We start from the raw sequence: 143503 nt of genomic DNA, 5'->3' as shown, positions 1-143503 counted from the left end.
ACATACACTAATCCACGTGTGGCATGGACTCCAATGCCTTTTGAGAATGACTTGTTGTGTAAGATGCATTATTTGAGCTTAATTGCATTTCCTACTTCCTTCTGCCACCAAGCACTTGGTTCATGTGAAATGATGCGTGTTGACTTCCCAGCTCTTACAGCTCTGCCTATGTTCCTTCAGAAGCCTTAAAGAGAGAAGGGCGCATTCCCAAAGCCTTTTCTATTGTCTTGTAATAGTTTCCCTAGTCACAAGTGGATGTATGCGTATGAGTGGATGTCTTTTTCTCTTTTGTTTGGAGTCATGTCCCCCCCCCCCATAAGCTCATCCCTGCACTGAATTGCACAACCTTTTTTTTTTTTTGCTAGTTTGTGAGTAAATTGATATGTTATAGATGTCTGCCTTCCATTGAAGTCCCCGATGTCCAAATGTAATCACGTTCCATTATTTTGATGACGTAGTGTATATTCACATTTGTAGTAAAGTATTTATTATCTATGTGAAGGGTGTTTTTGTCCTTTCTGTGCAAGTATAAGTTAATACATAGCTTTATACAGTGACTCCCATGCACTCTTGAAAGAAAGAAATCATTTTCCTTAATTGGTCGGAAAATGTATTTAGTATGAATATGTATATCTTCTCATCTTTCTATGGCAGATGCATATTGACAGGCAAAACAATTGAATGCTCGTCCACTAGATGGCAGAAGCTTAATGTACTTCATGTGACATTTTACCTTGGCTGGATAAAGGTTGGGAAACAGTGCATGAATATACACGAAATGATAGATAGATAGACTTTATTGTCATTGCACAATAATACAGCAGTGAAATTGCCAACGAAATGCCGTTGCCTGGCTCCCGTATAATAAATAATAATAATGTGGATAAAGCTTAATGGATAATAAACACCGTGACCTACACTTTAGAAAAGATGACGTTGTCAACCTTAACTGACGATATTTGTTACATTTTTCTCATGTATCGAATGTGGTTATATCTCAGAGGAAATGTCTGAAAGTCACAGTCAACGTGTTTGTTAGTAACAGTTTGCTGAATCGTACTTTAATGTACTGTACTGCGTGTAAAGGCGCTGTATAAATATTATGGATTCTTATTAATGTTATGTTGATTGTTGAACATCCGGCTTGGTCTTGCCGCCACTACGAGTTCCTGTTTTGTCTCTTATTTTGTAATTTCCTGTTTGGATCCGGCGCGAACTTTTCTTTTCCGCACGAGAACTTGTCTTCCAATTAGCATGTTCTTTAGTTGTGTCCTCCTGCTAGTTGTCGAATTTGGTCGAATTGAAGTTCATGATTTCACATTTGCTGGTCGTTTGTGTGCAGTTCCTTTTTAGTGGCTAACTAGGATGGAAATTAGCAGCGCAGTAGTCGTATGAGAGGTAAGTTGTAGTTGTAGTAGTAAATACTCTAGTAAATACCCTTTCCTTCGGTGGTCTTTACTAGTTCAATGCGGGACGAACGAGTCATAGCTTCATTCATTAAATATGCATTTTATTGTTTTCAGTGAGTCATTTAAGACAATTGGAGAAAAAACTCAAGTCATTAATTTTTAGCATTTTATTTGGGAATGCATTTGGAAGCTCCAATCCCAGTGACTACAGATATTATTAAAAAATACATGGATTTATTGCAAAGCCCATAGAGCAGGGATGTTCAAAGTGCGGACTGTAGATTGTTTTTGTTGGCCCATTAAGCAAACAAAAAAACAGCAACAATGTGGGAAAAGTTGAAATGTTGCTACTAATAACTAATAGTATTGATATTCTATTAGTATAACACAAAGCTGTTTTATATTGACCTTGGCATATCTACATTGGATTAGCCATTTTTGAAAATGAAGGCAATGCCCCCACCTGCTGCACTCGATGCAAGTGGACTGCAACAAGAAACTCATTTGTAGTGAAATGAAGGACGCGTTATAAGAAAAATACGCTTTGTCACCTATAACCCAAAGCTGAGATGCAGCCTGTTTTATATATAACTTCATCGCATATCTACATTCCTTACATTGCCTTTTAATAATCAAAATGGACCCGCATCCTTTGATTTGTCACTTTTTGGACACCCCTGCCATGGTGACAACACTTGGCCTCCTCCTGCAGATCAACCCGCTACACTGCATGACAAACACGACAAAAACACAACATAAATGTTAATAACAAGTGTTAACTACACGACAAGGAGGTTGATCTCGAAGCTTGGCCTGCATCATTGAAAAGCGGCCATGACTTTGGTCCAATCAGATTCCCACCTGATTGACAACTTTGAAAAAGTCAGGGTAAAAATTGCTGTCTGTGTCTGTGCAATGCTCTCTATAAGAAGATGATCAATAGTTTTAGTCCTTGTTACACGCCGATATAGAACGCATTTTGTGTTTTAATGCGGCTTTATGTTATACAGTAGTGATGATTCTAAGGCGGGGGATTCAGATGTTTGTCCACTGGTTACTGGGTTACTGGTTAGAGTGGTGAAAATGCACCGGTGTCTTCTTCAGTGTGGCTGGAACATCTTGGCCAAGTCGTCCAGTGCGGAGATGAGTTTCTGCTCCTCCAGAGGGGAACTGTGTGTCCAGGCCAATGGCAGGTGAGTGGCCACCATCCTGCGGTCTTTGCGTGAACACACACAGAACATTTGACTGAAATTCCTATACTGCTTTTCCTCAAAATGATTTTTTTTCCTGCAAAAATTTCCGCATGACATCATGACATTTTCCCATTGATGTTGTCCTGGTCCGCTTAGGCATAGGCCAGAGTTAGGCCAAAATCCACATGTGCGGTCTTTGCTTATGTCAGCATAAAAATTGCGGCACAAGGGGGTAATTTCAGGAAAAATGGGTCCATTTATGTTGACATGCATTGTAGCGTTAACTTTATCACTATTATGAAACGACAACAGAAACATGAGTGACACAGCATTAAAACATGCACATAGTCACTTCCTGTTTAGTGCAAAATAAGCTTCAAAAGGTTTAAAAATCTATGAGCCATTCTCCTTATTCCATTTGCACATTCTCAGGGACGCAGTATTTGTACTTTGTGTTGACCTCCCTCTTGAATTCAATATTTTGGCTGCTTGCTCGGCTCCATGGTGGGCTATTTAGCAGTCACGCTCGATAAAAAAATGCCCTGACTGGAAGTTGGCACAAAAGGTGCTTCGTTTGGGCACGCAATTTTGTGAAATGAAATAATGAAGGGCATCTAGACTGTTACTCACAGATTTGTATAATAACAGAGATGGAGTTAAACCGGGGGTTTGGAAAGAAATTCTGTTTGAATGCTTTGGCTTGCTTCTTTATCTTTTGAGAAACGGCAGTTTTAACAAGGGGTGTTACGAGATCTTGTTAGGCTATCTAGCAAGGTTAAAATGTGGCAAGATTTCTCCTTCACTTCAAATTTTCATCAAACGATAAATGAAAATGAATTGGATCATTTTGACGGCCTCCGTATATTGCCACGTGCTAGCGTGTCAGGCAGTTACCTACATACACGCTTCATAGAACAACAACAGAGTGAGACCTCTTGTCAGTCATACTGTGGCTTTGTCTGTGTGGGGACGGCGATGCCGTTAGCATACCAACATTGCAAAAAGGGCCCTGAGGAGCGATGCAAGGCAACACAGAAAAAGAAGCATGCAAAGCAAAATGCCAAAATATTGACTAAAAAGGTGAGCATGAGCGAGCCGGTATGCCAAATGTATATTTTTTTATAAGTGTTAGCAACATAAAACAACACAAAAGGAACTCGCCCGTCTCAAATATATCCAGCCGTTTTCCAAGCTGGGACAACAAATACTCATCCAGACGCAGACCCTTGTGAGACGTATGGTCGGTCAAGTAATGCAGTTGCTCTTTAATACCGTTGAAAAGCAGAAAGGCTGCTTACGTTTGACAGACGATTTGCCTGTGACAAAATACACGTCACAAACCGCGATTGCCCAACTTCACAGCGTGAAACATGACATATTAAAGAAATATTGCATTCTATATTATATGATCAGATGTGCCCGCACGGTGGACGAGCGGTTTGCATATTGGCCACACAGTTGGGAGATCGGGTTCCAATCTCTGTGCGTCTGTGGGTTTTCCTCCCACATTCATTTGTCATTTTGTTATTGTTTGGTCTAAAAAAAATAAAAAATCCTAGGTTTTTGTTCTCCGTGGATGCCTCCTGCCCCTTAAAGGTCACTGAGGTGCGTCTGTCTGCATACACGCTGTGTGCGTACATGCTGTCTGCGTGCACGCTGTCTGCGTACGCATGCGTGTGCATGTCACAGAGGAACTTTTTCATAGCTTGGAAAGGCCTATGAAATAAAGAATACATATCATGTAGAAATGAATATGTTGGCGTCACCCTGATAAAAGCGTCCACTGGGGTTGGCGGTGGCGGCCTCGGACACGGCCAACCACACTATGGTGTCAGCGCCCTGCTCCGGGGTTCGCAGGCTGTCCTTCATGGAGCGATGGAAGTCAGGCATGGCGTTCGCCACAGCTGCCGCGCACACACACACACACACACACACACGTATGGCGGAGGAAGGGGACAAAGATTCACACATATTGAAATTTGCAGTCTGTTGTTAAAATGTGTTATATTTTACTTCTAAAACAATTCTTTATGGTGAAGCAGACATGCTATCTGTAGCTGTCCTCCTGCTGTTACATGATGGCCTTAGTCTTGTTCAGATGCCAACAGATGATGGCATCACATGTCTAGTCCATGACCAAAAGTTCCTTATTTCAATGTGGGCTTATAGTGAGCCAACAGGACTTGCCATACCAGGAGTGTCCACCCAGCCTGGATGCATGACAGAGAAGTGGATGCTCGTGTGGATCTTTGCAAGCTGCTCCGTCATCACCACCTGCTGCCTCTGGAAGACACGTGTCATAAAGGGGACCTATTATGTTCATTTTTGGCCCTTTGTGTTGCGTTGTGGACTCCTGTAGAGCAGCTGCACACAATACCAGCACAGAAAGCTTTCTAGTTGTTCCAGAACCTGCACCTATTCAGCTTTATTTCTTCATGAAAACGGTGTGTTTTAAATGATTCCAGCCACGGCTCGCCTCCATGTTGGTTGGTCCCACTCCCAAGTGCTCAGAAGGACTTGTTGTGTCGCTTGCTGCGAAGCCAACATTATAGGTGTTGATATTAAACAGTGATTTATCTTTTTAAAAGGTCCGCTTTTAACATCCAGCCATATGTGTGGGATCCCCAATGCCATCCGGAATAGAGACTCGACAGTCCCAAGTTTCTCAAAAAAAGAGGGAGGTTACTTCAAGGCAGCAACGCCCTGTGGAACCCAGCGTTTTGAGTTGTGCCTTGACCTTTTAAGTTGTAAAATGTACAGGTAGTCCCCGCCGAATGATAATGAAACACAAACACGATCGGTACCTTGTGTTGGGCGTAGACCATGGTGCCGTCATAGCGACCTCTCTCTGACTGCAGGTTCCCTATCCTGAGCTTCTGCACCATCATGCCCCCTGATGACACGCTAATCTGCACACACAGGAATGAAGCTTTGGGTGCTGCTGGAGTAAGTGGACATGATGTGAGAACTTTACGTGGGAAAATGCTTGAATGTTTTTGGGCACAGAAGCGCGTGCATCGCCAACATTTAGGCTGCTTTTTCTTTCAACAGAAAAAGCAGCATGAAAACATCAGTCACATGCAGGATGCTGGTATTTAGGAAGGTGGACGTTCTGGTGCGGATCCACATTAGGACCAGTTGGCCTTGGCTGAGCTTGGTCCTCTAATTCCTCTTAATGTTCCCATCTGCTCTGTGCTCCGTATATGAGGTCATCCTCTAGCAGTGTCTCTGACTTACCACTCTGGGGTCTGCGCTCTTCTCCAGCAGAGGAACGAGACCCTTGGTGAGAATGTAAATCCCTGGAAGACAGATAGAGATAAGGGGGACGGACCCCTTACACCGCCACGTCATGTCGGAGGTCTCCTCACACCGTCGTGTTCACTCACCAAGGACGTTGGTGGCAAAGCTCTTTTCCAGACCCTCCGTGTTCACATCCCTCTGACTCATGATAGACCCTGCGTTATTGATCTACGCACATTAGGACAACATTCACTGGACGGATGTGACATTAAGATGACATTACCATCAATCCATCAACGTGACAGCGACACGCATCATCATCATCGTTTCCTCACCAGGACATTTAGAGTCTTGTACTTCCTCTTGAAGGCGTCAGCAAACTCCCACACCTTCTTGGTCTCTGACATGTCCAGGATGTGGACGTAGATCTCCTGTGGTGACATTTACATTTGTACATGAAGACTTCCCGTATCCGTTTTTTGGACGGGAAATGTCAGGAGAGAAAAGAGTCCCACTGTACTTTATTTCCTGTCTCCTTTACAAGTTCAGCCCTCGCCTCTTCAGCCTTGTCCTTGTTCCGACACACCATGTGGACTGTTCCACCTGTGGCGACCAGCAGGGGTGACATGGCCGTCATGGTCCTTGATATTCCTATATTGTAGCTGTAGCGGAACCGTGCCTTGGATTGGGGGACTCACATTGGCGTAGGGCTTGTCAGAATAAGTGATGCTAGCCATTGCTTACATGTGTACTTGGGACTTATTAGTAATAAGAAAAACACTTGATACGTTATTTACTTTGTGACGGATATTTACGGCTGAAAACTTGATTGTGCATTTAGCTTGTTAGCTTTCGTTGCAAGTTAACAATTCTGGAACTGATTCTCACCGTTACAACAGTCACTTTTTTTACATACCATCTGAAAGTGGAGGAGATCGCCAACGTCAAGTTAGCAACGTCAAGTTAGCAACGTGCAGTTAGCAACGCCGAGTTGTCAGTCGGATGTTTATGAATAGAGCCATTGGACACAATATTCTGTGAGCCTTGAAAATGGTCTAAAGTGGGTGAACGGCTTGTCTTTTGAAGAACGTTTGGGATTGAATGAGTTAAATGGTGGGGTCCACTGTAATATCAATAAATAATATATGTTTCTTTTTGGTAAGATGTATGTACTGTATATAATTTGAGTACCTCTCTTTGCAATAGCCATGGCCGTCGCTTTCCCGATGCCGCTGTTGGCTCCAGTTATCATGAAGGCTCGTCCTGCCAGAGACACCTCCAGGTCCTTCTCCACAAAGCGCTTGGAGGCCGATAGGAAAGCATTTCTACAAAGAGGGAACACGGACGTTGAATGTCTATCAGCAAGGTCTCATGATTTGTCACGCCAGGCCTCAGGAATCGGGTAAGTGATTTATATGCAGTACTAGTACCGTGCGGTACAGCTCACCTGCTACTGTATTTGATCAGAAAGAGGAAGTGTGTTTGGGTCAGAGGGGTCAGTGTCAGAGCTTTTACTGTACACAGACGATGACTGAGAGATTGTTCCACCCTGACTGCCAACGGGACGGTATCATGGACCTCAATTCCAACCATTGTCCAGTATGCCATTGTTGAGGGTGTGTGTGTGTGTGTGTGTGTGTGAGGCTAAATACTGGCTCTGTTTGCTGGTGTCATGCAGAGCGATATTAGTGCAGGGTGAGAAGCGGCCACTGTTAGAGAAGCGACAACACAGAACAAAGAGAAGCGATGACAAAAGCACCTTTTCAGCCAACACGGCTTCTTGTGTACCAGAGCTCAGATACATGACAGGATTTGTCCTGCAGTACCGGGATACCGCTTCCACCCTTTCTTTTTCGACTTCCACTTCCTGCACAACACGGGTGTCCAAACTTTGCATGCATGCTGAAAAATCAAAGATACGAGGGGGGGAACTTTTTGTAATAAATGCTAAAACTATAAATACCATAGAGTTGGGGATGGACGAGTCCGTCGTCTGTATTCATGTGTGACGTCGGCCATATTTTTCACTCCTCTTCTATGTTTACGCTCAGAATTTTTTTTGTATTGTTGGGTTTTAGTTATGTATTCCAGGTACATATTTGCTAAGGATTTGAATGAAAGTTTTTGTTTTGTTTTAATTATTCTCAATTGTATTTAGTAAAAAAGGGAAAATTGTATTTTGTTGATATTGTTACATTGTCTTAGTTGTATTTATATATTGTTTAATATTCACAGACAAGCTTTTTTGTTTGTCTGAAAACAAAATTAAAAGGTGCTGTCGTGCACTTATTCATGAATCTGGAACAATTTCATGTAAAAAGTCATGCTGGCGATGCTGGCTCTGTATTTACTTTGTATTATATCAACACCAATACTAGCTTAGTTATGTTTTTAAGCTTAGCTTTGTGCTATTAGCGTCGCCATTTTTTGCTCTTTTTCTTCACTCTTGCATTTGCTGTTTTTATAATTGTATTTGTGGAATGTACCACAGGCTAATGAAAAGTTAGCTTCAGGCAGCTGTATAGACCCGCTTTTCCACAAAGTATCGTGTACAATTGTCCTTAAGACTGGAATGTAACACTGACTATGGACATATAGAAGTTGGTAGTTATATTTTATTATTTAGTATTATTATTAGCAGTAAATATGTACATCACACATGAGACAATTTTCCATGCTAGGTGGTGGCCTGCCATGACTTTTGGTGCAATCTTTGGTTTATTGTTATTTATTTTTCAACCAAGCTATATACATCACCAGCATGATCTACAGGGTCCCTAAAGTTTGGACACGAAAGGGGGGAAAAAACCTGAATAAAATAGACATTTCATTTCTTGAAAATATGCATTTTTAACAATATGTACAGAATTTAGTGACAAACACAATTTCAATTGTTAATTATAATAAATAGTTGAATGAAATATTTAAAGATATAGTGAAAAAAATATAGCATAAAAAAGTGAATAAATGAAATTGTAAGATTGTTAGCCAACAGAAGGCAAAGCGAGAAGATCCTACCTGGTGTATTGAGTCATTCCCTTGAGGAACCAGGCCAGGTTGCGATAGAGAGACATGCTGGCTGTGCAAGCATCACACTGACGTCTTCTCTCTGCTCTGCTTTTTAGTCTCCGCTCAAACCACGTGGACCAGCACCTGCGACCCCCTGACGGCACATCCCGGAACTGCACTGCGTTCAGACAATGTGCCTTCTGTTCAAAGTCAACTTGAGTGTGTGTGTGTTTGTGTGTGCGTGTGTGTGCGTGTGTAGGTGCGGCAAAGGTGGGATCACACAATGTAGGCTACATCAGACAAAGAAGACTTCAGCTTCAGCGATTTAAAGGACTTTTGGGGGGGGCAAATTTCCCGTTTTAGGATTGGAGTCCCATCGCTGAGAGCCAAAATGGTGAGTGTCAGCTGTTTCTGAAAGTTAGTAGCTTGTTTATTTCAGAAAGTCAAGTTTATTTTATTAAGTTTAAGTTAAGTGCACAATTTAAAAGTAGGTTTTAATGAAAAAATATTTATACTAGTTTTTCATCATACACCCTGCCAGTGGTGTCCAAAACATGGCCCAGGGCCCATTTGCGGCCTGCAGCGCCTAATTTATTTGTCTTTGGCTTAAATTTGTTATTAATGAGCCAATATACTTGCTGAAATATGTGTACTTCTTAAATTGTAACTACCACCAAATAGACAATACACTGTTAAAAAAAGGTACTTCAGTTGCCAGAATGAAAGAATTATTTTAGAAAAATCTGAGATTTTGGGAATAAGGTTGTAAATTTATGAGAATAAAGTCATAAATGTATCAGAAAAAAGGTCTGAAATTTAATAGAAAAAAAAGGAATATTACCTTTGCCCAAAGCCAAAGGTCCCCTCCGTTTCTCAGGCAATGTCTGCTACCAAAGAGTAGAGAATCAGAATCAGATTCGGATTACAATCATCTGAGATTTAGAGAATAAAGCCATCAATTTACAAGAATAAAATCGTAAATGAATGAGATGTGGCCCTAATACTCCATCGTAAATTACAGCATGGTTCATTGGACTCCCTGTGTTTTGTTTTTTAAGAAGTCAATTACTAGAAAATTAAATATGAATGGTGAATATGTTCACAGTTTTTGTAATTGTAAATACACGAGCATCATATGATATACTGTAGTACAAAATGTAGTTAGAGTTTATGGTAAGCAGCTGAGGTTGCACATAGGAGTCTTAACTCGGTCTTAATTGGCTTTTCTGTTATGTCTACCATATTGGCTAATGCAAATGTAAGGTGTATTTGTGTATTTAGGTCTGGGGGGCTAAAAAACATATGTACAAGGTTGTAAACAGGCTCTTTGTCCAAACTATAAAATATATGATCTGATTACAGTCAGGGATTAAAGAAGGGATTACTTTACATAAAGTACCGTATGTACTGCTTATCCGCACAATGTTATCCACCTCTTGCGATGCTGCATTTCATCTGGTTCTCCCCTTCCGTTCTTGATTTTTACATTCTAGTATTTCCAGTGACAGTCAAGAAAGATTTCATGATGGCAGCAGTTTCATTCTGTTATCATTTATGATGAGGATTTGGGAAAACTGGATCGACTCCTGGTTTGGAAAGGTTTATATTTGATGGGAACACTTTCTGCAGCACCATATTACAGTACGGGGGATGAACCGCTACTCATAAGTTCCTCATTAGTAGTAACTCCTTGAAATGTATGCGCCTTAGTCATTAGTTCCTTAGTAACTCCTTGACATGTATGCGCCTTAGTCATTAGTTCCTTAGTAACTCCTTGAAATGTATGCGCCTTAGTCATTGGTTCCTTAGTAACTCCTTGAAATTTATGAGCCTTAGTCATTAGTTCCTTAGTAACTCCTTGACATGTATGCGCCTTAGTCATTCGTTCCTTAGTAACTCCTTGAAATGTATGCGCCTTAGTCATTCGTTCCTTAGTAACTCCTTGAAATGTATGCGCCTTAGTCATTAGTTCCTTAGTAACTCCTTGACATGTATGCGCCTTAGTCATTAGTTCCTTAGTAACTCCTTGACATGTATGCGCCTTAGTCATTAGTTCCTTAGTAACTCCTTGACATGTATGCGCCTTAGTCATTAGTTCCTGTGTAAACGTGTGTACTTTTTGTAAGATTATTTCCACACAGCGTGGGTTATCTTGCAGCAGTTGTTTGCGATGCGTCTCAGGGCAAAGTCTGTTCTTTAATGGCGCTCTTGGCAACAGCGGTGTTTGTATTTATCGGGAGCCGCTGTCAAAGGTGATGCTCCAAATGTTCCTGTGTGGCGGTTTGGTCGCCAGCGTTCTGTACTTGAATGTCCGACATGAACACTTTGATGGGTTTTTCACTTGCCACTTTTGTACTCTCCAGATCCGTTTCCTGTTGCTGTTTAGCAAGCAGGGAAGGCTGCGGCTGCAGAAGTGGTTCACTCCTCTAACAGACCGGGAGAAGAAGAAAGTTATCCGGGACATGATGGCCATCGTGTTGGCCCGTCCACCGCGTTCATGCAATTTCCTCCAATGGAGAGACCTCAAGATTGTTTACAAAAGGTGTGCGCCTCAGACTACTGTTCACTGATTAACTTGCCAAGGCAGCATAGTAACACACTGATAAGACTTGGAGAGTAACTACTGTACCCTCTCCTGGACTTAAACAACCCTGGTAAGGCTAAAGTCTGCTCGGGATTATAGTGTTATTGTATAACTTCAGCTCATCCACCAAAACTGCAACATTGAATAAGTTGATCAAAATGTGGCAGTGGGAGCAGGTAATTAACTCGGGTGAATTTGGGGAAAATTTTGGACACCCCCCCCCCCCAAAATCTAGTCAGTACTTTCACATCCCATTTACGACAATTCCTGAAAATGTTATCCAAACCAGTCACAACTTGTCCAAGTAATTTTGATCACAGACCAACAAACAAAGAGATAACTGCAGGCAAAAACATAACCAAGGCGCAGGTAAATAGCGCTCTCATCGAGCTAGCACCAATCGGATATTGATACTAGCTTTGGTACACTATCGACATTTGGATTGATCATGTGTCATGGTTGTCACAGTATATCAACAGTAGGAATGTCTGATAATTATCGGCTCGGCCCTGTATCAATATCAAAATGTGATATCGGTCTATATCAGATTTTTTCCAGATGATGAAAAACTATATTTTAAAAACACACGTGTTCATTCCGCCACAGGAGATATGTCATGTTACACATATTGGTATCGGCTGATATCGCTATCAGAAATTGGGACAATATGTTGGACAATATCGGCATGTGGGTTTTCAGCACAAAAGCCAATATGGGACATCCGTAGCTAACAGGAATATCGTCCAATGCAGATATGCCAGCCTGTATTTCTGTGCCGGGCTGGAAGACCAGGATAATGAGCTGCTGAGCCTGGAAGTTTTACACAGATATGTGGAGCTGCTGGATAAATACTTTGGGAATGTAAGTACACATGCATGTTTTAGATAGATAACAGTACTACAGTATTACAGTATTAGCTGTCCTTTGTTTGTTTTATTTCCTTTTACATATCCACTTGACCGTATTACTGTACAATGTTTCTGTCCATTTACTCCTACAGATTCTATTGACTCTACGGTTCCGCGTTCTCATGTCTTTTCTACCTTAGAGGCAAATGCAGGGATCTATTTTTTACTGTATTGAGTCGTCACCCCCCCGCACCACCTGTGAGTTTGTCATGCTACATCAGCCGTGTGGGGGCCTGAGTCAAATACCACGCTTGACATTTTTTTCACTTTTCTTCCAACGGTTTGGCCTTGTTGGAGGTCCGCACTCATTACAGCGTAGCATTTGCACAAAATACGACCTCAGCATGTAACCCGTCACCGTGAACCCAGTGGGGGGCCACCGAGGACCTGGCCACAACAAGGAACAGAAAGGTTTTGGGCAAATCTGCAGATGATTTTATATTGTTTAACACGTCAGCATTGGTGTTGGGGCTGAGATTTTTGGTTTGTGCCGTGAAATATGTGCAACATTAGCTCATGTTTTTTTTTAATCATGTTTAAGAACACAACAAGAGGAATGAAGTTACCCTTTTATTGGTGCTGATTTCATTTTGTTCCCCGGCACACAGCTGTGGTTGCTTTCCACACAGCTGCTCAATGTTTTTATTACATTTTTTTTACATACAGGTTGTAATGTTGTTGTTGTTGTTTTTTTTTTAATCCCTGTGCTCCACCATTTTCTTCTTTTTAAATATGACCAATGGAAAACCCATGCTTATTACGGGGAATTGACTCCCTGACTTATTATTTGAATATTTTGGTAATTAGAAAACCTGTTTATGACCTTGCAAATATTTTTAACATGATAACAGCCATCTCCACATGAAATAAGACCCTATAGTACCCAATATCCATCCAGAGAAAATAAGACCTCAATAAAACTTTTGCTTGTGGATTGAGTTTTACCTTGGATTGGATTACAGCCGCAAGAGTAGCCCATGTTCTTATTACGATTATTGTGCTATTATTATTGAGCCTGTTGTGAGGCAATAAAAGCCTTTTGTTCCAGCAACAACAGTTTCACCTACTGTATTTGTATTTTATCCATTTTCATCCTTGAAATATGTAAATATATACCTTTTTCCCACAAATAAACCGTAGTCAACTATGAGACAGCATGAATTATGAATATATTTTTGTCCTGTGAACGTGTGAAGAGTGAAATATTGTTTGTTTCTTTTGCCCTGCCAGGTATGTGAGCTGGACATTATTTTCAACTTTGAAAAGGCCTACTTTATTCTGGATGAATTCCTGATGGGAGGAGAAGTGCTGGAAACCTCCAGAGCGGCTGTGGGCGTCTCTCTGGAGGAGGCTGACGCGCTTCAAGAGGTGCAGTATGCTTTCACACTCCCTCGGAGAACGTAGGTTTGTGGAGAAGTGACTCACACGGGACCTTATCAGTGTAACTCTTTTGTGACAGCAGACAATGGAGGAATATATGAGCAGACCCGCTTACTGAGCCAGGAGAAGACGGGAATTTCTCCGGGATGAAGCAAAAGGCTTTAACTGTGCTACAAATAATCAGCGGAACCTGTTTAGATGGACACCATTAAGTCCTGGTCCACTGTGTTCCTCTTACTTCTTGGCATCCTTGGCTGCCTCTCAGTAGCGGTGTCTGCAGAAAAGGTTGATGCATTCTGTAGTTCGGATAAAATACGTTTGTTTTCTTCTGGCCTTCTGTTCTTCCAGTCTTCCAGAATGGCTTTCAACATCCACGGCAACATGTCGCATGAGGAGGTGGAGCTGCCAAAATGATCATGGTAGATTATGTATGTACGTATAAGTCATGGGTTTTGGTGAGACGTTTGGAGCGTTGCCATGGCAATTGTCTGTGCGTGCCTAATAGGAAGTAAGGTTTTGAATGTAGGCTAGCTATTTACGTAGCAATGTTTATATTACACCCAAATGTTAATTTGTACCAATTAGATGATAAACATCACCTTTTTAAGAATATTGTCATATTCACACTTGATTAAGTCCTTCAAATCATCCTAGGGGATTATTACCTAACAAGTGACTCATCTCAACACGTGCTTTAATACTCACCTCTTTGTGAAGAAAAGTGTCACTCATCTCGAGAAGGACCTACATAACATTTGAGGAAGAAATGGGTGCATCAGCGTGAAACGATAAGTGACGTAACTGTCTAGTTTCACTAAAGATGAAAAGATTTGCGCGTATCCAAAAGCACGCTCAACACGGTTAAAGCTATATTTGGTCATGTATGTCGGCCTGAGACAGCCAACCCCAGGAATGTCGGCTTCAACGGCTTCCACTGTATTCATCCCAGTTGGGATACTTTATAGACTCACACGTGTCTTAGCAGGGATGATATTCCTTTACAGTGTTTGCCAACCTTTACTCAGCCAAGTCATTAGAAAATCTCACCACCGAGTGTGACCTTTTCTCCACAAAGGTCGCTCTTGTACCTTCTGCAGTCTAGCGGAAGAACATTCAATTGTTCTGTCTGTCGCTACATGTGGCTCAATGAACCAAAATTAGCAGGATTGAAGCATTTTTGGACAAATTCTGTGCAAATTGACTTTGGGAAATGTTGTCACTGTTGGAATATAATATTATATATGGAGAACATAATACTAGATGCATAAATCACAAGTGAGTATTATCGTTTTGGGCATGTCTGGTTAAAGCATTGTTGGAACCAATAGAAGAGTTAAGGGTTAAAAGTAGCATCATGTATTTTGTACTTAAATAGCCAACAGGGTTGTGAACGTGGGAAAGAAGCGGGACACGGAAAGGAAAAGATGAAGTCGATGCTTTATTGACCTCACGTATGTCACGTATGCTCACATTTAAGTCAGAATTAGCAAGAAACACAAGTGAGTGTAAAAAGGGGTCTGGTGCTTGTGTGTCAAGGCCGGCGTATGGGAGGAAGGTCAAATCATGGCTATTTCTGCTATTAAATAAGACCACCACAGTTGACTGCATGTTGAAATCTTTGAAAATACTTCATTGTGTCTCTGTCCACATGTATCATAACATATATAACACATTTATATATATATATGTATATATATATATGTACTTTATCTCCCCTTTGTCTATATGCCTTTGCCTGTTTTGGTGCCGTTCTCACTGTCTTCAGTTTCCAGATTGAGGTAGCTCATCAGTTTCATCACCGCGTTGCCGTCTCCATCCTCAGTCTGTCGCTTGTCCTTGGCTTCCTTCCCCGAGTCCATCTGATCCAAGTAATCCTGCATGGCCCGTTCAAACGAGCCCGTGGCGCCCTGCCCCGCCTCCTGCCGCTTTTGGCCGTAGCGGTACGCAGGGCCGGGATGTCTCGCCAGCATCTGCGCCGCCAGATACGCCGCCAGCCGGTCGGCCGTGGCGCCGTCGTATTCTGAGGATCTACCAGGAGGGACGCGGCGCAGAGTGGGAGTGGCGTCACCGGCGCGCCCCGAGGTCACCGTGTGAAGTCGCGATGGCCAGCCGCCGTACGCCTTCCTGACGGAGGCTTGACCCCGGTTCCTGTCCTTCCCCAACCCCAGGATGTTGAGGATTTCTTCCCTCTGCAGGCTTTTAGGGCCGCTGGGTCTGAAAGACGGGCGTCGGTGGAGCAGCAGAGCTGGAGGGATCTTCTGGCTCTTCCTTGAGGACATCTGCCACACTTTGTTATTGCTCTGTTTGGTCTCGAGCAGGTCCAAGAGGTCGAGCGCTGGGATCTTGTATTTCTGGGGGCTGCCAATGAGCTGGTAGACGACCTGAGGGTCAACGTCGCCTCGGTGCCGAGTTGCTCCCCTCTCTGCCCTCTCCTCCTCTTCCTCTGTCGCTCGCTTCTGCTCTTCCTCCTCTGTTTTCTCCAACACTTTGAAAAGGTAGTAGTCCACCTCGTCCGGATCAGTCCACCGCTTCACCGGGTAGCTTTCTTCCTCCTCTGCTTCATCCACGTAATCAAGACTCCTGTCCGACTCTTCTTTGTTTTCCTCCTCCTCCTCTTCGTCATCTTGCTCCTCCGCGGGGCCCCAGTCGGCGAGGTCCTCCCCTTCGTCGTCATACACCACGTTTCTCAGATGAAACATATCGTCCTCATCTTCCTTCTCCTCATCCTGCCGTTTGTGTGCCATCTTCTCCGAGGTGAACTTGTCCAGCTCGTCAAAGATGGACTGCAGTGTGGCCAAGTTCTGGGGCGTGTACTTCTCCTCCACGTTCTCATTGGTGCGCTTGAAGGGGCTCTGGTGTTCGTCCTCCTCCTCGTCTCCCTCACCTTCCTCCTCGTCCTCAAACATGAGGGGCATCTTCTTGTGAGGCGTGATGCTCTGTTGCCTCACCTGGCCCCCCCCCAGGGGGGAGGGATGGCGTGAAGCGGCCTCAGAGGCCTTCTCTGTCTGCTGGAGGGTGCTGAGCACAGCCTGGAGCAGCTCCTCGCTCTTATCCTCGCTCTCCTCATCAGCGTCTTTGACCGCATCCTCGTTCAGCCTCACCCTGGAACGCATCTTCTGACTGGCGTCCGCTGCGTCCCCCCCGGGGAGGTGCGCCTGCTCTTGGGAGTCTGTTGTCTGGCCAAGGTTCTCGATGTACTCCAAGGCTTTCAGCATGTCAACACTAGGAGCCCGGGGCGGGTCCGACTCGCCCCCCTGCGGCCTGTGCCTCCCCCCGTGAACGGGACGGAGGAGACACAGAAGGACAACGAGGAGCTGGGCCGCAAAGAGGAGCGAAGGCTTGGCTCTTGTGGCGCCGTGTGCCAATGGCGGCATCGTGAGGCCTGCGGAGGAAGAGTCCAAAATGGACACCATGGTCACAATGAGGGCTTCATCGTCACTACGAAGGTCCTACAGGTGAGCTCATATTTTCTATTGGATTCACTTCTCATATTCTCATATTCTCATATTCGCATATCATCATCACAAATATGGGGGCCGTTTTGGGGGCAAAACGCCAAAGGACTTGAATGGGAGCCAATAGGACTTTTTGCTGTTTTCATTCATTTGCTGGCGCTTACCCTCACCAGGGTCGCGGGGATGCTGGAGCCTATCCCAGCTGTCCACCCTGGACTGGTGGCCAGCCAATCCCAGGGCACATATAGACAAACAACCATTCACACTCACATTCATACCTATGGACAATTTGGAGTGGCCAATGAACCTAGCATGTTTTTGGAATGGGGGAGGGAAGCCACGCATGCGAGGGGAGAACATGCAAACTCCACACAGAGATGGCCGAGGGTGGGATTGAACTCGGGTCTCTTGAACTATTTAGCACGATTGATTTAGTTTTGCTCAAACTACTGTAAGTAACAAAAGGAGATGATTGTATTCATATATTGATATCATTGTTTGACATTGTTGTATTACAATACCTGTCAAAAGTCTGGAGACACTTCCCCATTCAATAACATGATAAAGTGTCTCTAAACTTTTGACTGGTGTAGATATTGTTTAATTGTTCCCAAACATCGTCTTTCATTTTCCTAAAATATTTGCCGTGTTTGTTTTACTGATTTCGAATGTCAAATATTCCCATATCTGCAATCCTGGCCCCGTCCTTGGTATCGGATCGATACCATCATTGCCGGTATCGCCCACCCCGCCTTTGCATGTTTAGCAATCAATTTCTAATGAAAAGGCAGCAAGATCAGGAGAGGCGAATGTCTGGCAATACACCGTATGAATCTTTTTCAGAGTAATGAAGTACATCATGAAGTATTCTAAGAGCGCAGGTCAGAGCTGCAGCCATGTTATCCCTGCAGCCTGTTGCTGCAGCACACATCGGCATCCGTCCGCTCTGCAAATCTCATTAGCCGTCAAATTGATGCACACCGTGAGTCACGGCCCCGTTGTCATGGCAACCCGGTAAGACTAATGTTCCCGCAGAAGCCACATGCAGGCGCAAACCCTTTTAAACACCAATTATCACCCGCTATTACGCGCACGGCCATTAAGCGATCCGAAGAACGTCTATATGGAATATGTTTTACTGATACACAGCTCACTAAGTGTTTGGTAGCACAATTTGTTCTAAAACGTACATTGAAATATGTTTCAGTACACGCATATATATCGTGGATTTTCTTTAAAGAAAATCCACGAATCAACACATAGTCAGAGGAAGTGGAAAAAACATCATGAAAAATAGAATAAAATGAAATGAAAAGTCTCCTCCTATGACGGCTCGGCGATGAGAGAAGTAGCAAAGTAGCAAATCCTACCTTTTGGTGGACTTAGTTTGCGTGACGGGTCTTGTGGAGCGACGTGCTCATCTCCGTCACCAGCATGTGTGTCTGTGTGGGATCAGCACCGCGGACAGCTCCCCGTGCTGGTGAGACACACACCACGTGACTAGTGCGTCACGGTCATCTTCCGATAACACGCACACTCGCACACTTCGTCAAACTTGCTGAACATCCAGCCTCTCCTTTCAAACGCATGGAACATTTGACATAAATATTCAATTTTACGACGCAATGCTTCGATATTTGACTCATTCATTTCCCTCTGGAATTATGAAATCTCAGTGCGCAATTGTTTTATGATACTGGCTCCAAAAAGCAAAAAAAAAAGAGTAGTAGAAGTAGCAGATTGTTACTAGCATGATGAAACTGATATTCTTCAGTTATTTTCTTTATTTTGTTTTTACTGTTGTTTATATTGTTGCATTGCTGTATTAACATATATATACATATACATTCATATATATATATATATATATACTCACTAGATTTGCTTGGTATGCGATTGATACCGATGTTTGCAGTATCGGCCATCACTAATGATTCCACCTTAACTTTCATTCATTCATTCATTTTCTGCCACTCATCCTCATGAGGGGTGTGGGGATGCTGGAGCCTATCCCAGCTGTCTCCAGGTGAGAGGCGGGGCCAATCACAGGGCACCACCTTGACTTTATTTTGCTATAAAAATGGGTGATAGTGTATCTTGCTCCTCTGCACCTTATTGTGGTGGAGCTACTGTATGTGTTCCTTATGTTCCCCTGGTCAGGTCTCTTATTGTGGTGGAGCTACTGTATGTGTTCCTTATGTTCCCCTGGTCAGGTCTCTTATTGTGGTGGAGCTACTGTATGTGTTCCTTATGTTCCCCTGGTCAGGTCTCTTATTGTGGTGGAGCTACTGTATGTGTTCCTTATGTTCCCCTGGTCAGGTCTACCAAGGCAAGCATGTCCTAATGCTTGAGAAGACCCTGAGAAAAAGAGAGAGGGCAGCTGCTCGCCTGGCCCGGCCCGGCCCGAAGAAGACCCACCGCCCATGGGGGTAAGCGTAAGGGTCCGGTGCAATGTGCTCTGTGTGGCGGTGGAGGGTGGGTGACCTGGTCTTTGGCAGCCAAATAGGGGTCTTATGACATGGGACCATGACTGACCACTTCAATCAGAGTTTATGCTGGAGGTTGAGACACCTTGACCCACGTCTACTCACAGTTGTGGAACAAAATAGCCTCCTGGCTCGGTGCCTTAGTGTTGGAGTCGTCCCCAGTGAACCAGAGGGTCACTTGGGAAAGGGTCCTTACTGACGTTTGCATGTACTGTACTTGCCAAACGGCACTTCAGAATACGCAGCCTTCTTGAAGTATCAGAGGGCTGCTGGAGAGCACCCCAGCTGATGACTCAGAAAATGGCTGGATGGATGGTGTATGGATATGGATATGGATGGATGGTGTATATTGCTTTGTGTATGCTTACATGATTTGCACTCTACTCCATAATGTTTAGTCAATATGCAAAACCTTCATTTGCAACAGAATCCTTCCATCTTTTCCTTAAACGTTTGTAAGCCTCCACCCATGGATGACGTTGGTCATCCAACGTTGGATGAAGGAGCAGAAGGGGGAATATCAGGAGCAGGCCCTCCCTGGTCATGTGACTTCTTCCTAATGGTTCCTTTTTATGACGTGTGTTGTCGCTCTCCTGCTGCAGTCACACATCCTTAAAAGTCCACTGATGACTCATCTACAGACTCCACCAGGAGTGGGATGGGTGGGGGGACGAGGGACTGCAGACTGCAGTGTGTGTGTGAAAGAGAGTGAGCACACACACACACACACACACACAGTGGTCTCTATTTCTGGCAGCCTGTCAAGCGTCTACGCCAATGGATGACTGTGAGCTGCTTACGCTTTCATTCATAAATTCACTTCCTGTTTGTGTTTGATGATAAGTCAGGCTGTTCCCTGCAGCTGACCTGTCTTATTTTCATGCAAGCTTCCTCTATTTTCAGCCTTTTCACACCGTTACAAAAATAGGCCTTTAAGGAATAGGATCAGTATTTGTTGGTCCACCAAATGTGAGTACATTGGTGAGTACACTACAATACGTACACGCAGTTGACATGCTAAAAGGATACACCAAAATAAAAGCTGGAAAGGAGCTAGGAACGTTACACAGTCAGCTGTAATTTGTTGCTACCTTTAGATTGGGTCTATTAGCACTAATTTGCAATCCCACTCACATAGCACAATCAGAGTTGGGCAACAATTACACGTGACTGATGGAAAAATACCTGAAGAGTCACAATAGGTGATTGTTGTCACTTACACAAGCTTAGCTTTCACTTCTACACAAACATGACGGAAGGCTGCAGCGTGTGCGACAGAGAGCTTTCTAATCGGAATACTTTGGTCTCATTTCTTCATGCTAACCTTTGGTCATTGACTGTCTATCCAATAGCGACGCGGCTAAAGATGCATGCACATTTTAAAGGGTGAGGCACAATTCAGATTGAAGAGGTTTCTGTTTAGAACACCAAATACTGGACTTGAAAGCTTGAAAACTTTTATCCTATCATCCTTTCTATGAATTCCTATCCTCTTCATCGGCCTTCATTCTGCCTTCACTCGTTGCAGAAAAAGCGAGGACACCCTTGTGAGGAAAAGAGATCGTATTTCAGGCTCTCTGGCGCCGTCACCGTCACGACTTCCATGGATTCATGCTGAGTTACGGCTTCTTTTCACCTTGCTTCACCGAAGGCCTAAACATCTAATTATATTCCAAGGCAAAGTGGGACAAAGGCTCATTTGAAGTCAGATTCCTAATTGGACTGTCCCTCATGACTTCCACCAATCCTCCCGCACATACTCGCAGTGTGGATGTTATGTACGGATCAGGCAGTCTAATTGCTTAAGGTTGCGTGTGGCAGGACTACTGGTAAACACAAACCAATTTACAGCTCTCTTCCCCCCCACCGCCTGCCCACTTCAAGTCACAAGTCTCTGGGCCTGGAAGTCGTCTTTCCGAAAACGACAAGGGCGACTGTTGCAGCTCTCATAAGATGTCACTCCAATGCGGTGCCAGACGTGATGCATTCACTGTCACCTCGGGTCCCGGTCTCATTATAATGCTCTGCTGCGACTCTCCGTTTGACTCCCACTCGTGTCCTGTCAACACCAATGTCGGTAAAGTGGAACTCCCCCGCTGAGAACACAAGACCCAACATCAAGTGGTGGATGGCAGGATGATTCCACACATGGAATGCTGATGCAGCGACATGAGTGGTATCAGATGGTCGTAGATTGGATCAAGCACCAACTTCTCCTACTGTCCTATCCATTGTGCCTGGTGTATATCCTATCTAGTCTTTGAGCATGTGTAACCTGCCTGCTTTATAGCGCCTGCACTGGACTGGGGTCCCAATGCAGGATCTTGGGAAAGGAAGAGCAGAGCACTGATGGTTGGGTCAAAAGCCTGGACTCTCACCCCTACCAACGTTCATTAGTGGAACATTTGAGTCTTTTTCAGGCTGGAGCCTATCCCAGCTGTCTTGGGGCGAGAGGCGGGGTACACCCTGGACTGGTGGCCAGCCAATCCCAGGGCACATATAGACAAACAACCATTCACACTCACATTCATACCTATGGACAATTTGGAGTCGCTGGCATGTTTTTGGAATGTGGGAGGAAACCGGAGTACCCGGAGAAAAGCCACGCATGCACGGGGAGAACATGCAAACTCCACACAGAGATGGCCAAATGGGGAATCGAACCCGGGTCTCCCACCTGCGCGTTAACCACTCAGTGAAAACAGCTTGAGTGTTGTGTCTACTGTAAGTATTCCCATTGCTAATTTTGCAGCTTTTGTACTGAAAGATGGAATCCTGATGGAATCCTGATGGAATCCTGATGGAATCCTGATGGACGTTCCTGATGGAATCCTGATGGAATCCTGATGGACATTCCTGATGGAATCCTGATGGAATCCTGATGGACGTTCCTGATGATAGCAGCTTTGACAGACAATAATTGGGCTCCTTAACGCAGCTTGTTGGAGAGAAAGGGCAGGACGGAGGCTGGGAACGAGTCCTGATCTTGACGTCAGCCTCTTTTCTGTGTGTGGAATCCATTCCTGGCAGATTGGGTGGGGGCCTCTTCAAGGCGTTTACAGTCCGTCAAGGTTAAGTTAAACAGACTGTTTGCATCAGAAGCAGGAAGTACATTGAAATACTGCAGAATGAGGTGCAGGATGTGGAAGATCTAGAAAGCCGGTGTGCATAGCCGCTCTATCGGAGTCCAAATCTGGATATAAAATGGCGCCCTTTAAATGTATCACTGCCAAACGGTCAGGTTCACACATCAGTCCGCTACCATGCAGGACTCCTACATCCTTAATTGTTGCTAAGCGCCCAGCCAGAGACAGGAAGCAGCACCAAGACTGCGGATGTCTGCTGCATCCTCTCCTTCTCCAGCTTCCAGACGGCTTCAGGAAAAGTACAGCCGGCATGACTCATAGGTCACGTTTGTGTATGGGAAGGATATAGTGTGCATTGTGTACTGGATAGACGTGCGCCCACCTTGGAAAGGTTTCTCAGGGAGTGCTATCAGTCTGGGGTGTTTTATCGGAAGAGCAGTTTTATCGGAAGCATTTATACCCAACAAGGTTTCTACTAGATATGCAATTTATCAGCCCCCCCCCCCCCCCCTCTATTTTCTGGACTACCTTCAATCCGACAATCATTGTCTGCAAAAGCTGACATTCAAACATGAAAAAGGGTTTCTGTGTTGAGAACTCAATGATATGAAGAACACATCTGAACAGTTGAAGGACACGTTGTTCCGAACGCATCACAGCCCCGAGACACTCATTATCATATTTGACATTGTGGGAATTAGTTTGCAGCTCATGGTGACTCATGGACTCATGGTTTGGTGTCTGAGATGCAACGCTGATGTGTCTTCAAGCAAAACATGGTTTTGGCATCCAAGATTTGTGTTCCTGCTGCATTTGTTGCATTGATCTTATTATTCACTGTTGGCCAATATTACATCATATTTCTTATATGGGAAGTCTTATTGATGGAGACAAGGAAGGGCTGTGGGGGCTTGGTTTGTGTGGATGCTAAAGGGGCCTGATCCTGTCAACATGTCTCCCTCGCTCTCTCTCTCTCTCTCTCTCTCTCTCTCTCTCTCACACACACACACACACACACACACACACACACACACCTGCTGATCTCCCATATCATCACAATCCTGTAGTTGAAGGCGACATCACCCCAGTGCACAGCTGGTATCCATGGAGATCAGAGATGGTTCTCAGGATGGAGGAGCAGTTGACTTGCAGTGTCTGACTGGCTGTGAGACACATGGGAGGAGCCCCCCCACACACACACACAATCACGGGGGCAGCTAGATAGGAATTAACTTACTACTTCTACCTTCCAAGCTGCTCTACAGGAGTCCACAACTCAATACAAGTCAATACAATACTGTGATTGTTGATTGTTTATTGAACATTGGTCTTGTTTTGTCAAGATGTTTAATAAACATGCTCCCTTTCTGCTTAACAAAACAATAGAATGATAAGATAAGATAAGATAAGATATGCCTTTATTCGTCCCTCAGTGGGGAAATTTGCAAAAGATGTGACGTTGTCTGTCTCCTTTCTTTATCCTCTTTTCAGAAAGACGCTTAAGACGTTCCAGCCGGTACCTGCAACATGACCAGTGTAAGGCGAGCAACCATTATTAGATATTTCTTTATTTACAGGATGTTTTTACTGTGGTAATACCACCAAATGTATTGTTTTATCCACAGAATGTGTTTTCCATCCATTGTGAATGGTCATGTGCTTATGGGAGTACTTTCTTATGAGTACTTTTCTCTCATTACTAAGGACTTCTTAAGGATGGCGCCCAGACACGCTGTTCATTAGTAGAAATAACCTTGTGCATTGACTCCCCAGCGACTGACTTCAACTTTTAAAGTGGACTTCCTGCTTGCAGCTAATTAGACTGACCATGATAATATTACATGATTTTCTCATTAATGAGACACGCTGGTTATTCCAGCCTACAAAGTGATGAAACGTTGGATCAGGAGGACTCGTTATCTTCTTTACAGCATTTGTCATTTATAAACGCTGAAATGATACATACTGAGCATACTGTACATGCTTACTGTACATCCTTATGGTACATCCATACTGTACATCCTTACTGTACATCCATACTGTACATCCTTATGGTACATCCATACTGTACATCCTTACTGTACATCCATACTGTACATCCTTACTGTACATCCATCCAGCCAAATTTGCCATCGAGCTGCCCTGATATATACATCATATATAATATATACATTGTCTTGCAATGTTCCAAAAAAACCTCACAAAAAGTTGCACTATCAGCGGATAAGGCTGCTGTCTGAGTGCTGACAGGAGGTCTTGATAGGGTAGCATCACCATCACTATGGATGGATACCACATCTGGAGGAGCATCACCATCACATACGATGGATACCACATCTGGAGGAGCATCACCATCACTATGGATGGATAGCACATCTGGAGGAGCAAAAAGAAGAATCGTAAAGCTTGAAATAGACAACAGAGTCTAATGTACATATCAGCTTGATTAGAGATGAGACACGACCCTTTCCAGCTAAAAGAGGACATAACCTGCACCATCCGAGGGCCCCACCATCCATTTGGCCAAGGGGACGCAGTCTAGCTACATGGGCTAAGGATGCGCCACCGTGAGGCGTACGGCACCAAGCAGCACCAAGTCAGCTCAAGGTCGTAGAGGAAAAGTAAGACATGGTGTTCTTTGCCACAATGACTGACAGCATGCAGCAGAAGGAGAATAAAATTCCCCTAAAATTCCCCTACTCACCTGTCAGGACTTGGTGGTGTAATGGTACAGCTGCCTCAACCATTGTGCTAAAACGTGGTTGTCAGACCAACATTGTGTATAAAATCAGCATATTATGCTGGACTTTCATCTATTCCTTCATGGGGGGGTTTGGGGGGGACTACTGTAGATGGGAGAAACATTGTCCAAGTGTGGTTTTTAACATCATCAGAGCCTTGTAGGCATGAAGTAACACTCCTACACTAAAAAAACTGAAAGGACATTTAGACGGCTGCTGCTAGCATAGCAAGCTATTGGGCTAATGTTGTTACCTTCTCCAGTTTACCTATTTGCAAATTAAGAAAGTGTTTCCAAAGGAGTGGGGTCAAAGGACAAAGAAAGAAGCCAAAACCACTTCCACACGGAATGGGAGAACTTTCCCCCCACTCTATCATGTAGAATCCTGCATGTAACATGTCTTTATTTATTTTTGGAAGCAATAATAGAGATGTTTGAACCATGAAGTGGGAGGGACGACTGTAGAGGGCCACCAAATATGCTCATGTGGGCTGTGGGTTTGAAACCCCTTCTATGCAAAGTAAGCTGTGCTTCGTCTTAATGGGAAGGTCGCGGTTAGCTTACACATAGTCAGCATTCCCTATTGGAAAATAATTCTGCCCAAATTGGAGGTGGACTGTGTTTGTAACATTTGTAACATTCCACTGTACTGCATGTACGCGGATGAGTGATGGTTGCTATAGCAACAGCTGGCGGAGTGCATAATTAACCAAGCGTTATCGGTTTGCTATTCAATAGGCAGGTGTGTTGTTGAAACAAAAAGCCAAACCAAAAGCAACAACAATGTGCTTCTCACCATGGAGGACTTACCTTGGCATTGGACTGCCACTGTGCTCGTTAGGGAGCAAGACAAAGCTGGCAGGAGGCCAACACCTCCCACAGACTTCATTCATCACACCACACCACAATCATGTGTTTGCAGACCTGCGTCCTCATTAGTCATATTGTCTTATCACAGAGGCGGCCGATGTGGGGGGGGGGGGGGTCTTCTCGAAAAACGACTTCTGCCTTGCTTTGTTGAAAAAAGGCTCTGAGGTGCTACTTTGTATGACACAACAATTTTAATCACATCCACAAGGTGTGGACTCGCTGGTACAGTATGGTACAGCATGGTACAGTATGGTACAGCATGGTACAGCATGGTACAGTATGGTACAACATGGTACAGTATGGTACAGTATGGTACAGTACGTCCAGTGTGTGCATTTATTGCAACATTTATAGAAACATTTCCCCAGTAGCCTCCAAATACAAGAGAAATAGTGTGTATTTAGTGTATACGCAGTATAAGTATGTTAGTCCATCAGCCTCATGACAGCATAGTGGAGCATTTATGTTGACACCCCCAAATATCCAGATTGCGATGATGTTATTTTTGAACCACAATCTTTGACATGTGACCAAATCATGTATACTGACGGAAAATTACATTTTGTCAAGTGACTACAAAGTATTGTAGTTTTACTACAAAGTCAACTAATTGTTCATGATTACAAAGTCCACGTTTTCTTGCCTTTAAGGAAACATAAGGAAACATATCCAACAAACATATCCAACATGAATGAAATGACATCTTTTGAGACGCCACGAACGTCCCGCTGGATTAGCAGCAATGTTGCAAATGAGCCTTTGGCTTTTTGTTTCCATGGCAACCCCCACAAGATGAAGCGGCTCTGGCTGCAGTTTGTGTCCATGTAAACAAGGCAAGTGTAATAGTATAGTAATAGTAATAGTAAAGTGTAATAGTTAAGAGCAAGATGGGGAGGATCTGGATTGTCCATGGAGACGTTAAGTCAGTCAAGTCATCACCTGTGATTATGTCAAGGTGACAAAACAAAATAATATTAAAGATAACAAACATTGGTAAAAAGGCTTAAAATGAGGGATGAGCCGCATTATTGATTATTGATAGTTATAAACGAGTATCTGTTACGAATAATAAATCTTTGCCAGAGTATGGAAGGAGTATATTTTGTCATTATCCGTATTCGTGTTTAAAGAAAAATGCTGACGATGTGGTCACTCTTCACGCTCTGTGATTGGACAGTCTCTGTCGTCACTTCATTACGTTTTATTTAGCTCGCCTCCATTTGGCTTTGTATCAAAAGTGACTTGGTAAAGTTGACTTGTAACGTACTCGGTCTTGTAGGCGGGCTCGTATTACATCAGTCACTTGGGCATCAGGGGTAGCGTGGTCATGTATTTTTGTCTTATTCCATGAAGTCATCATAGGACAGGTGTACTACTTACAGTATAATTACATGATAAGAATTGTATTAGCTTTCAGGTGGCAGTACACAGACGGTGGTAACGGTAACCGATTGACTGGCCACAAATATGACACCCCTCCCAATATGCCGCAGTACTCGTGTTGCAAGTATAAACTTCTTTTGTACACCGCAGGTTTCACAAGAGAGCTGTACACGACTCGTCACTGACGCCGTGTTTCTCATCTCATTCGGCTGGTGAGACAAAGTCACTTGGAAAACTTCAAGTTTTCAAACTTCAGCTTCAAGTACTGAAGGCGTCTGTGGAGGAAAATACATTGAACAAGGATGACGGATTAGTTCCCTATTAAATGTTGGCATTACTCAACTTCACACAGATCATTAAATAATCATAAATTTAGCAACTTCTGATTAATCCCTGTTCATGTCAGACTTCAAATAATGTACTAAACCACCCCCACTTCCGCTTTATGTCCCGCCCACTTAGAGTACAGATGGATAGAGATCATTTAGATTGGTGAACAAATACAGATGGTATTTTAAATAAAGCCACCCTTCGTTGTGCCAGACATTGAAATGAGCAGGAAAGCGAAGACCAAGGGTGGTCCCATCGGTTTTCCACGACTGTAGCTTCATCCTACGTGCAAGACGGACCCTCCGTCTAATAACGTTTGGCCAGAGGGAGGAAAGAAGGATTAGACTTTAAACGGCAACAAACATTCATGGTGTGTGTTTGTGTTCGTGCCTCGCCAAAGACCGGACCCTCCAACCGACTCCCACGGGGGGACACCAATAACAAACATCCTGCTTCACAGTGTGGGCGGAGCTTTGTGCGTCCAATGGGTTTGATTATTCCCAGCCATCTTGCGCTTTGTCCTTAGAAAAACTCTTTCTGTTCCTCAGCACCACAGCTGTCGTTGCACATGTTCTTCCTAGGACGGACTCAGCAGCGCATCTCCCTCAGCTTCCTTCTCAGAATCATTCAATGTGGGACTCTTGGCCATCAATTATTCACACGGAAGAAATAGGATTTGGAATGCTTCAGCAAGCCTTGATCCGACTCACGCTGCCTGGGCGACCCAAAGACTCAGGCTTTTACTCAGGCCTCCTTCGAGTCACAAAGACTGTATTGGGTTTTAAGATTAAGATTAAGATTGAGATATGCTTTTATTCGTCCCTCAGTGGGGAAAATTGTAACATGAACGGAAGATGGCGGTACGGCAAAAAGTAAATGTCATGGTTTTAATGCCAAGCAGATCCAACCGTCATCCGTTTTCTAGCGCTTTTCCTTTTCAGGGTCGCACCAGGCTGGAGCCTTGGACCACACCCTGGACTGGTTGCCTGTCAATCACAGAGCACGCAGCGAGACAACCGATCACGCTCGCATTCAAACTGTCAGTCCTCGCTCCTCCAAGGAAGTCAGGCCAGTCTGGCATGCAGACGTCGTTAGTGACGATTGTGTGAAATCCATCGTCTATCTTCTGTGCCGCCTCGTTAGGAATGTGAAAGATGTCAGAGGAAACCAATGTGACTTGATGGACAGATTATCCATCCATCCATTTTCCTCCGCTTATCCGGGTGCGGATCGTGGACAGATTACAGTACATTTTATTTTCATATTGGTATATTTGTCATATGGGGTGGCCGTGCTGGTGTTGATCCCAGACCAAGGACATCATAGAGTTTTAGTCTACTTTTTAGAATGCCGATATAAAATATGGAATTCAAAAACCGGTGTTCAAATTTAGCAAACAACAAATATAAATGTAGTAAATAAATATAGTCAGATAGTTGATTATTTACCTTCAAAGGCGGGTAAACCTCAGACATTTACTGATTACTGACTAACTGTTGTGTAATCCACCTGCTTCAGCCAGCCTGAAGGTCTGCAGAATGACAGTCGGGAGCGCTAGCCATCGAGCTGTCAACGTGATGTCCAGCTCTTAAAGGGGACCTATTATGCTCATTTCCGTCCCTTGGTATTGTGTTGTGGACTCCTATAGAGCAGCTACACATGATAACCAGCACAGAAAGCTCTATAGGTCTTCCAGAATCTGCACCTATTCAGCTGGATTTCTTTGGATTTCATGCTTCCCGCGATGACCGTCTCCTTTCATCTATTCCATCCACGGGCCACTCCACTGTGGTTGGTCAAGGACTTCCGGTGTTGATATAAACGCTGCTTTTAACATCCCCCCATAGGTGTTGGATCCAATCCCATCCAGAAGTTCAGTCCAGTCCAAGTTTCTCAAGAAAAGAGGTTACTTGAAGACATCTCTCAGTGCTAGCATTTGAGCGTTTCTCCAGCATGGGTAACGTGTCGTGTTTTGCGGGACTAGCAGTGTTTAAAAACTCAAGTAGAGGCGCCGATCGTGGTGGGAAACGGCCAATAGAATCCCCGTCCGTGTCCGAATACTCGATAACAACCTGGTGACACTGCTGGTGACAAAGTGTTGGTCGTGTTTCTTGGTTACTTGGCCACACCCACTCCAAGGATGGCTTTCATGACATCGCAAGTCAAAATCAACCACTTTATGACAAGTTGATATATTGTAGAAATAAAAAGAACTCAGTGCTGTAGCATCAGGTGTAATATGCAATGTAGTACTTGAACACAATTCCTGAGGGTGATTGGTGGAATCCATCCATCCGCCTCCAGTCAAGGCTGAGGTAAAATGAAGAAGATATCCTTCTATAGCCTCAATGCCAAAGACCTGAATAAGATATGACTGAATATTTCATTGTAATCATACGGCAAGTTCATCTGCAGTATTTCATTATGATTAAAACATACTAGTCTTGGTAATATGCTCCAATGCAAATTTACCCATGGGGATGAATAAAGTATTGACCTACCTACCTACCTACCTACCTACCTACCTACCTACCTATCTACCTACCAGCCTGCCAGCCTGCCTGCCTGCCTGCCTGCCTGCCTACCTACCTACCTACCTACCTACCTACCTACCTACCTACCTACCTACCTACCTACCTACCTACCTACCTACCTACCTACCTACCTACCTACCTACCAACCTACCTACCTACCTACCTACCTACCTACCTACCTACCTACTTACCTACCTACCTACCTACCTACCTACCTACCAGCCTACCTGCCTACCTACCTGCCTACCTACTTACCTACCTACCTACCTACCTACCTACCTACCTACTTACCTACCTACCTACCTGCCTACCTGCCTACCTGCCTACCTGCCTACCTGCCTACCTGCCTACCTACCAACCTACCTGCCTACCTACCTGCCTACCAACCTACCTACCTACCTACCTACCTACCAACCTACCTACCAACCTACCTACCTACCTACCTACCTACCTACCTACCTACCTACCTACCAACCTACCTACCTACCTACCTACCTACCTACCAACCTACCTACCTACCTACCAACCTACCTACCAACCTACCTACCTACCTACCTACCTACCAACCTACCTACCTACCTACCTACCAACCTACCAACCTACCTACCTACCTACCTACCTACCTACCTACCTACCAACCTACCTGCCTGCCTGCCTACCAACCTACCTACCTACCTACCTACCTACCTACCTACCTACCTACCTACCTACCTACCTATCTACCTACCTACCTACCTACCTACCAACCTACCTACCTACCTACCAACCTACCTACCAACCTACCTACCTACCTACCTACCAACCTACCTACCTACCTACCTACCTACCAACCTACCAACCTACCTACCTACCTACCTACCTACCTACCTACCTACCTACCTACCTACCTACCTACCTACCTACCTACCAACCTACCTACCTGCCTACCTACCAACCTACCTACCTACCTACCTACCTACCTACCTACCTACCTACCTACCTACCTACCTACCTACCTACCTACCTACCTATCTACCTACCTACCTACCTACCTACCTACCTACCTACCTACCAGGGTTCCTCTATTCAGAGAACTCATAGAAATTGACAGTAAAACACAATTAGAGAGAAGATCTTCTAGCTTGGATTGCCACTTGTCTTTTGCAGTGAGGAGACACCACTTGTAACCCCTTCCATGATTGGTTGTACCCCCGAGTTTGGTGCCTTGTTCAAAAGCACCTGAGTAGTCGTCAGGTCATCGTACGTTTTTGTCATTGTGGGGGGGACTGGAAGCCAAAGTAGTGGCGGGCATTTTAACACCGAGAAAGAACCCACGGCCGAGTGGACAGCAGCACTGATTGGATGAGTGGAATCAGCCGTCACCACGCATTCTGATTGGTCTTTAAATAGACACTCATTTTCCTGACCCCCCCCCCCCCCCCCCCCCCAACTGCACATCATGAGTCAGAAAATGTTCTGTTTAAACAATATATATATATATGTATGTATATATATATGTATATATATGTATCTTGTATCTGCATGGCATAACGTGCTCCTAAACATAACCCCTTCTTATCTGACGTCTAAGTCTTCGAGTGAAATGCCACTACAAGGCTCCCCCCTGTCGGTCTATTGATGTACTACAACAAAAAGCCAGCAATTGTTTTCTGCAATTATTCAACATTTATTTTCCCCCAATCTACGTCTTAAATGAAGCCTTACATGGTAACTGGTGCATCATTAATGCCAAAATGTACAGTGGTCATCTGCGTATGACATTATCATCAAAGATCATCTAAATGTACATCCCTGATTGGCAGATTGCAGATCAGGAAGCGCCAACAGCTGCCAGACTGGCTTATTAGCTATTAATAATCATACTAGGAATGACTAATAATCAGTAATCATTCAAGTGTTTCCCAGGTTGTTTGAACAGTTCCACTCCAACAGCCCTTTCCCAGCATGCCCTGCAGGATGAGTCATCAGCCCACAGCAGGGGGTGCGTGTGGGGGGGTATGTGATATATTGTTGTGTTTGTATATAAAAACATGGTGGCCCCCCATCAATGATATTCCAGGATATCTACAGTGCTTTGACGCTTTGCAGATATAACATTTTCCATGGCGTCTCATGTACACTATTCCAAAAACATCATTATGAATGTATTTAAAACGCATGTATGACACAATTGAATCTTATTAAAATTATGCTGTGTTAGATAAAAATGGATATGAATAATTCTGCTTGTACTACTTGTCCCTTATGGAATTATGATATGATACATTTGGCCAAGTATGATCATAAAATGGTACAGTCTGAACACAAGCATGACATATTAGAGAAACATGACAATTTTTAATTTATTTATGTTAATATATTTGATTTTTTTGTAGTTTTTATGTAAATGACTAATTTATTATTTATCTTTTTATTTTGTTTTTTTAAATTGTTTATTTATAATATATGTGAGTATAATATATCCAGACTGCATCCGCTATTCCAGGGGTGTCCAAAATGCGGCCCATGGGTGATTTGTGGCCCACAGCTTGTTTTTTATTGGCACATTCTAGACAACAAAAGAAATGTTGATCAGCTTATCAATAACTAATAATAATGCAAACCAAAGGGAAGCGTCTTTAAATACGTCCTTTTTGGAACACAACGGAAAGTATCAAAATGGCCGCCGCATTCTATCACCCGTGTTTCATCCCGAGTCTTCCCCACTGTTCTCTGATGGCCCCTTCAGAGTCTCCTCCGGACCCTCCCCGGTGCCGCTGTCCGACTCCTCCTCCTCGATGGCCAATCGCGTGTCCGCAGACGAGCACAGGGAGCTGACGCTACTTTGCTCCGTGCACAGAGCGCACGCCAACGGTGAGGGCAGCACGCCCTCGTGACGGAGCTGATGGTTGCTGTGGTTACCGCAGAACGGCAAGGTCAACCTCACCGGCCGTGTTCCCGTGACATCGTCCACCCCGGGCGAGGCCAGACTGTGCTTCTTCGGGAGGGCGCCCCATTCTCGCTGCTCCTCCTCGTGCACCAGGCGCGTGAAGATGTTGGTCCTCCTCCTCTCCTTCCTCTTGGAGTGGAAGTAGCCCAGCATGATGCCGCAGAGGAACACCGCGTAGAAGGAGATGACGATTAACACGTACAGGTACGCCTTCCCTCCGCCGCCCTGCGCCACCTGTGCGCTCGGGTGGAGGCGTGTGGAGTTTTGGGTGGAGCTTTGGGTGGAGCTTTGGGTGGAGTTGTCCAGATGCTCCATGTTGTCAGAGCAGCCTGAGAAGAGATGCACCTTCAAAGTCACATTCATTGGATATCACACACTCTGCTGTATTCATTATAAAATACATCATGATAAGTAACATAAGCGGCCCCATCTGCTGGATTTGGTGGCTGAATGGCGACAAGTACTTCATTCTAGGCTGGGGGGGGGCGACTCTTACTGTTGGTACACACTACTTACTGAGTTGGTACAAATATTCATCATTTTTACTTTATTGGGTTATTTTAGGATATTCTCACGCTTATCTCACGCATGCAGGCGTGCTGGAGCCTATCCCAGCTGTCTTGGGGCCAGAGGCGGGGTCCACCCTGGACTGCTGGCCAGCCAATCCCAGGGCACATATAGACAAACAACCATTCACACTCACATTCATACCTTTGGACAATTTGGAGTGGACAATTAACCTAGCATGTTTTTGGAATGTTGGGGGGGGAGGACCGGAGTACCCGGAGAAAAGCCACGCATGCACGGGGAGAACATGCAAACTCCACACAGAGATGGCCGAGGGGGGAATTGAACCCTGGTCTCCTAGCTGTGTGGCTTGCATGCTAACCACTCGTCTGCCGTGCAGCCCTTGTTAGCATAATCGAGCATAACATACAGAGGAAGATATTAGGCTACAAAGTACATATTTTTATCAACAGAATACACCAAAAATACACCAAAATGTTCCATTCCTTCTGATACACAAAAGTTCCAAGTCTCTCAGTGAGCTGAAATGATTTGTTGCAATGCAAGACTCTCATATCAGAAAACATTACTACCAAAATATTTGTAAAACCTATGCATAAAGCATAAAGCATAAAGCTGTGTGTTGCAAACTAATGAATATGAAAGGAAAAATACAAAAAACTACAAATGGTAATATTCTACTTACCAAAGTGAGGAGACAAACGTCCTGAGCTTTTGACTGCAACTTCTCATGTAGTTCTACTGGACCTCAGACCTACACCAAGGACTTCATTATTTATACACACAAACCCCGCCCCTGAACTCTTAGTCATGTGACTTCAACACCAAGGGACTGGACAAGATAAGCTGAAGCAGAATCCTCCATCCAGTTCCTGGTTCTTCTATGACCAAGATCTTACACAAGTCATCAAGTTCCTCATCACCATCTTAGTTTGGTTTATATTTCCTGACTTGACATCAGCAGCCAAGATAGTCAATCAGTCAATCAGTCAATCAGACACCAAATCTTTATTTCTGGGTTGATGCAAAGCAAAAGAGCAAATGTCAAATAAATACAGATGACACAAGAATATCAAATCAGCATTTAGACGGGACGGTGAAGCAGCAAATGACCTTATTTTTATTTACTCACCCTGGATTAGATACAGTACTATGGACTAAGAATGTCCATGACAAATCAAGAAAACACAAGTAGAATCTCAAAAAAACACAAAGTGTTCCCCGCCTGTCCTGGATGCCTGACGCTTTGGACTTTTCATACGATGGACTTTGCTTTTGGGAAAAAACACGACCCCTGGTGTTGCCTCGTTCGAACTGTGCTGTTCTTTAAAATCACACTGATGTGTATACGGGAGTGTGTGTGTGTGTGTGTGTGTGTGTAGCACAGTGTTGATAATCAATCTTGTTTCCTTGTTAGCTGCTAACAAAGGTACTTCCTTCAACGACGTGTTGTGGAATGTTCCTAACTTGACAGACGTGGACAATAAAACAATTCCACTCAGGGCAGAAGGAGCTTAGTGTCACCTGACCCGCAGGAAAGACCCAAATATGATCATCTTGTCATATTCTAAGAATCTAAAAGTCGTAGAAACCATCGTGTGAGAAATGCATCAGTCCCAGCCTCTCAGCCGTGCTACTCGAGTTCAACAGAGCGCGTCAAGTGTTTCATAACTGCCATCTGACACAATAAAACCCTGACCACAGAGGTCATACACCTGGGGGGGGGCAGCAACAGTGGCGTCTCCCTGCTCTTGAAGGCATCTTCATGTACATGAAGTGATGATTGTGCTTGAATTGAGCGATGAATTCAAGTATGAGGCCAAAGTGGAACTGAGTACCAAACAGTGCAAATGGAAGACCAAACTCAAACCGTCCGTCTTGTTTCATCATCAGTTTTTGTGTAAATATGAGTCAGCTTTTGCGTATGGACTGTGGGACTCCTTTGTGGTCATTTCCCTCCGTACATCTTCTCGATCTCATCCCTGTAGTAGATTTCCAGCTCCTTTCGCTTGAGCTTGAATGCATCCGTCACGAGTCCAGCCTCGGAGGTCCAGGGGTCTGGACTCAGGTGGATCTTGCGTGGGATCTCAATGGATGGGCGGTTGTCTACAACATAATGAAGAGGGTGAAACGTGAGCACACGTCCGAGCAGACGAGGGGGGCGAGGTCTTCCTATCCCTGCTGTAAGGCTTGTTTACCAACTTTGTACAACTACGTGTGTTATATTTAGACTAAAATGTAACTATGGCCGGTGTACCTGCTTGGCAAGCCTTGTGGCCAGCGTTTTTGATGACCTTGAGCACAAGCTCTACCATGACCTCGGCCTTACAAAGCTCCTCCCGTGAGCCGCGGACGCCATATTGGTCAGCCAGAGCCTGCAGCTGCTTCTGATTGGGCACCACGAAGGCGATCATGTAGCTCTCACTGCTGCAGGAGAGCAAGTAAAGGCAAAGTAGGAGTAACTTGACCTTTTTGACCAACACAATATGATGACCACATGCACCTTCTCACGAGACCGCGCCAAGCAGCCTACCTTCTGGCGTAGGCACAGATGCTGTCCACCATGGCGCAATTCTTCAACATGGCCTCTACGGTTCCCAGGGAGACATACTCGCCTGTCTGCAGTTTCACCAGGTCTTTACTCCGATCTGCAAATACGGGGAAGGCATCCGCTCATGTTCTCTTCAACAGGAAATGGATGGTCCCCCCAAGTGTTGTCCCACCTATTATTTTGAGGCATCCATCCGGATGAGTCTCTCCAATGTCTCCTGTACAGAACCAGCGTTGTCCATTTTCATCCACCATGAAATTTTTGTTTTCCAAGTGGTTCTTATAATATCCCATGGTTACGTTGGGACCACCGATTAGAATCTCTCCTCGGGGGTACGGCTTGTCTGTGGTGAGGTAGCCCCCTAAAACAGTTTGAGAAGAAAGCTTGGAACTTTTTTCAACTTATTTACTTTTTACTGGAAATGATGATGTGATGGATTCATGAAATATGTGTGTGGGGGGGGGGTCCGTTTTGTCCCATATCGTCTCACTCACCCTCTGGCCAGTCTCTAAGCATGATCTCACAGCAAATTAGCGGCCCTCCGACTCGCCCACAGCTGTAATCCCACACTGCAACATCACGCACACACACACACACACACACACACTTAGAGTACAATCAGGAAATGCACTTGCATGAAGCCGCAACATTTAGTAGCATGGCAACATGACCCCTGTGGCTCTCTAGCGACAATAAGCCCCTCCCACTGGAATGTTGCCAAGACTGAGAGCTGAAGGCTGACATGTGGCTTCTCTTGCTCTGGGAAATGCTACTCATATTTCATCATAAAGTTACATTTCATAATAAGTCCATTAAAAAGGAATGACGCACCAGCAGGGGTGTCCAGGACCACACGCATTATCACGAAGGGGGGCGGGGGGGATTGGTACATTTACAGAGGAAAGATGCTGAAACCAATCTAATTGTTATCGGTAACCAAGCAAATCATAATTTCTCATGAATAATGATTATTTTTACAGTATGCCAAGGGCCAATAAAGAATGAGCTATACGGGCCGACCTTTTGTTTTGGAAACAGATCAATCAATATTTGGATCCTATTTAGCACATGCTTGCACCTCCTGCTTCTGAGCATTGGATGGCTTTGATATCGGAACCATTTATGACATCTGAGCATTGGATGGCTTTGATATCGGAACCATTTATGACATCTGAGCATTGGATGGCTTTGATATCGGAACCATTTATGACATCTGAGCATTGGATGGCTTTGATATCGGAACCATTTATGACATCTGAGCATTGGATGGCTTTGATATCGGAACCATTTATGACATCTGAGCATTGGATGGCTTTGATATCGGAACCATTTATGACATCTGAGCATTGGATGGCTTTGATATCGGAACCATTTATGACATCTGAGCATTGGATGGCTTTGATATCGGAACCATTTATGACATCTGAGCATTGGCTTTTGATACAGGAACCATTTCTGACATTTATATGCTAATATTTGTAAATACAGTTCTGCTTAGCTTACCTTTGCTAACGGTTCCAGCTCCACAGGTCTCTGTCAGGCCGTAGCCTTGACCCACGGGGCAGCAGAAACACACGTTCATAAAGCGTTGAGTGGCGGCGGAAAGCGGGGCCCCACCCGAAAACATCAGTCGTACACGACCGCCGAGGAGAGAACGGACTTTCTTGAAGACCAGTCTGGATTGATGAATAGAAATAGAAAATAAGTTATATGCTCAGAAGTTACATATCATATACATATATATTTCAATATTTAGTGATATCATTTACAATGTCTTGTTAAGGTGGAGCCATGATACACTGATTGTTAGGACTTAGTATTGAGTTGTGGACCAACTACACACCATACCATACCATACCATACCATACCATACCACACATAGTATTTTCTTGTATTTCCTGCCTCCCCCCCAAACGCTCCACTCCAGGGCCTCCTCCCACCAAGCCCACTCGGTGGTGATTGGTGAGACTCCCAAGCGCTCCAGAGGACATCCCAAAATGTAGGTCAGCGTTTGCTTAGTGTAGGGAATCTGCAGCCCATGTAAGGAAGTCCAGCAGAGCCATGCTTCCAGGGCTCACTTCCAAATACGCAAACCTTCTTATTTGATGCGTTGGCATCGTGTAACACGGGAATACAACGTTGGAACAACATTTATTGGTCAGTGAGGAGGAAATAATATGGAAGAATCATTTTATTGAATTCCATTGCTCCAATGTGCCAAAAAATGCTGCAAATGGTCCCCGGACTGCCCTTTGGACACCCCAGTATGAGAGTGCTGCTGGAGAGACCGGGACGTACCTGTCACACAGGGGGGTACCGTGACCTTGGCCGATCTGCTCCAGTTTGTAGTTGTAGGCCAGGGTGAAGAGCGTTCTCTGGGAGTGGTTCATCTCCTCCACCTTGGCCATCACGTTCTTATAAATACGATCCATGATCTCCTGAAGTCACAGAGTTAAGGAACAGATCACAGAGATGTCATTGGGAAGTCATGTACTTTGTCATGCAGTATACTCATGTACTTTGTCATGCAGTACAAACCTAACTAATAGAAGTAACGGGTGATACGTGTTACATGGCGTGCAAGCTGATGATGGTGGGAGAGGAAGTCTGCGCAAGATTCAACAAGTCATGTGACAGCATACTAATTGGTAGGCGTGTCTGTGAGGTTGCGTGTGTACATGAGTGTATGGGGGGGGGGGGGGGGGGGGGGTGACCGCATGGGGCTTTCTCACGTTCCGTTCACAGCTGTGAATGCTTCCAGACGCCGAGAGGGCCTCTGCCCTTTGCTCTACCACCACTGGGACATGGGGGGAGGGGAGGGGGGGGGGGGGTTGTTGGGGGCTGGCGCTTGGGAGGATGCTGACACGGAGGGAATCCAGTGGGGATTCAGCCTGAAACTTGCCCGTGTAGCCATCATTTTACATCCATGCATACGGTATATATACAGTGTGTGTATATATATATATATATATATATATATATACAGTAAATGATGTACTGTTAAGATTTACATTACATCCCTCCCAGTCATCCCTCGTTTAGCACAGCTAGTTAGTTCTAGACCCGAGTTTCCATGGAGTAGGATTCCTTATTCATCAACAATACATGGAATATGTTCCCAATGGAAATAGTTAACATAATTAGAGCACTCTATACATAAAATAACAACCCCAATTTCACCTTTACTACTCATATTACCCAATATAGTAGACGTGATCATGACAATTACAAAGAATAATAATGAATAAGAATAATTGTACACTTTATGGAATATGCTAACATGCTAACAGTATTAATGTAACAGTCACATGATAAATAAACACCAGTGAGCATGTCCTATGAACAACCCCCAATACAGTAAGACTACTTTGGCACCATATCTGTCCCCCCCGCTCTATGCCGCTTATCCACACTATGCCCTTCACGGGCATGCTGGAGCCTATCCCAGCTGTCTTCGGGCTACAACAGGTGGCCAGCCAATCACAGGGCACATATAGACAACGCCCCCCCCCCCCCCTCACACACACACACACATTCATATAGTGGCCAATTTTGGAATGTGGGAGGAAACCGGAGTACCCGGAGAAAAGCCACGCATGCACAGGGAGAACATGCAAACTCCACACAGAGATGGCCGAGTGGGGAATTGAACCTGGGCCTGCTAGCTGTGTGGCCTGCACACCAACCACTTGAATCTATGATTGTGTGTAGTGGTATCAAACGTTGGCACAAACGTTGGTAGAAACGTGAGCAGAAGTGAAATGCGAGTGCTTACAGGCACGGCCGCCATCAGAGTGGGCTGCAGGACGCTGGTGTCGCCTTTGCTGCCCGTCTTGATTTTGGTGGACTATGATGAGAAGTAAAAACATTCATGGATTTCATTCATTGTTGTCATAATGCTACAGAGTAGCCCGTATCTTAATCTTAATAATTACCAAATAAAGACATTTTCTGTAGTTAGTACAGCATGTATTAACTATAAAACTGCTTTGCAATTACAATGTATTTTCATATGAAGTATAAGATAACATTATAGGTGTGGTAGTGCCTTTATTTAGATATCTCCTATCTAAGTCACTTGTGTCCATGGCAGCCAGACAGACAGATGATGGAACACATCTTCTTTTTAAGACGTGTAGAGATGACTGATGACTAAAATACAGTACCTGGTCCGACAGGGTCTGAGGTGAAGAATAGCCAATCTTACAGCCATGAGCAAGGCACACCAGCTCTGCACTCAACTCCAGGACATGGGCCAGAGGGAGGTAGCCGATGTAGGTGTCTTCCTCGCTGGAAACATGCTGACCATTAGCGCAAGGAATTCAGTATTGAGGAGATGAGATGAAGACTTATTCCACCAAGCTGTAATTTTTATTTTATTCATAGTTTGTAATCATCTCAGCAGAAGAATACAAGGCATCCGGGGAAAAAGAAGACAAGTAAATATACCTTCATATATCTACATACTGTACTGTGTATACAGTACACCTGGCAGCTTACGTACCTCAGGTTGGGTATCCGCTCGGCCAGTCCGGTGATGCCAGCAATGATGTTGCTGTGGGAAATGATGGCACCTTTGGGTGGACCAGTAGATCCGCTGGTGTACATGATGACCGCAGTGTCTGAAGGCAGAGGCTGATATTGGTTGGTCCTTGCTGCTTTGCAACAGAAACACAAGCACTTTTACTTGAGTGGGCGTGTTGACTTACCCAACCTCTATGATGAAAATAATCAAGTAATACAACTAAATACTTACTGTTATCTGGTCTAACCCCAAGCTTTTGCACGGCATCCATGCTGTGGATGCTAACGCCACGGGGATAGCCGAGCCACGCGGTTGGCGTGTTGTCCACTACGATGATGCACTGCAGCTTTGGAACTTTAGCCAGAATAGCCTAGCATGTTAGCATGAATATTAGATCACCATCTTCAGCGTGATACAGCGAAACCATAAGAACGCTACATCTGGCGTCCCACCGCCATGAAGGACTTCCTATTGTGTTCTAACCTTGAGTCTGGTCTCCAGGAGCTCTCTGCTGGTGATGACGTGGGTAACTTCCGTCTCATTCAGGCCGTGAGCGATGGCTTGACCCCCCAGTGTTGCGTATAAAGTCGCCACTGCAGGAAACAACAAGCTGTTTCATACGTCAAATGAAGAATGGGAAGCTGTCAGGCTTTTGCTTAACAAGTTCCATCAACAAATGTCACAAGATTACCTTTGCCCAATTCCACATGTATGAAAAGGAGTGGGAAGAAGCTAAGCTTATTGAATCATCCCCTTTCTGCGTATCTGTTACTGATAATTCATTCACACCTAATCTTTTAGATGTTTGAGAACCTATGAGAGCATACATAAGAAACCTGAGGTCAATTAGCCAGTTGGTTCCCAGGTGAAAAGGTTACGTTCTTAGAGAGAGAGAACAGCGTAATACCCTTGGGTCCGAAGGCCGACACCGACACTGGGACACGGGACAGGCCTCGGTGACATCACAGGCTTGCGTCATGGAGGGACAATAATATTTCCGGCTCTGCAACAGCGTGTGAGGCCATGACACCTCCCACCGTGAGATCTAAATACAAAGCTTGGCGGTGTACTTTCTCCGTGTTGTTTACTTCTTATTATCTTTATTTCTTTGCTTGTAAAAATCAGCAGCCCCACTGACCATAGCAGCACCATGATTATTATGGGATATTATTATTAGCGCTGCCAAGGAGGTTGTGCTTTCAGTCGCATGAGACTGCTCTGTTGGTTTGTTGATGGATTATGAAAATAATACACGCCACTGAATGGACTTCTTCTCGTGGAGCACTCATTACAATTTCCTTGCCAATCACCAATTATAAAAAGCCTGAGCTTGCCTGACTTTTTAAATAACTGATAGCGTGCACCTTCAACGTTCCAATACTATTTTGCTGAAAAACATTGGACAATATGGATGATGATGCAACCACACAGACGCTTCCTTCCACTCATCGTAAAAGTGCCTTTCATCTTTCAATGGGGAAAACCAGTCAGATTTATGATCAATAATGTTTACCATAGTTTTGGTCGTCACATTACTTCTCACGTGGAAGCCTTGCAGAAGCCTACCTAACCCTAACCACTACTCAGTAGTTCCTCACTAGTTCCTCAGTAACTACTCTAAATGCATGTGCTGTAGTTCCTCACCATCTACTCTACCCACTAGTTCCTCAGTAACTACTCTAAATGCATGTGCCGTAGTTCCTCACCATCTACTCTACCCATTAGCTCCTCAGTAACTACTGTATATTTGTGTACCTATATATATATATATATATATATATATATATATATGTATATGTATATTGTTGTGAGACCAAATAACTGTACAGCCACACACGTAAGGCCGTACTGGAAAAAAGAAAGCAACAGAGGTGAGAAATAAAAAAGCCACTCAAATGCTAAATGCTAAAAGCTACCCCGGATTCCAAAGGATTCTTTTCATCAGTCACTTTCATAAATATGATTTACTGAATGGCAACAATATGATCCAGACCCTGGTATTTGCACATGAATGTCATTCCCAAATAATGACCAGCATGAGCAGATCTTCCTCATTTGGAGGAGAGAAGAAAAAGAGGCTCGCAAAGAAAAACACACACAAACGGACCATGTTTGAGTTCACTGGGGGGGCTTTGGCTGACTCCTCGCTGCCTTTGTCAACATCAGATGCTCACGTAGACTCAGTCACCCCGACTGTGATGCCATTAGCCTTCACTTGTTTGCCTGGCTGTCCTCCCCGCTGTCTCTTCCCCGATCGGCCTTTCCACCCCCCAGCCCCCCGAGCCTCTTCCTTCTCTTTCCACTGGGGTGGAAGTGTTTGTGTTTGCAAGCCATAAAGATGCTGGCTAAAGATGCTTTATGGGCTTGCGCTGGTAGCCTATTTTCTGCCTGACAGTTTAATGGAGCTTCATCTGGAGTGCTCACAGGAAATAAGAGGTTCTTCAAAGACGCTTACAAAGAATTAGGGAAGCTAGAGTGCAGCCAGTAATGCTAATAAATCAAAAGTATTTGCTAAAGACATATCAAAGAGCGAAACAGTCCTGAATCCTTAAAGGGGACCTAATATGATAACCTCCAAATGAAGTTAGAATGTTATATTGTCGTGTTAAACCATGCCAAGGTTTCACATCACGAGGTTTGCACATTTGGAAGACCCTGAAAGACGTTTGGGATGGCTCAAAACACTTGGTTTCAAAAGGTGTGGAAAAACTGCCCCTTTGTGATGTCACAGAGGGCGGACTTCCTTATATGGTTGTGTCTGTAAGCCAGATAAGCTCTCTGCCCTCCTCCAAGCTCCGCTCCTCTGATTGCCTTGCTAGCAGTGACTTTTACGGGAAAGCCACATTTGTATACAAGAGGCACAAGTGGTTGGGGTTCACGGATCCCGACCAGTGAAAGAAAGACCTTTATGTGCATGGGCCAGTATGCAGCTAGACTAACCAACAAACCTACTGAAGCCTGACACCTTTCAGTGTTTATTTTGTGGAGTCATGGAGCAAAAGTGCTTGCATCCGGCCGTTTTCCACCCCTATCCGTGGACACTTTGGACGTTACCGATGCTGTAGAAATGTTGGAACGCTAAAGCTACTTACCATTGCGACACGTCTTGAAGTAACCTCTTTTCTTGAGAAACTGGGGACTGTCCAGCATCTACTTACGGATCGGATTGTGGTTCCAACACATATGGCTGTAGGTTAAGGTTTAAAAAGATTCATGGCCGTTTATTATCAACTCCTATACCGTTCGCAGCTAGTGGCATAAACCAAAGTCTTTTTAAGCACCCGCGAGTGTGACCAACCACAGGGGAGTGGGCGCTTCCTTTTTTTCCAGCAGAGTGTACAGTTTTATTTTTTCAGTTTGACATTATGTGGAAATTAATCGATGATTAATCAACAACTATTTTCATATTCCATAAAAAAATGTGTCATTTAATAAGTGAAATATTCTATGATTTCAGCCTCTCCAATGTGAATCTTTCTTAATTTCCGTAGTCATCCATAAAAAGCCGGAATCCGCTTGGGAAGCCAAAAACGGTGGATTGGGATTTTCATCGCATGAGTGGAAGGGAGTGTCCGTGTGGCAACATTGTACTACCCCACCTGTTATGCAATACTGCATCCACAAGGCCAAAGACGCCCAAGAAATAAAGTGCAACAAATGTGGACATTTTGAAGTTCTCCAGTTTTAGATGTTAGCAATTGGTGGTCGGAGGTGGGGCAGATGATCCATTGTGCGTCACTACTGTGTAAGGGCAAGGGTTACCAAAGTCGGAAATGAAACAGCGGGTTTCCATCAAAAAATCAAGTGGAATTATTATGGGGAACAAGGGAACATTGGTCACTTATGTAATAGTGAAAGAGAAGGAACAAATTGACCTTATTCTGTTATCCTAGTACACACACACACACACACACACACATGCACACATGCACACTCATGCACACTCACACACTTGTATATCATTCAGTGGGGAATTGGACAAGAACAAAAGTTAACTAGTTGAATAAAATATATGTAAATACATAAATAAAGGTTGTAAAATTGATTGAGAGGCCAGAGTCTGGGTAAGTGCCCCGGAGGCACATAAATGAGTCCGGGACCTCTTAGGAATATACTCCTAAACGCAACTTGTCATGTCTCTTTCATTCTAATCCGTCCTCCACCATGGGAAAGGCCAAGAGCTGTCAAACAACATCAGGAACAAGATTGTAGCGCTGAACATCAGCAAGAAAAAAGCAAAGCGACCGGCGTTGGTCCGATCATTTCCAAATGGTATTCAAGATAATGAATTGGCCTGGCCCCGCATGGACATAGCATGACATAACAGCTATTTTCTTGACGTTTTTTTGTTGATCGCTGAAGCCATTGTTATACAATAGCATAGTGAAACAAGAATAACAAGATGGGCTTGCTCAGCATGCAAGCCCCATAGACTGCTGCTTTGCAGCTGTCTATGGGGCTTGTATGCTGGGCAAGTCCATAATAAAAAGAATATTTGAATCATCCATTGGGTGTACTTACATGGGAAACCCTGCATGAAGCAGGCCATGGCGGCTATGATCCATTCGGCCCTTGTTTCACAGAAGATAGCTATGTTGTGCTTTGGTCTCTGCCCCAGTGATGACAGACCAGCGCCGAGCCGGGATGCTGCTGACAGGGTCTCCGCATAGGTCAGCCACTGGTACTCTCCTAGAATCACCTGCAAGAGGTTAGGGTTAGGGTTAGGTTAGGGTTCCAATGTGATGTAGTAAGATGCTAAACGTACGTACGTAGCCCCACATGACAAAAGGGGAAATGTACTCAATGTAGAATTTTAGTGGAAAACTTCTAACAGGACGATTGTTAACAAAGGGACAGTCAAGTCGGGAATTTCTTCACTAACCCTCACGTGATGTTTTTGGGACGCAAACCAGGCCTTGGGGGCATTTTCAGCCTGCTGCTGTAACCTTTTTTTTATTGTCCTTTGACATATTGTGGAAATGAAATTAGTCAGTAAAATAGATACTAACACCTTTAACACACAATCAGTGGTTTGCTAGATTGGTTTTGGCATCTTATAATATAATAAATAGCCTCCATTTTTACATCTGTGGAAAGTTTGGACACCCCTGTTGTTAAGGTTACATTGGCCCCTAGTGGCTGCCCTCAGGTACTTTATTTTGTATTTTTTACCTGACAGCACATTCTGTAGTACTCATGACTACACATGCGGTAAGGACAACAAACAATAGCCAGAAGCCAAATCCTGTGTGTTGTCATGCAGCCACAAATGTTTCAACAGGAAGATTTAAACAGATTAGAGTGGTCACGCTCTTGGAATTAGTCTTCTACGTGTTACTGCCTCAAAACTGCTCAGTCTGTGTCCAATTAGACATTTTTATGACTGGCAGGACACAAAATAGTAAAACTGTGTATTTTGGTGGATGTGTATCCCTGGTTTGAGCTTATCTTTTAAGTCCAACCAAAGCTCAGTTTTCAAATGTGCATGAGTCTACTGTGTTTGTAAAAACATGCCTGCTAGCCTGTACTGCGTCTGTGGAGGTCAAACTAACAGGTTACACCACAAGTGTCTGATTTGAACAATCGAGTAGGGCTGCACAATAACCCACCATGGGGCCCAAGAACATTGCCAGCACTTAGATGAAGGTGAGAAACCTCATTGAATTCAAGAAATAGCCTGGAACAAACCATGTGACTTTCTCCTCATCCTCCTGTCTTCCCTCTGTCGTCCTCGCCAACAAACGTCTTCAATGAAGACAAAAGTGAGTGTCTGGAACGGATTTGGATTATTTGGATTTACATTGTCTCCTACGGGAATTTTTTTTCCATTTTGGTACCTTTTGGTTTTTGACGGATGAATAAGAAAAACCGAGGCACTGTACTACAAAACATTTACTAGTACATGTACTCATGTAGTATTATGAGGAATTTTTGTCTTTAAGACAAAAATCAGCTTACTTTGTGGAGCATTCCAAACATTGAAACAATGTGTTGGCATGTTCGATACCCAAGGAAAACAAATGGAGCATAACAAACATTTAAAGAATGTGTGTTGCGTGTTGTGAAGAACTGAAGATATCAGCATCTGTTGCTTTTCTGAGGAGTTTATCTGTGACATGTAGCCATGTTCTTTGTCTGCTTTCCAGATTATGCTTCACACTACACTTGTTTTCCCGCACGTTGCATCGGGTAATAGTTTGGCTGACCATCTGATGCCTTCACAGCACAGAGACCCAGATTAACCCTGAAGTTGCTCAACTCAGGAAGGCTGGGGTGCATTTCTATATTTCTATATTCCTTCCTCAATGTGATTTGTACCTTCTTGAACACCTTGCCGTTGCTCTGCTGCTCATCTTCCTCACTGATCACCACCCTCGTTCCCAGACATTCTCTGTCCGCGAATCTCCTGGCCGTATCTGTAAAGAGCTTCGCCAGTGTGTCCAGTCCCGGGCGCAGACAGGTCACCAGTTCCTTTGCGGCCTTCAAATCTCTGTAAGGTCCCTCAGGTTGTCCCAGCACTGAGATAGCCTTCAGTTTCATGGCCCGCTCTTTTGGTCCGGAAACCAAAGTGAAGATGTAGTAGGGCAGGAAGGTGAAGCAGGTGTAGATGCACACAATGAGGTGGATGATGTGCAGCAGCACAGGGTTCAGGTCTTCTTTGAGTTTCATCTTGGTAAAGCTGCAGAGCTGCCAGATGGTGAAGAAAGAAGAAACATAATGAGTTAATATCACAGTAACGTGAATTCTTGATGCAGTTAACTTGCAGTTAAGGATTTATGCTCGTTACGTGGAAGTCTCAGAACGGCCTCTCAGCCCTTGAAGATTAGCTCATTAGAAAATGAAACCTCACAATGACTCTCGCTTTTCTATTCGGCCAAAAGAAGAAGAGGAAAGAGTTAGTTTCTTATCAGGCTGGCATATACCATGATCAGGTGTCACCACAGAAAGCTGGAGAAACACCAGGACGGAGTGATGGTTGCAAAAGACGTTCTTTATGATGGCCGTGTGCTCTTTAGTCTGCTGGAAACATTCTCAGACACGCCTTCAGCACGAAGGCTTTGGCTGTGGTCTCGCGGCATAGATTGGAGCTGGCCAGAGTGCTGAACAGAGACCCAAGTTGGGCTGCCACAGGTGCCAAAGTTGTCAAATGGCCTTTTTAAAGTTGTCAAAGCAGTCCAGGGACATGAATGGTAGAAAGGCGTCTTAAGCTAAATGTGGCTTCATACTGAAGGTATACGTTGGAGGATGAAGAAGGAAACCTCTTTTTCATGTCCGTTACATGACAGATTTGCCAGCAAGTTCAGGCAAAACTCTGACTGATTTTTGCATCATATTTCTAAAAACACCAGACTACTGTCACTTGGAGGATCTTTGACTAGCATGTTTTTACAGTAGCTCCTGCAAAACGGTACAAAAGCTCCTGCCAGAGGCCTTTTACTATTTTTACTACTATACTATTTTTGTGCTGATCCCTAAAAACAGCGGCGTGCTGTTGTCATTTAAAGACACGATTCTCAACTCCTGGGCCCAAAAGTGGCTCACAGGTTTTTGCCTGCAAATAAATAAATAAATAAACGTAATGACCCAATCCGTGAATGCACCTTGCATTCATGTCTGCTATTGACTTGCTACGCTGCCACAAGGTCACCTTGTTGCAAATAGTCCCACATATGCGATATGTTGCAGTTGAAAGATTTCCCCAATTCGGGCCTCTGCTCGTCATTCAGGGTGGTGGGGCAAGCAGCCAAACCAGTGGAGAACCTTTGTTTTAGAGGATCCAAATAAGATTTATTTGTAGTGAGTCCCTAAAAACAACAGAACGCTTCCATCACATAGAAGATCTTTGACTAGCATTTTTGTAGTAGATCCTTAACAACAGCATCCTTGATCTGTTATCCTTGATTTGGGGGGGGGGGGGGGGTCTTGGACTGTTGTTTGTGGTCCTTAAAAACAGAAAAAACACCAATACTATTTCCCTAATTGGCTGTTTTGTTTGAAAACATAGAAGACCATTGACAAGCATTTTTTGCAGGAGTTCTTAAAAAGAGCAGTGCTTCTGTCATACAAAGGATATTTGACATATTTACTTTGACATCTATACATATCTGTACATGAATACTTGCAAAATACATTTTACAATTTCGACCAACACGGCTGCTCATAGTATTTCAACCACCTTTTGATGAACATGAATGGGGAAATCTAGGTTCTTCATATATCAACGTAAATGGGCCTATGAACGTGCAAACATGCTGGCTATTAGTGGCGTTACAAAGATGCAGGTGAGACATGTTGACATGTTGTGAATAAGAATCTGATCTTTTACTTTCTGATATGGGGACAGTATCTCCTTGCTCATCTCCATAACAGTTGGCACATACACATTCCAACCCGACAGTATCATAATCTCTTCTTGCTTCTTTGACGCACCATCACGTTACTCAAAACTCACCACTGACAAAAAGTGCACTGAAATTCGATGCTAAGCTCGTACTTTTCCTTTTTGTCTCCTTCAGATGACTAAAACAAAAGCAGTTCCTTGTATTAACACAACATCCTTCAGCTGCCTGTTTGGTTTTTTGCTCATCTAAGGTAGTTCATAAATAAGACAGCGCTTAGCCAAAGGGAATCAAACCCACACCTACTAGCTCATATAGGACTACGTCACCAAGGCCACTGGATGGAGCACTGCTGCCTACCAGGCTGTCATCACAGATTGAATTTACTCAGACATCTACGCGGGGAAAGGACACAACAAGTTGAGACGGCCATAAAAATTTCCGACTGTCTACAATGTGGGATCAACATTTGCAATAAAAGCCACTGTTGTAATTAGAGTCAGCTTCAATAACAGATAACAGATAGAATTGGATACACAGGCTAGCCTTTAGCCTTGTCATCAGGCTAGTGCTACAACTGCGCTTTGTTCTATTGTGGGGCCACTTCCATGTCCCTCCAATATGGCTGCCGGTGGTACGGGGCTCCGCTGCTCCGTGGTCCATGATTCAGGTGTTGTTTCTTTGGGTTTTGGCCACTCCTCTTGACCACCTGTCTTTTGTGCACTTTTGCAGTGGGATTCATCTTCTTCCCTACCCAGCCGTCCTTGAACTGCCTTCCGAGGATTACCCCCCCCCCCCCCCCCCCCCCCACCCCATTCATAAACTCTTGAGCATCAATAAACACTAAAGTGTGTGCATTTTGGACACCCAAAGCCATCCATAGAAATACATTACCTGCGGCAGTGCAGACATACAAAAGCCATTTCATACCTTGCTCATTAACACCGGGACAAAACAGAATTGCACCACAGTACCACATAAGTTTGACCCTAATCGCTTGCCCTTAGTGAAAAATCCTCATTTTGCAGGATGTGGCCGTTCAATGGGTAGCTTTATGCACACTCTTAATGGATTAATGAGCAATATTGTGACATGGTCTCAGGATAGGAGGGGGCGTGTTAGGGAGGGAATACTACTTCCTACTACGACACAATACTACTTATTGTGTGAATGAGAGGTTTTGTGCACCGTCCATCTTTATCCACACAGCAAGTCTTGCAGACAAATATCAAAATGGTGGCCCTAGTGCGGAGGTCGGCAACCCGCAGCTCTAGAGCCGCATGCAGTGGCTCTCTGGAGCCTTTTGAAAAATATTTGAAAATGGAAAAAGATTGGGGAGGGAAATATATTTGTAGTTTTAATATGGTTCCTGTAGGAGGACAAACAAGACACAAACATTCTTAACGTTTTCCAATGCTGTAAAAACATGTTGAGTAAATATTCAAGTTCAACATTTCTGTCAAGGAACATTTGCGTCATCGCTGCGACACACGTTTCCATCAGCAGGGCGGGACGTTCTGAGGAGAACAGAGGATTCAACGTTTCTTGGACCCAATCATTTGCATTCATCTTGCATGCCCTATGTCGAGAAGCTGACCATTCACGTCCCAAAACAGAAGTCACATTAAACGAGTAAGAACATAATCCTGTCATAGGCGCATATTTAGTAACAAAATGGCTGTTTTTATAAAGTCATTATTTATATATTATATATTTGGAATGACACTTTGGGATGTTATTGTGTTTTGTTGCTCGAGTCCGAGTGTTACAGCCTTGGAAAATAAACATTTCATCATGAAGGATCAGGATGTATTTGTAGCCAACTTATAGCAGTTGGCTAACTGGTAGTAGGCTAATATAGCTAATATAGATACATACAGCATGTGTTGCCTTCATTAGAAGGTTTATATCAGGCTTTGAATTCTTCGTGGCTCCAGACATATTTGGTTTTTTGGTCCAATATGGCTCTTGCAACATTTTGGGTTGCCGACCCCTGTCCTAGTGGCAACGTAATACACAAGTTGACCCCAAGGATGGAGCAGTGTTCGGTGTAAATCACTCATTGGTAACTAAAGTATCTCATTTAACTGATTTAGCAGTGACTTAATGTGACACTGCTAAATCAGAGATGGCAATAATAAACCATGTGTTAATTAACATAATAATAAACCATATGTTAATTAACATATGGTTTATTATTGCCATCTCATGCGTAGTATATACTGACAGTTTTTTTTCTGATATTAGCTTCTTTGTTTTGTTTCCCCCAAAATGTGTCCGAAGGCATCAATCCATCACTGCTTTTGTTCTTAATTAGAATGAATAAACTTTAAATTACAAAATGTAACCAAATGAAATATGTCTAATAGATATGGTGATAAATACTTATGGGTACAGATATGGCGATAAGGTATAGGATTAAATCAACTCTGCTTCGTCATCCTTTACAGACGTGTTGAATTGTGCAAACCCAGGACAGCTGGGATAGGCTCCAGCACCCCCCCCCCCGACCCTCGTGAGGTAAAGCGGTAGAAAATGAAAGAATGAATGAATGAATGAATGAATTGTGCAAACCACGTGATGTTCCTTAATTTAACTCACAAATAAAATAAACAATATCATACCATACCGTGCATTGGAATTTTCAAATCTAAGTAATAATGGGTGGACTAAGGCATATACTGACAAATACAAATGAACGATAACACTAGTTAAACACTAGTTAAACACTGGTTTCCGGTTTTTCTTTTCAAAATACAACACCTCATCTGAAGCGATTCCGGTTGTATACGTGAGAACGTGTTTTTGGATTATATTTGACATTTATTTTCTTACTATATCTACATGCAAACGCAGAGAAGCTGTTTTTTTGTGTAAAACCGAGTCCGAAGTTTGAAACCAAGCCAAGACGCCATAAGAAGTTTTTGGACGTACCCGGGCTGTGTCAAAACAAAGCAGGCGAACTCGGACAAACTCACCTGTCGACTTTGTCGCTCGACCGAAGCCTCCTGGCTCTCCCGTCGGCAGCAGGACCAACGAAGCACTTTGACATTCTTGGTATTGTTGAATAGGTAGCGATGGAAGGGCGGGAGAGCTGCTTTGTCGTGCGGTGATTGGACTGCTTGGAGTGGCGCGTGCGAAGGGCGGCCTGGATGGAGGGAAGGAGGGCCGGGAAATGCAAGGGTTACTCCAGGTCATCGTGCCACGAGGGTTTATTTTATTCAAAAACATCGATCAAATATTGACACTGGTTTTAATACATAAGTCAAATACTCCGTAACGCGTGGCAGTGTATCCATATGTAAAGAAAGGGTGGATTTGGGGGAGATGCACCAGGAGCAGACGAAGCTGGAGTCGGTGCATCGACAGGCACCGGTCCAGATGGATCCTCCACATGGGCTACAATGTTGCATTCCAGTCATGAACTGTAGACAAGCCGTGTCTACGCAGTAGAAAGTAAAAAGTCCCGTTTTCAGATGAAAGTATTTTTGCATGTCATTTTGCATGGCAAGTGCAAATCAAGGGCGGCACAATCTGGAGGATGAGTGGATGCACATAATCCACGGCCTACTATTTTACACTAAATGTCACCTCACTGCCTCAAACCTTTGCAGACAACCGCATGTGACACATCCTCAGTAACCAATTTCGTTTCAGGCATGTATTTTGTTTTTTTTCAATCATCAAATAATTGTATGTAACAAGGGAATAACTATTATGTTGAAGTTACAGCCTGTGTGTGTGTGTGTGTGTATAGCGTTAGAATGTCACAAATAGTTTGTCATATTTTTGTTTTACGTTTCTAACCATGATCAATAAATCATTCAATGAGATTAAAAAATCTGCACTAGAATCTCATAGATATCACAATTTGCAGTATGTACAAACGGTGGCTTTAGTTTTCCTACATTTAAGAGGCGCAACCTTATACATTTTTCACTCTTTTTGGTTATGTTTGTGTTAAAGTTTTCATATTCCTACACTTTTGAGGGACTGTTCAAAGTCGGTACTTGTCGAGCAGGAAATACTTGAAGAGCGATTTTTCCCGACAGTCAGGCATAATAACCGACAGCTAAAGCTGCCGGGTGGGGTCCTTTTCCACGAGGCTGAGGAAGCTTAGCACCAAACAAACATGCCGACTGTTGGCGTAAAAAGGGATCTTCTCTTTAAGGCATTGGGTCGAACCTATAGTAAGTCAATTATCTTTTCAGCACAATTAGACTAAAGTCTGGCGTGTCACGCGTTTTTATACTCGTCAAGACATGATAAAGACATAATAATGTGTACTCTCGAACCGGTAGCATCAGACGTAACATTGGCTAGCTGGCTAGCTAGTAGGCTAACCAATTGGCTTATTTATATGTGTTTTGAATGAACCAATGTGCGTGCTCCTATTTTATACAAAATACTGTCAACGTCGACCATTTTCTGCCAACAACAAACTTGTTTGAAGGAGCTTTTGACTGTTTCATCGGTTGTCACCGCGATTGCATCATCTTCGTTGTCAAAAGTGCCGAATCACATACTGTCAAGCCATGTGTGTAGTACAAGTATTAGAGGTGCGTAAATAATAGTTTTAATGTCTACTTTCATTTTCTGTCAGCTGATGACGAGTTTGACGAGCTGTGTTTTGAATTTGGACTGGAGCTTGATGAAATTGTAAGTACCCTGTGACCTGATTTGATTCCTTTTTCATGACATGATGTAATGCTGAAAATGTAGTTAATACAGGAATCATCCGATTATGGCCTTCCAATCACTCTACGTGTTGTATTATTTTAGGGAAAATTGGAAATTACACCCATGTTAACACCAAAATCATCTCACACTGTACACACCACATACACATGTGAAATGCAGTATTAGAAATTAAACATTTTAATGAAATTATAATAAAAATGCAATTATCACAATAGATTGTTTCACATTTTTAGAGGAACAATCTGTACAACGTGGTTTCACTTCCTGGGTGGTTGCTTTCCTTGTCTTTGGAGAACTGCCATTGGGAAGGTGTGCCTTACGCTTAGACAACGTTCTTCCTCGGCGTAGTTACACGCTGCTATCACTAAATTTTTAAGTAATATGTGGTCATGCATTGGTACAGCATATATCAGAAACCGAGGACCTCCTGTTTAGGTGTACACATTTACATAACATTTAGTTTTTGCAAGTGACATGTAAATATTGTATTGCAGGTTGCTGGGAAATGTGAGAATAATATGACATTTAACTCTGATGTACTGTATCTGTCCTGATGCAGACCTCCGAGAAGGATATAATTAGCCGTGAGCAGGGTGACGTGAAGGCAGCAGGCGCATCTGATGTCATCCTTTACAAGATCGATGTACCGGCAAACCGCTATGACCTTCTTTGTTTGGAAGGTTTGGTTCGTGGGCTGCAGGTCTTCAAGAATAAGTAAGACCTTGTGGAGTAGAGCTGTTGCTAAAGAGTTAGTTTTCAGTGTATAGAAAAATGTGATGCTCGTTGCTTAGGTTGGAGGCACCTCGGTACAGGCGTGTCAGCCCCAGCAGCGGGGAGCCTCAGAAACTCATTATCACCAAGGAGGTTAGTTGGATATTCATTATTTATATTTTATTTGTAAATGGTTTGTAAAATGAATGAGGTGCAGACATGAGTCCAACTCAAACGCATACATGGGTTGTAAGTTGGTGCTGCCATTGTTGTGTGCAGACAGCTGCAGTGCGCCCCTTTGCGGTGGCAGCAGTTTTGAGGAACATCACCTTCACGCAGGAACGCTATGATAGCTTCATAGAGCTGCAGGAGAAGCTCCATCAGAACATATGCAGGTAAGAAAGCTACAAATGTATTCATGCAAACTCTAGGTATTCTGCGATTGATTTACAGTCAACCTCTTGGTTTGTACGCCCCCAGTTTTCATATGATTTGGTTTTCATTAAAAAAAACAATTTTGCCTGTTTTTGTACACTTGGTTTTCATACAGTATTGCACATAACAAACAGGTCAATTTTCCCTGTACTGTATAATTCAAACAAAATTCTTACTTCATTTGATGGCCAAGACCAGTGATCTAGAGCTCAAAAGGTTCTGCTCTCTAAAGTCTTACATTTTTTTTTCGGACTGCATAATTGCATGTTTTAACCTATGCTGTCACCTTCTTGGAAATATTTTTGGGACTTGTGCTTGTGCTTAACTGGCTAAATAAAAGTTGCGCTTTCAATATAGCAAACACAATAAAACACCTCTTTGGGCAGTTATAGTTTACTTCAAACTCATGCAAACTATGCATTATCTTAAAAAAAAATATGGACCGATGATTTTGATTGTCTTTCTCCCTCATTAAAGTTTGTCATGCAACTCAATGAAGCGATCCTTTCTAACAACCCCTGTGCAGGAAGAGAACCCTGGTGGCAATCGGGACTCATGACCTGGATACCATCTCAGGTCCTTTTACTTACACAGCCAAGCCTCCCGGAGACATCAGCTTCAAACCACTCAACCAGACCAAAGAATTCACTGCCACCCAACTCATGAGCCTCTACAAGGTGTTCATCTCGTTATATGCTTGGTCCAGTTGCATTTTTATGTTGTCTTGATCTGTTACCCGATTTAGTACCCCTCTCTTACAGACCGACAGCCACCTGAAACATTATCTTCATATTATTGAAGACAAGCCTGTGTACCCTGTAATTTATGACAGCAATGGCATTGTCTTATCTATGCCTCCGATTATCAATGGTAAGTGGTACTTTTTTCTTGCAAGTCTTAAAAAATAAGCTCGCACCAGCTGGGAAAATTTTAATCTTTCTTTGGAAAAAATAATAATAATGCAGAGATGCTGCATCTCCAGCATATTTAGTCACAAATTCCAAAGTGAAATTCAAGCCCAACTACATGATATGGTCTCCCTTGTCAATGTGTCATTCCAGGAGATCACTCAAAAATCACCCTGAACACAAAGAACGTATTCATTGAGTGCACCGCCACAGATTTGACCAAGGTACAGCTAAGTTGAGAGTCCACAGGCAAATGACCTTATTTTGATCAAGCAGCCCAATCACAGATATCCAACTAAAATGTCTCTCTTCTGCTCCAGGCAAAGATTGTGTTAGACATGATGGTGACAATGTTCTGCGAGTATTGTTCACAGCCTTTCACGTAAGTTGCATACACTGTTTGGTGTACAACGACAAACTTAAATCAGACGATATATATATATATATATATATATATACACTACTGATTTTGTTTCCTCTCTCATTCTCCATTAGTGTAGAAGAGGCTGACGTGGTAAACCCTGATGGCACAACCTGCAAATATCCAGTACTGCACCCAATACAGTCATCTTTCATACAAGTCACCCACATTTCCCTTTTCCAAATTGCCCACCGGTTTATTGTTTGTTTTAGGAGCTGGCCTACAGAAAGGAGAAACTGTCCAGTGAGTTTATCAATCGCAGAGTTGGCATCAAGTAAGACACTCAGACAGGCTCCCCAAAATAGCCAAGTAGCCCACCACATGTACCGCTCATTTTTGTTGAAGGTTACAACCTGCTGCTCAGGTCTTCTTGAAGGTGACTTATTTGCTTTCACCTCACAGCGAGTCCACTGAGAAGATAGCCCAGCTGCTGACACGGATGTGCCTGCGCTCTCAGGCTACAGGCGTCGGTGATGAAATAGAGGTTGAGATCCCGCCCACTCGCTCGGACGTCATCCATGCCTGTGATATAATGGAGGACGCAGCCATGGCCTTTGGTTTCAACAACATCACCCGCACCACACCGTCTACCCACAGCATAGCCAACCAGGTAACCGAATTTACCTGATGTGTACTATAACTGCTGTGGATATGAGACCCCTCAACAACCATGTTCATGAAAGTCAATAATTATGCCTAATTACTTACATTTTTACGTTTCTTTGGGTCTCCGCACGTCCGTCTTCCCAGTAAGTGTTGTAGCTCTGCCATCCCATTTGTTTCAAGTGTGCAAACCTGCTATGAAAGCATGTTTAGCCCTTAGCACTTACCCCTTACCACTCGCTTGAAGGAGAATTGGGACCCCACTTGATTCTCATGAACACGCAAAAGACAAGGGCCAAAGGGTAGAATTGGCATTCAGCCATATTCCCTCCAGCATGTCCTAGATGTACCCTGGGACCCCGTGTCCTTCCAGTTAGGCATGTGTTGGGATTGAACCAAGGACTGGCCAAGGACTAGACATCAAGTGGCGCGACCCTTAAGGTGTCAGGTAGTGAGGCTACCAAGACACGTCCACCCAGCCACCTACACTGGCAGGCACCTGGTTTGATTGACATAGTTATTGGTTATTTATTTCAACTCAAACGGTGACCGGCCCCCCAAATCCTCCTGGTCGAGTGAATATAATGAAGCCAGGATGTCAAATGACTTGTGCTCTTTGTGTTTGTAGTTTCCACTGAATAAACTGACAGAGCTGCTAAGACAAGACCTTGCAGCGGCTGGATTTACAGAGGCCCTTAACTTTGCCCTGGTAAAGTTTAAATACAGAAACACTCAGTTTACCCTTATCTTTGGGAAAAAATAATAATAATGCCACAAATCTACTGACTTAGTGCTCCAAAGAAGACATAGCAGACAGGCTTGGCAAGAAGATCTCGGAGACCAGAGCAATCCACATCTCCAACCCCAAGACGGCAGAGTTCCAGGTAAACGTACAACGATGTGTTGAAACTGTTTTTTTTTTTTATTTTTTTTTTAAACTCTCATTGCTTTGAACAATGCAGGAAAAAATGCTGACTGAAATTAGTTTTACCTGAAGTTGGGTTGTCTTTTTTTCTCCACAAGAGGGCGATCTCCTACAGACCAAAGATTGTAGCTCTGTTTTCAATAACACCATTCTGTTTCTCCACCAGGTGGCGCGCACCACCCTGCTGCCAGGTTTGCTGAGAACAATTGCAGCCAACAGGAAAATGCCTCTCCCTCTCAAGTTGTTTGAGATATCTGATGTCGTGCTGAAAGATGACACCAAAGGTAGGCACGTGGATGTAGAAACAAGTTGAAACATTATGCATTATTGCATTTTGTTCAACTAACTTACTGCTGGCTTATGTATGTGTATTTCATTCACTAAAATTGGCTGCAAACACCTGATTATGTAGAAGTAAAAGTATAATATCCTGGCCAACCAGTGGAGATGAATGACATAGATGAAGCATTTAAATACTACTACAGGTCACGATTTTAAGTGCAATATAAAGTAAAGATAGGAAAATTGGAAAGCCATATTTTCTTTTATAATTTGGCATCTATTCCCTGGTCATTATGTCATTGGTTAAGCCCCACTGAGACTTACTGGCTGTCATCCCAACAACCAGATGTCGGGGCAAGAAACAGCCGACGTTTTTGTGCCGTTTATTACAACAAGACCCCTGGCTTCGAGGTGATCCACGGACTGCTTGACCGTACCATGCAGCTGCTGGCGGTGAAGCCAAGCCGGGGAGACGGCTACCACATCCAGGCTGCAGAAGGTAAGGAACTTGGCTAAGCTGGTCTGATGCAATGTGCCAGTGCCCAGCTTTGGGTAGTAAAGACTGGATTTATGTCGAAAGGAGAAAATCCCAGGGACAGATTTTAGCCACTATGCTATAAAGCTCATTTATTTACTCGGCAAGCCAGTGTGCCGATGAAATTAGGTCACGGGAAGGTATTGCACGTTTGCTTGAGATTATGTAAATATATATGGCAGCTGTGCATCGTGGTGCTTGTTACTCAGGAATCCTGCAAACATTTTGGGAGGTCACATGCACGGCAGTCGTTTGCCTTCCCTCTTTAAGAATCTGCCAAGATGACCTTGAAAAAAGATGAAAGGAATTGTATGTAGCCGCTTCCTTTTAGCTGCTGCTTTGAATCTACTGCTCTCATCATATCCCGTTTCTTCCTGCTTTGGGTACGCAGATGTGACACACACTGGCACTAGTCGGTTGTCAGCTAATGGTATACGTTCCTAAAGTTTAGCTACAAGCCTTAGCTACCATCACATGTATAACCTGTCATAACATAAGTAGAAATAGTTGATTGCCTCTCTGAGAGCTGTGAGTGACATCCAGGACCAGTTTTTCTTTGAACCAAACATTTATGACCATTAATGGGCAGTTTGATTTGTAGTTGTGAAGAAAAGAGACGTTGTGGTGTATAATCTGTTCTTTCAAACCACTATTGATAACACATGCTATATGCCTGTGGTGACCGTATACTTTTTAAACTTGTACCTAAAACTGTTCCACTCTTAAGGTCTGAAGCCTAGTGAAGCTCAACTGACTGTAAATAGATTTCAATTTCTGCAGGGACTTAAAGTATACGCACGATTTCATCTTGGGCCTCACCCCTCCCTTTTACTGTACATTCCCTTTAACAGCCATCAGTTGCTTTTGCTGCTCCAAGGTCACACTGCAGGGCAGCCACACAGCACATCAATTAGCTCAGGTGTCGCTGAATAAGAAGGTAAGGAAAGACGGACAAGATTCAAAGAAGGGAGTATTGGTTGCATGAGGGCTTGCAGGGGTGCTGTCGGTGCAGCTGGAGGTGAGTGTGTGTAAATCCTGCAGTGTAGGAGAAAATATGGAGGTCACGTCACCTACTGCAGTACACAACACACCCACATAAGCATCCACTGGCCATCTGCACCATTGCACAGTATCCAAGTTCACCTGTCTTGTTCACCTTGCCCACCGTTGGCTATTCCCTTGGTGCATCTGACAGGATGTCTTTAACCCCTTTGCAAAGGCACTCGCCTGACACTAAAGCCTCCTCTCAGGATGCTCGCATCAGCGGGGGGTGGGGGGCTCTGCACTTCTCTCATCATGGTTTGTGCCACAGTGATGTTGAATGGCTGAGATGTCCACAGATAGAATGTGTGGAGAACAGCAAACACTGATTAAATCAACAGTCAGGAAGCTCAAAAGGAAACCCACATTTCACTTAACAACTTTGTCCAATGTGAGGCTTTGACCCTCAAGATGCAGCTGAAGCCACGACTTTGTCATCAGGCTCTAATTTCGTGGTGCAGGGTAGAGCACCGTGGTGCACACCACGCAGTGGTCGTTTTGTCCAGTGTAATTTGGTAGTCAGATGGTAGCGACATACAATTTGAGCGAAATAGTATCATTATGATCAATCCGCCCACCCCAGTGGACAGTGTCCTGGTACATTGACCGTTTGTCTATTTAAGATGTTCCAGAGCTATTTCTATTGCTGCCATGACATTCTGGTACAAGTAGGAAGCTAACGCCAGTTCAACACAGGAAGTGAACATCATATCTTTTGGTCCTGTGTTGTCCGTCTACCATCCAGAGAAATGAAAGCAGTGGGCTCTGGAAATCATTAGTGCGTGGGGATGTTGTCATAGCAACTGTTTTCTCTTGTGCATTTCTTTGCAAATCAATCTGCTTCCTTGTCAGTAGTTTTGACATGACTCTCATTTCATGGAGGTAAAATGTATAGGCACACTTACAAATGGGAACCTCGGATTTTATTCCCGTGAAAGTGAAAGTGACGAGGTACAAAATGTAATTAAGGTTCCGTCACCTCGGCAGAGTTGTAACATTTATTATTGCTTTCTGCTCAGCGATGTTGAAGTAAAATCTACTTTTGTACCCTGCCTGCCAAGCTCTGCATCTCTTGTCACCAACGCCTACAAGCCAGACTTTCTGGGTTTGGGTTCGTTTTAAAAGAAGTTAATGGAGAGCTGAGCTTTGAAAGCTAATGTGGAACAATGATTGACGTGCTGGGAAAAATGGAGGTAGTATGAGTGACAGTAGAGTACCACCTACGCTGCTCTTTGTTTCTTAATATGAAATAGACACAGGCTTACATGTCCGTCCATCCAGCCATTCACGAGGGTAGCGGGCATGCTGGAGCCTATCCCAGCTGTCAAGATATTTTTTTATATGTATATATTTGTTGTTGAAGACTGCATGAGTGACGGGCACACATTGTAGCGTGCCTTTCCTGAAAGCGCTGAAGCCACATAGACAACCTGTTGGCGTGCATCAGCATTGATGTATTCATTCAAAGACTTTTAATGGTTCTTCTCATTGAAACACCCAAAGTTCTCTTGCTCGTGCGTTCTCGTTTTTCAGATTAGATTGTGACTTTATTGTAGTAATTGTAATTCCCAATTCACTTGATGCTGTTGTGGAAACATAAAACACTTCTAGTATTGACAGCACATGAAAATAATTTGACAATATAAGCGAAACTTTGTTTAATATTAATTTTGTTGCTGCATAACATACATTAAACGTAACTCTTACAAAAACGATTTCCACAGGGAAGTATGCTCAACGCAAACACAGTGCTCAATTTTTTAAAAGGGAACTTTTAATAGACTAAACAAGTAATGCAAAAACCTATAAATCTATAATGTCAATTTTGCTACGACCTTGACAGCAGAAGTATTTCATCAATTTAGGGCTCGTCCTGTCCTGAATTGAGTCTAAACTCCACTTTGTCATGAGTGTTTCTCCAGTTTTTCAAGGTCATTGTATGACTTTGCAGTTTTGCTTTGAATATGTTGATCATGGTTTGAACCAAAATAACAATTGTAACAAATATTTTAGGCAAACAATTGAACTTTGTGTGCATGTAATAAGGCAGTGTAACAATATGAACACAATCGGGTTGGATGGAGCCGCTCATCCGTCCTTTCTTTTGTCTTCCAGATTCCACTTTTTTCCCCGGGCGCTGCGCAGAGATCTTTGTCCAGGGGAAGAGTGTAGGCCGTCTCGGGGTCCTCCACCCACACGTCATTAGCAATTTTGAGCTGACGCTTCCCTGCTCCGCCGTAGAGATGGACATCGAACCTTTCCTGTGAATTTATCTTCCTGTACTTTCACTAGTTCATCATTAGTATGTCAGTGAATGACGGCAATATAAACACCATCCCTTTTATTCACTCTGTGTGTTTGTTCAATATCTGCTGTGCATTTTCCTCTAAAGTCGGCTCATGCTGTGTTGTCGCCTTTGGTTCTTCCAGTGGCCACACGGCTGAAACGCGCCTCACACACGAGGTTCCCATGCAGGAAGTCATCAAGCACAAGTTCCCCGTTCAAGTCAAACCCTCAAAAGCTGCGACCTCCACCAAAACTGTGTTTGGAGACTTGAGCACACTCGTGGCTCTCAAAAGCGTAAACGATTTCCTGGCGGACAAAAGCTACATGGAAGGCTTTGTAGCATCTCAGGCTGATGTTGCCATCTTTGACGCCATCCCCTCTCCTCCTCCACTCACTTTGTGCCACCTTCTGCGCTGGTACAACCACATCAAATCCTTCCAAAAGGAAAGAGCTGACCTTCCTGTCGTTACAAAGCAGTTTGTTCTCCCAGATACTCCTCCCACCTCCTCCAACAGCGACGAAGACGTAGATCTTTTTGGCTCAGATGAGGAGGCTGACAGCGCAGAGGCGGCCAGAATCAAGGAACAGCGACTTGCCGAGTATGCTGCCAAGAAGTCCAAGAAGCCAGCTGTCATTGCCAAGTCCTCCATCCTTCTTGACGTCAAGCCCTGGGACGACCAAACGGACATGGCCAAGATGGAGGAGTGTGTCCGCGGCGTCAGCATGGACGGTCTGTTGTGGGGGCAGTCCAAGCTGGTCCCGGTGGGTTATGGCATCAAGAAGCTGCAGATAGGATGTGTGGTGGAGGATGAGAAAGTGGGCACAGATGTGTTGGAGGAAGCCATCACCGCCTTGGAGGAATACGTCCAGTCGGTGGATGTGGCTGCTTTCACCAAGATATGAATGGATGGGACCCAGCCTGTATAAGAAGCCGCTTCTGAGGCCGTTTACACTTGGCAGGTTTGCTTCGGTCAAAACACATTCTAGTGCAGTTTCTCTGACGACTCTTATGCAACAATCGAACATATTGAAATATTCTCAGTGGAGTGGGCACCAACCTTTTGCCATTTGCCTGCTTTAAAATAATCTCTTAACCACAGTTGGTAACATATGCTAGCCGGAGGTAATGTGATGTCCAAAATGTGTATATATATCTTGAGCCAGTGACGTACAGCGGCATGAATGGCTCCACTGACTATAGTCTGAACCCTAGTGTGACTGTAGCGCATACAGACATATTTGGTCTGGACCGGACTGTACCGGGCTAAAACTGAACGTCCCTAGTTGTAAAAGATTCTTGTCACACAATCCCAATAAAGTCCTCCTTCAGTTGAGCCCTTAAATCCTTGATTTAATATGTACAGTATGGACTGTCTGATCTGAAGCCGTACCATCTATCTCACCTCTTAGGAAGGGAAGTTGTCCGACCAGGTCTCCTAAATGGAGTCTGACGAGTATACCAGCATTCTTTAAAACTTCACTGTTCACTGAATTTACAAAGTATGCAACATTTAATTGGACATGTTGAAACTTGCAGTTTTAATAGGGTTAAAGTCCCTCTGTCACAAGGTTTCTGCTGAACTGGTCCTGTTTTATGGCTTTGCTGAACTTAGGTTGGTCTCGTTTGAATCAGCTGATTCTAAAACGTTTGAGGAAAACCAAAATGTACAATAATGGAGACAAATGTTCCCATAATTTCCCCCAAATTTGCATATTACTCTAGTTCTACATGCAAAAAACAATGAAAAATCAATGATGAATGGATGGAATCTACTGTTGATGCACACATTTCGTACATCCAAGCAAAGATGGCAACTATTGGCGCCAAATAGTGGCGGCAACGGTGTCCATCGCTGGTTGCGCACGTTCATACTTACCCAGCTTGAGTTAACAGGTTAATAAGAACAACCTACTTCAAAACGCCATCATAAAAAGTACATATTTATGACACTTAAATACTACATTTTACAAATGCAGACTATAAACATTTTGAATTCAGTACTTGTGAACTTTGATTAATCATAGTATCCCCAGTAGAATGAATATTCTGTTGACTAGAAAAGAATGAACAAGTCCAACACTGGCATACGTGGCAAACTTGCTTGGCACTTCGATCTCTTTCCTCCTGGTGGCGGACTTGTCGTTTTCTGGAATGTTGTACCACCAGTACAACAAATATAAGCTGGCTGCTTTTATCGCCTGCCGGGTTCCAACTAGCGCGAACACGCCAACAAGGAAGCGGGCAGTGCCCAACGCCAGTGTGTGTGTTGTCAGTGGGGGTAGGGGTACGGGCAGCACCCCTTGGGGGTCAAACGTCTCCCCCAACTGCTCGTTCATCCAATACCCAACAGAGCATCCGGCCCCGACTCCAAGGATGGTGGTGGTGTCCCCCCTCGTGGTGCTGTAGTGTTCCAGCTGTGGGTACGTGAGGCTGAGGAAGAAGGGCACGACCAAGGCCGCCATGGGAGAGATGCTGCTGCTGAGCTGGAACTGGTCAAAGGCTTCCCAGTACGGGTAAGTGGCGTACATCACCAGTGCTGAGATCAAAACGCCACAGATAACATCCTGGAAGAGAGGGTGGAAATACACACATGGTATATTTCATTGCTTGTACCATGTTACCGTGTCGTGTTGACCTGTCTAGTATGCCAAAGTAAAACTTTCCTCACTAATGGCATCTATATGGAAACCAGATTAGTGGGCTGTACGTATTCTTAGCGTGCAAAACATTGGAGGTCTATGTCCAAAGCCCAAACAAGGAAAGTTCTATTTGGAGAACAATGAATGTCTTTGAAAGTTCCTCCACACAGTTTAACTAAACATCTGAATAATGTATCCTGTAATGACCTTCAATGTTTAATGCTGCATACAAGTGTGTGTGTGTGTGTGTGTGTGTGTGGACGAGCTCACCAAAACCGAGTGCATGCCCGTGTAGAGACGGCTCAAACACACCATCGTGGACAAAGTCACAGCCATCAGCAGACCCACCTCAAACTGGAACTGGCACAAACACACAATGTGAACTATTTAAGATCAGCTGATTACTTTTGTGAGTTGATATTCTTTTGCAGGTTTCTCATCCCGGTTTTTTTTGTGTAGACATATGTTTGTAGAATGGCAGTGGCCACCCCCCTTATCTTCCCTGCACCTTCACCTACGGTCCAGTTCTTCCTCCTTTACAATAAGAGTGAGCTTCATACGTTCATCCACCTCCCCCTCCCCTCCTCTCCACTTCCCTGCCCTTTATCCCGTGTCTTTTCCTGTCCTTGGCAGCTGGAAGCCTATTCACTCCGTTCATGAAGAGAAGGTTTTTGTAAAATGGCCACAAAGGATGAGGGGGACAGGAGGGGGTCGCTCTGTGATTGACTGCAGTGACCTCTGACCTTCTCAGGGAACCTTGTAAGTTGCCCCGAGGCCCCCTGCAACCCGCCTGTGGAAACCCTGCAGGAATCTGTGCCAAAGTTAGCCGTTAGCTATACTGTATTTTGGTGTTTTGAGCTCGGGGGAGGATTCCCCCCCATGAGAGAAAAGCCGGGGGACCAGACTCAGAGTCTCAAATGAGCCCGTCCTTCATTGAGACCTAGTCCATGATGGTTTTATTGACTTGCTGGAGGAGTCCTGAAGAGGAAGAGGCGGGAAGGGGGGATGTAGACTGACAGTCATGGACTCTGTTGAGTCCATCAACGGGCCTAAGCGGCGCTCCAAGGGTGTGGCTGATGGAGACGGATGATGATTGGTGGCCAACAGCTCAGAGAGCACGGTTTGATGGGCAGCCGGTAAAATGCATCGCGGTTGCCCTTTCACATGGAAGTCAAAAAACAGGAAGTTCTCAGTGGAATGTCCAACAACTCAAGTCCCAGTCCAGCGTGTTACGTGTTCCAGCGTATACCTTAGCACACTTCCTACCGCCATCGTGGGACGGCAACTATTCTTCTCTCGGGCTGATTCTCCTGGCAGGTTTGTGTGAATTTGGATGTCACATGATACTTTCATTTTAAACATCATGGAACCTTGTTTCCTTCCAGGTTTCGGTGATGCTCACCTGGATTCTAGAGGGGGCACTGAGCAACAATGTGAAGGAGATGGCGGTGGCGGCCATGGCGTGGGTCGAGGGGAGGCCATACTCGGCGTCGACACGTGTCTCCAGTTTGACCACCGGCGGGGAGAGGGGGCGGGGCAACTTCAGCACGTCCTTCATTACCTGGCCGATGTACATCACCAACTGCAAGGGAGGAAACATCCGTGGTGAAAGACTGGTTGGTTATCTTTGTGTTATATGTGACAGCAACTTAGTGTAATATGTCATAATTAGGGCTGTCAATCAATCAAACAATATTTGATTGTGATTAATCGCATTTTATCCATAGCTAACTCATAATTAATCACAGATAGAAAAAAGTTGTTATCATAAGTAGGGGAAATGTCTTTGTGGTAAACGACTCTGTGCAACTACAAGGATAATTGCATCAAACTTTTTGGAAAAGGACATCAATTTGGGAACTATTGGCCGTTATGTATAACAATACAGTCAGCAAGCATATTTCTGTATTGCTATATTCTGTATTTCTGTATTATTAGCATATTAGCTATTAAACTCGTCCACAAATGTTCAGCAAATCCAAAATGTGAGCGAGTGAGACCTCTCACTCTGACACATGCAAAGCTCATTGAATTTGAAATAATGAAATCAAAGTCCACACATAATGTGAAATGAATGTACGACGTACCAAATCAAGGAGGGTGTAGTTGATGTCCCGTGGTGTTCATCTATCATAACCTCGTCTAATTTCCACACCATTAAGTAACAGTCATGGAAAAGGAAGCTGTGAAATCCCGATCAGGCCATGCTCTAAAGCCAATGAATAAGTGATCAGCGTGCCCACTTGAGTGAAGACGTGATATAAATACAAAAGGAGGTGAGGAGTGGCAGCACAGCGTCATCAAACATACATTGGATATGTACAGTATATGTTACATATACGCACGGTAGACGTATGTCATGACATGGCTTGGTATGTCCTGTAATGCATGAATGTACTCCAACGTGCTATTCTCTCTTTTTGTGTCTCTTCCTCAGATGCCCTGAGAGAAGCCGCCCACTCAGCTCAGGTTTATTTAAAGCGTTGCCTTGTATATTTCATGAATGGCTGCCACGGTGAGTGTCGGTGCAAAGAGAGACCAATGTGCTTGTTTGAGGGACAAAATAGAAAGGTTAATATTACCAGCTATACTAAAACTAGCTGGGGGGGGGGGGGGGGGTTTACCAAGTACACAGCTGAATATTTATAGAATATATTGTATTAAAAAAGATGTGCCACACTGGGATCCATGGGCCAATAAAAAAACAAGCCGCTGGCTGTAATTGGCCCATGAGCCACACTTTGGACACCCTTGACATCGTACAATACAATTACGTCTTTTAAGCTTTGAGGTAACTACGTAAGCTCTGTTATTAGTTGAACAACTCTTGAACAGAATGCCAACCATCCATCCATTTTCTAGACTGCTCATCCTCGTTGGGGTCACTTGGGAACTTTTTTAGAGTTTTAGACGTTTTAGACGTTTTAGACGTTTTAGACGTTTTAGACGTTTTAGACGTTTTAGACGTTTTAGACGTTTTAGACGTTTTAGACGTTTTAGAGTCAAACATCAAACTGCATTAGGAATTCTGTGTGTCTTGTGCGGTCAAACTTGAGAATAACGTTATTGCAGTGCAATATTTGCATCCACCTACACAACACCGCCACACAGACACACAACCGGTACCATGACATGGACAATAACCAGAGGGGGGGGGGCATGTGGAGCCCCTTAGGCACGCCCGACCTTGTCTATTCACCACGGCTGCATTCATACACCAGCCAACCACGTGGTCCCCGCCACAGGCTTCAACAATGCAGCTCAAGTGCGTGCATGATATGATACCCCCGCCCTGCATGCCCCCTTTTCACCCACCACCAACACACACATCACACATCACACTCTTCCACCACGCAGCCTGTCACTGGTGCCTTTGTGTTAAAAGGCTGACCTATAGGGACCGTCTGGTCATATTCTGGTCATATGGAGGGAGTTCACCACAAGTGTGTGTGTGTGTGTGTGTGTGTGTGTGTGTGCTTTCTAATTGAAGCCAGGGTGGGTGGAGCTGGACTTTGATCTGTCAACATGAGGAAGAATGTGTGTTGAGTTCAAGGAGAGTGATAGCAAACACAATTTAACTTGCTAATTGAAGATTTCAAATGTTTTACTGCACCTCCTATAGAATATAGTCATTTTAATATATACATATTTTGAACTATAATAAGTCAATAAAATGCTTAAACCATTTGAATGTCACGCACTAGTGATAACATAATGCAGAATTTACATCAGTGATACACACAACTACAAGGATGATGCCTTTCCAACCTCCATGCAGCTAAATGGTATAACCAATGTGGCATTCGGGGGGGGGGGCTTCTTAATACAGTGGGACCAGTTTAAGTTGACCAGCTGGTCAAGTCAAACCAACATACACGGTTGTCCGCTTTTATCAACATGATTGATGATTGGGGTCAATGCAGTTTATGCTGATGTATTGTTAACGTTATCATTGCTGCTCTATTTTTGCCAAAGCGAGTATGTGGTTACTCCAAAATGGATAGAAGAAAGTAGGAGGGTGGGAGGGGCAACAGGAAATGAACTGCCACTTCCCTTCAATGCTTCGACGTACCGTATAGGTACCGTATAGGTACCGTATAGGATCCAAAGTCCTTTTTTCCTCTCAGCTGTTCTTTCTCCCCCCTTTCCACAACTAACTAAATGCCCCCATTTCAATTTTGCACGAAACGAGCAAGTGACGCTATTGTTGCTGATATGGACGGGCAGACGTGAGCCAGTTGGAAAGCTGCTGACTTAAACGGGTTGCGTATGCAGGAAGGCCTTTTTAGCAACAATAAGCACTCATGCTACGTTTGCTCATGTACACGTCATAAAGTTCATGCAGGCACTTTGCATTGTTGTGGGGGGGTGGGGGGGGCAGCATAGTGGAAAGACCCCCTTAAACATTGCATTTGTCTATAAGCACAATGGTGGGTCGGTGTTAGCAGTGCACGGTGATGCGCCCCCAGGGAGGACACCCCCAATGGTGGACCCAGTGAGAGAGAGAGAGAGCGAGCGAGAGAGAAGGCCCAGTGCACTGATGAGGCCAATAAAACACTCTGCTGTTCCACCAAGGGGAGGAGAACCAGAGCAGAGCTGGTAATGGCTAACTGGGGGAGTGGGGGGGTGGGGGGGGATTGGTGTGTTTACTGGTGAGATGAAGAGAGCGTAAGTGTGTGCGTGAAGCAGAAGAGTTCATCCAGAGGCCTGGAGAAGCCAGGATGACAAAAGAATGCTATCTTGTGCCCTTAGGGGCACCACAAGGGGTTCAGACACGGGGCACTCACCAAGTGCTGCAGGGACGTGACACAAAGGGCACCGACTCACACGGCCTGTCACACAAATGTCAAAATGTCTGTTTATAGGCGCAGTCTGACATGTTTTGTGACGTTGTCGTCTTGAAGGTAAAAACTATTTCCTTCTGATGTCTCATCTATAGCCCCTCAGTCCTGGGCCCCGGAAGCCTGGCCTTGGTGACCTTGGTGGCCCTGGTGGCCCTGGTGGCCCTGGTGGCCCTGGCCTGGGGATATATCTACATATATGGTGTGTGTATATATGTAGTATATACGTATGTGCATGGTGTCATAGACAGGTCACTGGAAGGACTAGAAGGATGAAAGGAGGTTGAAAGGTGAAAGGATGGAAGGACCACGGCGAGAAGAGAGGAGGCTTTGTCAAAGTGAGGGACATTAGACAGAAGGACAAGAGCATGGTGAGGACTCACAGCCCATATGTTGATGAGGCGTCGACACAAGAAGGGGTCCAGGTTCCAATGTATAGTCGGCAGACAGGTGATGTAAAAGACCTCGTGTCCCAGGCCAGCCGAGAACAGGAAGACGATGTGCAGCGGCCAGTTCCTCACTTCATACTTGGGCCTGATACAACCCTGCCGCAAGATCAAAAATAATCATCATCATGAAGGGAGCCCGAGGAGCGTGATCAGAGCTTGCGTGTCAAACCGGGGCCCACCATTTCCTGCTTTAGGTTGGGATGGTTTCATAGAAATGACTAGAAAGACTGAAAAGGATCTATCAAGTCAAGATGTGGAACGCTGACTCAAAAGACGATGATGGAAAAGGTTGCTCCTCACTTAAGATGATAAATGGAGAACCGGAGCAGCAGAGCCAACCTGCCCTGGCTGGCGAGGCCTGGAGGGCGTGTCGGCTGTGATGCTAACGAAGGTGCAGTATGAGTCCTCCATTAAAATGCCACACTTTCTAAGTATACTGTATACTGTAATATATATATATATATATATATATATATATACATCTATGTACGGTATACTGTTAGACGGACACTTAAGCCAAAGTATTAACTGTGGTCTAAATGTGTCTAAACACCAATTGATGCAGTGAAGGCACCACTTGTAGACACAAAGATCAACATGGTACTCAACATGTCACCATACATACGACTAAACGAGGGCAAACAGCAGCAAGACAAACAAGAAAAGCCAGTTGTAGCCACATCAACTATTGCTGATAATTATGAATGTTTGCAGGTATTGGGGGGGGGGCGTACTGTAGAATACACTGTACTTCAATATATTTGGTTTTAAATTGTTCTTAAATCCATACTTTATCAGTGTGTTTTTAATTGTAGATTTTATTCTTTATAATTGTATAAAAAATTAAGACAATGTTTAAAAATAGTTTTGTGTAAATTGTAATTCGGCTATGATTCCCATATTTAAATATACAGTAGTCTCCCTATGTGTTCATCATCATACGTACATTTTCTTCATATTTGTAGTTGGAATTGCTGTCCTGGTACTTCCGGGTTGTCTTCTGCAGACCACCCGATTGGTCCATGTGGTCCGGGGTTCCAGCTGGCGCCACCCCCCGTGTGTGATGAGCGTCATCGACCAGGAAGAGTCCGCATCGCCTCTGGAAGCCCGCCACCAGGTCCGAGTCGTGCAGGTAAGCCAGGGCGTCCAGCATGTCAGGTGTGGTCCACCTTGACGTGGCTTTCACACCAAATGACGCCTGGCTAGCGTCAAAGCGCCGAGCTGCACGGGGGTGTGGTTGATGCGCATCACAGGTGTGCGCAGCGGGGCGGTGCTAAGGAGTGGCGCTGAAGGGGCGTGGCGTCTGTGTCTCATGAAGACCATTAAAAAGGTTGTAAAGATAACGAACGTACGAAGCAGTAGAGAACTTTGATAGCGGCAAAATCTCGAGATTGTACTTGATCGCGTGATTGACAGGTGTGACAAGTTGGCTCCTCCCCGTCAGGAACTTTTTTTTTACGTTTTGTGACGTCACTAAAGTGCGTACGCGTGAGGCAGAACATAGTCGCCACAATCAGTAGCAGTAACCAGGAAATACGATGATTGGCAGGGTACTTCATGTCTTTTATAGACTTCAGTTACATTAGGCATGGTGGAGTATGGGTGTCCAAAGTGCGGTTTGGGGGTCATTTATGGCCCATAACTCACTCCCCAAAATCTATTTATACGCCTTCTACATTTTGGGGGTCAAGAGGCCAAAAGGGGTGATGATGCAAGTGCACAATAAATCTTTTCATAAAATACTCCATAAATGTGCAGGTTGGCTTCGGGGCAAATGTGCTGTCTTCTCTTGGCTTCCTCTTTGAAGGTTCCTTCCACGACCATGCTTCCTTGGTTGCAGATGATCAACAGATCAACAATGGCGCTACATTTGCTCCCCTGTGATCATAGACTGATGTTCTCTGTGCTTTAAAGAGTAAATCATGAGTTTGTTTATGATTATCATCAATATGATTGATGGTGGCATCTGACAGGGCTGCAGCTAGGAATCCAGCAGAGGGCGCTGTTGGACAAGTCCATTCACTCAACATTGGTCAGCAGGAAGATGCGCCGACAAGAAGTCAGTCTTTATTCATTATTTTATTCAATATTCATTCATTCACATATAGACAAGCCCCCCCCCCCCCCCCCCCCACACACATTCATACCTATGGACAATTTGGGGGGGCCAATTAACCTAGCATGTTTTTGGAATGGGGGGGGGAAGTACCCGGAGAAAACCCACGCATGCACAGGGAGAACATGCAAACTCCACTCAGAGACGGGTGGAATTGAACTCGGGTCTCCTAGCTGTGAGGCATTTGTGCTAACCAGCCCAGGAATGACGTGAAGGTAAAGACATGACACATGACAGGAAGGAGGAAGTGAGCGAGCGTGGAGGAGTGTAGCGTGTCAAAGGTGGCCACGCCCCCATACATATTTCAGTTGTAAATGTGAAAATGATAAATGCTTCATGGTGTTAAATATGAAAATGAATTGTTGTTTCCATGTTAAACAAACAATATTAGTGATGTTTATGCTGCTATGGTTCTTTATATATTTATATACATATATTTGCTGACACAAAAGCAACAATATTGGTATCATCTTGGTAGGCTTGATACCAAAACGTGGAGTATAGGCCACTATATTAAGGATGATCCTTGACTATATTAAGGACGATCCTTGACTATAAAAGGACGATCCTTGACTATATTAAGGACGATCCTTGACTATATTAAGGACGATCCTTGACTATATTAAGGACGATCCTTGACTATATTAAGGACGGTCCACGACACCGTCTGTAGAACTGAACCGGACGGAGGGACGGATGGATGACGGCATGGATGAAACAGCATTGGCAGGCACGGTCCGGCATGACGTCATCCGCTTGACGTCATCCGCTCCCACACCAGCCATGAAGAGGAAACGAGAGCATTTTAATATTCAAGGACGGACGATCATCAGCGATGATGAAAACGACCCAGTCCGCCGGGACGACGGCGTCCCGCTGAGCTTGGAGGACAGGAGAGGCGGGGAAGAGGAGGCGAGGAGGAGAGGTGGCGAGGAGGCGAGGAGGAGAGACGTCAGCATCCGCCCGCCAGCTCCCTTTGTGTTCGGCAGATAAGGCGAATGGCGAGAGATGACATGGCCGAGGCAGACTCGGCACCAGGCGGGGGGGAGCCCGCCGCCCCGGAGACGCCCTCGGCGTTCGCGTACGAGGAATACGAATGCAAGATCTGCTACAATTACTTCGACCTGGACCGCCGGGCGCCCAAGATCCTGGAGTGCCTGCACACGTTCTGCGAGGAGTGCCTGAACACGCTGCACCTCCGGGAGGAGCGGCCGTGGCGCATCAGCTGCCCGCTGTGTCGACACCGCACGCCGGTGCCGGATTACCGGATCCGGAACCTGCCCAACAACACCAAAGTGACGGAGGACTTCCCGCTCTACATCGACTCGGACCCCCTGCCCCAGGACGCCCTGCCGCCGCAGCCTCCGCCGCCGCACCCGGCGCTCGTCGCCCTCCGCCGGGAGGAGGCGTCGGGAGACGGCCGGGCCGCCCCGTCCGCCGCCGCCGCCTCCGCGGCCACCGCCCTCTCCCAGGACTCGGTCCGCTACGACAGCTGTCAGAGCTGCAAGAGGGTGGCCCTGACCACCGGATGCGTGTGCGTCATCTTCTCCTTCCTGTCCATGCTGGTCTTGCTCTTCATGGGTCTCATCTTCGTGCACAGCCACAGCGTCCCCCCCTCCCCGGCGGGACCCATCTGCCTGTCGGTGGCCAGCATCCTGGCCATGTTCTCCGTGGTGGTCACGTGGCTCATCTGCTGGCTCAAGTACAGACCCGACCGTGACGCCGGACGGTCTTCCGCCACCGGAAACTCCCGGAGGAACGCCTGAGCGCCTCGGGGGTCTTATTGCCGGCCCTTCCTTTTCTACCCAACTCGTCCTGGACGGCCTTCCGGTTGGACGGTTTGGGGCCGACCCGATCCTCGGTCGTCTTTTCCTTGATATATGCACCCACCCACTCCAGTTGGGATTTAGAACTCAATGTTGACTTCTTCTAACCTGCCTGACGTCATACGCGTATCACACTTACTGGAGGAGATCCGACCGTGGGAATCCACCATCATCTCAAGGAGATCCGACCGTGGGAATCCACCATCATCTCAAGGAGATCCGCCCTTGAGAATCCACCATCTTCTCAAGGAGATCCACCATCATCTCAAGTAGATCCGCCCATGAGAATCCACCATCATCTCAAGGAGATCCACCATCATCTCAAGGAGATCCACCATCATCTCAAGGAGATCCACCATCATCTCAAGGAGATCCACCCATGAGAATCCATCATCATCTCAACTTTTTGTTCTTGCTGAACGTTCCAAAACTGTAAATATTCCTGACATCTGTTGAGGTGTGCTTAGATGTTCTCAGCTCTTGATGCACACTTTGATTCTTCTCCAGCTTTGCGGCTTTAGTAACTGCCCCTGTGCAGCAGGGGTGTCCAAAGTGCGGCCAGTGGGCCATTTTCGGCCCACAGCTCATTTTTTACTGGCATATTTGACACATTCAAAAATATTTCATTATTTTGCTTTATTAGCTGTCACTACCACAGGGGCGTCCCAGGGGCCGGTTTTGGGCCCACAGCTGTTTTTTGTATTGGCGATGTCAGCCAGATAATGTATATAATAACTTCAATAAGACTCAAATACTATTTTTTAAGTCCCCAAATATTGTATATACTAACTAATACGTTTAAAACGTCGCCCTCACCGGATTGGTTTTAGCATCATTCATGTCCAAAATGTACCAAAGTGGCCCCCCACCCTGCAGATTGGCACCAGTGAAAACTGCACCTCCTCCAGGGTTTCCAGGATCCACTTGGTGTTGGTCTCTTTACCTGCACAAGCGGCTGCTGAAGGTGGACTTTTGTTTTGGCTTTTTAACGGAAGGGACTCGGGTCCCGGACTCCTGTGCCTCACCTTTTGCTCACCAAGCCACTGCGCAAACAAAACACATCGTTTTTACATTGTAGCATTTATTGGAGGTCCGGTTTGAAGTTTCCTAGTCTCACGGGGTCATAATGCAAATGTAGTGGAGAACACTGAACCCCTTCCTGATCATCTCCATCCAGATGTTGGAGAAATGGGAGGAAATGGAACTGCCTGTACAATCTACTCTCATGGTACACGTGATACCTAATCAAGTACTACTGCTACTACTGGTGCATTTATGGTACACGTGATACCCAATGAAGTACTACTACTACTACTGGTGTATTTATGGTACACGTGATACCTAATCAAGTACTACTGCTACTACTGGTGTATTTATGGTACACGTGATACCCAATGAAGTACTACTGCTACTACTGGTGTATTTATGGTACACGTGATACCCAATGAAGCACTACTACTACTGGTGTACTACTGGTGTACTACTGGACTGTGTTCACTGCAATCCCAAAAGCCTCTTTTCACCCTAACAAGAACCGTTATTAGGACCCACAAAAACCTCCAAGTTCTTGTATGCTCATGTGAGGAACACAAAAGCTGACATGTGAAAGCCATGCAAGATCCCAAGGTGACTGCAATCCTCACCTTTCCTTAACTTATCCTTAACTTATCCTTAACTTAATCCAACCAAGCACTTTCTCCCTCCTTTTCAACGCATTCTTCTATTTATTGTTGGCTTTTATGAGACTATGTTGTTGTTGTTGTCGTTGAAGTACCCGATGTATTTGCACAGAGAAAGGTTCTCCAACATAAACACATTTCCGTAATAAAGGAAACATGAATACACATAAAACATTGTTCATATTCATGTTCATATTCATGTGTTGGTTCTTGGCTCCAGCATCTGAGTGTCCTTGCAGGCCTTCATTGGCTCCTGCTTGACCTGCTCTGCTCTGCTTTTGGCAGATAACATCCATGCTGTGCTTCAAGCGCACCATCTACTGGACGACTGGGGCTACTGCATCCTGCTCAGGCATCATCATCATCGTTCTAAAATCAGAGTAGGGAACCTATGGCTCGTGAGCTAGATGTGGCACTTTTGATGGCTGCACGTGGCTCCCAGGCTTTTCTTAACATAATAACATTTATTTGTTTTCTTTTTATGGTGATGTTTTACAGTAAAACATTACAAAAATCACTAAATACAAAACTGTGTGAACTTTATGAATACCAAGTGTCCTGGTCATTTCCTGGTCTGACACCAAAACTCCATTATTACTGCAGGCGTAATGTGGTAGATACCCGAGTGTCAAGCGTGTGTTTTCCTTACAAAAATACCTTTCACGTGCCTCCAATGACGCACAGCTCCTTGTCAATAAAACCACGTATGCAAGCACTGGAACCAATTTATTAGGCACACCCTCGCAGTTTCATCAAATCCAACCAACAGCACAAATGTCAGTGCAGCACCGTGCAAAAAGTGGGATGCTTTCATCTTCTTTCATCTTATGTACAGGTCCTTGCCACATGGGGCCATGCATTATCATACTGCAACATGATGGGATGCTCGGGACCTCGGGACCTCGAGGCCTCAGGACCTCAGGACCTTGTCATGGTATCTTTGTTCATTCAAAATGCAATCAATAAAATTTTGTTGTTCATAACACGCCTGCCCATATATGATATGATATGATATGATATATCATAACCCCACCACCACCACAACTTGTTGTCTGCCCTGTACCGTGTAAACGGGGGAAATGGGCCTTCATCCATGAAGTGAATGCTATCAAATATTAGCATGTCCCAACTTATGTCGGTATGCAGTCAGGTCGAGACTGCGATGAGGGTGACGGACATGCAGATGACTTTCCCTGAGACAGTTCCCCCCACAAAACCTCTGGTTGTTGCAGGCCCTGCCCCGGGTGGCTGGTCTGATCCTGGTCTGGTTGTGAGGCCCGTTGGAGATATTATCACATTCGCTGAAACACCTTCGTAGACGGCTTATAGTAACATTAGATTCTCCGGAAACACCGATGGACCTTCCTGGGGTCAGTATGGTTACCGCATGCACCCTCAACTCATATTTGGGAATGGCCTTTTATTGTGGCCAGCCTAGTGCAATAATGATGACGTGTCTACTCAGCATTTTGATACGTGGTGGATGGATTATCTCTGCAAAGTCCATCATACAGATGGGTAGTATATGAAGTAGTCATATTTTTGCCCTGTATTGCTAAATAAATAAGAATAAAAAAAACACCATCATGTTTTTAGAATGATCATTTAACCTGACTTAATTTATCAATATTTAACTTATATCCTGCATCTATAATCTTTTTTATATTGTCATTGTGTGCTCTATTGCATCTTAAATGAGTTGAATGATAAAGTTAGTAATTAGTAGCCTGTACGGAGATCATGTTGATGCAACTCGTTTCTTTTTCATCCAAACTTCTGACTTTGAATTTCTTCCCCCACTAATGGATTAGACACGGAGATTCAATGTCGCTTTAAGGGGGGTGGGGGTGGTTGGGGGGGGGGGGGGTATGCATGGTTCACATTTGCACCCTCTGTTTTTTTTTACTCTTAATATCCCCTTTCAATGAGACCTCCAATCGTCACTTTCCTTCCTTCTCTTAATGAAGTCAAGAATCAGACCAAAACAACTTTGCTGCAAACTTTATAGCAAAATACTTTATAGTTTCCATAATCTTACCTCAATAATTACCAATAATTTAGGATATGTGAAACTTTTATGACAGCCATCTTTGAGTCAAATAAGTGAAGTATGGCTTCTTTGTTTCCGGCATGATTAGGCCAGATAAGATCACATCAGAGTCGATCTAATCTTAGCCATGTATTACTAATAATTACATAAACCACATCATATTTCCGACACATGAGAGGACTGGGTGCTTGAGGCATTAATACATTACCACCCCCTCCCCATATAGGCCCATAATTAGGACATTACTGTCCAATTGCCGGACGTAGCTGGAGCACGTGTCTCTAATCATTCATATAAATGAATATAAATGATATTTATTTAGAATCATAATAATCCAAGATGAGGTGACTTTCTTTGGGTTGCACGCGCAGCCAATTAAAAATAATCATCATCTCAGTAACACAGAACAAAGCAAAACCAATAGACTTTAGATTATTTGGGACTATTTGACCTGATTGTCTATTTAAGGGTGCGACTTTATTGATGATTGACTTTATTGATTTTTGACTTTATTGATTTTTGACTTTATTTATTTTTGACTTTATTTATTTTTGACTTTATTGATTTTTGACTTTATTGATGTTTGACTTTATTGATTTTTGACTTTATTGATTTTTGACTTTATTGATTTTTGCACATTATGGGATGCACACAGACCGTCTTTACAGCGGTCGTGGCGTCGTGTCCTGCTGGGGAGAAGGTCCTGGTTCCAGGCTCATCTCGGCCGACCGGAGCGCAGGCTTGAAAAAGCCGCAATAAATTCCTGGACTTGCGCACACTTAGCGCCATTTGTGTCCAATACAGAGGACAAGGAAACAAATGAGGATGCTTAAGTGGCTCCTAAGACCTCATCTTTATTTTAGGGTTGATTATTATTATTATATCTGAAGGCGACGATGTGCGAGAAGTTTCAACTCATGCACCAAATTCATTTGCATAATGTCATAACAAAAAATACACAAAACACCGAATAATACTACCGGAATGGAGTAAGTGATGTGTCCAAAGTGTGGTCTAGGGGCCATTTGTGGATCGCTGTTCATTTGTATTGCCCTGTGGATATTTCACGACTATTTACAAGTTGGAATGTTATAAGATGCAATGTGGAATGTAAGCAAGGAAAATACATGAAATACTACAAATTTACTGAAGAGATCACAGTCATTTTGTAGTATTAGTTTTTCCTGTAAGTTTCTCCCCAGACACTCCTGGTTTAGTTGTACTTAAATGTTATTTTTCCAAATGTGCTAACGATTACAGTATAATTCTGTTCACCTCATTTTGCTATAGAAAACAAATATTTATCCACTTTGTGGTTAATACACAATTCCAATCTATGTTTTTATATATTTTTCCTGTCCAAAGAGTCTGTTTCTAAGCCCAAAACCAAGTTTCAACATATTTTCCAGCGCTGAAAAATGAAAAGACGTCCCAAAGTGTAACAACGCCCCTGATAGGAGGAAAGTTTTCCTCCTCAGCCAATCATCGTCAACGTCTGGTGAAGGGGTCTGGCCTCTGGACCAATCGGAGCCGAGAACGCCGACGGGCCAGGAGATGAGCTCCACCACTTTGGACTTTGGTCTCTTCTCACTTTGTCCGCCATCAACAAATGACAAGAAGACTTTTAGAAGGGACAACGTGGATTATTCCCACTTCCTGCTTCCTTCTGGGATGTTCGCTGTCCTACCAAGCCGCAACTTGTGACGTTTTCCCAGGAGCATCACTCTACCTCTCTCTTGGAGGGGTCCGTCTAACACTTGGGTCGGCGGAAGTATGACCGCGCTGGCCGGGTCTATCCCCAGGATGATGCGACCCACGCTGGCTCAGAACTACCCACGCGGCGGCTTCCCTCTGGAAGGTAAAGCCCTGAAGGTCTCCACCGGAACCTTCTCATCGCCGCCTTTACTTTGACTTGTGTTCTAGTGTCCACGCCGCTGGGTCAAGGCCGCGTCAACCAGCTGGGTGGGGTGTTCATCAACGGCCGACCTCTGCCCAACCACGTTCGCCATAAGATCGTGGAGATGGCCCACCACGGCGTCCGGCCCTGCGTCATCTCCAGGCAGCTCCGGGTCTCCCACGGCTGCGTGTCCAAAATCCTGTGCCGATACCAGGAGACCGGCTCCATCAGGCCGGGGGCCATCGGGGGCAGCAAAGCCAAGGTATTATTCTTAGGATGGGCCGAAAATTATTATTTTATATTATCGTCGTGGACGTGACACTTTCATCATATTTCCAGCAGGCGACGACGCCGGAAGTGGACAAGAGGATGGAAGACTACAAGCGGGAAAACCCGGGTATGTTTGGCCGGGAAAACCCGGGAATGTTTGGCTGGGAAAAGCCAGGGAATGTTTGGCTGGGAAAAGCTTGGCTGGGAAAAGCTGGGAATGTTTGGCTGGGAGATTGGGATAAATGACAGAAGGATGGTCATGTGACCACCACAACGTTCCTTAGGGAAGAGGTGCAGAAAGGAACATTATGCTTATTATCATATTGCTTTTGACCAATATTGCTTTAATCCTCCAGTGGGATCCACCAGGAGCAGGTTTGGGGGTAAAGGTGATGATGAAGATGAAGATGATGGTGAGAAGATGGAGGACACGGAGCGAAGGGCCAAACACAGCATTGAAGGCATCTTGGGAGACAGATGTGAGTGAACTATGCTCATTTCTTGGTATTGTAGTATTGGGAGTATTTAGTATGTATATAGATGGGTGTCCAAAGTGTGGCCCCGGGGGCCATTACTGCTTGGTGATTTGGGATTTTATAGCCCAGCTTTACAAAAGGTTTTGTTTCCTTTTCTGGATTAATTTTACTCCTGTTCAACATTTTATCTTTTTATTCTTCTTCTCTTCATGAACTAGACTCTTGTTGCCCCCCCCCACCCCCCATCCCTGCATTACTTTTGTGCATGTGGGCCTGACTTGGGCGGCGTTGATGTAGAAGTTGGCTCCTTTGACCTGTTGGATGTCTGGGTTTGACGCGTGATGTTGCTGGGTGGGGGTTGTATTTGGAATTGTTCATGGACCATGTCTCCACGCCTCTGGGCTTTTCCCAGGAGGCCCGGACAGTAAATCAAACAGCAGGTGATGCTTTAGTGGCGGGAGGAAGTGTGGTTAGTGTTTTCTTTCAATTCACTTTGCTGAATGCTGACATAAGAAAATACATTTTTTAAATATTGAATTTGGCAAATGATTGATCTATATTTGCAATATTACCATCATTTTGGCCATTGTTGTCTTAAGTGTAACTTAGCATGCATTTTGGTATCCATCATGTAAAATGATTTTAGTATGTATTAATTAGTATTTTGTCAGTATGAGGTTCTCACTGGGAAAGGATTCATGATCATATTTTTGGTATTTGAACATAAGCAGGGCTTCATACTTCATACTACAAACCCAAATAGGAGTTGGAGGATACTAGGATGCTTTTGATTGCTTTTTAAAAGTTACTTTTCTCCCCCTTTGCAATCTGACAAAGTACTGGAAATGTTTGTATACAATACTAAATACTGTATATTTTTTTTACTTGAACATTTTCAAGCTCATTGAATAGTTTTGTCATTTTACGTTTCTTTTTTCATTTTCATTTCTTTTCAATTTTCATTTCTTGATCATGATAATAATCAGATTGGGACACACAATAGTTTTTAGGCCCAAAAAATGTATATATTTTTAAATATTCTAAATAATTTAATATAAAAAAAATATTATTTATTTTTTGTTTATCAGCAAACTTATATATGAACAATTTAAGAACATGAAAATATACTGTGAGACAATGTAACGGTAGCAACTAAATAATAATAATTATTATATAATATATAATAATACTATTCCCTTTCATGACATATTGTTTGAGCAAATAGTCAATCCTACAAAATAATAAATGTGCCATGGAGATAATAAAATAATAACATAACCAAAGCCAAAAAGTACTCATGCAAGAAGTTGTAAAAAATACAACAATATCAAAAAGGCAACAATATGGGCAACATAACAAAAACGCCATTTTTGTGAAAATAAACCAAGAGCACCGATAAATATCGAGGATGAAGGCGGTATCAATATTATCGATAGGGTATCAACCATCGTATTTAGACGAGTGAAGTGGAGGACGACCCCCCCCCCCGGCATTGTCCCCCCAGGACGAGTTGATCAAACATTTGTTCAACGGTTTCCATCAGCTCACAAAGCCGAGCCTGCCGTCCCGACGGGGATGAACTTGGAGACAAAAGACTCAGGAGTCCATTTAGGACTCACGCTCGGGCTGTGGGGGGACAAAAGACCCGGCTTGCAAACACATTTTGGCCACTGAAAGACGAAGCGGAGACCCGTTTAGAATTCAAGGAGAGGGAAAGGAGGACCGACCACAAAACCCACGACGAGGCCGCGTTGAAGGGTGGATTATTCGGGCAGCCCGGAGCTTTTTTTTCAGGAGCAAAAATGTCCGTTTTCGACTACTAAATGTTTCCTTTTTAGGCTCCTCGCTACAATTAGTCGCCTCATAAAACACACTCACGTTTAGCAAGTAGGCTACTGCGTTTTTTAAATACTGCATAATACTTCAACAGGTTTCAGGTCATTCTTAAAGTGCACAAACAAGTTTAAAGTATTTTTTAAAGTGCACACATGAAAAAAATACTTTAGAACAAGTTTCAAATACTTTTAAAAACTGCGCAAATTGTCAATATAATTCTACAAGTTTCTAATACTATTTTTAAAAAAAGTGCACAAATTGTAAATATAACTCTACAAGTTTCTAATACTTTAAAAAAGTGCACAAATTGTAAATATAATCCTACAAGTTTCTAATCCTTTTTTTTTAAAAGTGCACAAATTGTAAATATAATTCTACAAGTTTGTAATACTTTTTTTTTTTAAAAAGTGCATAAAGTTTCAAAAACGTATTCAATGTGTAGAAATACTAATCCATCAACAAGTTTCAAATACTTTTTATAAAGTGTCCAAATACTGTATACAACAAGTAGAACACGTTTTAAATACTTTTTAAAGTACTCACCCAAATAGCCACACCGGAAATAACAACTTCAGCATGATTTCAAAGTCGTTTTAAAATGGTCAAATACTGTATACAATATTTCAAATACTTTTAACAACTCACAGAAATAGTAAATATAATACAGTACTTTTCCCCCCAAGTGTCCAACAAATTTCATGTACTTTTTATAATGTTTATATCAACTGCAACCGGTTTCAAATACTTTTCTGTTATTAATGTGCCCATATACTTGATATAATATACAGCAACTTTGAATATTCTAAATAATACAATAATTGTATATAAAACACAAAGCCTCAATTAGATGCTCATATTGTGTTACTTTGTATTTTTTCCAGATGATGTAAAAAATAGTTTTAAAGCAACATCACCCCCCCCCCCAAGTGGCCCAATTTCTTATCCTGGCTAAAATCAAGGGTGTCCAAAGTGTGACCCGGGGGTTCGTTTTCAGCCCGCTGCTGTTTTATTGGTACTTGGTATAGTAACAAAATGACAAAAGACAAATGATTAGATATTCTACTGATTTGTTTTGTCACCTATGATCAGCTAGCTTAGCATTGACTTACATTGGATTGGCTTTAGCGTCTTTAGCATCTTTAGCATCTTTCGCACCTGTGTGCTAAATGGTCAACAAACAAGCGTCTTTTAAGATGGTGATAATAACCAATACCACTGAAATGTATGATTGACTATTGAGTCCTTGGATGGGTGTTGCCCCCCCCCCCAACATGAATAATGTCTTCTAAATGATATGTTGATATTGTGCTATGCCTCATCTAACGATGAAGGGCGCGTATTAAAGGGTGTCCAGAGTGAATGGGAAGCAATGTCATCTCCCCGGAGAGCCCAGCTCCGGCCCCAGAGCATAGAGCTTCACAATTGGGCCCCTCTCGCACCCCCCCCCCCATCCCTCCTCCCTGCTCTGCAGCCTGCTCTCCAAATCTCTTCAAGCAGATTAAATGGAGTCTTTTATTTCATCCACTTTCATCTGGAGAGAAACAATGGCTTCTCCCTCTGTTTGCTATTCTTTTGTCATATGTTGTCAGCCATGCGTCCACCGGCCAAGACTTATATTTGGGGGATACATAGATACTTTTAGGGATCCCATGCAGGAAATGGCTTTGTTACAGCAGCCCATTTACACACAGTGCAGTACCAACAAGGGGAAAATACTGTAGGAATAAAAGGTAAAAATAAAAGGTAGCTGTACTGGGGAAGTAACCATAATTGCTTGCAAATGCACATTATGTAATCATTTATAAACCTGGGATGAGTCAATGTAAGCTCAGCATGTAACACTTTCATAATAAAAGACACAACTTTAAATAATGTACATTTCCAACCTGTTGATTGCCTTTATAATATTCATATTTCAGGCATAAAGGCTGTCCATTTCCACAAAAGTGACACAATGTACAAAAATCCTCCATTGTAGTACCAGAAATGAGTGTATTTGTCAGTAAAAGTGTCCCTCCAGGTCCAGCAGCATCTCCCATGGCTTCCAGTTAACCCTTTAGGCAAAGTTGATGAACAAAAAGCGCTTCACATTTTCAGTGTCTCTAAGAGCGCATTCCTCGTTAGGTGAAATGATCCAGATGATACAGGGCGCCTTGTTCAGGGGCTGATACATTTCTATTGAGTCGTGTGCGCGCACACACGTGCACACGCCCGAGCACACGCATTCCTCTTTGCAATGCAAACAGTCAAAAGGGATAAGTTTATTTGGTGAAAGAGGATCCTGGAAAAGGCTAATTGAATAAAGCCGGGATCTTTGAAAAAGCCCTTACCATGGTGAGTGCAGTCATCATGTCATAATTAGGTTTATTGAGGCGCATTCCTTCAATGTGCCTCCTTTCTCCAGGCTCATTGTAAGCAGGGTCCGGGCCCACGGCGAGGGGACAAAAGGGAGCCGTGAGGACACAATACATGAAAGAGCCGTTAAGATTTAGCTGGCTTTGTCACACAAACGGAGCAGGCAAATCATGTGGGTGTGCAAAAAAATGACTCCAGGCCCGAGTTGGGCGTGCTGCAACTGTAAAAGGTGGGATACGCTGGATGGCTGCCAGGGGGAGGCCGCTTGGAAAGAGAGGAATTAGAGTGGAAGCTTGGGAACGCTGCAAAGATCCGTATCCATTTGATACAAAATGAACACATGACCAGTTTTGCTGATTCCGATACGATTACTTTTTATTTCAACATTTTCAAAATCATTGAACAGTTTTGTAATTTTGCCTTCACTTTGTTGGACGAATGCCTTAGTGTGTGTTTTTCCCACAGCCGTGCATGGAAACACCGTGGAACACGTACACAACAACGGACAGGCGACAGTAAGCAGTAATACACGCAGCACCATTGCATTTGTTGTGATTTTGAACGCATCTTGTTTTGAGTAGAACCTCCTCTCCTGAAGTGGCCCCACCAACTAGCCCCAACTACACTATCACCCAAGTTTGACCAGAACTTGGCTTGACAAAGTGGTGACTAAGTCACCATTGATGCGCTACACTGCTGATGGGCATATCATACAACTTCATATTTTTAAAAAAAACAAACTCTCTCCTTAAAACAAGACAGTCAAACCTCAGATTTTGAACACACCACGCAGGAATTTGAGGGATGTGCGGAAAGTCTACATCACCAATAAGTTCTATTCAAATTATTTTGCATTATAAAATGTATTTTTTGTGAATATTTTGGGGTATCCGGAACAAAATAATTGGAATTACATTTTTTCCCTATGGGACAAATTGCCTCAATTGAATTTTTTGAAACACATTAAAGACAAAAAGCAATGTTCAACTGTACGATGTAAACAGAGGACGTCCTATATTGGCTCTCGTTCAAGGGCTTTGACTTCGACCCAAAACTGTCCTTTGGCCAATAAACTATAAAACTGTTTAGAAATACAAACCACTCAACGCAAAAGTACACAAAACATTGCATTAGGGATCACTGATACTATCCTTGGTATCGATATGACATTGGCACTGATACTATCCTTGGTATCAATATGACATTGGCACTGATACTATCCTTGGTATCAATATGACATTGGATACTATCCTTGGTATCGATATGACATTGGCACTGATACTATCCTTGGTATCGATATGACATTGGATACTATCCTTGGTATCGATATGACATTGGATACTATCCTTGGTATCGATATGACATTGGCACTGATACTATCCTTGGTATCGATATGACATTGGAACTGATACTATCCTTGGTATCGATATGACATTGGCACTGATACTATCCTTGGTATCGATATGACATTGGCACTGATACTATCCCTGGTATCAATATGACATTGGCACCGATACTATCCTTGGTATCGATATGACATTGGCACTGATACTATCCTTGGTATCGATATGACTGAACAAAGAACAGACGGCATCTAAACATGGACCAGGTTATGTTTTCGTCGTTTTGCCGTATTTGTTCTCTTCCATCATGATGTCACAAAGTCAGGACCAGAAGGTCATGGAGGATCTTCTAATAGCTCTGGTGGTCTGGTGAAGAGGGCTCTGTCTTGTCTGTTGAAAGAATGAATGTGTCACTCTGAGTCTTTGGGCACGAGGGCAAACGAAGGGGCACCAGGGCCAAGTACTGAGCACCAAATCCCGCTCCTCTACCCTGAGGGCTCTGGAGTCCGACTCCCCTTGTCCGCCAGTCGTTCCTCTCTCGTGAGTTTTTGCTAACAAGCCATGCATGATGACTATGCAAGCATGAAGACATGGTCATGGTCCAATGAATGGATCCTCTATACTTTCTCCTTCACACGTTTATTGGGGCCGTCTGATATCAATTCAAAGGGCAATTCATGAATGTGGGCCCACTTTGAAGTCAGGACCATTTTTTTGGAGGGGGAGCGTGCGCAAGTGTGTGGAGGACAGAGGGGGCTGGGGGCTATTTGGGGTATTCCCCCCTACAAGACTCAAGGCTCCGGCGTCCCAGCCTTCTCCAGTGGTGGACGAGTGGTGGACGAGTGGTGGACGCCCCCCAAAGACGGGAGTGGAAGAGTGAAAAGGGCCATGAAGGTCAAGTAGAATGGCTGCCCGAGAAGAAGGCCTCTCTTTATTTCTTTATTTCAAGTCTGCCATTGACTGGCAACCGGTCCGGGGTGTACCCGGCCTCTTGCCTGAAGTCGGCTGGGATAGGCTCCAGCATAACCGCGGACCCTGATGAGGATAGGCGGCATAGAAGGTGGATGGATGGATCTTCATTTGTGAACTAATTAACCTGATTTAGTTTGTGTTGTCTTACATGACTTCATTGAATGGGAGGCCAAGCTGGCTGTCCATGTAGTAGTAGTAGTACTACTAGTAGTAGTAGTAGTAGTAGTAGTGTCATGTACATTTGGGTCAGGTATCATCAAGATGGAAACCCACCTTAGCACCAATTACATTTTTCATAGAATATTGTTTTACAACAATAAATGTAAGACAGCTGACGTTATAGAGTAACACAGTCAAACGCTTTTGTTGACAGAAAATTTGACATCCAAAATAATCATAACTGTGTAATATTGGTCTGTTTATGAAATTGATGAAAAACATGTTATATAAAGTAAACGGTTCCTCACTTCATCGCGCTTGAAAGTTTTTGGCTTCTTTGTCATTCTTTCCCACTTTGTTGGAAACCCTTCTTAAGTTTATAATGAATAAATACAAGGCTAACTAGTTAGCGTGGTAGCATGCTATGTTTAAAGTGTCATCTGGCTCTCAAGTCCCAACGGTGATCCTGCAGCCTGCTCATTGCGGTTACGAATGTAAACAAAGAAAAATAGGAGTGTCAGGAAGGGCATCCGGAATATAAAGTCAAAAGATCCGCTGTGGCGACTCTGATGTCAGGTGACTATAGGGCTGTTATTTCATGTCTACAAGGCTCTAAAATGTCATGAACAGGTTTTCCATGCTCTAACTATGAAAATGTTCCATTTAGTAATATTGAATCCTACTATGTGGGAAAATTCACTCACTGCGGTCAGGTCTGGAACCAATTAACCGTGATAAACGAGGGACAACTATATTTGGATGTATGACTGTAAGAAGTCACAGAAAAGTGTGATTTATAGTCTGGAAAATACAGTATATATCTATATCTATATCTATATATACATATATATATATGCAAGATATAGAAATAAATGACATGAGATGTTTTGTTAAACAATAGCATAAAAAAGCATCTGAAAACTGAAGAATTGAAAAAAAAGCAAAAATGGAAGAAATGGATGTCAACTGGCGTAGGTTGAAAAATCCTTGGTTTGGGGCCATTTGGGGCCATTCATGTGTCTGGCCAACGTCCCCAATAGAGGCGCCCATGATGGTCGATCAAAAAGGTGGCAAACACACTTGATGTTGGTGAGAATCTGGATAAAAATAATCATTTCCCCCACTTCATGATGAGGTGTAAATTGAACCCACACAAAAATGATGGTCCACCAATGTCTGCCGTACTTCCATTGTCTTCGTCCATGCTATCGGCGATAAATGGCCGCCTGACAGCAGAAGGAAGCTAGTTCAGATATCTGACAGTTAGCATGTACCGACTTCAACACGTCGGCCCCCCCTCGTCGTGACCGCCGTGCTGAGACAGATTTAAAAGGCGGAGGACAGCAAGGTCACGGGGTTGCACGGGGTCGCACGGGGTCGCCCGCTCGTAGCGCCACACAGGAAACAAGGTTAGAAACACTTTGAGTTAAAAATGACAGGTAACCATTTCCTGACACCTCCTGCTACTTTCACCACATTCGTTCCACAATGTACTCCTTTAAAGCTGTCAGCGTCTTCACGTCATTGATGTGCTGATGGTGCTGATGTTGTTAGTGTTATTGTATTGTTATTGTCTTGTATTGTTATTGTCTTGTTATTAGTTATAAGATCAAATTAGCCAACATTAGCCAACCATCTCTGAAGGCTTGTTAGCAAGTCAAGCGAGTTCTCAGTGAAAAGACGTAAATCGGCCAGACTCACAGATGGATCCATAAGTTGCCAGCAGAGCCATGATGTGACCCGGCATCTGCCCGTGGTGACTTCTATGTACTGTTTCATGCAGTCAGGCAGTCACTTAGCCCCCCCACGCCTGAATAGAAGCGGCGTGGTCGTCCCGCCCAAATAAATGCAGCGTTTGTCTCAGCTGCCTTTTGTCTGGAGCGATGGCGCTGAGGGGAAGGTGGGGAGAGAAAGGGGTGGACGGGGCGTCACGGCCTCCATTTAGCCTCACCGTTAACCAAAGCTCCAGGAAAAGGGCTGGAAATGGTTGACATATGGCCGCTCAATTCCCTCAAGTCCTACAATTCAAGATGGACACGTCCCCTCGTGCGCTTTATCTTTCACCGGGTCTCCCGCACACACGCACGTACGCCACGCCAGGACCGTCTCGTGTCTCAGCGGACGTATTTAAGCCGCTCCCCACCCCACCCACCCCACCCCAACACCAGCAACGCTGAAGTCTGTTCCAGCTCAACCCTCTTTTCCCTGGCGTGGCGTGGAAGGAGACATTTTGGGCTGTCTTGGCTCCAGAGGGGTTGTTTTGCTTGGGGTCCTCTCAGGGCGCCTCTTAGGGCTTTAGTTTGGTTAAACAGTTTTCTTTTCTCCTCGGACCCTCTCCGCCCACCCCCGTCCTTGCGTCTCTTATTTTGTGGCTTCATCTCAGCCCGGCTCCTCTGCCAGGCCTCCTCCACTCGGTTAATGATAGCCTTCTAAGCTCATAGTTCCTCTAAAGTTGATGAGTGAATCAGAGCCAAGTCCACATGGGTCCGCTTCTACGTTAAGATAAGATGGAGTAAAGTAAACAAAGAAAAGTCAAGTGTTTCCTGGGTAAACAGCATTTCAAGATATGGGATATGCTTACTGTACGTACAGGAAAGGCAGCCATACGAAGGTTAAAGTGGATCGTTTGATTGGCATATTCTGTTTGACGCTGCCAAAGCCGTGTGATCGGATCGTAACGATAGTGAGGCCATGACGGCAAGCGGGGCTCTCTGAAACCACAGGTTGGAACACTTTGCCTGTCTCGGTCATATCGTTCATATCAATCATATCGGTCATCTCGGTCATATTGGTCATATCGATCATATTGGTCATATCGGTCATATCGGTCGTATCGGTCGTATCGGTCATATCGGTCATATCGGTCATATCGGTCATATCGGTCATATCGGTCATATCGGTCATATCGGTCATAGTGGTCATATCGGTCGTATCGGTCATAGTGGTCATAGCGGTCATAGCGGTCATAGCGGTCATATCGGTCATATCGGTCATATCGGTCATAAGCGGGGCTCTCTGAAACCACAGGTTGGAACACTTTGCCTGTCTCGGTCATATCGGTCATATCGGTCATACACGGTGATGCTGATTTACCATAACTAAATGTAGGACATTGATAATTGTTAAAAATGTGACCTTTTTGTGTGTTAAAAGTTAAACAAAGAATTATACTATTTGGTCTAAATAATATTTATGATATGATATTTTCACAGCTGATGAAACTCATTGCTGTATTTATACAATATTGTTTCATGAGGGATGACTTTGAGAACCAGGCGTTTCCGTTACGTTGATTGGTGGATTGTTGATCGATTGTTGACGTTACATGATATCAGTCAGCTGACATCAAGCTCCCGTCCTGATTGGGTGTTGCTGTGAAATGCAGCTTTCATCTTTAATATTGAGATCACGTTAGACTAACTCAGCTGTAAGATGCCTGTTATTCCTTCACCTGTACGGGGCATTTATTACGTAGAAAAACGTCCAAAGTTGGATGGCTGTTTGGCATCCTGAACGCTGCTATAAAAAAGTGTGTTTTCTCCACTTTTGCCTGTGAAAATGATTCATGCTAAAGGGACAAGCTAACTGGACGTAAACATGATGTTTCGTACTGACGGATGAACATCCTTAATGTACAAATAAGTAATAAGGAATAAGTATATGGCGAGTAAATGGCGAGCAAAACCAACACAGGTGCCCAGACCGACCATCCCATGGGTACATTTACATGAGCAACAACAGCCCCCATTGCCCCCCCCCCCCCCCCCCCCCCCAGTGCTTGTACAGTTTCCTCTAGAGGAAGGGGTGGGCTACAATTCCCCCGGCTATGCCCCCATCACCCCCCGTTTCTCTGTGGAGAGTCTTTATGCACCCCCTTCCCAATCCAGCTCCCCCGTGGGGCAGGTGACAGCCCTCCACTGTGAAGGGCCGAGGGAGCCATGACGGATTCCACAGATGGAGCGTGGAAATCGCCGGCAAAGAGTTCAGCTTTATGTGGCAACAAAGAGCCAGGGAGTCAGAAAGAGAGAAATATGGGTGGAAAAGAATGACTGGGGGGGGGCAAGGGGGACAAAGCAAGACAGATAAAAAAAAGGACAGGGAGGAATAGGTGTAGCTTGTTTGAACAGGTTTTTAGATCCGTATGGATTTCTTATGGAAACCATTTCTACAAACACAAGAAAATCAATCAACTGCATGTGATCGATACTACACTACACTATACTAATACTAATACTAATACTAATGTAGGAGCTATTTATTGGTGTGTTCCTAGGTTTTTGATATCTGTTGATTTATTTTTTGTTGTTGTTGTTTTGTTTGGATTCCTTGATGGTATTTTCTTGTTGGTTATTTATTTATTTTGTTTGTCTATCATATTTTGTTGGGGTTAATTGGTGGTTGATTTGTGGGTTTGTTTCATTGGATGGCACCCTGGGCACCTGCAATATATTTGGGTGGGCGGTGCTCAGGGGACCAGCATGCACCGGGGTGGGCCTATGGTTTTGTACCAGAGCAAGAGAGGCAAGAGGAAAAGGCCCTTGTTCCTTTTTTATTCGTTTTTGCTTGCTTGGTAATAAAAGGAAAGAAGAAACGGAACAGGATTGTTTGGACTGACTCTTTTGCCTGCGTGAAACAAAACCCATGGTGCATCAGTGGCCGTTTGATTAGAAGTTACGTTTATTATTTAGAGAAGGACAAATAGCCACTACAAAAAGTACAAAACCTGCCCTTGGATAAAGAAAAGAACCCATCAATAATGGACTCGTTGGACTCTTTTGGACCTTGGATGAACGAAGCTCACGAATTGTTTTATTCATCTCCCATCTGAAATCGTGTTAGCTTCAAACTACGCCTGGCCCACACCAGCGACACACTCAGCTTGGCCATCAGAAACTGGTATGTGTTACTGCAAAAGCTGTATTGGAAAACGGTGATAACTCGGAGTTAAGTCGGCTATTAAGCGCTAATTTACGCAGAAGTGCTGGCGTATTTCATTCATTAAATCTACAACTCCAGTGCGCATCTATGCTTGCAAGAGTGGCTGTGCTGCCAGTGAGGATTATATTTGGCCTTTTACCCCCTCGCCTTCTGAATTAAATGGAATGGTTGACTGACTATATGATTAAAGATGTCTGATGTTAATACAGGGTCTCAGAACGATGTTGGAATACCAGCAACAAAAAGGAATATTAAATGGACATCGAAAGGATTGAGTTTTTACATAAAAACGTGTCAAGACAGTGCTTCTAACATATCACGTGCAAAATCAAAGTCTTCCAAGCATTCACAGGTATCACGCATTTCTTCTACAACATCTGCACGCATAAAAGCTGAAGCGGATAAAGCGGCACTAATGGAGCGTGTTGCCGCACTGAAAAGGAAACATCTAATTGAAGCTCAGGAGGAACAGTTAAGGAAGCAAAAGGAGCAGCTGGAACTCGAAACAGAATTGGCAGCAACAAGTGCAAAACTTCATGTATTGGAAATCAACTCATCTCAATGTGGTTCAAATCGATCCGATGGCATGAACTCTTATTTTGAAAGGAACTGTCAAAGCACAAGTAAACTCAACCCAGATGCCGACGCATTCCTGCCGAATAAAAAGGATGCAAAGGACAACGTTTTGATGCCTTATTCTATATTTCAACCACGGGTTGTTGGTTCCAAACAAAGGTCACATACCCAAATGAATGAAATGTTAATTAATGCTGAGGTTCCAACTCAAGCTGCACAAAGAAGGAATGAAACTCAAACTCATCCAACTGACATTACCACCATAATGCAAAGACAAAATGACATCACTTCCCTCCTGGTGCAGCAGAATCTATCCTCGGCCCTTCCATCTAGAAATATCCCAGTGTTTGATGGAGACCCTTTTCAATACAGGTCTTTCATTAGAGCCTTTGAAAATGGAGTGGAGGAGAAGACGGCTAATTGGAACGATCGTTTGCACTTCCTTGAACAATACACCAGGGGGCAGCCAAGAGACCTAGTGCAAAGTTGTCAGCACTTACCTGCGGAGCAAGGATATTGCAGAGCCAAAAATCTTCTCGCCGAACACTTTGGAAATGAGCATAGAATTGCCACTGCTTATATGGAAAAAATTCTCAACTGGACACCTGTTAAAAGTGAGGATGTTAAAGCACTACAGTCATTCTCCCTTTTTCTTAGAGGATGCTCAAATCTGACAGAACAGTTTATGTATATGAAAGAGCTGGACTTACCATCTAACATGAGGAGCATCATTCTTAAACTGCCATACAAATTACGGGAAAAATGGAGGAATGTTGCTTGTGATTTGCTGGAGCGACGTGGTCAAAGAGCGGTATTCACTGATCTTGTCACCTTCATTGAAAGACAAGTCAAAATAGCCTCGGATCCACTTTTTGGCAACATTCAAGACTCGCAACGTACCAACTTCAAGGCTTCCAATAGTAATCACACAAACCAAAGGAAAAAGCAAAGCAGTTTTGCCACTAATGTCACTGAAGTACAAGATGGAGGTACATCTCAACATACAATAACTCAAGCCAAAGTACCTTTCGTGCAAAATTGTCTGTTTTGCTCTCAAAGCAGTCATTCCTTGGACAAGTGCTCACAGTTTGAAGTGAAAGTACACCGGGATAAAATTACCTTTCTAAAGGAAAAGGGCATTTGTTTTGGTTGCCTGAAGCTAGGCCACACAAGCAAAGACTGTAGGAGTCGTTTGGATTGCAATGTGTGTCACCAAAAGCACCCGGGAGTCCTTCACATACACCGACAGGATACAGGCACATCCTCACCACAAAGGCCAAGTACTGTGAACCCTTCAAGTGTTTCTGCAAAGCTGTCTCAGACCTGTGGCCATATTGGGGCCGGTTGTGAAGATGACTCTGTCTTTTCTATTGTTGCAGTCAAGGTCAAGAGTCAGAAAAATAATCAAACTGTGCAAACATATGCCTTTTTGGATCCAGGAAGCTCAGGTACATTCTGCACAGATACTCTGGCAAGGAAATTGAACTTAAGAGGTAAAAAGGCAAGTATTCTGCTAAGAACAATGGGCCAAAGGAAAATAGTAAATGCTCAGATTTTGTCAGGACTTGAAGTGTCTGGTATGGATGGGAATGACTTCATTAAGTTACCTGATGTTCTAACCCAAAGGACTATGCCTGTGTCTGCAGTAAATATCCCACGACAGGAGGATGTGGATCAATGGTCTTATCTGAAAGGTGTTAAGCTCCATGACATCGATGCCGACGTCGAATTACTTATCGGTACAGATGCCCCAAAGGTAATGGAGCCTTGGGAGCTGATAAACAGCCAGGATGAAGGGCCCTATGCAGTAAGGACCAGGATTGGTTGGGCCATTAATGGTCCACTGCGCGGTGGATCTGACGGTAGGGGTAAGAGTGTCTGTCCTACTGTAACAACAAACCGAATCTCTGTTGATCATCTGCAAGAAATGCTGGTTAAGCAATACAATCATGACTTTAATGAGAAATCATCAGAGGAGAAGATTGAAATGTCCAGAGAAGACATCAAGTTCATGGATCTTATGAACAATACCGCAAACTTAATAGAAGACCACTATTGCATCGACTTACCTTTCAGACAGGAAAATCCCATGATGCCAAACAATCGCTGTGTTGCAGAACAGCGCCTCCAGAGCCTGAAAAGAAAGTTCAATAAAAATGGACATTTTAAGGAGGAATATGTCGCATTCCTGAATGACATGATCAATAAAGGATATGCAGAAAGGGTACCTGATGACCAAATGAGACAAAGTGATGGAACGCTTTGGTACATCCTCCATCACGGTGTCCACCATTCAAGAAAAGGTAAACTGAGAGTTGTGTTTGACTGTGGAGCTGTGTATAAAGGAACATCTTTGAACAGCCAGCTCTTGCAGGGTCCTGATCTTACCAGCTCTCTCATTGGAGTCCTCCTCCGATTTCGGCAAGAACCTGTGGCAGTAATGGCAGACATCCAAGCCATGTTTCATCAAGTTCGTGTCTCAGTCAAGCATGTTGACTTTCTCCGCTTCCTCTGGTGGCCTCAGGGAGATACTGCACAGTCTCCAGTAGAACATCGAATGAAAGTACATCTGTTTGGGGCTGTATCATCACCAAGTTGCGCAAATTATGCTTTGCGGAGAACAGCAGATGATAATGCACAACATTTCTCTTCTGATGTAGTGAACACAGTCAAATGCAACTTTTATGTGGATGATTGTTTGAAATCCATGGCATCGGAAGAAGAGGCAGTGCAAATGGTAAAGGATTTGACTGCGCTTTGTCAGAAAGGAGGATTCAATCTTTCCGAGTGGATCAGCAACAGCCGCAAAGTGCTAATGTCAATTGCAGAGGACAGCAGAGCAAAGGAGATCATGGACTTGGACTTGGATACAGACCAACTTCCAGTAGAGCGAGCACTGGGACTACAGTGGTGCATTGAATCTGACAAATTCAAATTCAGGACGTCTGCAAAAGAACAGCCACAGACCAGAAGAGGTATTCTGTCAGTGGTCAGCTCATTGTATGACCCTTTGGGATTTTTAGCTCCATTCATTTTACCAGCCAAGTTGCTTCTCCAGGAACTATGTCGGAGGAACCTGGGCTGGGATGAAGCCATAATGGAGTTCTCCCGTAAGAAATGGTCCAACTGGCTTGAAGATCTCCAAAAGGTAGCAGAGTTTGAGGTGGATCGCTGTTTCAAGCCCAGAGAATTTGGAGACCGCGTCGTTGCACAGCTTCATCACTTTTCCGATGCAAGTGAGGTTGGATATGGAACAGCATCCTACTTGAGACTACAAACTAATGGTAAAGTTTATGTTTCATTTCTCTTGGGAAAAGGTAGAGTTGCTCCACTCAAGCAGATGACAATTCCTCGCTTGGAACTCGTAGCTGCAGTTCTTGCTGTTAGGGTTGCTAAGCTGCTGCAAAAGGAGTTGCAGCTGCAACTGAAGGAATCCGTTTTTTGGACTGACAGCACGACAGTCCTTAAATACATACGGAATGAAACCAGCCGATTCCACACCTTTGTGGCAAACAGAGCAGCTTACATCCGAGAAGCAACTGATGTGGATCAGTGGAGGTATGTGAGCTCTAAAGAGAATCCAGCAGATGAAGCCTCTAGAGGAATGAGAGCTGAGGATTTCCTAAAAAACAGGAGGTGGATAATTGGACCAGAGTTTCTCTGGAGGCCAAAAGAGGAATGGCCTAAATTGGAGGTGGATCTTGATGGAGTTCCTGTAGATGATCCAGAGGTTAAAAGGAACCTGATGGTGAATGCTGTTATCAAGATCCAGGAAAATGCCACAACCAGCTTAATCAGTTACTTTTCCAGTTGGACGAAGCTAAAAACTGCAGTTGCTTGGTTTTTAAAGATCAAGATGATTCTCAAGATTCTGTGCAGGAAGAGGATGGAATTTTCTGCTGTTCCATGTCAAAAGGTTGAAGGAAGAATGCAGAGTTTCAAGGTCACACTCAAAGGACAGAGTTTGACGCCCAAGGATTATGACAAAGCAGAGAAAGCAATTGTGCAATATGAACAAAGAGAGAGGTTCAAGGTTGAGGCAATATTAAATAACAGACCTATCACAAAGGCTTCCGACGACCCGGATGACCTTGAAGCACTCACTCCCAATCACATCCTGACGTTGAAAGGCAAACCTATCATGCCACCAGGACTATTTGACTCAAATGATCTGTACCTCAGAAAAAGGAGAGACAAAAGTGGACAAGGCCAAGAAGGAGTCTCACCACCGGAGACATCGTCCTTGTGGCAGATGCTGCGGCTCCAAGAGGATCATGGATGATGGGGAAAGTTTTGGATGTCAAATCGGATGCTAAGGGACTGGTGCGCTCTGTGCGTCTTCAAACAAAGACCAGCATCCTGGAGAGGCCAGTGACGAAGCTCTGCCTGCTATTGGAAGCAGCAGTTTAGCATCATTGACACTGACTCACTGACTCTCTCTCTTTCTATGGCTCTGTCTCTCTCTCTCTCTCTCTCTCTCTCTCTCTCTCTCTCTCTCTCTCTCTCTCTCTCTCTCTCTCTCTCTCTCTCTTGTCTTGCAGGTACTTCAAAAGGAAGAGACTGATTTATGGTGTATTCCATAATTGTAGTTCAGCTAAAGGAATAGCTCCTTTTTTGGGACGTAAAAGTAATTGTGGGTTCATACACAATTAGGGGCCGGAATGTAGGAGCTATTTATTGGTGTGTTCCTAGGTTTTTGATATCTGTTGATTTATTTTTTGTTGTTGTTGTTTTGTTTGGATTCCTTGATGGTATTTTCTTGTTGGTTATTTATTTATTTTGTTTGTCTATCATATTTTGTTGGGGTTAATTGGTGGTTGATTTGTGGGTTTGTTTCATTGGATGGCACCCTGGGCACCTGCAATATATTTGGGTGGGCGGTGCTCAGGGGACCAGCATGCACCGGGGTGGGCCTATGGTTTTGTACCAGAGCAAGAGAGGCAAGAGGAAAAGGCCCTTGTTCCTTTTTTATTCGTTTTTGCTTGCTTGGTAATAAAAGGAAAGAAGAAACGGAACAGGATTGTTTGGACTGACTCTTTTGCCTGCGTGAAACAAAACCCATGGTGCATCAGTGGCCGTTTGATTAGAAGTTACGTTTATTATTTAGAGAAGGACAAATAGCCACTACAACTAATACTAATACTAATACTAATACTAATACTAATACTAATACTAATACTAATACTAATACTAATAAATACTAATACTAATACTATCTTAACACTCCCTCATTAACGATCCCACTGATGGCTGCCAACACTGCTGGGACTTGATGTGCCGATCTCCGTCTTTATTTGAAAAGGTCTTGAAAGTCCGGTAGCGGTTATAACCGATAGATAATTCCAAAGTGATTAAGGATTTTTCCGGCGGCCTCGGCTTTCCCAGGGCCCAAATCCCTGTGAAATGCAGAGGAACGTGTATGCTGCTAAAGTCAGAGGAGTCAAAGAATTCCATGTGACCCCGCTCTAGGAACTGGAGGGGGAGGCAACAAAAGGCCTCATCTCTTGTTTTTCTGCCAACCTGTCCAAAACTCCAAAGGCCTTCAAACCAAATCCAGCAGGCTCAATGTTGTTTTAGCTAGAATGAATGTCGGATGTAAGAATTGTATCTTCTGTTGCCCCACTTTAGGAAATATTTTACCTCTTGCCGCCCTCATGCTTGAATGTTTCTTCCCCAATTTGCCCCTAATGCATGTTAAATTGACTCCCACTGCTATTTGCGTTGCGGGAAGGAACTCGCCGAAGGGGGTGCGGGGATCAGTTTCACACAAGGGGCCCACAGTGACTTGGATTCCCTTGGATTTTATTGTTGTTTCTGAGGGGAACTAATACAGTGTCGCACACAAAACATCCCCTGTGCTGAGAGGGAATTAATTAAGTATAATTAGGTATAACACAAAAAGCGGGTGCTTTGGCCTTGGTGAACCTCGAAGGGAGCCGATGGTGTCTTCTAAGTACTGAATAAAAAAACATGCTGCTGGATTATGGCTAAGGATTATGGCTAATCACAATAGAATTAATACAGAGACAGAAAAAGGAGAGAATGGCCGTCAGGACCGATAGTGTCACTGCTGCTCAGTCAAGCTGACCATCACATGATCACAAATAGTTGACTACTTAACATCACGTACATAACATACTGTATATCTTAACTCTATAATACAACCTATAAGTATCATTTAATAAGTATAATTTGTACACGCAAGCTAAGATGTGGCGTCAAATGTCTTGTCACCATGCAAGAGCTTTTCTTCCCGACACACACATGACTTATGATGCTAACTGTTGGTAAAAACTGTGGTGCAGATAAGAAAAACGGTATACGACTGATATGTGGAGATGGCGCATAAATGAAACGAGACAATATTTACAGGAGTATATGTAATATGTGACTGAAAAAATGAGGACTTCTTATGATCATAACTGTTGATAGTTTAACCGAAATAATTAATAATGACTTTTTTCTTGTTTATTTGTATTTGTATTTTTCAATGTTTTTAAATTAGTCAACATGCCAACAACAAACGCTATTAATTCTTCCGTTAGTCTTGTTGTCCTGTTCTTTTATGTTCTATAAAAATGGGAATCTGGTACATGTTACATATAGTTCTGGGATTGCTGAGACATGGAGCATGAGTAGGAATAAATAAGATCTGTGATCATGTTGAATTGAGATGGGAAGTATTTTGGAAGTATTATTATAATAGTACATTTTCTGATGGGATTGGGGACGCATCCTGTGTGCAGATGCTGGGAGTTGTTTGCATATATGGTTATAATATTGGCATTTAGTTGTTAGGAAAAGTGAAAATTGCTGTGTATGTGAATACATGATAAATGAAACAAAATATTCAAAGTGTCTGTTTTCAGTCTTTCCTCGCTTTCAATTTATGTTAGCCCAGAAGCAACCTGACTGAGCAGGTTTTTAATCTGACACACACACACACACACACACACACACACACACACACACACACACACACACACACACACACACACACACACACACACACGCATACACAAGAAGAGGCAGAATAATGGCCCCTGGATCCAAATTAGCCTTTTGTGTGGCTTTTAGTCCCCCCGCCCCCCCGTGGAGCCCTGGGACTTTATTTCCATAGGGTTTATTCGCTCCCAATATTCCTCGTGAATGGAGGTCTGTCTGGCCACAAGACAGCCAGGAAGACCGCCACTTGGGTGTGCATGTGTGTGTATACCACGTATATCATTCAGTCGAGTAGTTTTTAGTTTTTAATCACTTCATTGAGACTCATTGTGATGACTTTATATTTTAAAATGTTTATTTCATTGCTTTTGCTTGGAAATCTCATTTCTACTGTTTCTTCTTCTGTCCCGATGAACAGCGAGTCACTCGGATGAGGGTTCCGATGTGGAGTCAGAGCCTGACCTTCCATTGAAAAGGAAACAGCGGCGTAGTCGGACCACATTTACGGCAGAGCAGCTGGAGGAGCTGGAGAGGGCCTTCGAGAGGACCCACTACCCCGACATCTACACCAGGGAGGAGCTGGCCCAGAGAGCTAAACTCACTGAGGCCAGGGTGCAAGTAAGAGATACACTACATGCACATATTGGAATACTTGCAGCATGTACTCTATTACAGTACTTTCAATCAAATATTGGATTGTCAATAATGGGCTGATTGATGACTGTGCTTTACTGAATGATTTATTTATTCATATTCAACACACTGAGTGGGACTGCAAGGGGGTGCATTGTTGGCAAGTGCTCTAAGGAGCGTCATAGGCAGAGTTTTCATATAGCTTTTCTATTGGACCTAATTATGACCTACTAATTATATGTCTATTAGTATCATATGTAAATAAACGTACAACATATTTGTATGATTGGTGTGCTGCGGGCATATTAATACATTGGCTCATATTTCAGTGACAAAAAGCCAAAAATGCTCCAACACGTGCTCACTAACACCTGCGCTATAGGTATGGTTCAGCAACCGGAGGGCCAGATGGCGGAAGCAAGCGGGAGCCAATCAGCTGATGGCCTTTAATCACCTGATCCCAGGAGGTTTCCCACCTTCGGCCATGTCCAGCATTCCCGCTTACCAGCTCTCCGACAGCACCTACCCGTCTTCATCTATAGCACAAGGTACACGGGTTGTCATATGGTATACATCCTGTACGTTATTCAGTCCCATGGAGATGAAGGATCATACTGACACTGTTGATCTGCAGTCCGTATTTATGGAGGAAATATACATTTGATTAACTATTAATTAATGACGTCTTACTAAAAGAACATCCTTCAACTCATACATGCAACAGGTGCATACACAAGTTCATAATATACCGCCTGCCATGTCGTGGAAGAGCAATTCATATTTCTGCCAGTCATGTGTCGATCATGTTATGCGTATTATTCTAGGAAATGATTATTTTTTGACCAATTAAGTGAAATTGGATGACTTCCTGTGGCATCCATGATTTCTCCTCCAACACGCTAATGGCCGCCTTATCTTGGACTCTTAGTCTCTGATCCACCCAGCACGCTGCATCGACCGCAGCCTCTTCCGCCCTCCTCGGGTCACCAGGTGTCAAGTGGTGGCGGACAAGGCGAAGGAAACTCCGCCTACTGCCTGGCGTCCGGGCGCCACTCCTTCTCAGGATACTCGGAAAGCTTTGCGAGTCCGGGCGTTCCGGCTAATCCCATGAACCCAGCCATCGGAAACGGACTCTCTCCGCAGGTGAGACTATCGCCCGTACTCACAGTCACGGTTCGATTCCAACACTTCAACACTTCAATCTGGACAATCTTTAGCCTGTCTTTGTTGACACTTTGACCTTGACTCTCCTTGTACTTTCACCTCTACATGAGGCGTTTATACATCATATCAACTTGTTGGCTATTTCTATATGCTTTTCCATAGATGTTGTTGTTTTTGTGCGTAGTGCATGTGTGTAACCAGCTACACATTGTGATGACATTCTTAGAATAGCTGGTATTCCCTCCAGTGAAAGCAAGAGAGAGAAGAGGGGGATGATGGGTCAAATACGTAATAATAAACGGAGATATAAGACACTCATGAGAGTCACCGGACTCCAACTGAACAGTTTCAGAGGCGGTGCTTAATTGTCCCTGCGGCATATTTGGGCAACTGCTGCTCTTTTTATGTGTAAATATAATAACACTAATTATGTTTGGAAACAGAACTTCATGGAAATATTACAGGGCATGATAGCACACCACTCCTCTCCAAGTCCATCTAGACTGGTCCCTCCTCTCCTACACTTCATGGAAATGTTAGAGGGCATGATAGCACACCACTCCTCTCTCCAAATCCATCTAGACCGGTCCCTCCTCTCCGACTTGGGAAATGATTTAAACAAGAACATGTGTGCTAGTGGATGGTGGATAACTTGGAGGCCAGGAGGAGCCATACTTCTGCGTACCTGCTTCTTATTAGGAGGACTTGAGGAGCCTTGAGGCTTTGCTGATCACATGGAGGTGGGATGTGATACATTTAAAACTAGAGAGGTTCAATTACGCCTCCTTTTACAGGTGATGAGCACAGACTCCATTTTGTATGAAGAACTTTCTGATTTTTGCTGTTGAACTCGGTGAGCATCCGAGGATGGAAACCAGTTGAACCAGTTTGCCCTGCAGCACTTTCCGTCCTTTGCTGGCCAAAGAACAGTCCTCCAAATTTGATTATTGTGTCACTAATAAAGACCAGGTCAAGAGCTGACGCTTTTTGGAGTTCTTTCTTTTGACAACAGCAAATCTTTCTTCGAAATAAGTTGCTATCTTGTGTCCTGGCTTTTTGGAGTGGTGGGGTTTTAGGAGGCCTGGCGATGTGGGTCTACGAAAAACTGCTTCATTGACTCTCTGGTGCCTTTTGGAGGCTTTAGTTCACATTTTCTATGTTCACTGCTAAAGAAAACTAAAGGGAACACTTCATCATCATCATCATCATCATCATCATCATCATCTCCGTAAGCCAACCAACCAAGCAGTCAAGTCAACAACCTGTTGCACTCGGACGGACACTTAAGAACTAAATCCAGTTGAGCATGTGTTGGCATCGTGTATCATTGCGTCCACCTCCACCTTGACGGAGAACCAAGTGATGACCTGCTCCAAGTCAGGGCGGAGATCCCCCAGGGGAGCGTTGTAGGGAGCGCATACGGACCCATACGGACCCCATACACATTCCCATATGTCTCGAGGAAATTCACAGAAGTTGATCAGCCTTCTTCACTCCTCAGTGGATTTGTTTTCATTGATGGTTCTCAGACCATTTTGTTGTCATTGAATTACATATGAAATATTGCATTAATATCTATGTTATTTCTTACGGTCTTCATTCAGGTGATGGGTCTGTTGAACCCGGGCGGTGTTCCACAGCAACCTCAAAGTGACTACGCCATCTCACCTCTGACTGGTGGCCTCGAACCTCCAACCGGGATGGCCACCAGCTGTAGCCAACGCGCAGATCACATCAAAGGTCTGGAAGGTTTGACCAGCGTTCCCTCCATGTCTACGCTGCCGTCCCTGCCCAGCTCGCAGTCGTACCGCCCCCCCTCCTACAGCTCCCAGGCCTACACGGTGGACCACATGGCGTCCTACCAGTATGGCCAGTACGGACAAAGTAAGGTCAATAGATTTTTATTCTTACCAATGCCCTTTTTTTTAACCAAGCCTGGGATTGTTTTAGAAAAAAAAATCAAGAATATGACAAATATTGATATGCTTTGCAGAACAGATTTGGGTTTGCTGGACTACTTTTGGGCCACAACAAAAGTCCTATCTTCTCCTTCTTGCTTATGAGGCTGCGATGTGATCAGCTCCCAACATGGCAGCCAGCTCACCGAGTCAGGATTAGAGAAGGCCAGGTTGAGGATGGTGTCTACTGGTGGGGGCAGGGTGGGGGCAGGGTGGGGGCACTCATGTAGCACAAGTTGTTCAGGCTGGTCAGACACAGAATGGACACGGCCCCAAGTGCTTCATGGTTTGGTAGAAACACCTGATGGCAGTTTTGGTTATGGATTTCTAGTTAGCCAAATACTTGCTGGAATATCCTCTTCTGCAGTTTAGATGCATGACGTGGAAAGGGATGATAGGATGACACCCGTTCATGGTCTAGTCGTGAAGATTGTGAAGAGAATCATGTTTTTGGTTTTTCATTCATATTTGATGTTCAAAGACATGCAAATATTGAGATATTTACTTTTATACGAAGGAATACAAAGGCATAACACTTAGGATGTCCTAATCCCATCCTAATCCCATCCTAGTACCTTGTGACTGCTTAGAAGCCTCAGTATTGTTTCCATGGAGCCACAGCTTGGAGACCACTCTTAGACTAACACATGTTCTTGTCTTCAGTTTATAAAAACTCTCTGACGTAGAGCGTTCTTGTTGTCCAACGGTCTGGTCTCATAATCCAACAAACAATCACAATTCAAATACTGCAGACCTTTTGAAACTTAGGCTATTGGAATAAAGGAGGAAGTCTTACCTCATAGATACCTTATAGATACCTCGTAGATAGCTTATAGATACCTCATAGATAGCTTATAGAAAGTCTTACCTCATAGATACCTTATAGAAAGTCTTACGTCATAGATACCTTATAGATACCTCGTAGATAGCTTATAGAAAGTCTTACGTCATAGATACCTTATAGATACTTCATAGATACCTTATAGATACCTCGTAGATAGCTTATAGATACCTCATAGATAGCTTACAGAAACTCTTACCTCATAGATACCTTATAGAAAGTCTTACGTCATAGATACCTTATAGATACCTCGTAGATAGCTTATAGAAAGTCTTACGTCATAGATACCTTATAGATACCTCATAGATAGCTTATAGAAAATCTTATGTCATAGATACCTTATAGAAAGTCTTATGTCATAGATACCTTATAGAAAGTCTTACGTCACAGATACCTTATAGAAAGTCTTATGTCATAGATACCTTATAGAAAGTCTTACGTCATAGATACCTTATAGAAAGTCTTATGTCATAGATACCTTATAGAAAGTCTTATGTCATAGATAGCTTATAGAAAGTCTTACAGAGCAGTAGTTGTGGTCAAGTCGTACCACTATTTCCATTCTCCTGTAGCTAGTTGGTGTAAAAGTACTTCTGCTGATGTACTGACTTGTTCACAAAGGTGAACCCGGCCCTCTGAAGCCGTGAGGGTAACGTGCATGTCTGAGTGCCACTGCAAAGTCATTTTCCTCTCAATGTGACATCGATATTTTCAGTCTTTCGGCAGAGTCGGCTTGCGTCAAAGAAAAGTCCAGCTTCCTGAAAGAATACTCACTTGTTCAGTCATAGGAGACTTTTCACTTGCATTCCTGCTAGGAAGGTCTTGCAGTCAACATCAGACAAATGTTAATTTGCACGCCAATGTCGTTGACTGTTACGGTATGATTACAGCAACTGCCGTTTCAATTTGGGTCCATGGGGGATTGACCAATCAAGTTATACACCCAAGACAAGGCCCCTTGATGAGCGTGACAATGGTCCGATACCTTTGAGTACATTTGTCAAGTATCAAACCAATATTTAGGATCAAGCAGTTTTGCAAACATTCAATGAAGTAAAGTAAGTAAAAAGTCTGAATGAAAGAATCAGGACTGCAAACATGAACAGCCGCTAATTTACCATGCTATACCTATAGGTGCTAACGTGCTCACCAACACCACATACGCTCTCGTACTCCGCATCTTTACATGGCTGTCTGGTCCATCTTGATATGATTAATCAGTGGATTGGATAAGCAGCGTGCAGTCGGGCTTGGAGCTCCAGAAGAAAGGTCTTTTCATGAAGTGGACGGATCCTAATGGCCTGTGGCAGAAAGGCTATTAGAACCAGGTGTTAGGACTGAGGTCAGCTGGAGAATCAGCCTGGAACAATGCTGCTTCAGGTCCCGGTGTAAAACATGGTGATGGTCTGGAGGGCTGGACCACAAGAAACCTTCACTGGTCCCTCATGTGGACCATGGCCGAGACATCAGTCATGCATTTTTTCAACGTTTGCTGACATGTGATATTCATTCATTCATTTATTCATTTTCTACCGCTTATCCTCACGAAGGTCGTGGGCGTGCTGGAGCCTATCCCAGCTGTCCTCAGGCAAGAGGCGGGGTCCACCCTGGACTGGTGGCCAGCCAATCCCAGGGCACATATAGACAAACAACCATTCACACTCACATTCATACCTATGGACAATTTGGAGTGGCTAATTAACCTAGCATGTTTTTGGAATGTGGGAGGAAAGCGGAGTACCCGGAGAAAAGCCACGCATGCACGGGGAGAACAAACGTGATATATTTTTATCAAAACATTGTCAAATCTATAGTATATTTTCATATTGCATGCATTCCAAATTGAACAAGTTGACAGGAAGGCAGGTGGAGAGTTTGTTGAACGTTCGAGTGTTCGGCTACTGAGCAGTTTGTGGCTTTGATGTCTTCCTCAAGGGCACCTCGGCAGTGCATTGTAGGCCTAATAGATCCTCTCCAACAACCTGTACAATTGGTTATTTCGTGGATTAGACTACAGCTTTACATTAAAGGATATGAGTAGAAAAACAATAATTCAACATGCAGTACATTACTACTTTTATACGGTACTACTCTTGTGCATTGATGCTATATCACAGCCTTGACACTTTATGTATTGTATATTTACTCATACTTATTTTTTATATTTTTAATGTTAGATTTCCAACTCATATTATCATTTTTTATAACCCCAAAAATGTCTTTGTGTTTACCCTGTCAATGTCCACACCATCACTTTTTATTTGGGCATAAATAAATAAATAAATATCTTTTCTGCTATTAATAGTAATGTTTTAGTTTTACTTCAGGGATTGTCTGTTTTTATCAAACAATCATTTTAGTAGAGTCAATTCATCTGTGAAGTTTTTTATTAAGTATTGCAGGCTTTCTCCAGAGCAAAATGCAGTAGTATTGTTTGCAAATAATGCTATATTTAGTTCTTTCATGACTTTACAAATGTCACTAATATAATATTATATGTTGAAGAGTTTTGGTTCCAGTATTGAGCCCTGTGGTACGCCGCCAAATATATTTAATCTCTAAGTCTACTAAGTAGCTTTTTACCAAGTTCAAAACCCACCCTCTGATTCCTTCAAATATTTACATTTTGTTTATTTACATTCCTGAAAATGTTTTTAATGAGCATAATTTTCAGATATAAACCTGTGCAATACGTTGGATTGTAATATTGTGTAACATTTTATTTTTTGGCTTTTCCAGGTGCCTTTCCTTATCTAAGACCTGAGATCGCCTGAGAAGAAGCTGAAGTCCATGCTGTGTGAAGGAGATCCTTCATAGGACCAAAACCAACCAGGACATTACTCCACTGCTTCTCGTGGAGGACAACTAAAAAAAGGGACCACAAGCAGGAATATCCCACCAAAATCCGTTGATCCATTGTGGACATTGTCCCATCACAATGACGATGGGCGGCACACCTTCGGCACATAGGACTTCCCAACATGCCTCAAGCCAACTCCTCCTTCCTGTGGGCTCTTTTAGAAGACAGCAAAGCCAAACGTCAGCAGCCGTTGGAGATCTTAAGGCCACATGAGGACGTATGAAATTCCACGTAACGCCAAATTACTCTCCCAAATGGTTGTTGCCTGGAGGGAAAAGGAAGAGGCCTTTGCTGATTTTATCTTTATGCCATTTATTTGAGATCCCACACAAGCCACACATGGAGAGGAATTCCAGAGGCAAAGAAAGCAAACACGGGAATATGAATATGTGGCTTCTATTATATCGGAAAGTCGAACATACACCACAGCTGTACTGCACGGAAAGTTGATTTAAACCTCCATCCATCCATCCATCCATCCATCCCTCCATCCATCCATCCAGCCATCCCTCCATCCATCCAGCCATCAATCCATCCATCCATCCATCCATCCCTCCATCCATCCATCCATACATCCATCCATCCATCCATCCATCCATCCATCCCTCCATCCATCCATCCATCCCTCCATCCATCATCCATCCCTCCATCCATACATCCATCCATCCATACATCCATCCATCCCTCCATCCACCCATCCATCCATCCATCCATCCATCCATCCACCCATCCACCCATCCACCCATCCACCCATCCATCCATCCATCCCTCCATCCATCCATCCATCCCAGCACTGCCCCTCCTCCGTCTTCCTCCCTGTTCTCACTGACGTTTTGGACAGCGAGGCACGGATCTTGGCCTTTTGTAGTCGTCCAGAGTCCTCGCAGGAGGTCAGGGGTCACCTGAGGGAAAGTGACAGATGAGGGAGCAGTAGAGGAGGGCGGCACGGAAGGGGCTTAAAATAAAGGAAGGGTTGATAGGCAAGATGGATCACAGGCTAAACCCTTTCAAGATCTTCCTCTTCCCAAAAAAAGCCAGCAGGTCACAAGTCAGGACCGCCAGACACTCCAGGATGCGAAAGCACAACAACGTTTGGATAAAAGATGGACGTTCTCACAGCTGAGCAGAAGTGCAATATCATGTATCCGCATCGTTTAAGAAACATGCGCACGCACGCACACACACACACACAGACACACACACACACCCACACACACCCTGTGTTCTCTGTAATGCTTTATTGGAAAACTAGCATAAACAGAAGTCCTGTATTCTGTCCAAAGTGCTCAACCTTCCAGTAGGAGGACCTTCACAGTTCCTGGATGCTTTCAAGTGATTTTTAAACTATTAAGGCTAATTCTTTTCTTCAAAATCAAATATGTTAATTGTTATGACATATTTTGACAATTTGCATTCCCTTTTTGGATAAAACTCAACTTTAATTTTTGTGAGCATGGGAGTCGGTCCCACTTATGTCGACAACTCCTTTATGAATACGCATCAAGTCCTGGTTTAACATGTTATTATTATTTAATAATAATCGATTAAGTCATCATCACCATCTCACAAGTGAGAATTAGGGCCACTTTGAAAAAAAAAATCTGATTCGAGAACAAAGTTGTAGATTTCCGAGAATAAAATTACCAAAAAAAAGTTGTAAATTTCCAAGAGAAAAAGTTATATTAGGAGAATAAAGTCGTATATTTATGAGAATAAAGTCTTACATTTACGAGAATAAAGTTGTTATATTCTTCTTGCTACAGGCAAATTTTTATTTATTACCTGGCAGCAATCAAAACATTAGCATATCTACGCCTTAGCCGTACCCTCCACGTGCCCACGCGTGACACGGAATAGTACAACTTTATTCTCGGAATCGTACAACTTTAATCTCAAAATCCCAGATTTTTTTCCAATGTGGGCCTGACTCCATCGACCGCTTTCGTCAACATAAAATTAGAGACTCCTCAGGGTTTTGTCTGGGAAAAATGGAGCCACATTGTCAACTAAACCACATTGAAGAGTGCATTTACACAGCATTGGGCGTGGCTTTTCTCCGGGTACTCCGCTTTCCTCCCACATTCCAAAAACATGCTAGGTTAATTGGCCACTCCAAATTGTCCATAGGTATGAATGTGAGTGTGAATGGTTGTTTGTCTATATGTGCCCTGGGATTGGCTGGCCACCAGTCCAGGGTGGACCCCGCCTCTCGCCCAAGACAGCCGGGATAGGCTCCAGCACGCCCACGACCCTGGTGAGGATAAGCAATAGAAAATGGATGGATGAAACATGCACAGTGACTTCCTGTTCAGCGTAAAGTAAGCTTCCAAATAAACACGTGTTAGAAATTAGCCTGATTTCTCCCACAGCAACTAAAAAAATGCAGCCATTGAATTAGTTCGATTCTGTCAGCCGCTGGAAGACCACTTAGCCCACGATCGAAACGTTTATTAAAGAAACAATAAAATGACTGCAGCAGCTGTTAAAGAAAAGTATAAGCTATGAAAAAATCTAACCAGAAGTCAACAAAGGTTGTCACTCATTCTCCTGAAGTGTCTGACTAAAGTCACAAGTAAAATGATGTTGACGACCGCTTATGTCGACACCCGATATAGGCGGGTTCCACTGTAAATGAAGAGAATGCGTACGTACAAAACCAAGCCACCAATCCCATGGAGCAAATGTAAATATAGCTAATATGTCATATTCATTCCAAACCATTCCAAGTGGATGTTAGCCATAAAACAAAAAAAGGCAGCAAGTTGTCCACAAACAGGCACTCTGTTGTTTGAATATCTGTTTCTTAGAAGCATCCTGTTAGTCATTTGATATGTTTTTGCTACAGTATTATGAAATGATACGACATAAGGCCATGTATGTGTATATCCTACTATTTATAATGAAATAAACATTCTGACATTTCCAGCCGTTTTGTTCATTGTTTCCTGACTAAATGGAATCTTTGTGTTTGCTTTGGTCCCATTTCAGACCAACATGGACTTTCCTTTCCGCTCAACCACCCACCAAAATAACCATCACCACACAACTGGTCAGTGAACGCAGCAGCCTTTCTTGCGTTCAGACGCCCATAGAGACAAAGTCGGGTCTTCTTAGCCAAACAAATGATTTGCAAGCAAGAATCTGAGAGATATGATTGATTGATGATATGATTGAACAATATTCAATATTTTCACTATGGACTGGAGTTATGCAGTTATTTCTTGCTTGGGATCATTTTATTGCCAACTGATCTCTGTTAACGTGATGGTGTGTTTACTCAACATTCCAGGAGGACTCACAAGAAAATATGAAGGACAACTAGCCAAAACAAAATGGATAATAAAAACATAAGTACAGTGTAAAGCAGGAGTGGCCAAATGTTTTGATGACTGTGTTCAATGACCAAATGTTTTTTACTAAATTCATGAGCGGCCAGACTATATATTTTACACGTAACAGCCCCCCTGGAAGTATTGTATGTGTGAAAGTGGGTATGTTGTGTCCCGTTTTTTCAGACCACATCAAATAACCAAACTGATACTTAAACCATCAAAAGTTGGCTCAAGCCATGATGCCAGCTTCTATGTTACGTTTCAATGAAATACTTTGGAAAGAACGGGCGGGCCGTATTCAAACACTTGGCGGGACAGATGTGGCCCTCGGGCTGTAGTTTGCCCACCCCTGGTGTAGTGGATATAAAAATAACAACACTACACCAAAAGTAATAAAGTATTATTATGGTTAAAAATATACAAGGTAAGGGCTGCACTTTGGTCGAGTGGTTAGCGCACAGGCCCCACAGCTAGGAGACCGAGTTCGATTCCACCCTCGGGCATCTCTGTGTGGAGTTTGAATGTTCTCCCCGTGTGTGAGTGGGTTTTCTCCGGGTACTCCGGTTTCCTCCCCCCTCCCGCCTTTGCCCAAAGACAGCTAGGATAGGCTCCAGCACGCCTACGACTCTCGTGAGGACAAACGGTAGAAAATGAATGAATGAACAATCAAGTTTACTCTAACTTTTTCCTCTTGGTTCCATCTTTAACACAACCTCCAAAGTCCAACAAGTGCAGATAATCACACCTGAACAAGCGTTACTTAGCATGCTAGCTTAGCGCTATTTGTCTTTAGCCTCCTCTAAGTGGTAACAAGGACCACACAGTTTGCATATTAAGTTCAAGGGCTGCTTTGATTCTACAGGACAACTAAGATGGACGTGGTGAAGAACCAGAAGTACCAATTTCTCAGCTGTATTATTTTCACTCTCACAGCCCAGCAATTGTCACTGACCAATAAAAAGGCTTGTGGTATCCTCCAAAGGAGGCCCCGCCCACCACAGGGACCAGAGCTGCCAATTTAAAAATGAGATTTGCATCCAAAGGTTGACAAACTTTCAGAAGCTTGTTTTTGGTTTTTTCGCTTTTTTTGGTTTGATTGGGTAAAATGTCTCTCCATAGACGCCCCCATTAGTGTGCACTACTACCCCCACTGGTGACCCCCCCCCACACACTTGAACAAACTTACTTTTGTTCAACAACATCTAAGATGAATCCAGCAAGCCTTAAAGCGTTTTTTAGGTCTGATCATCTTGGCGCCTCTGCTAGCTTCCATCCAGCGTCCATACAGGGGCCCCTCTGTGTGTTTGGGGCCACAAGCATTCATATCATTCATTTATTATGTTCATGCTCACATATAGTGTTGTTTCACCATGTGTGTGTGTGTGTGTGTGTGTGTGTGTGTGCTGCCTGAGGGTGTTAAGCCTAATTCCAACATTCTTTTGATGAATGTCGTCTGCTAGCAGCGTGTCTTCTGTAAATACACCAACATCACTTTCACTTGTGTCCCGCTAAGCCAATGTCAATACTTGTTGTGGGCATATATGTGTACATGCGGTGGCATGGACACACACACACACACACACACACACACACTGTTTGTGTTTCTATTCACTCCTTAAATGAAGACAAATTATGCCTGCTAAATTCCACAGGTCTTTTTTTTAAACTAATGAACCTCCGACTTGTTCCCTGAAAAGGTAATTGTTCTCCTAAGCTGCTGGATGGGTGAGTCAATGCAAACGTTTCATTTTATTTTCAATATACTTACCAATTATTACACATTACATAGTACAATTCCATATGTCCAAAAGGAGCACAAAGATTTCCATTTCATTTCTTCACTTCCTGTAATAAGCAATAATAATAATAATGATGTACATAGATGTCACAGTAGTACTGATGCAATACTGTGATTGCATACTAAAACTACCCTTTTGTGTTTGAGTGGCAGCTAATATGGAGTGAAAATACTTAGGGTGGCTGATATCATATCCATGTTAGCATACTTTTGTTTCAGCGTGTAAATGGTCATACAATGTGTTTCTTGTCTGTCACATGCTCTCACACACACACACACACACACAACATCAGTACTGGTGTATGTGTTGCCATGTGATCTTGTAACACACATCTAAGCGCCCCCCCCCCCCCCACCCCCCCCGGGTTGAAGAATGTTTTCTTCCTCTTTGTTGTGATCCAACATGACCTCCTGATCACGCTGGCAGCTGCCTCTGCCTCTCACGGTTCCATGCTAACATGGGCTAGCATTGTTGGCGTCTTCAACTAGAACCACAATAATACATATTTTGTTGCCGTGGAACCCCTTTATGTTGTTATTAATTAGCCCTGGCCCCCCCCATGGTCCCCAGCATGTTGTTATTATTACTGAAAAGTGCCGGCTTAAGCTAACATACATGGCTTTGGTCGACCCCATGAAAGTACTACAGCCAATATGCGTGGTAGTACTGTATTGTACTCCATCACAGGATTGTGTCTTGCAAAAGCGTTTTTGTAGCGATATCAAAATGATGAAATACAACAAAGGAGCATCTGGTTAGGAACTGACACTTAAGAGGTTTTATTAAAGCCCTGGAGACCTGAAATAACACCCCTATAGTCACCTTTACACTTGAGTAAAGAGTAAGCCGCTGTTGATGGACTACACTGCTGATGGGGATGTCATTCATGACAAAAAAAATGTCAACTATCCCTTTAAGTTCCCTTTAAGAGCAATTGTCAGATATTCTACTTCCGGTTTCTAGACTGTACTTGGTGGCTATTGTCTCATCAGTGTAACATTAGTGACATCTAGTGACCAGTGGAGGGGTGACATATCACCCCTCCATATACACGTTGACAGATAGTCACATGACTGCACTGACAGGAAGGACAACGCCACGTTTGTTCTTTGTAGTTAACTAATTCAATTGGGTCGTCTTTATCGCCCAAGATTATCACCCAAGATTATCGCCCAAGATTATCACCCAAGATTAGCGACCAAGGCAGACTTGCTGAGCGGAGACATCAACGTTGGTTGAACGTGGCGACCATCGCCCATGAAAGTCAAAGTAAGGAGTCTAGTAAGTAAGGACGACGTCCACAAACACAAATTGCCCGTGAATCGTGTGTGACGCGAAGGCAACATGGCGGACGTGTTTGGGGCGTCCCCTCATACGCCCCCCCCCGGACCCACACTTAACCCCTGACACTGTGTTGCCTTCACACACTCTGTCATCAGGGGTCCCGGCTGCCGCTGACCCGAGCACCAACACATGCTGGGCACAACTTAACCTCGGGACCCCCGCTTGGAAAAACAGGACGACACAGGAGAAGGACAGCATCCCAGGGGAGAAGGTCACGTCTTGCTTTACAACATTTTTTATTTCTTAAAACATTTTTACAAATGTGGAGATGATTTTCAAGGTTTTTTTTTTAGCTTTGGTCCAACTGGAATTGAATTGTGTGATTTTCTAAATTTGTATTGATGTATTTCATCGTAATGTCAGAATGAGGAATATTGTGGCGCCCAAAAGAGTTTCTTTCATCATTCCAAGTGAAACCCGTCTTTGTTCAGTCCACAGAGATATGAGAAGTGGTGAACTGGTTTTCATTGGGGGCCATCAGGCGTACAAAAACACTTTGTCCGCGTTGCCGTAAACACGCCGCTCTGTTCTCTTGTGGCTAATGCTAACTTGAGATGCCGCTTGAATGGAGTCACGAGGCTGCAAAACATTGATGACTTTTCTCTTCTGGGAATTTATTGGACATGAAAGTAAGTAGAAAGTTGTGGCCTGCACTTTGCAAATCATATGACAATAATACATCATAATTATGCTGCTTCATAGTTAATATGAATATGGCCTCTTTGTTGCCATAAATCAGGCTATATGAACCACAATCCAAATACAAGGCATTCAGAAGATACATTCCCCCCCGCTGTGCTGTGTGGTATATGCATGCGTGTGCCGTTCACTCACGTGTTTCCCAATAAGACAGCCAGACACGGAGCAGACAGTGACGCAGATCAGAGGGCCGGCGCTGGATGAATGAAATCAGCAAGGAATTCTGGAGGAAATGACGGTTTGCAGAAGAAGAGCAGCGTTACTGCTTCCATATGACGCCTCCGCCGGCCTCCGCCGGCCGCCTCCGCCCTTGGAGATGACCTTGCCGGCGGTGCTACACACGTGCTTGGACATGGGACAGGCTGGACGGCGACCTGGAGGCCTGCCTCTCCACTGCTGAACTGAACAATGTCGATATGGTTCCACGGCAACATGCCGCTAATCATTTGAATTACTCAAGCTCGTGCTCCACAGCGCTGATTGCAAGTACAAACTGGAGAAGTTGGGAAACATGGCGAGTTAAAAAGACTTCCTGTCAGGGCTCATTGCGCCGTGATCTCTCTTGACAGTCTTCTGGACCAACATGGAGACATCTGTCGGCAAGCCCTGCTTATTTGGATGGACTTCTGTCTTGGATGATTCCTATCATGCTCCTACAAACTAGAACCAAAAGAACAACAAAGCACATGTGGACGTGAAAATGACCTCCTTTGCTAAGAATGATGGGAACAAATACCAATCCATCCATCCCTTTTCTAGACCTCATTAAGGTCACGGGAGAACCTATCCCAGCCAGACGGGCCGCCAGACAATGACAGGACAAGAAGCATACATACCAAACTCCTCATACATGAAAGACCTCCAAATGGGGCCCACATGGACAAGCACTTGATGATAGAGGCGAGGAAATAAAGCTTAAAAAGAACCCAGCATACTATGTGGGGCTGCCTTCTGTCTCGACCCATTGGTTGCAATAGAGAGACAACAGCATAGAGTAGTTGAATGATGAAAAACATCACGATATTTATGATATTTATGACATTGACGATAGCAACAATGATTTAACCCAAAAACAACGTGCGTGGGTCAAATCCTGCAAGTTCACAGAAAAGAAAATAAATTGCCAAGCGGCCTCGAGGTAGCCAGACTAGCTGGGCCATAATAGCAAAGATGGATTTAGACATTTTTATAAAGGCCCAATCCCAACAATGTACATATTTATATGGCTTCTACTTCTTTATGCACAAAAGGCCAAAAGAGGTGATGGTGCAACTCTCTGCCAATGCATTTCCCTTCACAGCAATCTTAAGCTGTATTATTTTAAGTGCTTTTCATAAGAGCTGGGAAGAGAAAAAAATCACACATGACAGGAAGGAGGAAGTGAGAGAGCATGGAGGAGTGTAGTGTGCACACACGTGCACACGCATGCACACACATGGTTCGATTCCACATGTGATAAGGAAAGGCAAAGTTAAGCTTGAAATGTAACTTTTCACAAAAAGCTGCTTTCCTCTCTTTTTTAGTTGGGAACTGATATTTTCCTGAAACCTACCTATGTTCAACTCCTGAGTCAAAACCAGGCAAGGTATCAGGCTGTTACCATGTACACACAGCTGTAATGCAGTAATACAGTAATGCAGTAATACAGTAATACAGTAATACAGTAATACAGTAATACACAAAAACCAAGAAAACAAGGGAAATTGTCATCAACGTCTCTCACACTCACACTCACACTCGCCATTGAGGACAAACGGACCTTCCAATGCAAAGAGAGACGGAATGAAAGTTCTGTGATCTCAGGAAGAAGCGAGGGATTGAATGCAGCAGATGGACGGAGTCAGATGCCACTGATGTTTTTTCTCCCCACAGAGAAACATTTGGGGAGAGAAGGCTGGAAGTGAGAGAGCAGCTGAGGTTGTCCAGTACTCATGAATCAGGCTGAGGCACCGTGAAGTGGTGGCCCTCATCCGAGCCAGATGGGCCCCAACGCACACACACACACACACACACGGCAAGTGGTGTGGGTGTTTGACAAAACACGAAGACAAGAAGACATTTTTTTAATGCCCTTGTTGGGGTCGTTGGGGTCGTCGCCCTCCAGTGAACAGCAAATAAGCAGACGGGTGCAATGTGCATTTATATCTTGCTATTTACACTGCATTATTTTATTATTATTATTTAATTAATTAAAATAATTAAAATAAACAATCAAATAAACAATAATTACTAATATTAATAAAATAGAATTTTAAATGAATATGTTTTATTGCATTTATTAATTTTTGGGTATTTTTTCCCCATTATTTAACAATACACTTAAAAAATACCTTTTTTTTAGTACAGAAAGACAGGAAGTGAAGAAAGTTATCAGTAATTGCTGAGACACGGAATATATAAAATAATGTTAATCACATCCCATCACATGAATAACTCATTTATGAATAAAAAAGTATACAGACAAACCAAAACTTACATTTAATTGTATTCAGAGCTATATGAATCAAATACTACAGTAAAATGAATTGAGATGAATAAATCAGAATAAAATAAAATTAAATAAAATTACATAAGTTTAGTTTAGTTAGTAAGTTTATTTATTTCATAAGTTACATTCAACAATAAATTAAATTAATATCACAAATGGAAAATTAAATTGCAATTAAAGAGTTAAATAAAAATAAATGTAATTACATTTTTAAAATTAAGATTTGAGTATATTTTATTTTAAGTGTTGTGAAATCAAATTAAGTTATTGATATTTTAATAATAATAATGATAATGATGATGATCAAAATTAAAAACTACTAATTAATGAATCTGTATTAATTTATTTTATTGACCCTTTTTATTTGTGTAGTTTGATTAATTAGTAATTAGTATACATAGTAAGTAGTGCAGCGTGACAGTGGTAGTAATACTTTTTGAACACTAGATGGCAGTAATTCACTGCTGGAATGGCATCAATCTATTAACCTCAATGACGTGTGTGTCCACCTTCCACCAGATCCTGCTAAAACCTGCCCTTAGCAAAGTGTTAGCAAGGTGTTAGCAAGATGTTAGCAAGGTGTTAGCAAGGTGCATCACAAAGCACAAAGCATAAAAACTACTGTAGTTCTACGTTTTACTTTGTTCTTTTGTGAAAGGTCTGAGGGGTGCTAAACGTGACCTGCTGGAACTGTTCTGGCCTCCGAAGACATTTGAGCTGAATTTCCGGGTCGGCTTTTTTCATGTCAATGTTGTTTTGTAGACCGACACTAAATCTAGCAGCTTTTAAAGCCAGTGGAATTGGGCACCAAAATCACTGTGGGGATTTTAAAAGGCGAATACGTCATCGACGAGACATGCGATGCGCCCAATTTGTCCACAAGATGGCGCCACCGTCTTAATCATGTTTTTTCCCTTTAATTGTAAAAATAGCATTTCATCATTGACTTATATATTTTGAACACGTAGGCGTTTCTCCTACGGCCCCTCTGGCACCAGGGGCCCTCCCATCGCTCACATAATCAGCTTTCGTTTGTTTGATTGTGTCCATAAACATTGAAGAATATGGACGGAGGCATAAATGACCCTTAAAGGGGAAATGAGAAAACTTAGCACCAGGCATCATGTGACATATAACGTACGCACGACCCACTCATCCTGTCCACCTTTTCCCCGTCATTATTCCATGCTCTACCTCACTTTGTAAACACAGCATAATGCATAATGAGGAATGACTGAGAGCGGATGGAAGGCGGAGGAGGAGGAGGAGGCGGAGGAGGCGGAGGAGGCCAGGCTGGAGTTTAAACACCATGATGGCCGACTCTCCATCACGGGAAAGCCTTGAGGGGTTGCAGCCAAGCAGACCTGAGCTGAAGGATGAATTAATCATTGCCTTCTCTTCCATGCGCTGCTTGACTTGTTTTCCGTGTCTACTTCATCCCTCCATAAATACTTCCATAGACCTCTCTCCACGTCCACGCTTCTTCTCCTCGTGTCATTCCATCTCTGCACTTCTTTTGGCCTACTTTCTCCGACAGGATGCTTTTGGTTCACAACCATGTTCAGCAAACGGAAGCAAAGATGGAGCCCTTTTCCTTTGTTTGGGGTAAATATTTGTACCACACTACTCGTCACAAGGACTGCTGGTACACAGCAAGATCAAATATTCATGTCTTCCCATCTCCTTGGAACTTGTGTGTTCAAGCATTGTTCATCCAAATTACGCAATTTCTCTCATTGCCTGTCCACTTACCATTCAGGGGTGTCCAAAGTGCAGCCCTGTTGCCATTTTGGGGCCTCCAGAGGAGGACATGCTGATGTTTTTTGGGTGACAAACGTCAGGAAGTGCTCTTATTTTGCATGGAAAATGGAGTGTGGATAAATCATGTGGAGTCAGGGAACAATGGGCTGTAATAATAGAAGCCAATGCAATCTGCTCAGTGACCACAGCGCCAAGTAGCATTCAAGCTATGTCATTTCAGCTTTTAGACACCACAGAGTTTTGGTTCACTGCCACGGTCCTCCTAAATCACCAACCAACACTGAAGTTGTGGGCATCAGAAGCCGGCCTGCAACGTTGGCTGTAAAAACTGTACAAGGTGATTTTACAGCCAAAGGTCCCGTTGGCAGGGTCTTTTTCTGTGGACGGAACGAGTCGGAGAGTCAAGTCATGTTAAAAAAGCTGCAAAGCTATTTAAGTTGAAATGCATGGAGGACGGATGTCTGTCCCCTATGAATATTTCATGAAGATCTAAAAGCAAAGTCTGAAAAGGTGTGACGGATGAAAATGGATTGTTTGTGTTTTGCTGCATGACAAAGATGTTGCCAACATTTGAACATACTCTACTCTTTTGCATCTAAAAGCGGAAGTGGTTGTTTGGGAAAGTCATGCAAATGTGGTTTTATGTGCACAGTTTGGATATGCACAAAAACAGCAATGGCAGGAAAAGGCCTTGCTGTTGCATTTCTGATCATAATGTTTACATCCCAATTCCAATATCAATATCATTGATTGCATTGTTTGATGAAAAGTCAATTTTTTGATCTTCTCCTGCATGAACTGTTAAAATGGATTCTTTTCATACAATGAAAATATATTTTCAGTCCTTGGTGACTGACAGTAAAGGTCAAATGTCTACCGTTTTCTTATGCTTTTCCCACTTTTCTGACATATAAATATTGTTATCATTTTGTATCCTAAACTATACCAATGTAAGAGGTTTACGCATTTGGAAGTGATTCCTGAAAGAAGTTTGAGATGGCTCAAAACGCTTGGTAAAACTGTTCCTTTATGATGTCATGTTTATGACTTCCTGATATGGTTCATATTTAGGAAGCAGACCAATCACAGCGTAGTGGGCATGCCCGGAGGCGGGCCGTGGGTGGAATCAATTAAAACAGACTTTGGCAGGAAGCAAAAATCAAAGGAAATACAGCTGGAATAGGTGCAGATTCTGCAAAATCTCAAAGGTTTTTTGCGGGTTATTGTGTGTAACTGCTCTATAGGAGTCCACAACTCAATACATAAAAATGCACACAATAGATCCCCTTTAGACCTCCTTGGAGCCGTATGGCAAAGTTCAAACCTTGCGACATCTCCTTTACTTCCTAACTACTACTAATGGTTGAACTACTGTGACGTTCACGAGTCAGTGAGCAGGAGCCAATCACGAGCTATCAGTGCACTCCTAACGAGCTTGTCAAGCCATTGCACATTGCAGGAGGTCATTACTGTATCTATAGGAGTATAACATAACAGTCCGACTCACTTTATCATCTTAATAAGAAGAATTTACTCACAGCATTAAATTCATCACTCAACAACCCAAAGGTATGCGTCAGAAATATACAAACATATACCAATATGAGTTTAAAATACCTAAAAACTGAGCATTTTGACATTTTCCCATAAGGCATTGCATCTAAGCAATGCATTCATTGGCATACTGCGATGACATCAGCCTCCCTCTGGGGGAAACATGTTTTTCTCTAACAAAATGAACTTTTAAATCAATTTAAGTAATCAAATAAATCTAAAAATGTTTAACATGTCAAATGTTTCACCTTCAACATAATCATATGTAGTTGTAGGGATCTCCTGCAGTGCAGTTTGGCCTGAATTGTCATTGGTTTGCCATAAACACATGAAGGTCATCACCACACGGCCACCCTTTGTGTGTCACGGCTCGCAAGTTAGCTCAACGGCAGGAATAACCCTCAATTTGATTCCATAGCTTAATAGAAAATGCATTATTGTCCTCAGCCAGGAATATTTCCTTCCCCAGGCTATCCTTGTGAGGACGCGTGGTTATTAAAAACTGGCAAGAACACCAGGGTCGCTGGTAGCGATGATACACTGCAGTCAGCCGCCGCCATTGAAATATTGATGGAAGCCTCTCTCCTTGCCTTAATGAAAAATCATTTTCCGATAAATGTTTCATCCCCGCAGATGCATCACCTAGCAGGTTTGAACGGACGGCAATGTGTTGTAGATTCACCTTCACTGGGGGGAGGGTGGAAATGGGACCGCTTGAGGAGACTCGAACAAAGAACGAAAAGTGCTGAAACTGCAGATACTGCATCTCGTGTATACCTACCGTAGTCACAACATTAGGTATACTAGTTCACTTTAATGCCATCCAATATAAGACTGGTAATATGCCTTCACAAAGGCTCCCGCTTTTGACGGTCCTGATGGGTCTAGTGGCCTCTAGTGGCCTCTAGTGGCCTCTAATGGCCTCTAGTGGGACACGAAGGAAAGCCGAGTGCATCCAAACATGGAAAAGGGCAAACAGATGAAGGCTGAATTCCTTCTCTCTCCCACGTCCCCTCCTTGGGCACCATTGGAAAGGTGACCCAGGGCACCACATGATCCTGAATGACTGCGATGTGTTTGCTCCTCACAAGTTGCGAATGGTAGCCACATTTCATAACAGAAATATGGTAGTAGAGGAACCAGTGAGGAAGAGAGAGGAGCAAATACTGTTGGGCTGCAGCAAATGAAGGTGACATTAGAAGGACCAGAAAAAGGTGAGTCATGCTCGTCCTCAATTTGTTGGCGATTTAAGAGGAACTGAGGGCAACACTTGAATGAGAAAAAGAAATTGGCAGCAGTAATAATTTCCTAATGGATTTGTGTATATTCACTGTAGCGCTTATGGCGTCTTTGGGCTCCGTTATTGATTCAACTCCCAAATGCATTTCATTGGAATCGCTGTAGCAGCAATGGTGTTACATCATCAGCTATTTGAGGAGGAAAGCCATTGAAGTGTTTCATACTGTACATTATGAAAGTGCTGATTGCCTGAATTTCCATTTTCCAAGGAGAACTTTGACCATCCAGTTAATTGCAACCAAACAGAAGCATATTGAAAGTCAGGATGAACTACATGTATAATACTTTTGCTGCTGAAAAACTTTATATCTCTAAACTTTATGTCTCAGCAAATGAAATGTTATCAGCGGTTCAGACTAAAATAAACACAATTCATCTTCCTGTGAACGCATAACATTTATGCTTTTGTCCCTTCTTCAGGACAACTTCTTATTTCAGTCTGACAGTTGTTTACCATAACTGCATGCTTTAGTGTTGGACCAGTTCATAATGTCTACCTGTCTACCGGTCTACCTGTCTACCTGTCTACCTGTCTGCCTGTCTGCCTGTCTGCCTGTCTACCTGTCTACCTGTCTACCTGTCTACCTGTCTACCTGTCCACCTGTCCACCTGTCCACCTGTCCACCGGTCCACCGGTCCACCGGTCCACCGGTCCACCGGTCCACCTGTCTACCGGTCCACCGGTCTACCGGTCTACCGGTCTACAGGTCTACCGGTCTACCGGTCTACCGGTCTACCTGTCTACCTGTCTACCGGTCTACCGGTCTACCGGTCTACCTGTCTCTGCCTGGCAGCATCACAATAAAGCCCACCAAGGGCATACTGACACTGCAGTGTAGTCATGTTGGCACTGTGGTTGGCACTGTGGTTGGCACTGTGGTTGGCACTGTGGTTGGCACTGTGGTTGGCACTGTGGTTGGCACTGTGGTTGGCACTGTGGCAATCATGCCCGCACATTAGTGGGCCTAGAGGTAACATGATCTGGAAGGGAACGCCATTGGGCCCCCGGGCCCCCGGGCATGGCTGCTGGCATCTCTTGGCATTTACGGTGCTGCTGTAACGAGGGCGTGATGGATTGGGCCCTCACGATGATCTCATGTACTTGTGGAGGACAGCAGATGCCAGGCAGCCGCATGAAAAAGCATAAATGATATCTGGGTGCATCCTCATCGGAGGAAGCATTGGAGGGTATGTACTTTTTACTCCTGCTATGAAGGATGCGTTTAGCAGCCATGACTTGACACCATGTGGTCTACGGTGTCAACCTGCAAAACCATTTCAGCACTGGTTTAGGTTCTTCAGTCATCTGGATAATTAGGGCATGGATGAAGCTGGAACGCCACCCAAGACATTCCGAATGTTAATGTTATCCTGCTTTAATGGGGGCATTTGCACCAACGCTCAAGGTCATTTTAGCTTCTAAAAGAAGGATGACTTGGTGTGCTTTTAAAAAATATTTTCAATCTCCATAATTGGGCTTACAGTCACAAGCTAATGTAATAAAACCTTATAAGCATCTTAATCCAGCAAAGACACGGTAGGCAGCGCCAGTACCGGGCAGGGTCCACCTCCTGCCCCCCTACTTCATCCTCAGCTCACTTAGCCTAATCAATAGACTGATCACACGTTTTGATTGGCGCATAAAGAAGAAGAAGTCAATTGTTCATCTTGCTTCCTGTTCTTCATCCATTAGGACTGGAAGTTGGAAGGACTGGAAGGACTGGAAGTTGTCTTTCCAAGTTGGAAGCAGGATGAAAAGTTCTTGTGTCCTGGGAAACGTGACATTTAACACAACATTGGGACAAATAAGGAAATGAATGGAGGTCTATCAAACGCTTTATTCATTTGTAAGTCATCATTCAAACCAGGCCGATGGGCTAACATGAGTGGAACACGACTTGACTCAGGCTTCAGATGATGACTCCCACACGATCAATGACATGTAATACAGAAGGAGAACCACACTTTTCTCCTCTTTTCAATTCAATTGCGTCCCATGCTCACATTGCTTTGACCAGTTGGTGCTCGCGTCCCAGTGGAGATGGGATGGGGTGAAAGGTCAATAGAGGTAGAAATTGAAGGCCTGAAGGCGCAGTCGCGCTCAGTTGGGCTTTCTTCCACGGAGGGTTAGGATGAAAATGTTATCAGGTGACCAATCAACCAATCACAGGTGCCGCTTGAGGCATAGAAAGATCACCTGGGAAAAGCCATTTGTCCAATTCCAGGCATTTACTACAAGGTTCTTCTCTTCAGTTGAAACAGAGAGAACCAAAAGGATGAAACAATTCAGCAAAACAATCCATTCAGTAAAGAAACCAAAAAGACGGTTAGATGCTTTTATTATCCTGCAGGAAATCTAAAAAAACATCAACGTCAGCATGGGAACCACAAAAGGGGAACCCTTTTATAAAATGGATTTATAGTCCATCTCCTTCACCGCTGGATCACAACAACTTAGGAAAGGCGTCTTGAATCTTACAGGTTTACCAAAATAGGCTGACATACCAAAGTGGAAAGTGCTAAAGCAAGAAGCTAGCAATGTGTAGGAAATGTACAGGTTAGCCTTCCATGTATTCGTTCATTGCTCTTATTTCCTATGGATTTAAATGCATCATTCTATGCAGGCCATCCCATTGCCGCTTTAATCGTTCACCTGTGATTAACAGTCTGTGGTAGGAAGGGCAGAGTGCTGGTAGAACATCAGCCATCCATCTCTCCTGTGCTCTCCCACGTGTAAATATGAAGACGTCCAGCTGTGGTCCTTCCCATGGAAACACAAGCAGCCATTAGATGGAGCCAGCAGGGCCGCGTCCGCACCGTGGGACCTGCTGGCCTTTTATCTGTGGGACGCTCTGCACCTGGCCACGGGGGATGCGTGTGCGGGTAGGTGTCCACCTGGATCCATACGCAGGAGCATCTTCTCATACGTGGCTGATGGTAAATGGAAGATATCCTTTATAGGCGCCTCTTAAAAGTCAGATTGGCCATTTGTGTTTTGATGTCACAGGTCAGATTGGGAGGGAGTGGGAGGTTGATGGCTTTGGGACACAACAGCCATAACATGCCCCTTATCACACACACACACACACACACAAGGAATGCCATTTGTCAGTCACGGTGTGACTTTCCTGTTTGAATTAGGAGATGCAAACATCAGCCAGCGTTGATAAATGCTGTTTATCCAAGGCCAAAGATGGAGGAAAGTGTTCATGGAGTGTAAATTGATGACGACAACATAAGCGAGTGCAAGCAAATGATGTCAACGCTCTAACCAAGAGTTAGGAGGAGCAGAAATAATGGGATTTAAGTCGTGGGAGGGAGGGGGGGGGGCAAGGCAGGGGGACACCATCAATGTATGAAGGCTGCTCTTATCTTTGTGAATGAACGGAATGCACACACACACCCACACACACACACACACACACACACGCAACTAACAAAAGCAACTGAGTGGGCTTCCTGTGTTTTTCCCAAGGATAAACGTAACACCTCCTGGGTAAGACACAACATGTTAGTGGTTCTTTGTGTAAACGTTCATGCATTCTGCGGCACCAACAATAAACATTGTTTTAATAATAATAATACGATGCATCCCAGCATCCCAGCATCCCAGCATCCCAGCGGCTGGTGTGAGCGTGGCGGCTGTTCAATGACAAAGGGACACAGTGTGCATCAGCCTCCAGGTATTGGAAGCACAATGACGCCATCTTTGCATTTAGCATTGATGACATCGCACCAGGGGCACAAGGAGGATGACCACACTAACGCCTGCGTCACAAACCATTCAACTGGGATGACATAAACCATTTAGATGCTCTTTAGATCAAGTTCACCATTGGATTTCATGTAATGTTTCAGTTGTGAGGGAGGGTTAGGGTTAGGGTTGGGGTTAGGGTTGGGGTTAGGGTTGGGGTTGGGGTTAAGGTTGGGGTTAGGGGTTAGGGTTAAGGGTTAGGGTTGGGGTTGGGGTTATGTTTGGGGTTGGGGTTAGGTTTGGGGTTAGGGGTTAGGGGTTAGGGTTGGGTTTAGGGTTAGGGTTAGGGTTGGGGTTGGGGTTGGGGTTGGGGTTGGGGTTGGGGTTAGGGTTAGGGTTGGGGTTAGGGTTAGGGTTAGGGTTAGGGTTGGGGTTGGGGTTAGGATTAGGGTGAGGGTTGGGGTTAGGGTTAAGGTTGGGGTTAGGGTTTTCAGCAATTCCACAAAGGGATTGGCAAAAAAACTCCAAGAGTGGACCTGCTCCTCAGTGAGGCTCTAAAGCCCTTTGACTTTAAGACAAAGGCTCCAGTAAGTTCTTGGGGAGGATTAGTTCTTTTGATGGAGAGGACTGACATCCCAAAACGAGATGAAGTGTTTGGTAAATGACCGAGGAGGACTTGGGAGACTTAAAGCACCGCAGTGCCGACGCCATGTCTTCTTTTTTTCACGTTAAATACAAACGGCTGCAAAGTGGAATCCACTTTGGAGTCCATCTCTCTGCTCACTTTGGTCAGAATGGAAGAATTCCATCATTGACTTTTCACATTATTATTATGTATTATTATGGCAATGTTAAATTCATTTCATAACTCATAACTGACAGCTGACCATGGACCAGATTATTATGAATCATATTGCTGTCTCAGGTTGTATGGATTTTAATGGAACAGAGTTGCCATGGTCAGCTGTGATAGTCTCCAGTTCACCTTTGACCCTGAAGGATGTGGGGGTTGATGTGGAGCCACAAGCGGGAACAAATGATGAGCAGAAACAGAAAAGAAAAGAATATTTGGAATGGCAAGTGTCGCTTCAAAGCCTTGGCAGATGGCTCTCTCGACAAGACTGATGTTATTCCTAGTTACTGTCGCTGGGAGTTGACGGTATGTCGCCTCCCAAATGCCAGGGAGAAGATGGAAAGTACTGGTACACTGCCGGTATTTTGGTCATTTATACCATGTCATTTATACTAGTCATTTATACCGGTCATTTATACCGTGGTACCTTGGCATGTCTCTCCGTTCATTTTTGGCTTTGGACTGCGAGCTCGAATTATGAGCTATTGGGGGGAATTGATGGAATTCAATGGGACTCTACTTCCCTCAAATCACATTTGAATGACAACCTGGAAATTGAACTGGGATTTGAGATGTCGTCAAAATTCAGTTCCTGATTATGATTCCCATTGGTTTGCTGTGAAAACTATTCCACTCTGCTGTGAGTGTGTGGGATCGAGGGATGGTGGCTGTGCTTCCCGGCTGGGAATGAGGCTGGAGACCAGGCCTGGTAAATGATTCCAACCCTAGCAAAGAGCCGGGTTATCATTAACGGGGGCGCAGCGCTTCACGCCCGTGACGCATACGTGACAACGACACAAGATGGCTTCTGTTTGGACCTTGTGTGGTTTCAACAAAGGCTGCACGGTGAAGCTCAACCGAGTGGTTGGTTGCTTTTCTTATTTTTGTTTCATTTTAGATTTATGTAGCATTAATTCATGTCCCTGGCATTTTCAAACTATGTCTGTCAGTAGACACGCAACCACATAAACACACGCCATTTAGACCGAGGACCCAGCTATCGCCATCCACCCTCAAACACGCTTTTCTTAGCTTTCATTTTGAAGAATGCTAGCTCGGATAGCAGAACTGCTAGCACAGATGCAAACATCTGCTCTGAAGGGGACAATGCTGTGGGAGTTGTATGTTCCCACTGTGGTTGAACGCACCACCATCCAATCCTACCTGAGACTCAAGTCATCCAAATTCTACAACCGCAGAATTCGAGTGGCCTCGGAAAATCTACGCTACCTTTCCTAATGGGCCCACCATGAGGAAGGAGAACATTAGCGCTGGAAAAACTGGTAGATGAGACAAGACTCAGGAAAAAGTGGTTAGTGTGAGAAAGAAATGCCACTCATATTTACTGTGGATAATATACATATGTATGGTACTTCCACCCAAACTTTGGTCCACCAGCGCTTGGTCACGTGGTCACTTTGGTCCAATCTCCTGGTTTCCTGCATAACTTTCAAACGTTGTTCCAGTTGATGTTGATTCCAAGATATTTTTAGATCGTTAGGAAATGTTCTTCTCTTGTTGTTCCTTGGTCAACCTGGTTTTTGTTTCCCGGCTTTGGGCATCGTGTAGCCTACCCTGTGAAAGTGGCGCCATTCTACTACGTTGTCACCACGTCTTCACCTCCTTAGCCTGTACCTTTGTTGACAGTCAGCAATTAAAGAAAAGTTTTATTGTAAATATTCATCTGAGAAGGCATACGCAAAAGTGTGCTGTACGAGTTCATATAGACAGGAAATAATGTGGTGCAAACCAACCAATCACAGCCCTTCTTTGGGGATGCACGTCATGCAAGGATGCAGGATGGTTTGAAGGAGGAATAACGAGCCGGCCTAGACGCTGGCATCTTGACGAGGGAGCATAATCCAGGCTTAAGTTGAAGCTGCCAAGGTTGTCTCATTAGTGTTATGTTTCATGAAATGATGTGTTTATTGAGCAGTTACCATAGCAACCCGGAACAAGCCAGCAAAGAACAGCACCTGGGTCCTGCCTTATTTAAAATGTTCAAAGGATTTATTGAAAACTAATCATGATCAAAATAACCTTCACATAAACCTCCGTCGCCACTGCACTGCCCCCCTCCACTGCCCCCCTCGCCCCCCCGGCACATTGTCAGCCTGTCACTTCCTAAATAGGCTGAGGCGGCGCGGCATTGTTTTGGATTTCATACATGTCATGTGACACAATTGCGTTAATGTCTCCATGAATGAATATCACAGGGAGGCTGGTCCCAAACACAAAGGAGCTGTCGTCTCTTTTGGATGTCATCCTCGTCGCTCAGCAGCAGATGACACGTTTGACAGCCCTGCCGCTAATCAAGTGAGGGTTTTTTTTAAATCATGAACATTTTGCAAGATCACAAAAGATTAGTCAATTTCCTCCCATTTTTGGTTGGTCTATACAGTAAATACAGTAAATACAGTAAATACACTTCAACTGCACATTTTGGATTGGCTTTGTGAATATAATAATATAATAATATGTCAGCGAGATAGGCCTTTAGTGGACGTAGAACAAGTTTTACATCTTTGAAAGAAAACAATACATGAGTAATAATAGTAGTAATAATAGTAATACACTCTAACTTGAATAATAAAAAGAGTGTATAATAAGTATGGCTAATGACTAAAATTTCTAACCAGATTAATTAATCATGATTAATCACCAGCAAGGTCCAAGATTTGCGTTTGGTCTGTTTTTAGGTTGAATTCCCATGTTTGGAGTGGAATTTCTGGGATTTTACTTAAATAAATGCTGATAAGAATATTCACTTATTATTCTTTGATGATGAGTATGGCTTAATTACGGGAAAAATGAAACATTATTCATGAAATTAATTAGTTACCTCAGTTAACTCATTATTGACAATCCTAATTTATTATTTACATTTTATTATGTACATTTATTCTTATTATTTATTACATACATTTTTTGAGTAAATAAAGTCAAAATCAGTGAGCAAAACTACAAACCAAATATTTTATTAAAATGACAAAAAAAACACATTTTTGTAAAATAAACATACTAGAAGAGAAGTGAAAAATATTGACCTCATAGTATTGATACTAACAGCTGTTATCATCGATCGTCCTCCATTGGTTTTTATTCCGACATACTCAGTAATGCGTACGTTGGATACTTAGCTGCGATACCTACGCAATGTTTTCCTTGTTTTAGTTGACAGCAGTCACTGTCAAAGTGCGGTACCGTGTAATGTGAAAGAAAATGTCTAGTTTTGCATGTGGGACGCTGGCTTGGTGCAGGAGCCGTCCCTTGTTGATGCGGCTAAAAGTCAGCTGTCAGAGGCTGACAATCTCCAGACGCTTTGTCTGCTTGAAGGCGTTCATCGTATCGAGCTCAGCCTGTTCATGTGAAAAGCGACAGAAATAGTTACAGCGAGTAGGAAAAATACAGTAGCTTGAAATAGAAACTCTAACCAGGCTTCGTGTTCACTTCAGGTTGGTTTAGATCGGGGCTGCGTGCTGGCGGATAATCAGGAATACAAAATGAAAGCAGTTTACACTTAAAGATGATTATTTTTGTTTTTAATAATTGATGTGATATGTGTGATTAACTGTTTTGCTGGCAGCTTTTCAATTCTAATTCAAACCATCTTCATGCTGTTAATGATGTCCAAGCTAAATATATACTATATACACACACATACATACATATATATACGTATATACAGTATATATTTCTCCCAGAAAGTCATATGTTTAAGGGCTGATGGAAAAGTAATTGCCTGTCCACAACTATAGACATATAGACATATAGACGTATAGACGTATAGACGTATAGACGTATAGACGTATAGACATATAGACATAGAGACATATAGACATAGAGACATATAGACATAGTATAGACATATAGACATATAGACATAGAGACATATAGACATAGAGACATATAGACATAGTATAGACATATAGACATATAGACATAGTATAGACATATAGACATATAGACATATAGACATAGAGACATATAGACAAAGAGACATATAGACATATAGACATAGTATAGACATATAGACGTATAGACATATAGACATATAGACATATAGACATAGTATAGACATATAGACATATAGACATATAGACATATAGACATATAGACATATAGACATATAGACATATAGAATAATGCATGAATCCGTGCTTGTGTGCAGAATTGAAACTTAGCTTCAGGCCAACTGAGCAGCTCGGTGTCAAGAGTCTGAGCAGATGCTAAACTTAGCTCCTGCATGGGTCATTTGTGTTTTGGGTGTTCCTCCTGCCCTCTGCACGCCGTGTGTGTTCTCGTCGTGTCTGCGTCTCACACGGATTGACGTCTGCGTCCTCAAACTAAACATTTGTACCTAAGCACAACGCCAAAACCTTTGAGCAATCAATTTATGGAGGAATAAGGAGTAGTTGAAGAAATAGTACAGGCTTATGGTGTACGCTTGGTATCAAAGTACATGGAAGAAGAGCGGTACACCCTATTGGCTTTCTTAATGACATCTGATTAACAACTGGCCCTCGTTTATCACGGTTAATTGTTTCAAAACCAGACCGCAATAAGTCCATTTCTGTACTATTAAGTACTACTTCTGTACAATTAAGTACTATTTCTGTACTATTAAGTACTATTTTCATAGAAAACCTGTTTCGGGCTTTCTAAATACAGGTTTTACACTCGCGTTAGCCCTGGTTTACATCACATTGCATCACATCACAGACAGCCAATGCTAGCATAACACGCTAGTGAGCAAACTAGCTAGCCTCCCAAATGTACATATTCTAAACTCAAGTCAGTGTTTCAAATGACGGGGGGGAAGAAGGACGAAGACGGCAAAAACTTACCACTTCTACACAAAATGAGAAGATGACCTTTGTTGTCGGTGCGGGAGGAGAATGGATACAAGCAGAGAGGACAGTTGAGTTTGCTGATGTTGTTTTGGCGTGGTTTGACTGGCAGTGGCCAGCTTTGGCAGTTCCATGCATAAAAACGACAAAATGATATAAAATACAAGCAATTAGGAAGACAAATGAAGCCCTGAAATTGTGAGTATCTTACTAGGTGACAGTAATTGTTCCGTGAGACAAGAACCACACTTGATCGTATGAACAACAGGCTTATGTTGCAGGTAATGCACATAATAATAACATCATCATCATCATAATAGCAACGCAGGCTACCGTTGTGGCCGTGATCCAACTAAAACTCAACTCTGAACCCTGACATCACTTCCTGTTCATATGTCCGCAACACCTTTACTTGGACCAATAGAAGCAGAAGTTTTATGAATGGCTTCTTTTCTCTGATTATATATCTGCTACATTTGGTAACATGAGCATAAAGACGACTATTAGGGTGTTCTTTCATGCCGAGATGGGAGAATTACTCATCACAATGGAGTCTGGAACCAATGAACCACAATAAAGGAGGAGTTGTTATCTCAGGCACGTGGACCGTATTTGCATGCAGGAGTGAACCCGGCCGAGGCTAACTCTAATGGTTTGTGGCCAAATGCTCCAGATGCAGTCCTGGGAGTCAGGATGCTGCTCCACGGATCCTGGTGGATATTCCGTACTTTCATTGTCTAGCGTGCCAAGCAAAGCCGCTCACCGTGCCGCAGGGAATATCACATCCAAGTGTTAGTTTGTGTTGGACGCGGCGGCTGCAGGCTTCCATGGCTAACGGCTTGTGGTGTTGGTGATTGGGAATTGGAGTCGGACTTCACATCGGACTGCTGATTGCGCTCCCATTCTGCACAGTTGATTTAGCTGCTGTCTCGTTGCTTCACTTGAGTCTGCCAGGCTAGAGGTCACGTACGTTTGTTATACTTATTACCGGTAAATTGTCTCTTTAGCCACAATTCCTCCACGGTTTGGTTTCACTCTGGGTAATGGAGGGTTGGGGGGGGAGGGTGGAAGAACAGTTGAATGGTGGTTTGGTACTTAAATTAGCACCTCAGCTGTGAGCCCAGGGCAAAGAGGGGGTGCCGCCCATTGGCTACATTTTCCAAATCAGGGCAATCGAACCTTTGGTCACATGCTACGTTTGAACCAATCATCAGAGCTGATCCAGACAGATTGTACGTATGACTGTATGATATTTGTGTGTTGACATATTGCAATCTGGAACTAGTGACCTTGTTCCCACTTAGTCATTTGAAGGTTTTTCAGCTTTGCTCTGGCCAAGGCCCCAAGAACTCCTGCTTCTGCGTAATTTCACGGTATGCTGATATTTTGCAGATATTTTCCCAACATGTATAATTTATGACAATTTCTCACACATTTGTCTTTTTAATGCGCCCTTGCTGACTTGTTTGCGTGTGCGGGTATATCAGTCATGCAGACTAACCCTGGTTCAATGCACGGTGAACATGAGAGCAGCTGACTGGCTTTAGCATCTCCTCCTCTCACATTGGAATTGTTCTGTTGTCCCAAAGCCCAGGCAACCATGGAACATTTCATCTCTCAGCAGCGTTGCCAGACGTGCAATAATGATCATATTTGTACAATAAGTTCACCGTCTGTACGATCAATAAATCCAAAAAATCACATCATGTACAACCATGTCAATACACGGCCATTAGGAAAGCATCGTCTTGCGTGCCGCCAACATCCAGGTGGGGGCGCTGTTCTGCCATTGGCAGCTTAGGTCCAATGGTTTCTTTAAAGGTAAAACTCAATGATATGATATAATAATTGAATGTGGCAAATGATCCTGGGCAACATCAAATCGGGTATGTACCATCATTTTTAAAAATACATTCATATTAAGCTTCTGGTAGAATAATTGATCATTTCCATCTGGCAACATTGTCACTGGAGAGGGAACACAAAAGACAAGATATGCCTTCATTCGTCCCTCAGTGGGGAAATTTGCAAAAATTTGCAAAAGTGCTTGAGTATGTTAGCTTGGTCGAGCGTGTATTTATATGACTGTATGTAATCTGTATTATGTATGTAATGTATGTAATGTATGTAATGTATGTAATGTATGTAATGTATGTAATGTATGTAATGTATGTAATGTATGTAAATGTAATCTGGCTTATACTGAGCAAGCATTATAGACATTATTCTACATTATTGTGCTGCCAAATACTTTGTCTTGTATCATCATACGCCATAAGATGCTTGTGAACCTATGCAATACAAATACGCCAATATATACAGTATACAGTAGAAACATAGCAGACGTTCCCTGGTTGCTAAAGGCCTTGTTTTACACTCCCTTGCCAAGTCAGTGTTGGAATATCATTTCAATATCTTCATCCAGGAGATGCTTTCATAGCAGAATAGCCACTTTCTCTTAATGAGGGTCATCTACTAATTTGGACTTTGCCAAATCTAGATCTAGCTTGTTAAGTTTAGCAGCAAGATGGCCAGCAGGAGACGAGATAAACACCCAGGGAGGAAGCTTGCTTGTGTCAAAGACTGATGGAGGAGGAGATGAAATGTTTTTCCTCTTCTCTCATCCATCTTGATAGGTAAACATTGTTCTGACACCTCCTGACACTCCACCAGGACCCTGGTCACCCGTGATCCGAGTGGGGGTGAGCCTCCGTGGATAAGCATGTTAAGGTCACGCATGCAACAGACGTGGACCAGGTCTTTAAAGCTAACTCTGCCTCCAACATCTGTCACAAGAACGTCAGTAGAAAGAATTAATACTCACCCCCCACAATGCAATCTGTCTTCTCCATTGGGCGGGGGTTAGTGTGAGGGACCTGGCAATTGGTTGTCACCTTCATGACAACAGCGTAAAGGGCCTTCTGCCACATGGCTTGGATTTGCAGCCCATGCCAGATGTGGCAAACACAAACAAACACGGAACTGCCTTGGAGTTCCTGCTTCAGACGTAGAGGTAGAAGATGATAGAATAAGGAAAAGTTCTCCTTCTCAGCTTCCTGCTTCAGACGTAGAGGTAGCAGGTTGTTCCATAGATGATAGAATAAGGAGAAGTTCTCCTTCTCAGCTTCCTGCTACGGCAAAAGCTGGTTAGGACGACCTGAGTCATGCTTCATTTGTAGCTCAGTAGCCCTGAGAAGTAGCTTATGCTGCTATTGGGTATGCTTATGCTACAATGCTAACAAAGCAGCCAACGCTAATCTAATACATTTTAGCTTGATGTTTTGGACGTTGTTATAAAAATGATATTTGGCTGAAATGTGATTCTTCACATGCTTCTTGGCTACATTGAGCCAAACGAGGTGGAGGGTGCATAAATATTTTCCTTTATTTTTCCACAATGCAAAAGTTGCCAGGTATGACTGACAAGTTTATATCGCGCTCGGCATCTAAAGTCGGGGTTGTTAACTTGTTGGTCAGTGCTGCGTTCAAGCACAGTAGGCTATCCTGGCCTCAGGATGCTTGGAAGAAAGGGGTCTGGGTAGGATGCTAATGCTAATGCAAATGAGTGTCATTAATGCAACTATTGCAGCATGATTCCGTCCATTTGGAAACTTGGGAGGAATGAAAGCCTAATAAAAGCCTACGAGAGACGCCCCCTACAACGGAAACTACTACCATTTATATTTTCAAGTTATTACTTTCACCCACATTTAATATATCGGCAGGATCGAAGACCATTTCTTTGTCTTTCCTGTGAAATCCTTCCCTGGACTGATCTTGTTATGTCTTTGTCACTACATACTCCAAGCAGGGCGTCACTTAATAGCGAAGGCCAAACACGGAGAACTAACACCACAGGCATGATGGCTACGACTGCGCTGCACTTTATGAGGTCACTTAGCTATGCAAGGATGGTGAGGAACAAATACTGCTGTGTTTGTGTTTGCTCACAGGCACCTGCCACCGCAGGCAGCCAGCTTGTGTTGATTGACAGCAAGGTGAGAATCCCAGCATCAAGTTATGGATCGCTAGTGATTGACACAGATGAGGAGAAATAACGTTTTAGCTAAGACAAACATTTCTACCAAAGATGCTAACCAGATTGCATGCAGAAAAAAGTAGAAAGAGGAGCAAAAAATAGAAAGCAGTGAATTTACTGAAAATTGTGACTTCAGTTATGAATCAGTTTGATTTCACTTTTTCAATAAATTGATGATCGTATTTTCTCTTTCTATTCCGCCCACGGCCCGCCTCTGGGCACGCTCACTCCGCTGTGATTGGTCGTACTAAGTACGAGCTAACCCACTTTCTGATATAGTGGGTACAAGACTTGATAATAAATGAGTAAAGTCACTAACATAAGAATGTTTAGGAGCTACTGGGAGCTCAGCAGCTATTGGCTGGAGACCCCCAACTTACCGTGTATGAACTCGTAGGAGAAGCCGGCCGTGTGGCAAACTCGCCTGCCCGAGGGATAGCGCCGATTGTCGGACACACTTTGTCAGATGCGCCATTGGTGCGGCGGAGTTGAGAAGCTGGAAGTGAGGGATCAGGCAACAGTTTGGTGGATATTTCACGTTCATGTTCACATAAACAGTTCAGTGTGAAATGCTGTTGACAAATAATTTTTATTTTTGTTGCTGGGAATCACCAAATATAATAACGTCTGCCTGAGATTGTTTTGTAAACAAAGTAGCAGAGTTTGGGGGAGGGTGGAGAGCTTTGAGTCATCCCAAACTTCCTTCAGGGCTCAACTCCAAATGCGCAAACGTCATTATCTGAAATGTTGGCATGGTTTAGCACGACGATACAACATTCTAACTACATTTATAGGTCGGACAAGCGGAACTAATATAATAGGTCCCCTTTAAAAGAAACCTGGTTGCAAATTCTTAGCAGTTTTACAGCACGATTCTTCTAACAGTAAATATAACTAAACTGCAAAATATATATATGGTGGTAGTACAGCTGATTTTTCCATATAGACAGGCACACATCAGCCAACACCCCCCCCACTGTGTGTTCTCTCACAAGCTTCAATGCTCAAGCCATTGTTAAGTCATTCGTTCTCACCTCCTCCTGAGCTTCTGCATGTGGAAATCCTCCCCATGGCCTCCAACAAACACCAGAAGCATCGGCTCTGACCAAGCAGCAAATCACTTTGAAAATGACTTTTCAGGTGCTAGTGTCTATATTGTACATCGATATGATCCTGTATTATAAGCATGTGACAGATGGAAGATGATATGCCCATATTCACTCTTTCATAGTGAAATCAAAGAGCTTGCCATGAAGACAAACCCAACTTCTCCGATCAAAGGAACCCTGACTGATTGAATGAGCCACTGGTAGTTTAACTTCATCTTTGAGACTAGCATACGTATGCGACTGCAGGAACTAGCTAGACTTGTGTCATGTCGGAGTTAATTAGGACACTAATTACGTCTAACTTGGAGATTGTAGCTGCTGTGTCTAATTGTTTAGACAACAGACTAAAATAATTTGACCTCCTTTAGCTTCTGCAGCCAGTAGGTCTGCTTATCCGTGGAATATCACCCCCCCCCCCCCCCCCCCCGCCCCCTTCTTTGTTTGGTAACCGTATGCATTACTCAATAAACATCCTTCAATTAGCCAAACGAAGCCCAACAAAGTGCAATGCTAATGTGAGGACACAGGAAGACAAAAGATCAGCTTAACACCAAAATGAGGGAGTGAACATCAGCAGGGAAGACCTCCAAACTTCTCCTGTGGCTGACAAACCCCCCATTCTACAGTAGTTATCTGCACGTTAAGAGCGGGGGTCGTGTGAATGGAGGACAGGGCGATAAAAGAGCTTGTTGACAGGTAGTTGCCCAGCGGGCCAGACTTTGTCCAAGAGCTTGGCTGGAGAAGTAGTGTTGACATGTCTCGTTCTTTGAAGAGACAGCTCAGTTCCTGTGTGATGGTCGTTGGCTCGGACAGTAAAGGAGGATCCCTCACAACCAGCCGGTTGCTACACCAAGCTTTTGCACTTCTCTTCTCATTTGTTACACGTCACGCTAGAAATGGACAAAATAAATAGAAAGACTACTGTGGGGAAGGAGGGACAACGACGCCATTACTTCAGATGCAAGGTTGAAACGTCCATCCATCCTGGGGTTTAAATATGCTTCTTTGTTATCTTTCTACCCAACAGGGATGCACTCAGGCCTTCTCTGCTGGCCTAACCATTACCAGAAGCACTGTCCTACATTGAACATTCAATTGTAGTATTTCTTCCATTCGATTATATGAAATGATTCCCAACCATCTATTATGTTTTGTAGTTTTATTTGTTTTTCGTCACGTTATTAGATAATATTGATTGCAAACTGCTTCAGATGACGTTGTACTGTAGATATTTCAACTTGTCTGAACTTTTAGTCACGGAGCCAATCTATTCCTATTCGTCACCTTTGGCTGAGCACCAACTTTACAAGCCCTGGTGTACCGCCGATCGGGGGATATTTAAGTCACTGACTTAAGTCACTGGCAATAATGTACAGTGAGTCAGGCGTATTGGTGACTATGTATGCACCTTGCCTTCTACTTAGCATCTACTTGTTAGCATCTATCTGTTAGTGGACAGATAACAAAGCACTGAACATCCATCATAAAACACACGGACACGCATGGAGAGCCCCATCCTGGTCAAGGCAGGGTGGAAGGTCCAAAGGAAGACCCCCGGTGCCAAAACCAGTAGTCACATGGAGTGTAGTGTGGGTGAAACTGTCCTAGGAGAAGCCAACCACATGCGGTGCCAGTTGGAATTAGACATTATCAGCATGTCCTCGGCTGTCATACCTGCCTGTCATTGGCTGCTGCTGTCCCAGGAGCTGACTGATAAAACCGTCGACTTGTGTGGTTGGGATGTCAGCCGTGTCAGGAGCGATTCCCACAGTTTGGTCAACTATTCTCAATCCCACTCATCAGAATTCAGGTTCAAGGTAATTCAATAGACACCACACAGGAAGGACACCACACAGGAAGGACATAGCATAGGTGCACATAGCATACGCACACATAGCATAGGCATACGTAGCATAGGTGCACGTAGCATAGGCGCACGTAGCATAGGCGCATATAGCATAGGCACACATAGCATAGCCACAAATAGCATAGGCACACATAGCATAGGCCCACACAGCATAGGCACAGGTAGCATAGGCACACATAGCATAGGCACACGTAGCATAGGCACACATAGCATAGGTGCACATAGCATAGGTGCACATAGCATAGCCACACATAGCATAGGTGCACGTGGCATAGGCGCACATAGCATAGGCGCATGTAGCATAGGCACACATAGCATAGGCACACATAGCATAGGCACAGTCTACCTACTTTTCCCCTGTGGAGTGTAGTCTAGGTTTATAAATTGTGTACTAAAGCCGCCATTAGTGTCGGGCGTACAGCTCACGAGAAAGGGCGAGGACGTAAACACGAGAGGAAGTGAAAGACGCAGCTCGGAGGTGGATGGCACGACTCTGGGACTGTCAGTAATAAAAGTCAAGAGCGATTTGAAAAGGCACCATTGTGGCTTCGCTCTGTTTTTCCACACGGGAACATTCCTCCCAAATTGGACAAAGGAATTTTAATGGGCTGACTAATGGACTGTGATTAGATACGAAGGGAGAGAGCTAGATAGAGAGAAGGGGGGAAACTGATAGGGGGTGGACCTTGTTGGGGGGGTGGGGATCTGAACGCCGCAATGAGGGTTCTTGACTTCCATCCACGCAGAGACAGATGGGGCAACAAACCTGCAACCTTTGAGGAGGAACTGGAGAGACTGGTTGTAGTTGAGGTTAGACCACAAGGGGGGGGGGGGTTCACTCCAGTTGTATATCCGTATACATGGGGGGCCAAGGAAAGTCTGCACCTGCTTTGAGCTGCAAGTTGATTCCGTGTTCGAATACGTTTGATGCAGGCCCAAGTCCCTGGTGGTTCAAGTTGCAGCAGATGCTAAAATATAAACCATAATGATCATAAAAGGTGTACAAAATACAGTAATATAAAATACAGTAATCTCATGTTAATCAGTTCATTGGTTTCAGACCCGGATTCAGTGTCAATGAATGGAAATTTTGGTTGTAAACATTCTAAATATGTTTTTTTTAAACATTATTAAAGACCCCTATAGTCACCTGTACATTACAATTATTTCTTGTTTAAAATATGTTGCTCGACTCTTGATGCTAGCCAGTAAGCTAGCAAAGTTAGCCAGTTAGCAAGCTAACCCATTTATTTCTTCTAAACTTAAAAAGGTCACCACCATGGGTATTTTATCAGCACTTTTCAATGTTTTGCTTTGTTTTATGGAATTAATGATGGAATTGCATTGTATGATTTTAGAATGATTCTGTTTTTATGGGATGATTGTATGATTCTTTCCTGTACAGCACTTGAATTACATTGTAAGCTGCCACTTATTTATTAATACAAATTTTTTTCTATGTTATTTTTTCCAGCAAAAATAACCAGATGAACATGTTTTGGGGTCATGAAGATGAAATCGTGTGTGAATGCTAAGAACTTCTGGCACCATGGTATCATACCAAGGATATTCATTTGGGCTTCAGAGAACGTGACAGCCATCTTCAGATACTCTGCAAATATGACTTGCAAGGCGCTCAACATTTGCTCAATGAGAATTATTATTTGCCAGATACGTTCTGTTGTGAGTGTTGCTACGTGCTACATATTCCTAATCTTGTACAAGTGCTGTCATTTCATCAACTTTTTATGATCTCATCATACTTGTGTGACGTGACGTAGCTCATTTGTATTCTAAACGCGTCCATGGCCTTTCCAGCCCTACAATATTATCTTTTCAAGCCCATCTTGTCGATTCTGCCTGCCTGCCAATTTGACAAGAATGGAACAAGTTCAAATACCTTTTGCGTACAAACACAATGAGAATACACACTGTACTTCTACCTTCATCTCCAATGCAGATGAACCTCCATAACCCACAAATACATACTGCCATTCTTCTCCATATTGGATAGAGACACCGCAATGCGATTACACCTAAGTAATAGCAGGCGGCTGGTCCAGGCCAGCTGCTTCCATCTCCCAGTGTGGGATGGTAATTGCTATTTTGGCACACAGTCGCTACCTGTGTGTGTGTGCATCACTAAAGTGTGTATGTGGGACAAGTTGGGCCATGAGAGAAGGAATAGAAGTTACATTTGTGACATTACCGTGTAAGGATTAGGATACACACGTCTGGTAGATCAGAACCAACCTCTTCTTTCTGCTTCCCACCCTGATTGGCTGCTCGGGTAAAAGCCAGTTTGGATGAATTTGGGTCCGTGGGGATCGAACACTGCAGCTCGATGTTTGGTGCGACTCTGACACGGTGTTGTTACCTTCCGTCTTCATTCTATTCTTGCTCTTCCTGCTCTTCATGTGTATGTGAGTATTTGGCTGTGCTTGACTGTCAGTTTAATGGCTGTGCTCTATTTGGGACATCTTAGCTGTCTTAGTTTCAGCACTCAGGTCATGTATGCATTTTTTCCTCACGTCACACTTACTGTGCAAGACATGACACATGTTGTAGACCTTATGTACAGAGTCGCTTTCAATAATGACTGAGATTAAGGGTGAAATGTTGAAAAAAGGACGAATGAAAGTGATGCGCCATAATGTTGTATGTGTGATGTGTGTCAGCACCCTTCACATCTCTCGCTTGTTTTCTCTCCGTGCAGCTCAATAAGAAATGGAACGCCATAGCAACCAGCCCACCTTTAGGTGATTACCATGCTCAGCCCTAGCTCACCCACCTTGGCCATCAAAAACCCGGGCGGCTCTGAGAGGTTGAAGGACGTGGGAAGAGAAGACAAGAAGAGGAATTAATTAGCTGGCCAGACCAGAATATTAAGTCTTTGCCTCTTTGGTTGGGAAGCTTCAGTCATTGTCACTCTTACATATCAAGTGCTGGAACTTTACATTCAAATATTATGTATTACATCCATGTGCATGCATGGTTTCCTCCCCCATTCCAAAAACATGCTAGGTTAATTGGCCACTCCAAATTGTCCATAGGTATGAATGTGAGTGTGAATGGTTGTTTGTCTATAAGTGCCCTGGGATTGGCTGGCCACCTGTCCAGGGTGTAAAAAAGATCAGGGATGCTCCTACCACTAATCCAGATCGGTCCATTTCCACATATGCTAAATGCCTTTCACCTCTGGTTGGTGCTATGGAAGCATGCAGCCTGCAGGAGCATCTCCAACCTACTTGGCTTTCCTTCACTCATGTTTCACCATTTTGTCGAAATGAAGGTGATTTATGGTTCCCTTTTTTATATCATATAGCCGATAGCAAATTTGAAAAATGAAAATCCATCTGATTGTTATCGGTACCAATTTCCCTCATGGATGATTGGTATTGGTATTTGTTGATCGGTATTCTAAATGTATTGTCTGTATCATTCAAATCGTTTTAAAAACTTTATTAAGGGCAGATTGTTAAATTTGCACATTTCCTGATCAAATACAGGAAAGAAACGTTCATCAATGACACGTGACACCCCGCCACAGCAGCCATAACCCCTACCTTCATGAATTCCTCTATTTCCTATTTCTAAGGGACCTACAAGATGTTGAACTCCAGAGAGGAAGCTCATGCAAAAAAGAAAGGGAAGCTGCAGAAAGAGAATGAACAAGAGCAGGAAGCAGGCCATAAACTAGAAAAAAAGAGACACGGGGGACGGAGAGGCAATTGCTGACCAGAAGACGTTGCTTTGGGCATTGAGGAAAGGTGCTTGTCATTACTGTTCTTCCAAAGAGATCAAATGCCTGCATGTTTTGTTTTTTTTTTCCAGCTGACTTCGGATGAGAGGTGGAGTACAAGCTGGAGTGGCCGTAGACAATATTTATATATAATTTCCAATAATTTGACCTTGTCAATACACAATCAGTATACATCCTTCACTTGCCGTACTTTGCCTCATGGGCCTCTTTGCAGCCAGATTGTACTGTTAGTTTATTTAAAGGTAAAACTGCATGATATGCTATACAGTACACGGTCTGTGGTAATACTTTACTGTAACAGATGGTCCTGAGCTATGTCGGGTATGTATGCAGTCTGGTACGTTCAACCATTTTATGTACACATAAACAGTCTGGTCTAATGGGCCGCAAGTTGACTGAAGCTGAGACGGTATATAGGACCAAATGGTAATTGGGTATGAGAACCTGTTGACTGACCTGATTACATTTCTTCTTAAAAACTCAACACTTCTTGTGGACCTTTCTCTAACACCGTTTAGTCGGAGAGGAGCAGCTGAAAGACCAAATGTTCTCTGGGTATTTTTAAACTCCCACTGCCTTCTGTTGGTCTCCTCGGTCCTAACATGACTTATATGCACAAAATAATATTACCGTCAAATGTGGTTGTGAGATTGTAATACTATAGGGGAAACTTCTACTTGACGTTTGATGACATGCGTTTGTGTACACACAGGAAGTACTGCAGCTGATGTCCTTAAGGAGGCACACATACAAGCCATGTCCTCTCCATGCTGTCATTTCTCCACCTATTTGAAATATAACAATTAAGAAGTGTTCCAAAGTACCTGACGCCATGCCATAAAATATCTTAGTCTCTCTAAATCCCCTTTTTCTCCTTTTGCAGCTGCCAAATGCCTTTAGCGTAGAACACTTGGAGGAAAACTAGGGAATGGTTAATGGATACTTGAAACGTACTGCTTGTGCCAGACGTGAATATGACCATGCAGTGTCTCATTTAAAATGGAGTATTCATGGTATTAAACTGAAATGAGCATGTTTTTTTTTCATAATCCCATAATGTATCATAAACCAACACACATCCACATCAATAGAAATAAACTGCTAAATGTACTTTTTGAATTTTCACAAAAGTGTGATATGAATCAGAGCACTAATATAATGTAAAACATGAACACAATTCATCATCTTTGATGGGGTCATTTGAAAAGGCTAAGAAGGAAACAAATGTAAAAGATGCATGCACTTTCACTGGCACAGGATAAGAATTCAAATACAGTAAGAATGAAAATGTGACAGGGATCATCACACATTTGGTGCTAGCTTGACCACCGAACAAAAGCATTGCAAAGATAAGGAGATTTGAATGACAATAAGATAAGATAAGATAAGTCCCACAGGCTCACACAAAAAGCGTGCTTGCATCAACTGAATTTCCAGTCCAGTAGATCTGATCTCATCTTGGACGTTGTGGTTTAACATGGCTGTCCTGCTGATTCTTTCATCTTCCGCCTTTTCTCTCCCGACTCCCACTTGCTTTGACCCCCGGGGGCCGCCCTCCTCACTTTGGCCCCAGGAACTCTGTGTGACGTTGGGGATCCGGAGGTGTTGGCCAGTAGCCTCGGGGTCTCGGAGCAGCAGGAGTGAGCTGAGGCTTAGATAAAACAATGACTTCAACTCTAAGAAGACGAGGGGGCGGGCAATGGGTGGATTTTGCATAGTCGGCAATCAATGTGTGACGCCAAGTGACTGATTGGATAAGATCCCAGGCACTCTTTGACTGCTGACGTCTGGTCGATATCACCATCTGAACACCGAGCACCCACATTGATGAGGTACGCAGCTAAAAAAGGAAGGGAGAATTTTAATCACAAATCCTCGATTTCAATGATTGAAATATTACA

At 43.7% G+C, this 143503-nt stretch overlaps 10 protein-coding genes across 15 annotated transcripts in view; 5 read left to right on the top strand and 5 right to left on the bottom strand.

Moving 5' to 3' along the window:
- wdfy1 (WD repeat and FYVE domain containing 1) overlaps window positions 1–434 on the top strand; it is a 10189-nt gene extending 9755 nt beyond the window's left edge. Inside the window, exon 12 of the mRNA XM_058079360.1 lies at window positions 1–434. This exon is cut by the window's left edge and continues 889 nt beyond it. The gene's annotated coding sequence lies outside the window, so the exon portion shown is untranslated.
- Window positions 435–617: 183 nt separating this feature from the next.
- On the top strand, window positions 618–15884 carry ap1s3a (adaptor related protein complex 1 subunit sigma 3a). 3 transcript variants are annotated; one of them, XM_058079366.1, is made up of 8 exons: window positions 618–1398; window positions 2514–2602; window positions 7049–7244; window positions 8968–9245; window positions 11215–11393; window positions 12188–12296; window positions 13574–13711; window positions 13806–15884. In XM_058079366.1, the coding sequence occupies exons 4-8, from the start codon at window positions 9243–9245 to the stop codon at window positions 13839–13841; spliced, it is 465 nt and encodes a 154-aa protein (XP_057935349.1). In that variant the 5' UTR covers window positions 618–1398; window positions 2514–2602; window positions 7049–7244; window positions 8968–9242; the 3' UTR covers window positions 13842–15884. The 3 variants fall into 3 exon arrangements, with proteins under 3 accessions (XP_057935349.1, XP_057935347.1, XP_057935348.1); XM_058079364.1 differs by having other exon boundaries at window positions 13803–15884; XM_058079365.1 differs by lacking the exons at window positions 618–1398; window positions 2514–2602 and adding an exon at window positions 3696–5548 and having other exon boundaries at window positions 13803–15884.
- dhrs12la (dehydrogenase/reductase 12-like a) lies at window positions 1524–9012 on the bottom strand. The gene is made up of 10 exons (XM_058079363.1): window positions 8861–9012; window positions 7034–7167; window positions 6363–6445; window positions 6178–6273; window positions 5989–6070; window positions 5840–5901; window positions 5407–5511; window positions 4795–4885; window positions 4369–4506; window positions 1524–2625 (listed from the first exon to the last, which is right to left on the bottom strand). Exons 1-10 carry the CDS (start codon window positions 8914–8916, stop codon window positions 2510–2512), a joined length of 963 nt encoding a protein of 320 aa, XP_057935346.1. The 5' UTR covers window positions 8917–9012; the 3' UTR covers window positions 1524–2509.
- scg2a (secretogranin II a) lies at window positions 15140–18658 on the bottom strand. Its single transcript, XM_058079357.1, has 2 exons — window positions 18549–18658; window positions 15140–17105 (listed from the first exon to the last, which is right to left on the bottom strand). The coding sequence occupies exon 2, from the start codon at window positions 17095–17097 to the stop codon at window positions 15445–15447; it is 1653 nt and encodes a 550-aa protein (XP_057935340.1). The 5' UTR covers window positions 17098–17105; window positions 18549–18658; the 3' UTR covers window positions 15140–15444.
- Window positions 18659–32355: 13697 nt separating this feature from the next.
- kcne4 (potassium voltage-gated channel, Isk-related family, member 4) lies at window positions 32356–34807 on the bottom strand. The gene is made up of 2 exons (XM_058080280.1): window positions 34750–34807; window positions 32356–33865 (listed from the first exon to the last, which is right to left on the bottom strand). The coding sequence occupies exon 2, from the start codon at window positions 33849–33851 to the stop codon at window positions 33294–33296; it is 558 nt and encodes a 185-aa protein (XP_057936263.1). The 5' UTR covers window positions 33852–33865; window positions 34750–34807; the 3' UTR covers window positions 32356–33293.
- Window positions 34808–35057: 250 nt separating this feature from the next.
- acsl3a (acyl-CoA synthetase long chain family member 3a) lies at window positions 35058–52599 on the bottom strand. Of its 2 annotated transcripts, none has more exons than XM_058080607.1 (15): window positions 52458–52599; window positions 47459–47827; window positions 45662–45839; window positions 41624–41733; window positions 41372–41510; window positions 41120–41273; window positions 40782–40905; window positions 40391–40462; window positions 38914–39053; window positions 38119–38291; window positions 37110–37184; window positions 36788–36976; window positions 36598–36712; window positions 36322–36491; window positions 35058–36170 (listed from the first exon to the last, which is right to left on the bottom strand). In XM_058080607.1, the coding sequence occupies exons 2-15, from the start codon at window positions 47807–47809 to the stop codon at window positions 36013–36015; spliced, it is 2148 nt and encodes a 715-aa protein (XP_057936590.1). In that variant the 5' UTR covers window positions 47810–47827; window positions 52458–52599; the 3' UTR covers window positions 35058–36012. The 2 variants fall into 2 exon arrangements, with proteins under 2 accessions (XP_057936590.1, XP_057936591.1); XM_058080608.1 differs by having other exon boundaries at window positions 41120–41270.
- A 916-nt stretch (window positions 52600–53515) lies between these two features.
- farsb (phenylalanyl-tRNA synthetase subunit beta) lies at window positions 53516–63670 on the top strand. Of its 2 annotated transcripts, XM_058080399.1 has the most exons (19): window positions 53517–53669; window positions 54083–54138; window positions 54740–54894; window positions 54972–55044; window positions 55171–55286; window positions 55853–56003; window positions 56088–56196; window positions 56388–56458; window positions 56555–56616; window positions 56730–56781; window positions 56868–56929; window positions 57058–57265; window positions 57887–57967; window positions 58050–58142; window positions 58350–58467; window positions 58812–58964; window positions 62157–62304; window positions 62471–62743; window positions 62818–62947. In XM_058080399.1, coding segments are annotated over exons 1-19 (2040 nt in total). In that variant the 5' UTR covers window positions 53517–53611; the 3' UTR covers window positions 62819–62947. The 2 variants fall into 2 exon arrangements, with proteins under 2 accessions (XP_057936381.1, XP_057936382.1); XM_058080398.1 differs by having other exon boundaries at window positions 53516–53669; window positions 62471–63670.
- Window positions 63671–63747: 77 nt separating this feature from the next.
- sgpp2 (sphingosine-1-phosphate phosphatase 2) lies at window positions 63748–71483 on the bottom strand. The gene is made up of 5 exons (XM_058080400.1): window positions 71204–71483; window positions 70192–70353; window positions 66370–66549; window positions 65238–65327; window positions 63748–64892 (listed from the first exon to the last, which is right to left on the bottom strand). The coding sequence occupies exons 1-5, from the start codon at window positions 71408–71410 to the stop codon at window positions 64347–64349; spliced, it is 1185 nt and encodes a 394-aa protein (XP_057936383.1). The 5' UTR covers window positions 71411–71483; the 3' UTR covers window positions 63748–64346.
- Window positions 71484–73266: 1783 nt separating this feature from the next.
- On the top strand, window positions 73267–76050 carry LOC131134657 (E3 ubiquitin-protein ligase RNF186). The gene has a single exon (XM_058080160.1). It carries the CDS (start codon window positions 73372–73374, stop codon window positions 74137–74139), a length of 768 nt encoding a protein of 255 aa, XP_057936143.1. The 5' UTR covers window positions 73267–73371; the 3' UTR covers window positions 74140–76050.
- Window positions 76051–79537: 3487 nt separating this feature from the next.
- pax3b (paired box 3b) lies at window positions 79538–109962 on the top strand. 2 transcript variants are annotated; one of them, XM_058080282.1, is made up of 9 exons: window positions 79538–79786; window positions 79852–80087; window positions 80165–80222; window positions 80452–80574; window positions 100114–100313; window positions 100711–100876; window positions 101257–101471; window positions 103097–103376; window positions 107031–109962. In XM_058080282.1, exons 1-9 carry the CDS (start codon window positions 79702–79704, stop codon window positions 107063–107065), a joined length of 1398 nt encoding a protein of 465 aa, XP_057936265.1. In that variant the 5' UTR covers window positions 79538–79701; the 3' UTR covers window positions 107066–109962. The 2 variants fall into 2 exon arrangements, with proteins under 2 accessions (XP_057936265.1, XP_057936267.1); XM_058080284.1 differs by having other exon boundaries at window positions 103097–103381.
- Window positions 109963–143503: the final 33541 nt, after the last annotated feature.

Source organism: Doryrhamphus excisus, chromosome 8 (assembly GCF_030265055.1).
Source record: "Doryrhamphus excisus isolate RoL2022-K1 chromosome 8, RoL_Dexc_1.0, whole genome shotgun sequence".
In the NCBI taxonomy this organism is placed as follows: domain Eukaryota; kingdom Metazoa; phylum Chordata; class Actinopteri; order Syngnathiformes; family Syngnathidae; genus Doryrhamphus; species Doryrhamphus excisus.
Note: the sequence above shows the minus strand (reverse complement) of the source record. Positions and strands in the feature narration are given on the sequence as shown.

What these genes read in the sequence shown, in the direction of transcription:
- pax3b (XM_058080282.1), top strand. Translation starts at nt 79,702, where the DNA reads ATGACCGCGCTGGCCGGGTCTATCCCCAGGATGATGCGACCCACGCTG. An exon ending in TCGGGGGCAGCAAAGCCAAG is followed by an intron (nt 80,088 to 80,164) that starts GTATTATTCTTA and finishes TCATATTTCCAG; the next exon opens with CAGGCGACGACGCCGGAAGT. An exon ending in CTACAAGCGGGAAAACCCGG is followed by an intron (nt 80,223 to 80,451) that starts GTATGTTTGGCC and finishes TTAATCCTCCAG; the next exon opens with TGGGATCCACCAGGAGCAGG.
- farsb (XM_058080398.1), top strand. Translation starts at nt 53,612, where the DNA reads ATGCCGACTGTTGGCGTAAAAAGGGATCTTCTCTTTAAGGCATTGGGT. An exon ending in CTGCAGGTCTTCAAGAATAA is followed by an intron (nt 54,895 to 54,971) that starts GTAAGACCTTGT and finishes CTCGTTGCTTAG; the next exon opens with GTTGGAGGCACCTCGGTACA. An exon ending in TATTGTTCACAGCCTTTCAC is followed by an intron (nt 56,617 to 56,729) that starts GTAAGTTGCATA and finishes ATTCTCCATTAG; the next exon opens with TGTAGAAGAGGCTGACGTGG.
- LOC131134657 (XM_058080160.1), top strand. Translation starts at nt 73,372, where the DNA reads ATGGCGAGAGATGACATGGCCGAGGCAGACTCGGCACCAGGCGGGGGG.
- acsl3a (XM_058080607.1), bottom strand. Translation starts at nt 47,809, where the DNA reads ATGAAACTCAAAGAAGACCTGAACCCTGTGCTGCTGCACATCATCCAC. An exon ending in CTCAGACCCTGTCGGACCAG is followed by an intron (nt 40,463 to 40,781) that starts GTACTGTATTTT and finishes TTCTCATCATAG; the next exon opens with TCCACCAAAATCAAGACGGG. An exon ending in CCACAAGGCTTGCCAAGCAG is followed by an intron (nt 36,171 to 36,321) that starts GTACACCGGCCA and finishes ATTATGTTGTAG; the next exon opens with ACAACCGCCCATCCATTGAG.
- scg2a (XM_058079357.1), bottom strand. Translation starts at nt 17,097, where the DNA reads ATGCCGCCATTGGCACACGGCGCCACAAGAGCCAAGCCTTCGCTCCTC.
- kcne4 (XM_058080280.1), bottom strand. Translation starts at nt 33,851, where the DNA reads ATGGAGCATCTGGACAACTCCACCCAAAGCTCCACCCAAAGCTCCACC.
- ap1s3a (XM_058079364.1), top strand. An exon ending in CTCAAGATTGTTTACAAAAG is followed by an intron (nt 11,394 to 12,187) that starts GTGTGCGCCTCA and finishes CGTCCAATGCAG; the next exon opens with ATATGCCAGCCTGTATTTCT. An exon ending in TGGATAAATACTTTGGGAAT is followed by an intron (nt 12,297 to 13,573) that starts GTAAGTACACAT and finishes TTGCCCTGCCAG; the next exon opens with GTATGTGAGCTGGACATTAT.
- dhrs12la (XM_058079363.1), bottom strand. Translation starts at nt 8,916, where the DNA reads ATGTCTCTCTATCGCAACCTGGCCTGGTTCCTCAAGGGAATGACTCAA. An exon ending in GGAATGACTCAATACACCAG is followed by an intron (nt 7,168 to 8,860) that starts GTAGGATCTTCT and finishes CCCTCTTTGTAG; the next exon opens with AAATGCTTTCCTATCGGCCT. An exon ending in CATGGCTATTGCAAAGAGAG is followed by an intron (nt 6,446 to 7,033) that starts GTACTCAAATTA and finishes TGGTCGCCACAG; the next exon opens with GTGGAACAGTCCACATGGTG.
- sgpp2 (XM_058080400.1), bottom strand. Translation starts at nt 71,410, where the DNA reads ATGCTGGACGCCCTGGCTTACCTGCACGACTCGGACCTGGTGGCGGGC. An exon ending in ACTACAAATATGAAGAAAAT is followed by an intron (nt 70,354 to 71,203) that starts GTACGTATGATG and finishes ATCTTGCGGCAG; the next exon opens with GGTTGTATCAGGCCCAAGTA. An exon ending in CGGGCATGCACTCGGTTTTG is followed by an intron (nt 64,893 to 65,237) that starts GTGAGCTCGTCC and finishes CCTCTCTTCCAG; the next exon opens with GATGTTATCTGTGGCGTTTT.